The sequence below is a fragment of the Leopardus geoffroyi genome, chromosome A2 (assembly GCF_018350155.1).
Source record: "Leopardus geoffroyi isolate Oge1 chromosome A2, O.geoffroyi_Oge1_pat1.0, whole genome shotgun sequence".
Taxonomy (NCBI): Eukaryota; Metazoa; Chordata; class Mammalia; order Carnivora; family Felidae; genus Leopardus; species Leopardus geoffroyi.
In genome coordinates, this window is record NC_059331.1 from 162,115,385 (window position 1) to 162,259,368 (window position 143,984).

The 143,984-nt window shown below is 45.1% G+C and overlaps 1 protein-coding gene across 8 annotated transcripts; it reads right to left on the reverse strand.

Moving 5' to 3' along the window:
- Nucleotides 1-585: 585 nt before the first annotated feature.
- Nucleotides 586-67,356, reverse strand: EZH2 (enhancer of zeste 2 polycomb repressive complex 2 subunit). 8 transcript variants are annotated; one of them, XM_045496038.1, is made up of 20 exons: nucleotides 67,174-67,356; nucleotides 42,660-42,783; nucleotides 41,973-42,101; nucleotides 27,781-27,897; nucleotides 24,744-24,864; nucleotides 23,782-23,922; nucleotides 22,822-22,924; nucleotides 21,961-22,124; nucleotides 12,971-13,062; nucleotides 11,375-11,612; nucleotides 10,164-10,333; nucleotides 9,689-9,783; nucleotides 8,038-8,078; nucleotides 7,467-7,592; nucleotides 6,331-6,509; nucleotides 5,056-5,151; nucleotides 4,332-4,413; nucleotides 3,622-3,702; nucleotides 3,372-3,456; nucleotides 586-915 (listed from the first exon to the last, which is right to left on the reverse strand). In XM_045496038.1, exons 2-20 carry the CDS (start codon nucleotides 42,774-42,776, stop codon nucleotides 855-857), a joined length of 2,238 nt encoding a protein of 745 aa, XP_045351994.1. In that variant the 5' UTR covers nucleotides 42,777-42,783; nucleotides 67,174-67,356; the 3' UTR covers nucleotides 586-854. The 8 variants fall into 8 exon arrangements, with proteins under 8 accessions (XP_045351994.1, XP_045351999.1, XP_045351995.1 ...); XM_045496043.1 differs by having other exon boundaries at nucleotides 42,000-42,101; nucleotides 67,174-67,298; XM_045496039.1 differs by lacking the exon at nucleotides 67,174-67,356 and adding an exon at nucleotides 67,015-67,127.
- Nucleotides 67,357-143,984: the final 76,628 nt, after the last annotated feature.

Below are 143,984 nucleotides of genomic sequence, written 5' to 3' on the forward strand. Positions count from 1 at the left end.
CAGTTAGCCCTCGAGTGAGGACCGGCGTTTGCCAGGGCGGACACGCCCACGTGCGGCAGAGACCAGTCCTGTCGAGGTTTGCGTGGTTGGAAAGGGAAGATTTGATTAAGCTTCACACGAAATAGCATCACGCTGTGTAAATCCACAAAAATGTCCTCTAATTCCGGAAAAGGCAACTGGACCACGTAGACCGAGCACAGCTGTCATGACGAGTCCAAGGCAAGAGCCCCACTTCCGGGACACTTGGAGGGGTTTACCAGCCTTTCTTTAAGACCTGACAGCGGTCTGGTTGTTACCCATCACCTTTCGTAGGCAGGAAGGCAATCTCCCCCCGCTATGGGATTTCCGAATGGCCACCTCGTCCAGCTCCGTGATGGTCTACACAGAGATCGAGGCTTCAAGGCTCCTGTGCGCCAGGCCCCAGGACGCCAGCTATCTTGTCACGTTGTATGAAATAATAACTGGGCAAGTTAATACAGGTAACAAATAGCCTTTAAATCGGGACCCACAGAAAGACACCCCAGGATTTCAGGGTGAGTGTGCTGTCCCCTCCGCGGACAACTCGGTACAATGACGACACCAGGAGAAGTTCAAGTATTCTTTTATTCAAAGTTGAAAAATGTACCATACTGCATTATTGCAAAAATTCACTGGTACAAAACACTTTGCAGCTGGTGAGAAGGCAATAAAAAGTTGATTTTTAAACTCATTACTATAAATTATTCTTACAGTACTTTGCAAATTCAGAATTTCAAACTGCATTTTATTCTTCTAAATTGCCCACAGTACTCGAGGTTCCTGAAGCTAAGGCAGCTGTTCCAGAAAGGAGGAGGGGGGGGAGGAGGTAGCCGATGTCAAGGGATTTCCATTTCTCTCTCGATGCCCACGTACTTGAGGGCGTCGGCCTGGCTGTATCTGAAAGAGCATGAAAACGCGGTGACCCGCGAGCCAGCACGGGGGAGACCGGCCCCCACCTCGCCCGCCTCCCGCAGCGTGGGCAGAAACTCGCTTCTACTCTGAGAACCGGACCAGCCTGTTGGAACGGCCCCCACCCCCTGCCATCCCCGCGGGCCCGGGAAGGTGGGTCTGCGTCACCACAGCCGGCCCCGCACCAGACCAAACAGGAGCCCCAGCCTCCACGTGAAGGGACGGGACACCCGAAACGGAGCGCCGTGGCTGCCGCAACCTCCCCGGGGCAGGGGTCCACTGGGGACCTGTCGGATGTGGTGCCGCAGGCCACCGTAGTAAGTGGCGACACGCGGCCCGGTTTTGCCGCCGCCGCACCCGAGAGCTGCGCTCCCCCGGGGGGCGCGTATTTGGCCACAGGATGTAGTTTGCTCAACAGGCATCTGCTCGCATCTAAATACGTTCTCGGCAATTTACCCCGCAGAGCCTGACGCCATGTCCCCACCACCGGGGGCTGCGTGTCCTCTGCTCCCTGACGGCCCGCGGGACTTCCCACAGAAAGGACCCGGAGGTGACCAGGTAGGACGCTGGCCACCAGTGCCTTAACCATTAAAATACTAAACACTGATGACGTGGCGGGCGCTTCGGCCGTCGCAGGCAATGACATCGCTCCAACTGCGCTGGAGGGAAACAGAACCTCTGCTAAAAGCGAGTGCATAAGGCTGCACGAATGGCGAGGGTGAAAGTGGGCTTTCTCCACTCTTCATCATACAGGCATACCTCGTTTTATTGCGCTTCGCAAACATTACTTGTTTTTGGCGGGGGCGGGGACTGAAGGTTTGTGGCAGCCTTACGGCGAACAGGGCAGTACCATCTTTCCGTGTCTGGCGCATTTGGCCATTCGTGCATTATTTCAAACCTTCTCATTAACATCAGGCCCGTTCAGGTGACTGGTGACCTGGAAGTGACTGCTGGCACTGTCACGAGGCATCTCGAACTGCACCCATGTGAGAAGGGGGGATCTGACGGCTACGTGTTACAGGTGGTCTGGCCTGGCCGCTCCCCTGCCGGGCCCCCACCCCTCTCCCTCTGCTGGCGGGGGGAGTGGGGAGGGGAGTCCCTGAGATGCACCAATATGGAAATGAGGCCAGTGAGCCATCCACTGGGGGCCCCTCAGTGTGCAAGTGAAAGGAAGGGTCACGCGTCTCTCACTTTGAATAAAACAACTAGACGCGACTGAGCTGGGGGAGGAAGGCATTTTGAAAACCAAGATGGGCCAGAAGCTAGGTCTCGGGCCATCAGTGAGCCACGTTGTGAAGGCGGAAGGAAAAGCTCGGGAAGGAAAAGAAAAGTGCTCCTCCGGGAACACAGGTGCTAAGAAGGCAACGCGGCCTCCTGCTCGTGTGGAGAGGGTTGCAGGGGTCTGGACGGAAGGTCGCGCCAGCCACGCGTCCCCTGAGGCCAGAGCCTAATCCGGAGCCAGGCCCCGACTCTCTCCGACTCCGTGAAGGCGGAGAGAGGTGAGGCAGCTGCAGAGGAGAAGCCTGAAGCTGGCCGAGGTGGGTCAGGAGGTTCCGGGAAAGGCGCCCTCTCCACAGCACACACGTGCAGGGCGAAGCAGCAGGCCGGCCGGAAGGCCCAGCAGCCGGAACGAATGCGGGGGCCGCACGACACCCACCCCTTCGGTGGAGACACAACAGCCTTCTCCCGGAAGACGCCAGCTGGGCCTTCAGAGCCAGAGAGGAGAAGTCCGTGCCCGGGGCTGACTCCCTCGTCGGGGGCTGACGCGGCAGTGACCTGGACCGGGAGCCGGGGCTCGGTGACGGTTCGGAAAACCCGAGGCCCCCGCGAACGGCGGGAGGTCTGCTCCGCCTGCGCTCTGCGAACGCACGACGAAGCCCGTCGGTCTCCAGCACGGTCACTGAGCAGGGGACGCTGGCTGCTGAGTTCTGCTCAGCCAGAGATCCCTTTCAAGAGGGGGCAGCTCCCTGGCGGTGCACCCGGTCACATCCCAGAGCTCTGACGGAGACGGACAGGATGAGGGTCGCGCTCGTGCCTGCCGCCACCCCCGCCATCCTGCAGCCCGTGCCTCAGGCGGCCACCTCGGCCTTCGAGTCTAGTATTTAAGAAACACGGGTCACAAGGCGACTGAAAGCCACAAGGTTGAGCCACTGTTCTAGATGCCGTCACTGTCTGGCAAGCACCCCCCCCCGGCAAGAGGATTAGGATTCGCTTTAGTGCAGGGGCCGGGAACCGAACCCGCGATAACGCCGAGGTATGCCTGTATTTCGAAAGTAAGCCTTACTTCTGTAACTTCCCCCCACACCCCTGACAAATAATGACCAGAAATCAATCCCTCTAAGACCAGAAGATCCAACAAAGAGCTAAAAGCCAGGCTTTCCCCACAGCTTAGAGTCCAGGAAGAAAAAGCCCTCAGGTCACACTAGAAATACGCTGTTACCAACCTGTAGTCAAAAAACAGCTCTTCACCAGTCTGGATGGCTCTCTTAGCAAAAATCCCTATCCTGTGATCGCCGTTAACCATCATAACTGGAAAGAGATACACACACTGGGGTCAGTGAGCTGAATGAGGACAGGCCCCAGGGAGGGTCTGACTTGGGCACATAATCCACCTCTGTCCCAGGGCTGTTCAAGTTCACGGTCACTGGTCTGAAAGGGGGTTCTGTTGGCAATTCTGGTCCCTCTAGCACCTACCTTTTGCATAGCAGTTTGGATTTACTGAATGATTTGCAAAACGAATCTTGTTACCCTTGCGGGTTGCATCCACCACAAAATCTGAAGAGAGAAAGAGAACCTAATGCAGTGAACAATTTCAGTCCGAAATCAGTAAACACGAAGTTACTACGGTTCTGGAGAAGCCACGGGTCAGGGTTGTTCAGGGCTGGCTTTTACAAAAAATGTGCATTCTTGTGCCATTTCACCTTTTACTTTTTTTATTCGACAGCCTGCGGAACACGTTCGCAGAAAGACCTACTTGCTTCAGCGGAAAGTTACTCTGAAGGTATGGGGGGTGAGGGGGCCCCACGGCCTCACGTTCGCTGCCCCAAAACAGCGTCTGGAAAGCAGCTTCCTCATTCTCACAGACCTTCTGAGAACAAGCAGGGAAGTTCTGGGGATGCGTCCACCTTCAGGGCTCCCCACCCTTCCCAGATCAGAAGCCCCATGAGACCCGGCAGCCTCCCCCCCCATCGAGGCCCCAGGGCAAACCCGCAGCACGTCTCCCAGCTGGAGCCGGCGCAGCCCTAGCGGCCAGCGGCTCTGAACCATCCGGTTCAGCCTGGTGGCCTCGCCAACAGCCTGTTTCCGGGCGGTGAGAAACGCCCGACACTTGGAAGTGAGGCCGAGACGCTCCCTGCAGCCCCAAAAGGACCCCTGGCTCGCAGATGCCACCCCCTCAGACCTACCATTGTTCAAGTTGAACAGAAAGCTGCACATGTATTTGTCGTAGACTTTCCCTCTTCTGTCTGCTTCATCTTGAGAAATAATCTGAAAAGCAAGACGGTTGTGGATCAGGTGACCCAAGCTCGAAGGGGACTACAGACATTTTCCCACCTTCCTGACGCAACCCAACAGACGGTCCTACAGCTGGTTCCTCTCCTGCGTTCAGTCTACGTGCTGATGTTTCAGAACAGTGTTGACCCAGAAACACCATTCCCACATCTAAAGGAATCGTGCCTGGAGACAGTGATTGATTGACCAAAAATACAAATGGGGGGCGGGGCGGGTGTTTCCAAAACGATGCCAGCCCAACGGGTCTTCTGTAACTCTGCGGCTACAAAAGTATATAATCAATGACACTGTTGTTTCTAGGTCCTTATCAATCAGCCTCTGGACCGAGTAGGGCGGACTCTCCAGCACGAAACGAAGCTCTGGTTCTCCCCCTTGTCCCCAGATGCTAAATGCGAAATGTGACGAGGACCGAAGCAGCCTATGACCAGGCAGGCCAAGCCCACCGGCAAGAGTTAAGTCCAAGCTGAAAAGGCATTTTTTATGACTTCGTGGCTAACTGAACCCCACAGACCTACCCCGTGAAACCCCATCCCAGGCAAAGGCAAGTTACTACACACGACGCGAGTCCCCGCCGTCTGTACGTGCTGTCCCCCCGAGACCGGGTGAGCCCCGCCTTACCTCTCCACAGTACTCCGAGATGAATTCATTTTTCTGTACGGGATCTTTGATGAAAATCCCCCAGCCCGCCACGTCGGACGGCGCCAGCAGCAGGTGCTAGAGAAGAAAGCGCACAGCACCGACCGGTCAGCAAAGGAGGGCGAAGCCCGAGGGCGAGTTAACGCCCTGAGGACTCAGACCCGTCCTCACACAGCCACTGAGGCAGACGACGTCGGGAGGGCTCCACCGAGGGGCCGGCTCCCCGGTGCTGCCGGCAGCTCTGAGAAGCCACAAAAACAGTGGGCTTTTTTGGGAAATAAAGCCATCTCTGGTAATGCCCTTACGCGAACGAAACCCGGTTGGTAAAAAGTATGTTCTTTTCTGTTTGAGGAGCTAAAAGAAGCCACGTCCACGTGAGCAGGAAGGAGGCTGTCATGCAGTGGGGGCGATGAGATTCTTAGGGCTGAGCAGCGGTGCCGGCGGCCCTGTGACGATGACACGAACTGCCTAGAATACGACGGTCCAACCCCTGAAACCGTCACAGCCAAAAAAATAAAACAGCTGCCACCGCCCCGAACACAGTGTCTGGTGGGAGGGCCCTATGCCCAGCGGTGCGGCCTCAGTTACGGCACACGACCGCTCACGACAGCTCGGTGACCAGAGCTGTGCATGTCCTCCCACCCCGCCCCTCCCCCGCTTGCGCTCGCTCTTTCACAAATAAACATTTCTAAAAGATATCAGCTGTTTGTAACTGAAGAAGCCCTTCATCTACCTACCCTAAAAACAGAAGATACAGAATTTCCCAAATACGCGTTGTCAATTTCTTTTGTTCAGCAATAAACCTCCTGGTTGCTACGGTTAAAAGCACCCGCATGAAATTCCCACTGTGTTGTTTTCAAGATTATTAAAGAAACTGGAACTATTTCCAGTGTGCAAAGTCCTCTTTCCTTTGCACTCCGCACAAAAAAGAACCTCGGATATTATCTGAGAAAAAACAAGTCTCTAGGTTCTGATAGAAAGGAACACCATTTATTTACGTGGAGACCATCCAGTTCTAGAAACAACTAGCAAAATCCCTCTTCTAAATCTGATGCCTTTCACAGCTGCTTGGCAGGATTGACTGGTTCAGGTGACAGCACTGTAAGGCATCCCGGACAGAACGGAGCAGCCTGCCTCCGGGCACATTCCCCAACGAAAACCCAACCCTTCTCGGTCGGCCGAACCATGTGACAGTCGCTTCACCGTCGGCCCTTAAGAGCCGGGCAACCCCCAGCACCGGGAGGAGATGAGCCCTACCTTCTTGGAGCCCCGCTGGATGCTACAGTTCTTGCAGGACACGTTTTTGCTGTCCCAGTGGTCGGCCGCACCACAGGTGAGGCAGAGGTCGGGGTCGCACTCGCGCACGGCCAGGTAGCACGGGCACTGCTTGGTGTTGCACTGGGCTTTGCAGCGGCAGCCGGGAAAGCGGTTCTGACCTTCGAGAGAGACGGTCCTGTCACCACCGCGGGGTCAACGTCGCGTGGAGCCCTACCTAACTCCCGTGACCCGCCCCTCCCGCCCTCCACCCCCTGGACAGAAGAGGAAACACCAGGACACAAGTTACAGCGGTCACTACTGAGAACCACCACCCCGGGCTCCTGCTTTTCCGCTTTCACTCGCCGAACAGCAAGTGTACTTCAAAGCTCTCTGATGCCCTAAGTGTGAAGGGAAAACGTGGGCTAAAGATGAGCCACGGAGGGGTGCCTGAGGGGCTCGGTCGGCTGAGCGTCCGACTTCGGCTCAGGTCACGGTCTCACGGCTCATGAGTTCGAGACCCGCGTCGGGCTCTCCGCTGACGGCGCAGAACCTGCTTTGGATTCTGTCTCCCTCGTCCTCTCTCTGCTCCTCCCCCCGCTTATGCGCACATGCTCTCTCTCAAAAATAAACATTTAAAAACGAAAAAACAACAGTAGCAGCCATGGTTCGTAACCATTTTAAGAGGCCAGATTCTAGGTATTTCCCTGGAATCCGCACTGCCTGTGCAGTTTCACGACACGCGTGCAGTCAGGACGCTTATGCACACGTTCCTTTATGCTGAGTTCTAAATCCCGCGGACGGTTTCTGGTAGCCAGAGTATCTGGGTAGCCAATTCTAGACGCCCTGTAACCTTACTATTCCATGCAGCCTTACTGCGATTTCATGTAAACGATCAAAGAACAGCTCCCGCATCAAACCCACTTTTGCCTAACCTGCCCACAGACACGCACCGGCCAGGAGACCGGCTGGCCACTAGCACGGAGCCCGTTACGGGGGCCCATAAATCCTCGTAGGATAAGCGGAGGCCCTAAAAAGGAAACCCCAAGCAAGAGCTGCCGTGCCCTTGCTTTGATTTGGTCGGCAATTCAACATGACTAAACTCTCATGCAATTCATCAAAGCAAAACAAATACTTACACTCTGAACTACACTGACAAAACTTTTCACAAAAATTTTGTGCTATCACACAAGGGCACGAACTGTCACAAGGCTGACGCGGATGGTCACAGGGCTGGTAGTTGTAAACGTGGTTAGAGGAGCCATCTGCACAGAGAGAACAACGGCACACAGGTCACCCGGAGGTGTGGCGGGATCGATCGCACATAAAGAACGAGAATCTCTTCTGCGTTACACTCAAAGGCGGCAATTTTCCTCCCTGTATTTACAACGTGACACGTTTCTGTTTACAGAGCGATGGCAGATGTCACTTCCCATCCCCCAAGTGCTGGGGAAGTCCAGAGCACTACCCCCCACCCCCCAATCCCAGAGTCCTCCCGTCACTGACTGACTGACTCCCTCCATCCGACCGGCTCTCACTGCACCACGGGACTGGCCGGAACTTCATCAACAGACATCCTCCATTTAAATGGGCTTAACGTACAGAAGTCAATTCTACTAGAATATTCCCCAACACTAATCCAGTTACTGTTCGGAAACAGATGAGTAGACCTTTTTAAGTTAATTGTAAGTTGAACGGAAAGACGCTAACCCTTTTTCAGCTGTATCTTTCTGCAGTGTGCAGCCCACAACCTGTAAAACACAGAAAATCAAGGTCGTCTTTGTGAAGCCAGGGAGTAGCCACCGCACAGATCCAACAGAAGCCGCTTCAGCGGGTCAGGGTGGGCCACGAACGTAGCTGTGCTTTGAATCCCAGTACGGCTGACCCTTGAACAACGCGTGGTGAGGGGTGCGAACCCCCCGCACCATCAAAAATCTGCATCTACCTTTTGACTCCCCCGAAACTTATAAGCCTTACGATACTAATTGGCTAATACGTATTTTGTACAATATATGTGCCATATACTGTGTTCTTACGATAAAGCTGCAGAAGAGTGTGTTGAGAAAATCATAAAATACTATTTCCAGGCCTGTACTTAACCCTACCACCCCCCGCAACACACATGTATATGAACCCAGGCAGTTCGGACTCGTGTTGTTCAAGGGTCAGCTGTAACCACAAAAAAAAGAGACCCGGCCCCCCCACCCGGCCATGGCCCTCCCCACCTCCCCCAGGCAGGACTCGGGGTTGGGCTTATTCGGATGAACCAGAAATAGTACAGTTTCTCTAACTTTAGGCATCTTTAATAATTCCATTGAGCCGTGTGATCGGAATTCAAGCAAGAAACTGACACCCAGCCCAAATTCCTGTGGGAAGAACTGCTAAGTTCTTCAAGTTCTAAATCCAGTGGGCCCTACCTTTCTTAAAGAAAGACAACACGAGCACACACACAACTTTACTTCACACCCAACCATGTTTCTCTCAAGAACACGGGAAAGGGGATGGAAATTAGACCGAGACTTCCACGGTTTCTGGCTCTGCACGAACAAATCGAGTCTGCCTTGGGGCGCCTCGGCAGCTCAGTCAGTTGAGCATCTCACTCTTGGTTTGGGCTCAGGTCATGAGCTCGCTCACAGTTTATGGGTTCAAGCCCCACATCAGGCTCTAGGGATTCTCTCTCTCCCTCTGCCCCTCTCCTGCTTGCTCTCTCTCTGTCAAAATAAATAAACTTCAACAAATAAATCAAGTCTTCCTGAAAACATTCTCTTCCAGGCAAGCCTTTGTGAAAGGTGACCTTCACAGAGGCTTAATGCAAGGTGTCAAGAGTATAAAATGACATGGGACACCTGGGTGGCTCAGATGGTTAAGCGTCCAAGCTCAGGTCATGATCTCACGGTTCGTGGGATGGAGCCCCGCGTCAGGCTCCGTGCTGACAGCTCGGAGCCTGGAGGTGGCTTCGGGTTCTGTGTCTCCCTCTCTCTCTGCCCCTCCCCTGATGTGCACTCTCTCAAAAATTAACATTAAAAAGAATTTTTTAAGAACAGAAAGTGACACCACACACATAGAGAATTCAGGCTCCTAGAATAAGAACCAGGCCAGCGCCCCCCTCAGCTCTCAACACTCACACCCAAGAACACATGTTAGAGTAAATGCTCAAGCGCTGATGGAGCCATTACTACAGAAGCTTCTATTAGGTTCTCCTTAACACACCACATCGATGGCAGGGTACTGTGTTCTTAAGAGAAAAATACCAGCGACTACCTAGGCCGACAAGACTCCACATTCTGTCACCGAGCGAAGGCGGACCGCTGCCCTTGGAAGTGGCTCGGGGACCTGTCGGATCGGCCGCACACTGACTTACCGGTGTTTCCTCTTCTTCTTCCTTGGAGGGGTGTCCACATCCTCGGCCGGCACCGGAGCTATGATGCTGGATTCTTTGACACGGAACTCATACACCTGGCAAGAGGCACAGCCACGGGGCCACGAGGACCGTGTGTTCAGTCAAACCAGTGTTACCCTCCCCCCTTCCCCACCCCCGGCAGCTGCCAGGCGTTGGGACAGAGCAGAAAGTCAAAAAGACACTGACCCAACCCACACTCTGACCGAGAGTCGCAAGGTTCACCACCTAGTCTTCCTGGCCCTTTAGACCAGCCCTGAGAGATCTAAAGTTGGAAGAATCATTTTCCGTCAGTTCCCGCTCAGTGAAAAAAAGGTCAACATGCTTTTTGGGAGACGAACAGGAGCTCAAGAATAACCAAGAACGTTCTTCTGTTTGGACAGGGACTGCCTGTTTTCCCTCTCAAGTTCTTGAACAGTGTTTTACCAGATATACTTACCTGCCTACAAGTTTTGGTCCCGATGAGCCTGGCAATGGCACAGAAATTGTCATAATACGTGCCAATGAGGACCCTGAACATCGAGGCCTCGGCACCACTCCACTCCACGTTTTCGGGAGGCTCGATATTTGGCTTCATCTTTATTGGCGTCTGACATCGAGAATTCGCTTCTAGAAAACCGAAATTACCCACTGGTCACGAAATGACAACCGGGGGCACCTGGGTGGCCCAGTGGGTTCAGCGTCTGACTCCTGATCTGGGCTCAGGTCATGACCTCACAGTTCGTGGGATCGATCCCCACGTCAGGCTTGGCACTGACAGCGTGGAGCCTGCTTGGGATTCTCTCCCTCCCTCTCTGAGCCTCTCTGCATTCTCTCTCTCTCCAAATAATCAAGGAAGGGAAGGAGGGAGGGAGGAAGAGAGAAAGAAAACTCAGGGTTGTGCTTAGGACAAAAGCAGGAAGAGAATCATCTTGAGAAGGCCAGAAACAGTCACTAAGCCTCCCACGGAACACAAGGCTGGGTCCCCTTTAACACAACATTCTAAATGCAAGCTGGGGGGGGGGGGGGGGGGGCGCGCGCCTGGGTGGCGCAGTCAGTTGAGCGTCCGACTTCAGCCAGGTCACGATCTCGCGGTCCGTGAGTTCGAGCCCCGCATCGGGCTCTGGGCTGACGGCTCAGAGCCTGGAGCCTGTTTCGGATTCTGTGTCTCCCTCTCTCTCTGCCCCTCCCCCGTTCATGCTCTGTCTCTCTCTGTCCCAAAAATAAAAATAAACGTAAATGCAAGCTGGGGGGGCGCCTGGCTGGCTCGGCCAATAGAGCAGGAGACTCTTGATCTCGGGGTTACGGGTTCACACACCCCACCCTGGGCATAGAGCTTACTCAAAAAGGTAATAATAAATAAAATGAAACCTGTTGTCACTCGGGTAAGTCACAGGGCCGAAAGCACAGAAACCTCACACGGAACGTCAACACCACTAAACCGAATGAGAAAGGAACGCGACACGGAACGTGACCACACGCCGGACCCTCCACCTCCCCGGCACGCGGGCAGCGGTCTCCGCAGGCCGGGGCCGGGGTGCGGGCAGAGGCGGCAAGAAGCCAGCTCCACACCCTGAACGAGTCCCCCGGTCTGAGAGTTGTCAGTGTGCTGACGACTAGCCCACTAAGAGAAGCACTCGATCCGTCTCCTAGCGGTCACCCGCGTCTCACCCGAGGAACTGGAAGTCTCGTCTTTTTTCTCCTCCTCCTCTTTATCGTTGTTCTCCCCGCCCGTCTCCGTCCCCGCTTCCCGGTCGCTGTCTGTGTCTTTCGATTCCAGCACGTTAATGGTGGGGGTGCTGGGCCTGCTGTTGTTGGGGAGCCGTCCTCTCCTGCGGCCTCCGGGCCGCTTCGGCGGCGTCTTTATCCGCTCGGCGGTGAGGGCAGCGGCAAACTCCTTTGCTCCCTCCTATAAAGTCAAGGACGTAGACATCAAGGTCAAGTTCTCCAACTCGTTTTGTTGCATGAGAGAAAAAGAACTGCACCAAGCAGGTCGTCAGTAAATTCTCACGGTACCCACTTTTACCAACAATCATTTGCACATCCTGGTTTTCTATCTGCTTTTGACAGTTTGAAAATTTCCGAAAGATCGATCTAGGTGCTCTTTGTGCTACAGGGGTACGAAACCAGGCACGACAATTCTGTGTGAACTTGTGAACCATATTAGCTGATTATAACAAAATATAAAAAATAGGTGAGTCTCTTTAAACACGAACATTCGTGAGAAGCATCACACTCCGTGCATGCGGAGCCAGACTTTCCTATTTCAGGGTTTAAGAAGCGTCTCTGGGGATATTTAAAGAATACCAGAAGAACACAAATCACATAAGCATGCTGGGCTTTGTCCCATCCTGCCTTACTATTAAAAAGAACATCCCCTTTTTCCTGGGAGGGATGCCCAGCCCCCCAAAATCGTGAAAGCAGCACATTTCCACATCAACAAGTCCAGTAACCCGGTCTCGGAGAATATGTGCCAACGGTAAGATCACGGATTATACAGACCACAGAAACATCTTAGAGGAGCCCAGTAAAATTCGGCCTGGCACAGAGCATTCTAAAACTGTGCTCAAGAACTCCGTGTTTACAGTGGCGGGAGAAGGGAGAAGTTTGAGAGCAGCCAACAGTTTTACACTTCATTCTACAAAAACCAAAATGCTTAAAAATAGGATACCTTCTGCAGGTGCCATTCAATGAATCTTCTGTCCAAAATCCAACAGGCAATATATACCCATTTAGTTCCTAGGTAGGAGTGGCTTGGTTCAAAGAGGGTAAATGGTAAAAATAAGATAGTGCCCATAAAACACTTTTCTACCTCTTCCTAAACCCTTATCTTTTCTTCATCATTAAAAAAAAAAAAAAAAAATGTGGGCCCAATCACCTCACTCCAACCACCATGGGTCTGGAACTCTGAGGAAGGCTCCGGAACTACCCCGTACAATTACCGAGCTTCTGGGGCTGAAGGGGCTACCTGTGCTTCTCACGCTCACAAACCCTGCGGCGGGCGGAAGAGTCCTGCTCCTAACAACCTCGCAAGGTCGCTGAAGAGATTAACGCAGAGAAACCAATGAAACAAGAGTGATGAGGGACTAGACCGTGCAGTGTGTAACCGCGAGGAAAGCAACTTGGGCAAGGGAGAGAGTCCCTGCTCCCCACACGGCCGAGGTACAGGAGCAAGAGTGTCATGTCGGCGCTGGCTCCACAGACCTCACCACCATTCACCGGGGACACTCCGCAAGTGCCTTCCGAGCGTGCAGCCCTCAGGCTTACCAAGTGCTGGTAACACTGTGGTCCACACGGCTTGTTGTCTAGAGCCGTTTCTGTGTTCTTCCGCTTATAAGTGTTGGGTGTTGCGTGAAAAGCTGCAAAATAAACATAAAATACCCAAATATAACTATATTTACTTGTCGTTTCCAGTTTCAGCGGAAACAATGGGTACATTACAACCTTGCCAACGTATGCTTTACATTACAGAACTTTCCTTCGAGCTCTTCCTAAACTGAATCATCTCATTGTACTCTCTTCAACTCTCCCCTGAAACAACCACCACTCCTCCCCACCAGCCCCTAACCAGGGAGGAAACAGTAAGTTCTGGAATGATTAGGGATTTCCTCCTTTTCTCCTTGCAAGTATAACTGATGCACATAAAACTCTCAACTCAGATCACGAACATTTGAGTCTTTAATTAGAAACAACGGATATATCCCTTCTACGATGAAATCAGGTTTCCTATTTTTACCCAAGATTTCTGGCATCTACAATTTCTTGATTTCTAAATAAAGGTCAGCAACCAGCTTGTCAAATGGGACAAGAATGGGACAGCACTTGTTTAAAACTAGTTTTTAAAAATAAAGAGGATGGCAGCTGGGGGGGGTGGTGGCACGCCTGGGTGGCTCAGTCAGTTAAGCATCTGACTTCATTTCAGGTCATGATCTCATGGTTTGTGGGTTCGAGCCCCACATCAGGCTCTGTACTACAGCTCAGAACGTGGAGCCCGCTTCAGATTCTGGGTCTCCCTCTCTCTCTGCCCTCCTCCCCCCACACGTGCGCGCGCGTGCGCACGCTCTCTCAAAAATAAATGTTAAAAAAAATTTTTTTAGGGGCGCCTGGGTGGCGCAGTTGGTTAAGTGTCCGACTTCAGCCAGGTCACAATCTCGCGGTCCATGAGTTCGAGCCCCGCGTCGGGCTCTGGGCTGATGGCTCAGAGCCTGGAGCCTGTTTCCGATTCTGTGTCTCCCTCTCTCTCTGACCCTCCCCCGTTCATGCTGTATCTCTCTCTGTCCCAAAAATAAATAAACGTTGAAAAAAAAAATTAAAAAAAAAAAATTTTTTTTTACAAAAAAATTTAAAAAATATAAATAAAGAGGACAGGGCACCTGGGTGGCTCAGTCAGTTAAGCAACTCTCGGTTTCGGCTTAGGTCATGATCTCAGTGTGCGGGATGGAGCCCCGCTTCGGACTCTGCACTGACAGCGGGGAGCCTGCTTCAGACTCTCTCTGCCCTTCACCCCTCTCAAAATAAACCAAAAAAAATTTTTTTTAAGTAATAAGAAATAAAGAGGACACCCTCAGCCCACTGAAACTCCATTGCTTTGGATCAGACACAATTCAAGAACCTAGAGACGGCTTGCGGTCAGCGCCCTTCTATAGGAAATACGTGATCACACAAAACAGGTTCTAGAAACAAAAGTGTTTGAAACTTAAAATCCCCAAATAACTTGACAACAAAAAGATTCAAAGTATAGCAGAGTGACAAACCAATGAAGCATGAATGCACAGCAGTGAGAAGTTGGGAGAAACCTTCGAGAAAGCCTGTTCCAGCTACCAAGGCAAATGCTACAAATGCCCTGTTCAGAATTACACAAGACGAAAACTACCTAATTTGGACAAAAACAAGTGACATATTCATGAAACGAACCATTTAAAAAACATCTGTAAAAAGCCATACTTCTATCCATAGAACTTAAATGGGATAGATGAACTGACTGATGAGGAAATCAAGAAAACAAAGACACAAAGTGATGAAATTCAAGGCTCAAATTCTGTTTCAAGTGAGTTTGATTTCCCTGGAATGAAGAGACCAATACCATGACTAATTTAGCACTGGATTACATTTTTGAACAGTTGAGGACCCCTAAAATACAAAGTCGGAGCCTACGGAAGGTCAAGGCCACATCAGCAGCACATACTGAGTGATATATTTTTGGTAAAATTCGTTTTTAATCTGGATGTCTCCTCTGCTTAAAGACCGAAGTTCTCGATTTCACCTGAATCAGTGAGAAACATAAGACACGTGCGCAAGTGAAGACAGTGGCCGCAGAGATGCCGCAGAGGCCCAGAAAAAAGCAACGGACACTCACGAGTCAAGTTTCAGCTCTAAAAGAAAAATTAACACATTGATGATAAAAGGCACTTTAAAAATTGCTTGAAGTACCACTGTTAATTTCACATTGCATTTAGCTCAAAAAAGAGAACTATTCTCATTGTTAGCCTTCCCTCAGCAGAATTTCAAACTTCAATTGTTTAAGAAAACTAAGGATACAAAGAATTCCCTCTTCCAGAAATGTCTGGACTATTTTAGATTTTCAGAGTACTTAATATTTTCACACAGGTGTCTTAAAGTACTAATATTTCAACTAAGTTATTAAAATATATTTCAAGCTAAATATAATCTGAGGGGAATCTTTTCATAACGATTCTGAGGGGAATTTTTACATAAAATAACCTGATCAAGAAAATTGTTAAGAGAAAATTCAAGCAGGGCACTTTTTCTAAAACTTGACAGAAAGGAGAGAGCAAAGAACGTGGAGGGCTTTTTGGTTTTGTTTTTTTCAAAAGCAACCTATAAAATCTTGATGAAAAATCTTACCTTACGGTTTTCGAGCAAAGGTAAGAAGACTGTTACATATCCAGTTCCAACACCTGTATTTGAGTAAACTGGCGATTCTAAAAAACGGCTGCAAATACTAAGTAGCCCCTCAGAAGCTTCTAACGTTTCACCAAATATTGATGCCTCAAATACAGAACTGGGGAGTCCAAGGATTACAGAGCTGGAGCGAACCTTCGCAGTCACCTACTTCCAGTGGTGATTTTACAGATTAGGAAACAGGACTAAAGAGATAATCTGAGTAGCTGGTTAGCTGGCGGCAGGGGTGCTGAGACCCGCACCCAGCATGCTTCCCCACGTGCAGGAAGAGCCACCTCCCCTCCCGGTAACATACAACACTTCTCAAATACTTGAGCTCATTGTCATGTGATAATTATGACAAAATAAATGATCACAGGGAAGTACAAAGTGTCAAGTTTATACATTAACTTCTGCCCAAAGTACTGACCTTGTCTGCTCCGATTCGAACTTGGTATTAAGAATTCTTACTGAACATACATACTTAATAGTTGTAATCCTATAAATTCTCTGTACATCAGAGATCTCAGACTATTAAGTATCTTACAAAATGACTGTGTCAATGCTCAGAGCATAGGACAGTAGTAACAGCAGGCAGTGACGAGAGCCAACAATAAAAGTTTCTGTGTTCAAAGCACACAGGAAGAGGCTCCAGGCATGACCTCACTGAATCCCCCACAAAATCCTGCAAGCGTTAGGATCCTCACCCCCATTTATAGGTGAGGAAAATCAAGACGTAGGGAGGTTAAGTCACTCTGTTAATTACATGGCAAATATGAACTCCATATGTCTCAATTTTAATCATTACACATCTGAAAACTAAAAAAAAAAAAAAAAAAAAAGTCAACCATCAGCTACAAACTTTGGAACACTGTTTCTGAAATTCTAACTATTAAAAATGTTAAAAGCTCTACAATTAGCATTAATACGCATTCCAAAAATAGACTTACATAATATCAAAAATGACAAACGGGTTTTATACTTAAAATGGATTCCTCTGTAGGCCACTCAGATAATAGAAAACCCAACAAAACATTTATTCCGGGGTTCTACTTTCGATCCTATGTAAGCACATAAAATTTCCCAACCTTAATTTCTCAGCCTGCCTTCCTTCCCTCCCTATCAGAAATGTGTTACCTCTTTAGAGCCACCACAATCAATTCAGGAGCTGACCCTGGTTCCTCTAACAAGCGTCAAAGACAGACTAGGCAGCCAATTTTAGGCTGAAACTTTTATAAAGAATTTACATCGGGGCGCCTGGGTGGCTCAGTCAACTCTTGATTTCAGCTCAGGTCACAATCTCATGGTTTGTGGGACTGAGCCTTCTCTCTCTCCCTCCCTCTCTGCCCTTGCCCCACTCGCATGCCCTCTCTCGCAAAAATAAATAAACTTTGAAAAAAAAGCAAGCAAGAAAGGAATTACAGGACTCCCAAGTTTGCAGAACAACCCGTTTCCAATTTACAAAATGGATCATGGTCTAAAAGTTATTTGGAATACAAAGTGGAATTTGTTCCCAAACCAAAACCATTTATCCTTCAAGGTTCCTTTGAACATGTAAGTCTAAGAAAAAAGACCATGGTCAGACAGATACTCAGCTTCTGGCTCGGATGAACTGCAAATCCCCCTAACCATCGAAACTTCTTCCTTACAGACAGCCATGGTAGACACCCCTGACATCTAAGTAACAGGTGAGACCAGGTATCAGGCTACCACACAGAAATAATTAAAACAGAGAACGTTCAAAAAGGCCCTTCTCCCCAGAAGTTTAAAAATTCCCCCTTAGGGGCGCCTGGGTGGCGCAGTCGGTTAAGCGTCCGACTTCAGCCAGGTCACGATCTCGCGGTCCGGGAGTTCGAGCCCCGCGTCGGGCTCTGGGCTGATGGCTCGGAGCCTGGAGCCTGTTTCCGATTCTGTGTCTCCCTCTCTCGCTGCCCCTCCCCCGTTCACGCTCTGTCTCTCTTTGTCCCAAAAATAAATAAACGTTGGAAAAAAAAAAAAAAAATTTAAAAATTCCCCCTTAGACAACGAGTTAAAAAGAAAACCTAAAACGTTCCTTAAAATTCCTGAAGAATAATAATAAACAACAGAACCTAAAAGAGGCTGAAACAGTGCTCTAGAGACGATTCATTGTATGTTAACCACATATATCCAAAAAAGAGGGAAGAATGAAAACAATGCAAAAATCTGACTCATAAAGAGAAACACAGTAAATACTGTAAAACTAATACAGTAGCTGATTCTGAGAGAAAAATATAGGAAACAGATTTTTAAAACAAAATACAGAAACCACTTAAGTTCATCAAGAAAAATGGGAGAACGAAACATTAATAAGCAGGAAAAAAAATCACTGGAGCACTCAGGTTAACTTTATCCAAATAAATTTCAAAACTTGGGTGAAATAGGTAACTTTTCAAAACTGATCCAGAAGTGATAGAAAACGTATCTGCTAGTACCACTGTTATTTAACACCGTACTGAAGATATCAGTCAATGTAATTAGACAAGGAAAGAAATTAAAGTCATAAAGACAGAGAATCTCAGTAATTGCCGATAGTCTACCTACAGAGCTAGAAAACTCAACAAAGAATCCACTGAGAAATTATTATAAACAAGGACAATTCAGAAAGGTATCAAGCATCCGACTTCAGCCAGGTCACGATCTCGCGGTCCGTGAGTTCGAGCCCCGCGTTGGGCTCTGGGCTGATGGCTCGGAACCTGGAGCCTGTTTCCGATTCTGTGTCTCCCTCTCTCTCTGCCCCTCCCCCGTTCATGCTCTGTCTCTCTCTGTCCCAAAAAAAATAAATAAACGTTGAAAAAAAAAATTAAAAAAAAAAGAAAGGTATCAAGGTATTAAACATGTAACATTTAAAGAGAAAAAGCCCAGCAACAATCCATTAATACCTAGAACTCATCTTACAAAAGAATGTACAAGAACCACGTGAAGAAAATTCAAGGTTACTAAAGGACACAAAAGGAAACTTGATCATATGGTTACACTTAATCCTCATTTTAAAATGTCAATTTCCCCGTAAGTAATTTATACATTTAATGGAATTCCAATAAACATACTACCTAGACTTTTTTTTTTTTTTTAATTAAACAAACTGATTCTAAAATTTACATTAAAAAAACAAGAAAGAATAGGCAGGAGATCTCTGAATAAAGCCTCCTGGAAGAGAATACAAAGAAAAAGACCCAAGCACACGTGGTAACAGGCAAGGAGGGCGGCACAGCAGTGAAGAGGGAACTTTCCAGTAAGTGGCATGGAAAACGACTAGGCAGCCTTGGAGGTGGGGAGAAGTGGATCCAAAACTCTATCAGAATCACTCGCTTCCAAAGGATCAAAGAGTTAAATGCAAAAGAGTGAAGTCAATACACGGTGGACCAGCTTAACTTGCACTTATGGCAAATGCTGTGCAGGTACAGCCAAGGTCATTCACCGCAGCGCCGTGGGAACGAAAGGCACAACACGATCCAAATGCAGGATTCCGCTGCCTCCTACGACAGAAGGCTACGCAGCTCTCCAGACAGGAAGAGCGTCTACACCATGAAGTCAAAACAGGGAGAAGCCTCACTAGTATGGCACCTTGTGAGAAGGACAGTCAGGAAAAGAACATCTTTGCATTTTGCCGGAAGATACTACAGAAAGATACAGAAGAACGGATGTTAGTGGTTTAAGGAGTGAGGTACAAACGCTACGCACGGGGGCAGAGGTGGCAGGGAGAATTCACTGGACACCTTTTAATACATTTCTGAAGTGTAGGTCATGTAAATGACGACCTGTTTAAAAAATAACAATAAAGGGGCGCCTGGGTGGCACAGTCGGTTAAGCGTCCGACTTCAGCCAGGTCACGATCTCGCGGTCCGTGAGTTCGAGCCCCGTGTCGGGCTCTGGGCTGATGGCTCAGAGCCTGGAGCCTGTTTCCGATTCTGTGTCTCCCTCTCTCTCTGCCCCTCCCCCGTTCATGCTCTGTCTCTCTCTGTCCCAAAAAGAATAAATAAACGTTGAAAAAAAAAAAAAAATTAAAAAAAAAATTGTTAAAAAAATAATAAAAACAAGCCAAGTACTGTTTTAAGTATTTTACACATAATAATAAAATTAATCTTCACAACAGCTTATGAAGCACTATGTTATTCTATCAGAGAGAAAAAAACTTAAGGCACAAAATGCTATAGCTAACATGCATCTAACAATGGATTTACTGGTTCATTTTGCCTAGGAAACATTTCCAGTCTGTGAGATTCTGCTGAAGTTGATGGAAAGCAGTGAATCCCTACACGATCCGTCGAGGCGGAATCCCAAAGAGACCGGCCCTGGTGAACGAGGAAGCAAGGGGCGCAGCAGCTGTGGACCCCGCCGCTCCACGTGCCACGGGTGGGCAGCCCCGCCTCCCACCGGAGCGAAGCTCACTAGTCAATGTCCCCCGCCTGACGGAGGAGGGACTGATCAGGTTCAAGGTTCATCACTATTACTCAAATCTGAAGATCACAATAAAATAACTCATGTGGATCATGTTCAGAAGCAGCATCCACTTCCTGATTCATCTGCACAAGGAAGGTACGAGAATGCTACGTCTACAAACTGGACGGACCATTTCACTGACTTCCACGCGACCATTCGCTATGGTGACACTTGGATGCAACTCATAATATTCTTAAGAACTGGGCATAACTTGGGGCGCCTGGGTGGCGCAGTCGGTTAGGCGTCCGACTTCAGCCAGGTCACGATCTCGCGGTCCGTGAGTTCGAGCCCCGCATCAGGCTCTGGGCTGATGGCTCAGAGCCTGGAGCCTGTTTCCGATTCTGTGTCTCCCTCTCTCTCTGCCCCTCCCCCGTTCATGCTCTGTCTCTCTCTGTCCCAAAAATGAATAAACGTTGAAAAAAAAAAATTTAAAAAAAATAAAAAAAAAAATAAAAAAAAAAGAACTGGGCATAACTTTATAAACCAACTGGGTGTAGGGATGCCTGGTTCAGTCGGTGGAGCTTGCGACTCTTGATCTCAGGGTCAGGAGTTCAAGCCCCACACAGGGGGTAGAGAGTACTTAAAAAATACAATCTTTGGGGCGTCTAGGTGGCTGAGTCAGCCGAGCATCTGACTCTTGATTTCAGCTTAGATCATGATCCCAGAGTGGTGGGATCGAGCCCCACACTGGGCTCCACTCTGAGCGTGGAGCCTGCTTCAGATTCTCCCTCTCCCCCCAGCTCATATCCTCTCTCTCACTCTAAATAATAATAAAATCTTTAAAAAATAAAAAAATGAGGGGCACCTGGGTAGCTCAGTCGGTTGAGCGACCGACTTCACCTCAGGTCATGATCTCAAGGTTCGTGAGTTCAAGCCCAAATCGGACTTGCTGTTGTCGGCCTGTCAACACAAAGCCTGCTTCAGATCGCTCTCTCTCTCTCTCTCTGCCCCTCCCCCACTTATGCTCACTCTCTCAAAAAATAAAACATTAGGGGCGCCTGGGTGGCGCAGTCGGTTAAGCGTCCGACTTCAGCCAGGTCACGATCTCGCGGTCCGTGAGTTCGAGCCCCGCGTCGGGCTCTGGGCTGATGGCTCAGAGCCTGGAGCCTGTTTCTGATTCTGTGTCTCCCTCTCTCTCTGCCCCTCCCCCGTTCATGCTCTGTCTCTGTCCCAAAAATAAATAAACGTTTAAAAAAAAATAAAATAAAATAAAATAAAACATTAAATAATACATATTTTTTTAATTAAAAAATCATTGTAAAGAGAGAGAGAAAGAGGGAACAAGTGGGTATGGGGCAGAGAGAGAGGGCGACAGAGGATCCAAAGCAGGCTTCGCGCTGACAACAGAAAGCCCGATGCAGGGGCTCAACTTCACGAACCATGGGATCGTGAACTGAGCCCAAGTTGCATGCTTAACCGACTGAGCCACCCAGGCGCCTGTCAACTGCAGATATTTTTAAAAGAAACTTATTCAGAGAACCAAAAAAAAAAAAAACAAAAAAAAAACACTAAACAGACAAAAATACCTACAAACATCTTTTTAGCCCATTTCTTATTCAACAAAATGCGTTCAACCATACGGCAGTGCTGCTCTAGGCTCTGAGATGGTTCACGGTCACAGCTTCGCTACAAACAAGTGCTAGGTGAGCCTTTATGGGAACACCACTGACCCGTATTCCACGTTAGTGGGAGCCGGGTGGCCCAAGTCAAAGACTCCACAGCAACCGTCAAGCAACAAACTGCGAAACAACGGTCCTCTGATCCTAGCATAGTTCCCCATCTTAACCGCCAGGCGAAATGATCAATTCTAGCTGCGATCAAGGACACCGCTTCCCGGCGCTGGACGACAGGACCCACAACAGACCCCAACGAGGGCGCGCGGCGGCCGCACTTACGGTGCAGGAAGCAGTCGTACTTGAAGCACCGCCTGCAGAAGAGCGTGTGGAAAGAGTGCAGGCTCTGCTCCCTCTGCACGGACTTGGCGTTCGGCCCGTCGATGTTCGGGGTGCACTCAGGAGGAAGTGCCCCCGGGAGCTGCTGCTCGGTCAGTTCTTTATACCTGACGGCGACCAGGGAAAAGGGAGGTGAGGGCACGGCAACAACTCCTTCTCTGAAAATAAAGTTTCTGAAAGGTCCCCTATAGCATCTGTGATGTTCATCGTGCCTCGGCCACACACAAGGAAAAGGTCTGACCTAAAACCATCCTTATTTAGATGAAGAGCCAATTAAACATTCTGTCCGGTATATCAAGAATCAAGGCGCAGTCAGTTAAGCGTCCGACTCCTGATCTTGGCTCAGGTCATGATCTCAGTTTGTGGGTTCGAGTGCCTCCATTGAGCTCCATACTTGGGATTCTGTCTCTCCTTCTCTCCCCCCCTCCCCAACTTGTGCTCGCTCGCTCTCTCTCTCTCTCTCAAAATAATAAATAAAAAAGAATCAAGTTCAGGGATGGGATTCAGATCATGAAAAATGTTACCACATTAATTAAAATAAACATCAACTACACTGACATTTCTGTAAGTGTCCAGAGAAGTTCTCCTCTCCAAGCGCTACCGGAAATCACGCGTGTGTTTACTGGCACCACGGTAAGCGCCGTGCAGGGAAGCACCTCACGTACGTGGTGTCGAGAACCCCACAGCACCATGAACACAGGAAGCGCGGGGGGCCGTCGGCTCCGTGAGTTCTACTTCTGACAAACCAAAACGCTGAGCTACGCACCATACAAGGCAAGACTGCCTCAAAAGAGCAAATCTTACTTTTCCTTTAGTTCTTCTGCTGTGCCCTTATCTGGAAACATTGAAGAAATGGCTTCAAAAATTTTATCGGAAGGAAATTTCCGAGGCGGGCGGCTTTCTTTGTCTGTATCAGGAAATAAGAAAGGGAAAAAAGATGAAAGAAAAGCAAGTCTTTCAATCTTGCATTTCCTCCACACAACTACATCTAACAAAGCTAATTTTCTACGAAAATTATCAACTCTGTGTTTCACTTACTTCTGACATATGTCACATGTCTGCATGGAGTGTCGGCAGGCCAGACGAACAAAACACTTAAAATCAAATATGGGAAGTTTCAGGTGCACCAGGAGGGAGAAGCCCCAGGGGCTAATCCCAGCTCGGCTACTGACTGGGTCTGTGACCTTCTTGCCTGGTCACCTACCCACTGGGGTCTGATTCTTCTTTGTAAACTCAAGGAGATGAACTACATGACCGCGGCCCGTCACAAAAACATTTCGCTTCTTTGAAATCGCAGTTTCTCCCCCAAGCTCTTCTGTGCTGTTTACCGAGGAGCTCTGCCAAGTCTCCGCCGACTCTGGACTCTGGATCGGGCCGCTCTGAGAAGCCGTAACTAGCATAGGGCTCAAAAGCAGGGCTCTCGAGCCATTCAGAGGGGTGACCAGCACAGGGTTCTGGGTTGTTTCTTCCTCCAACAGCGTACTAAATAAGCTACTTAAGTGCACTAAGCCCATCTCTTCGACTATAATAGATCTGATGCCAACAGCCACCGCTGGTGCACGTAAAGTGACTGGCACACTACTTGTGTGTAACGATCAATATATCGGAATGACGATTCTGATAACTCCCCTGCAAAACCCCCCCAAACAGTACATTCTTTTGTTAGGCAAAGGAAGTAAAGACACTCAAGTACAGGATGAAACGTTACAAAGGACACTCTAAGATGCTGTCAGGACTGCACACAAACCTAATGAAGAAACTTACCATCTCTGTTCTCCTCCAGATCTTTCTGTTTTTCTTCTCTTTCATCAGGGTCATCGCCATCATCATCATCATCATCATCATTGTACTGACCAAGAGCATTCACCAACTCCACAAAAATTTCATCATTTATAAACCCGCATTCTGAAATTCATCAAGTCAAGTATCAGAAATATACAGAGGAAGGTGGTAATGCCAAGTTGACGCCGTTTCTAACGTGGAAGAAACAGCCAGAGCCTGTTAGCACTGGAACACTGCTGTTCAAATGAGGAGGGAGATCACCTTCAAGGCTGGCCTGAGGCAAAGTCAGGAAGAATTCATCTTCAACACCTGTCATCTTCTCTTTACTCACCCCCCAACTCCCTCCAGAAGTCTCCAGTGCCTGCCACTATAACCTGATGCCCTAGAAACGAACTGTGGCCTCGGCCTCCTCCCAACACCGCAGCTGACAGCCCTCACTTTCCCCAGAAGAGAAGGGACCATGACGACGTTACACATGCTACCCTCCTGCCAGACACTGATAGGATCCCATGGACACCAAACGCAGAAGCCGTGAACACGGGGACAGAAATGCAGGAACTGCGGGAGGTAAGGGGGACATCTTTCTGAGCACAGGGCCTTCTGGAGCCCATGTGTCACGTAAGCAGAGCCCCGGTCTTAATTTTACTGTGAAGGAATCTTAAAATCTACATACACTCAAATCGTCCTATCTAATTTACATGTTACTGACATTATAATTTATGAGACAAGCAACTATGCATCATTTTCAAGTTAGCAAAAAGGATTCTTCAATTTAAAAGTAGGGAAAACATTACAATTTTTAGGCTGGTAAGCCCAGGCCAATCCAGCAATAAACTTACTTTTAATATTAAAAAAAAAACCCATGTTCACACCTATGCTTACAAATTCAGAATCTCTCTCAATGCTTTGGCCCCTTTTTCCCAGAGATTAAACACATGGCTCACCTCTATCCCCGTGTACTTTTCCATCATAGTTTTTTATTAGCTCTTCAATGAAAGTCCCATCCTGGTCTAAAACTTCATCCCCCATATAAGGAATGTTATGTAAAACCGTTTCATCTTCCACCTAAAAATAAAAAATATATTTTAAAAGCAGGCTTATCCTAAGTATCAAAATATTTTTTAAATCAACGTAGGGGCAACTGGGTGGCTCAGTAGGTTAAGTGTCCTACTCTTAATCTCAGCTCCTGATCTCGCGGTTCGCGGGTTCAAGCCCCACATCGGGCTCTGCGCTGATGGCGCGGAGCCTGCTTGGGATTCTCTCTCTCTGCCCCTCCCCAGCTTGTGCTCATGCTCTCTCTCTCCAAATAAATAAACTTTAAAAATAAAATTAAAAATCAATGTAATGTAAAATACAATTTCTAAAGTAGATGTCTTTACTCAGTTCTCCAGATCTAAACTAACAACAAACTCAAAGCTATAAAAAAAAATAAAATAAAAGACCCCTTCCACCAAGAAGCATTATATGAGAAAACAAACTGTTCACAGCGGAAAAATTTTAAGAGAAAATACTCTATTTCCCTAATCTAACAGGTCATCAATCATTAAAACTTACCATTATTTTATGCACCTCAAGAAAGGAAAAAGTATCGCACATTACGCTGTGACCCATCAATTTTAAGGCAAACCCAGAGTCTTAGAATCGATAAAATAAGGCTTATTAAAACCACTTATAAATAGCCATACAAAGTAAAAAAGGTAAGGATTTCCAAACTTCACTTAATGATCTAGTTATTCGGAGACCTTCAATATAATAAAAATCTGGGGATATAAAATAGATTATCATAAAGGTTATGCCAAAAGGATTTACCCTTATATGTAAAATAAGAACATTCTACAATGACATAAAATATTTTGATACAGAGATAAACAATCTCTGTATAATGCTAATCAAGATGACAGAGGAGTTTCTATAAAGGTCTGGAAGACAACAGGGGGGAAAAAGGCACTAACTTAGCAAGGAAGAACCGATCTGAGAAAAAGTTCAAACAGAAGGGAGAACCCAAGGACACCAGGGACTGAAAGCAGACGTGTGGGAGGAAGAGAATTTTCAATAAAGAATAAAAAAGACAGTAATTATAAAGGCCAGAGGGTTCTGAAGTCCATATTTAAACAAAGTAGGACGGAGCTGTCTTAAGAAGCCTTTCAAAGGGCGGCGGGGGGGCGGGTATTGTTTAAAAACAGAATTTTAGAATGATAGCTCCGATCAACAGAATGGACTGGCTGAGGGGCCAGGAAGAGGTGGGAGCCAGGGAGTGGTGCCGCGGGCTGGGACCAAGACGGAGGGGGAAGAACACACCAGGAAAAGGCCACCAGGCACTTGGACTGTCACGTAGCAGCAGGCAGGAAAAACCAGAAGGGGAAAATCTCAGATAATCCCCAGGTAACAAATTTAGGACAACCGCAGACTTCAGAAAGACAACAGGATCTTAGGCAAATAGGGAAAAGGGAAATTGAGAGAGAAAGCACACAGGGGGATAAAAAAAAATTAAGATTTAAATTTTAATGTACTGGTCTATCCAGATCCAAACTTACAGACAACTCAAGAGTCCACTTTTCACTAATCCCATTTGCACTAGGAGTATTAGGGGTTTTTTTGGATAAAAGCCACAATTAAGTGACAAATTGCTATTTTGTCTTCCCAACTGTATTCCACGTAACCTTTGCTCCCTCAAACGTATCCTAACCACAGGGTCTGCCTAATTTGCCTCGGTCAGTAACCAGCAAACCCATGGGTAACCCTAAATAATTCTGACTTTAAATACTATCTGCTTTCAGAACTTCAGTCTATGAATATCTGAAATCTCCCTTCAGCTCTTGCAATAGGATTCTTAGACTAAATGTTTTTGCAGAGGGCCTTAAACACACAAGTTTCAGCAATTATAGAAAAGTATCTGAACTTCGTCTTTAATCTTCCACTATAAAATCTTTAAGTTACTAAAGACGTTAGAAACATCTATTTAAAAAAAAAAAAAAAAAAAATCTAAGGGTGCCTGGCTGGCTCGGTTGGTACAGCATGGGACTCTTGATCTCTGGGTTGTGAGTTCAAGCTCCACCTTGGCTATGGAGCCTACTTTAAAACAAAAAAATTAGGGGCGCCTGGGTGGCTCAGTCGGTTAAGTGTCTGACTTCGGCTCAAGTCGCGATCTCGCGGTCGACGGGTTCAAGCCCCGCATCTGGCTCTGTGCTAACAGCTCAGAGTGTGGAACCTGCTTTGAATTCTGTGTCTCCCTCTCTCTCTACCCCCCTCCCCCGCTCACGCTCTGTCTCTCAAAAATAAATGTTAAAAAAAAGAAAATTTAAAAACAAAAAAATTTAAAAACCTAGTAAGCAATTCCTAAAGTAGGCTCACCAAGGACTTGTATCAGTACTTTTCCTTACTATTTTACATATCAAGTAAATAATGAAACTATTGTTTATTTAACAGTCTAAGTGAAGAATTCATACTCAAATTTCTTTTGTTCCATCCTCTTTCATCCTACGTCTATGAAGAATTAAACACCAGCATTTCTTTACAAAAGCTACTGGGCCAGTGTTATCTGTGGAAATATGCTTAAGTTTGTGTTTTATAAGCCCTGAGAATATTTCATACTGTTCAGTATCATTAAATAACACGCTGCCTAAAACTGTTCTCAATATAAAGTTCTCAATTAACAAAACCTCAAAATCATACTGAAATTACAAAATACTGCCCGACCTTCCCAAGGATAAGAACTATAAGCGTCCATCTTTTAACCGTTTTTAATCCCAGGTAGGATTTCTCCTTAACACTTTTCCTTTGGAGAATATTTTAACTAGAAAAGACTAGAAAAACCACAACACCATGAAGGCTTAAAATGGATCTATCCATTAAAAAACACAAAGTGTTCTCATTTCGATAACTTTTTTTACTTATTATCATTCTTGATTCACCTCGACAAGAAAATTGTTTTATTGAAAATAAATGATTATCAAATAAGCAGATGATACATGATTTACATACCATAAAATTCTGCTGTAGGGGAGACCAAGAATACATTATGGGTACTGAAGCGACTGCATTCAGAGTCTTTAATGGGATGATTTGCGTTGGAAAATCCAAGTCACTGGTCACTGAACACTAGAACAGAGAAAATAAAATTGACTCATAAGAATAAAAGGACAGCCTTAAACTGCAGCCATATTCTAAAGAGACACTGCCCACTTAAATCATTTTGAAAAGGAAATTCCTTTACCTAAGACAACACAGTTCCTAAAACCATGAATGATTCTCTCCTTTTTACTCTTTTACTTAGGGTGACAAAAATGCTTCAGATTTTGCAAATTTCCAAAAGCCTCCAACCCTTCCCATACTTACCAACATCAATCAGAATCAAAAACTGTATTTGTTAGCCTCAGGTCAGCTGCTCCTTGCTTTCACTATAAATTTCCTAGCTTGATGCTTAGTTTCTTTTCCATCTCAACCACATGGAATAATAACATATAACACCAAATATGCCTCTTAAAAATCTCACTTAATAAGAATATGGAAACTGTCAGGTTCACCTTTCTTATTTTTATCTTCCCTTAAAAACGAAAACAAAAACAAAAACAAAAAAAAAAACCCCAAGCATCATTTGCTGATACTACCGGACGGAATACAAATACGAAGGGTAAAAACAGATCTGAATTTCGATCACAACAAAACAGAGTGCTATCAATCCTGCAAAAGTATAATCTCGACATTAATAATAACAGCTAATATTATCAGGCACTTTCTACGTGCGAGGCACTATTTTAAACACATCACATGTCTTATCGTATTCTGTCCTCAATACAACACTGTAAGATGGGGACTAATTCTTAGCCCCCATTTTACAGGTGAGAAAAGTCAGGTAAAAATAAGGTAAGCCATACGTTAACTAGATAGGGCTGGAATTTAAACCCAGAAAGAGAGTCTGACTCTGGAGCCTCTGCTCTCTTCCCCACTACACATACTGCCACGATACCGTATCTCTATAACGTGTAAGTGCATATACTCTCTTGAAATACCGTATTTCATCCAACCTACGATGACATCAATTTCAAGGCATTCCATTACTTTCTGTATCACTAAGAAAATAATGTTGCCAGTTAAACTGTAACATAACACTTTCTTATCACAGCAATTCTAAGATGCATTCCAGTTTCAGATGTTAAAATGTTCAAAATTTTGCATCTTTGATTCTATGAAATACGGTAAAAATCTGTGCCCAACTAACCACAGCACCTTCTATCCTGTCTAGGAATCCACCTTTTCTTAAGGAGCACCATTACCCAATTATCAGGCTTCCAAGAATCTTCTCAAAAATACCCTTGGACATCTATTTGTGATCTACAATCAGTGAAAATCGAGTAAAAAGAAGTAGTAAACAAAGCGGAAAATCCTATGTATACACACGTAATTATTAAATGTTTCATTTCCATTTGAGAGGTGTTAAAAATAGCAGGGCTAGATTTGGTGAAATCACAGTGAAATCTCTGGCGCACAGGCCACACCTGGCCCTCAGCATCTCGTCAGGCCAGGGGGATAATGGTGCAATGGTCGGTCACAGTCACTGCAGCACAATAGTTCCTTCCGGTGGAAGCCGGTTTAGAGATCAGAGTAGTTAGACAGAACTGTGACAGTGATTAATCCATTAATTTGCTTTCCAAACGGCAAAGACAAAGATTGTAACACTAGAAAGCTCACTGCTCAAGTAAATGAGAAGGTAGGGAACAGTTCACTCAAACTCCAGAGCCACAATCTTCCCCTGTTCCGCACTTTGGCCTCTGATACAATTCTTCATCCATCCGTCCAATAATCCAGTAATATTAGCAGTTAACATTTATTGAGCACGTACTATGTTGCAGGCACTGTGCTAAGTGCTTTATATATATCTTAACCACTCCTCGTGTCAGCCTTTAGCATCGCCACCTCACAAACGAGGAGACTGAGGTTCAGAGAAGTTCAGTAACTTGCCTAGTCAGAAAGGTAGTAAGTTACCAAGCCGGGAAGGAAGCCGAGATCTGCCTCCGACACCCAAGAGCTTCCTGGCTGTGCGAGGCTCCCGCCGTGGAGCGGCTCCCGGGGTCAACGAACAAGCACAACTGTGCACTGGGCGCCACACGGGAGGGGCGCCTCTTCCCCCAGGCCCTTCTCTTATTCCTGGTACTACCAAGGCGTCTCTCTTCCTCCTACCTAACTGGGTAAGCTTTGGGGCAAGGAGTGGTTATAATTACTGAATCAAGTACGATACACTGTCCAGTGATCTGAAGTGCACACTAACTGTAATTTCTTACCCAAAAAAATTAGAGTTTTGAGGTTTTGTTTTACACCTGGGGGAAGTACATTAACACTGTGACTTTAACTCTCAAGATTAGCCTCCTTTAAAGCTCAGGGGGTGAGGGAGAGCGTGCTGCCTCTCCAACTCTCATGTATCCACCTGCGTTACTCAGCGTCTGAACCCAAGGTCATGCTTAAGGTCAGACGACTTAATATTCGCTTCCACTACCAGACAGGAGGGACGCTGGCTCTGCCTCATCTGTTTGCTCTAAGAATGCAGAAAATACTCTGAATCTACTGAATGAGGTCCGCTGACGTTTCCCCCTGAACAGAAAGAACTTCGAGAAGCACAAAAGATGGCAAAGGCTGTGGCACTTAGTACCACCTCCAACCCCACGACGCTGTCATACCATGACCCCGTCACCTTAATCCTGCACCCTACAGTCACCAAGGGGCCAGAAATCAGCTCTCTGAGAGCAAAAGCAGCTGAGACAGTGCGGTTTTTACCTCTCTGTCTCGCAATGATACTCAGCACAGTGTCTCAAAAAAGAGTAGGCACTCAAAAAATGTTTCTGAATGAGCAGACTGCATTTGCTAATTTTGCCTAATGGAGATTCGCTCCAATTTCCCTTTAAAGCTAAGGGAGCACCTCCTTAGAAAACTGAAGACCTATACCCACACCTCATGATCTATGTAGTTATGTCTAGAAACCGATCCCATTCCTTAACTATTAACCTTAACTAATAACCATATTCCTTTCATTTATGAAGTAATGCTCAAATGCAAAAGCATTTGTTGGTAAAACAAGTTTGGGAATTCTTATTTATTGACTTAACAGAAAAATTACTCAAAAAATTCCAGTTACTTACCAGTAACTTTTTTTTCTTTGAAAATGTATCGTCCTTGACAGTTTATGTAATTAAGTCTCATATCACTCAGAATACTGAAAAGGGTTTTGACCTCATGGGTCTCCAAAGCATTTTGCCCGATCACAGTCAAGGGTCCTGGACTCAGGAACTCACTAGGAGACCTACACATCAACAAATAAAGTTCTCCAATTCTAGTTCCTACTTGAGGATCACACCAGGAAGTTCCTATAGATGATTCATCATCAACGGTAAGTAAAGAAGGAAAAAAAAAAAAAACTATTGGTTTATCAAGGATGCTACATTTTCAGAGAAACACAGCTCACTGGTAAGTAACTGGGTTCCTCTGAGGACGGATAGACTTACATCAACCAGCTGGTACAATAGGCGACTGTGTGGCTGGACCACTGGGAGCTGGAGAGGGAAGTCAAGCCAAAAATAGTAGTTGTAGGAGGACACAACCAAACTGAGACTCTTGGCAGAAGGCTGGTTCCAAGTAAAAACTGTGTTATGGAAAATCGTAGAGGGAAGAGCAGGTGAATGGCCTGCAGGGAAGGGAAAGAAATTAACACACCCTACTATGTGCCAAGCACTGTGCTAGAGACTTTACCAAAGTTAACTTCTTTAAAATTCACCACTACCCTATGAGGTCGGTATGACTCCCCATTTCACAGTGGGACATCCCAAAGGAAAATTGCCATGGCCATTTGGTCTCTGAACAATCCTTAACATCAGAAGGGTTAAGTCCAACTTCCGGATAGTAGGGGGAAAAAAAATACAGTCAGTTAGCCAAGTTAAAAATATTCTTGGATACTGGTTGGTCCATTTAATTCATGCCAGAGACACAATGAACTGTTGATATCGTCTTTCCAAGTAAAAACAATAAGGAACCATCTCACACCTAAGGCGTAGGAAAGAAAGGGTCAACTGCCACCCAAACTAGAGAAAAGCCGAGGAGGATTTCTGACACTGCCTCTATTATTCTTCAAAATCACAGCAGAGAAAAGATAACACACCCAAATTTTAAATTAGCCAGCCCTTCTGGTGAAAATGATAGCGTACACAATTTAATTTCAGACTGTTTTCATGCAAAGGAAGTCCTGAAGACAAAAACTGGAATGAGACAAATACCATGTTTGGGTCAAGAGAAGTGAGAGAGAAGGGAGTCCCTAACCAGGTCTCGGGAGCGGATCAGGAGAAGGGGGGTCCAAGAGACGAGAGGCTCCAGCAGGACAGGGTCAGAAAGAAAAACCGGGAAGAAAAATTCCTGACCAGAGCCTGACACAGACGTATTTAGTATAAGGAGCAAATCGAGGGTGTTGGAGCTAAGAAATCAAAGAGTGGCTCATCCCAGGTCGTACAGCGCTTCCGCTGTTCAGTATGTGATAGAGCCGGCCGACCCGACTGGGGAAAGGACCTCTCTACCTGCAGCGCAGGGGTCCTGTGGGAGTTCACTCGAGCATCACAGAAAGATCCTTTGAGGGCCAGTTCCTATGCTTCTTAGAAAACACACCACACACACACACACACACACACACACACACAAATGCATTTAACACAGAACACAGAACATTTGGAATGCAACTTCAGGAAATTTCAACTCTTAAAACTCTCCCCTGCATCCTAATTTCAAAAGCCTGATTCTGAATGAAAGCAACCATAAAAATACCACCTCGTTAATCCTATTAAAACCCAATGCACAGGGAAAACCCAATGCAGTCTGGGGCCAGAAGGGGGCTACCGTAAATCATTCCTCATAATCTGCAGTTTTGCTATAAACTCCAGTTTTGCTAATGTAACTGGAAATCAGAAATTGAACAAGTCAATACATAAGTTTTGGTAAAACTACAAAACACACAAAAGGCACAGAAGCAGGTAACTAGAGCCATGCAAACTCAAATACCTAACTCAAGAACAGTCCTATGAGCAAGAAATATCATTTGTCACTGAAAAAATAAAAACAAGCAAAAACTGAGAAATGGAAGACAGAGGTTTATTTAAGTCCCTGGTTTCCATAAGCCGTGGCACCACGATCATTCTGAAGCCTTGCTTCCAGGAGCAGACGTGAGGCTGAACAAGTCAGGGCACCAGAGGCCCGAGTTATGCTGGAGACACCAGATCCGCACTAGGCCGTGGTCTCTGAGGAGAGACACTAAGTCCTGGCTCAGGTGGAGATCTGCTCTGGGGACCACCACTCGGGTAGGCCAATTCGGTTGATCTTTGCAGGAAAGATTTGTGACTGCTCCTTTACTGTCCACTGACTACTCAGTTAAGTAGTGTTGAAACAACTAGAAAAGCTAAAAGAGAAAAATATTAAAAACCAAATGCCCCACTCATTTTTCATACCAAAGGAAATTCCTAACAGGTTAAGTATCAAAATATACAAGTGAGGGGCATGTGGCTGGCTCAGTCGGTGGAGCATGTGACTCTTGATCTTGGGGTTGTGAGTTCTAGCCCCATGGTGGATACAGAGATTGCTTAAAACTAAAATCTTTAGGGGCACCTGGGTGGCTCAGGTGGTTGAGCGTCCAACTCTTGATTTCAGCTCAGGTCGTGATCTCATGCAAGATCAAGCCCAGCGTCAGGCTCTACACTGACATCACATAGCCTGCTTGGGACTCTCTCTCTCCCTCTCTGCCCACCCCCCACCCCCCCGCCGACACACACACATGCACCCACATTCTCTCTCTCTCTCTCTCTCTCGACAATAAATAAATTTTTTAAAATATAAAATAAAATAAAACAAAATCTTTAGGGACACTGGGTGCCTCGGTCAGTTAAGCCTCTGACTTCAGCTCAGGTCATGATCTCACAGTTTGTGAGTTCGAGCCCGGCATCCAGCTCTGTACTGACAGTATAGAGCCCGCCTGCAATGGTCTCTCTCCCTCTCTCTCTCTACCCCTTCCCACTCTCTCTCTCTCTCTCAAAATAAATAAACTTTAAAAAAAAAAATTTTTTTTAAATAAATAAAATATAAACATGAAAACTAAAAGGAAAGATAGAGAGGTAATTTATAATCTTTACTTTCTAAGCCTTTAGAAACACAGAAATCGAAAGAAATTCTAATTTGACTATGTAAACGTTTAAAACTTCTATAAACCGGTATTTGCCTAATAGTATGAATAAAGAATTTCTTCTTCTCTCCCTATAAGGTACATCCTACTATTTTGAAATTCTAAATATGCCCAGTCATCTTTTAAAATGTTGGACAGTCTTGGGGTGCCTGGGTGGCTCAGTTGGTTGAGCATCCGACCCTTGATTTCAGCTCAAGTCGTGATCCCGGGGTGGTGGGACTGAGCCCTGAGTCAGGCTCTGCACTGAGCACGGAGCCTCCTTGGGATTCTCTCTCTCCCTCTGCCCTCTCCCCCTCTCAGGCTTTCCCTGTCTGAAATTTAAAAAGGGAGCGCCTGGGTGGCTCAGTCAGTGAAGCGTACAACTCTTGATTTTGGCTCAGGTCGGGTTCATTGCTGAAGGGTGGAGCCTACTTGGGATTCTCTGGCTCACTGCCCCTCCCCACCTCACGCGCCAAGCTCTCAACACATGTGCGTGTGCGCGCTCTCTCAAAATAAACTTTAAAATTTTTTTAAAAATAAAAATGGAAAGTGACATTTGCCCACATCTGAGAAAAATTAAAAATAACTAAAGCTTTGGGGTGCCTGGGTGGCTCAGTCGTTTAAGCATCCAACTTTGATTTCAGCTCAGGTCATGATCTCATGGTTGAGGAGTTCAAGCCCCACATCAGGCTCTCTGCTGCCAGTGCAGAGCCTGCTTCGGATCCTCTGTCCCCCCCTCTCTCTGCCCCTCCCCTGCTCACATTTTCTCTCTCTCTCTCCCTCTCAAAAATAAACATTTTAAACGTTTTTTAATAAAAAAAAAATAAAATAAACCTTTCATGAACCAAAATACACCAGGAATAACATCAAAATGGGAAGAAGGGAGTGGGAATCTGCAAAACATGATAAATAACTGAATATTTAACAATATACAAAAAGTCCTTAAAAATCCTAAGAAACAGTCCAACCTAATTTTAATAGATCCAACACCCTAGCAGTCACTTCAGAGAAGAAATATAAACAGACAATAGAAACTCAGCCTCACTGAATGAGTAAAGAAAAGCAAGCAAACTGTAATAACGTCTTACCTATCACACTGACAAAGATCCAAAAGACTGGTATTATGTGTTGGGAACAGAGAGGAAGAGACACTACCATAAACAGCTGGTAAGGTGAAGATGGAAAATCTTTTGGGGAAACAATGTGGTAATATCTATAAAAATTTACGGGGCGCCTGGGTGGCGCAGTCGGTTAAGCGTCCGACTTCAGCCAGGTCACGATCTCGCGGTCCGTGAGTTCGAGCCCCGCGTCGGGCTCTGGGCTGATGGCTCAGAGCCTGGAGCCTGTTTCCGATTCTGTGTCTCCCTCTCTCTCTGCCCCTCCCCCGTTCATGCTCTGTCTCTCTCTGTCTCAAAAATAAATAAACGTTAAAAAAAAAAAAAAAAAATTTAAATACGCAGGGTGCCTAGGTGGCTCAGTCGGTTGAGTGTCCCAACTCTTGATACCGGCTCAGGCCATGATCCCAGGGTTGTGGGATTGAGCCTGGCTTTGGGCTCCGCACTGAAAATGGAGCCTGCTTGAGATTCTCTCTCTCCCCCTACCTCTGCCCTTCTCCCCGCCTTGCATTCTAAAATAAAAAAAAATTAACTTAATATGCATATCCTCTTGACTGAGTAATTCTATTTCTAGCAACTTCTACAAAATTACTCAATGATACAAAGATGTACAATGAAGGGTATTCGCTAAAATACTAACTGCAAAAATAAAAACTAAAAAATAAATGTTTATCAATTAAGAATAGGGCAGGGAGCCTGTGTGGTCAGTGAGTTGAGCCTCAAGTCAGGCTCCGTGCCAAACCTGAAGCCTGCTCGGGATCTCTTTCTCTCTCTGCCCCTCCCTGCTCCCACTCTCACTCTCTTTCAAAACTAAATAAACCTTCAAAAAAAAAAAAAAAAAAAGAATAGGGCAATAAATGATGTTATATCCAGTCATCAAACACTGAACACTGCATTCTTAGAGAATGAGGACCTGGACAGAGGATTTAAAGTGACAGCCCAAATGTGGGGGGTGGGAAGATGGGCAAAATGGGTGATGGGGGGAGAGATACAGGCTTCCAGTTATGGAAAAAGTCACAGGAATAGAAGGCACAACATAGGGAATATCGTCAATGATACTGAAAATAGTATATGGTGACAGATGGGGACTACACTTGTAGTGACCACGGCATGAGGTATAGAGAAGATAAATCACTAGGTTATACACCTGAAACTAATGTAACATATGTCAACTATACTTTAAAACATAGTTTTTTTGTTTCAGTGATGGCCCAAATTGGCAGGCACATTTTATCTGGCCAGTAACCTTTTATTTTTTAAGTAAGCTCCACACCCAACATGGAGCTTGAACTCAGGACCCTGATATTAAGAATCCTGGTTCAGACTGACTGGGCCAGCCAGGCATCCCTGGCCAGAAACCTCTTAAAATAAATAGTGTATTATTTATATATGACAATTATTTATACAAAATTTACATAATTATTTGTATAACGATAATAATAAATATTATCATTATTAACATGTTATCACATATAGAGAAAGAGATCAGAAAAAAATCAAAAATCACAGGAGTTGTGCTACAGAAACTTTTGTCGTCTGTTTTATATTATTTCCGTGTTATCTGAATTTTCAAGAGTCATTTTGCAATGGCCTTTTAGTTGAAGAGAACAATAAGAAGTTTCATTAACCCAACAGATATTCATGTGACCTGGTATAAAGCTGCCTCAATCGATATAAGGTAGCTGAGAACTCTGCCCAACCCCCCCAAATGGTACTCAAGTGGTATTCTTTTATAAAATCTATTAAAAGAAGATAAAGCAGAATCCTAAGCAGTAAATTTCAGTCAATCCATGTTATCCCAGAAGTTCAAGGTCTAATAAAATCTTATTTCTTCAGAGCAATAAACAATTTTTAACAATGCAAAAGCTAGACAAGCACTTCTTCTGGCTCAACTGGTTTTTTAAACGGCTGTCAAAATTTGGTCTTGCATTTTGGGAAAAGAACTAGTCTTTGTAGATCAACGATTTTTGGTCTTGATCTTTGTAGTCAACTAAACAGGTGACAATGTATGTAAAATACCAACTATTTACACAATGTTCTAGCTGAAAACCAGCAAACTAAAAGCAACTTCTGGTTTATTCGTTGCACAAAATAAACATTTGACATTTTTGAAAAACTCACTTTTCAAATAAGATAGAGAATCTAAGTTTAAAAAATAAACTCATACATCAAGTGTATGATATATATTTAATTACAGGATATTGATAATATAAACTCCGACATCTCAAGTGACCTTTTTTTTTTAATGTCCTTTTGGAAAAGCATTATAAAACCCATTAGTTTCCTTTCAAAAAAAAATAATAAAAGGAAAGCCTCCTTTACGGTCATTTCAGAAAATGCTCCATCTATTTCAGCCTAAAGAAATCCAGAAAGTATGGAAACCAATTTGACAATAAACTTCATATATTGAAAAACAAAAAAAGAAAAAGAAAAAGAAAACAAATCCAGAAAGGAAGCAAAGGCTGAAATGATGTGAGAAGTTAATGTGGTGGGAAGGACTGGCAGAGTTAAGGAAGACAGGACTGAACTCTCCAAATAAACACCAACCAGCACTCGAGAGGCAAAGAGCAGCAGAAAGCGACCTAGAAACCAGTTCCTTGAGGCAACAAGAAAGGATGGCTATGTTCAGACTGACAGCCATCCATTTATTTCTAAGACATGAGAAAAATGACCCAGCTCGCCACCATATTTGCTCAAATGGTTGAGAACCTAGACCTCCTGGTTCCACGATCTCGACATTTACAAAGGAAAGAAAGCACGTTACTGTATTTAAAGTTGACGGTGTACTGCAGAGGGCTAAATTATGTACTAGGTACACTAGCATATCTTTGTAAATGGTAACTAAATTTCTATTTACAATTAATGGAGGAAAGTGCATTATGAGTCAATAAATAATGCAATCACGTGTTTATGTCTAAAGAGACCACGTTTTTGTCTCCTTCAATAAAAACAGCAAGTCCAAACTGCAAACATATAAAAGAACGTACACTGTTATTTTGATAGAAGCCCCTTCCCCCTCCAAAAAATAATCTGTAAACATTAAATGTTACGTGATGAACTCATAATCATTTCAAATATTACTAGGAAAATCAAAATTGTTAAATTGTTAAAATTGTTTAACTCTTGGGGCACCTGGCACCTGGCTAGCTGGGTTGAGCGGCTGACTTTGGATCAGGTCATGAGCTCGCAGTTTGTGAGTTCAAGCCCCGCCATCTGCTCGCTGCTGTCAGCGCAGAGACAGCTTCAGATCCTCCGTCCCCTTCTGTCCGCCCTGCCCCCGCTGGCGCTCTCAGAAATAAAAAAAATGTTAAAAATTTTTAACTCTTCATAAACGAGGACTATGATGTCTTTCTAATGATACTGCTTGTGTCAGACATCCTGAAGTAGCTCCACACTTAAATTGACATACAAAATTCTCGCCATTTTCATCAGTAAACATGACACAAAATTCTTACAAGAACATTAAATTCTCCTGAGAATCTGGAAATGCATATTGGCGGGCTATTTTTAAATTACTAAACCAATCCTACCACTTGCCCAGAAGACACGTCATTTGCGCAAGCCTCTTTCAGTCAGAATACACACAGATGATAAAAATCTCAACGTGAACAATCAATGAAGTAAAGCGCCTTCCAGTTTTTAGCAAGAAATGGACAAATGTTCAAAAGAAATGCACTAATAAGAACTACAAGAGTAACTCCTAAACCAGTTTCTTCATGAAAACTGGAAAACAGACACGACAAAGATCAGGACTACCGACGCGAAGGCTTATCGGAGATCAAGTTTTTTGACTGAGAAGACAAACCAATGAAAGTCACCTATACAAGCAACTGATTGTATAAACAGCCACATATTACATCAGTAAGGTGCACAACCCTTGGTATTTCTCTTAGTGACATTTTTCAAATGAAAGCTCCTTCAAAAGATTAACTGAAGGGCAAAGGAGATCAATGTCAAACATACAGCCACTGTCTTCAAGAAGTCAGAACTACTTTTAAAAAGAAAACTAGGGGCGCCTCCTGTGCCCACGTTCGACGGGCACTTCCGCACAGGCTCTATAACCTCGACACCGGAAAGTGAGCGGCCGCAAGCGCCGTCGGGACACACGCTAAGAAAACGGCACATGGAAGATGTGGCCTCTAAGTGCAACTGCAGAGCCCCTTGCTCTGAAGTCGGCGTCGAGGGCGGTCACCCCATCAGGTCACAGCAGCCTGTGCCAGACGGTCTCCGCTGAATTAACCCAGACAAAAACCTGTCGTTTTAAAACCGCACACAGCTACTTTACAAACACAGAAGGGACTGAAGTCTAAGACTTGAGTGAAAAACTGAAAATTGTCATCGAATGGTGCTCAGGCCACAAAAGATTTCAACTGAAGACGCAGCACTTGCAAAGGATCAGCTTATAAAAATAAGCAGCTAATTAAAACAATGTTATAACAGCACTTCCCAATGTTGAAGGCCACAGACGTCAGGTGTTTGGAGCAACACTGCAGTCTGAACTTCTGCCAAGCCTACTACTAGGAAAGTCTTTGCAAAACACACTACCTCTTATTTCTCCTCCTGCTTCTGACCTACTTCGGACTCCCAACTTTTAAAGCATATAAAAGAAATTGACGTACAGCTGGGAATGCTCAAACCGAAGAAAGATAAACACGGATATACTCTCATCTAAAAAGTAAGGAGATCAGACAGAGATCATTAACGTCCTTTTCAGTCCTAAAATTTTATTATTTTTGTGAGAACGCCAAAAAGCTTATCACAAACTGTATAATCGTTCAGCTTCCAAATGTCAGCGATGATGGTTTTAAAGGGGGAAGTAAAAGATGAATCATTTGAAGCAGAATCAGCTCTCAAGAGTAGCTCGAAAACTAACAGATTTGACCGGGTCAGAGTTCCAGGCAACAAAAACAGAGCTCCTGAGGCTGGGGGTGATTTTCCTCCTTTCCCATCATCCTATTTTGTGAAGATGGTTTTTCCTCAACCTGCATGGGGCACTAAGTTTAGAAAAGAATTTTGTTCCATTAAAATGCTAACTTCTTCTACAATTTCTCATATAAACTCACATTAAAAAGCTAGATATCTTTACACTCAATAATTTATCTCCATTTGACAAAATTAAAAGCAAAATTCAATCAGTAAGTATTCACTTGAATAATCTGTACTTAAGGTTACATCATGAACAATTCAACTTGGACATAAACAGCGAACTTGACTCCTTTTTTAACGTGTCTGAGCAAAGTGTACTCTTCTAGGCCCACATCAGATCATTAGAGCAAGCAAACTGACTGAAGTCTTCCAAGGCTCAGTGTCCTCATGGGGTGGGGGGGGGGAGAGCATAAGATGACCATCACAAACATTGAATGAGGTTCACGTGTGCAGAGTACCCAGCACTGGGTCAGAAATCATCACTGCCATCAACTTTTACTTATAAACAAAAGCTGGACTTTTGGTTGCATTTTGAGATTTGCAATGGGTGGCAAAAAGCATGTACTCCGTGTGTCTACTTCCTCCTCCAGATTTCTAAGATCTATTCCTCTCGGGAGAAGGAACAAGGTTTCTTTTTCCTTTACCTCAAAATTTCCAAAAGGTCCCCAGACAAAACTTTCACATAATTACTTAGAAGCCCCATCCTTATTCCTTTTGAGAACATTCTGACTAGCATAGAAACGAACTCCTTTCACCCTTAATATATGAAAAGAAGTCATTTACCCCTAACACACGGGCCCTGACCTATCCCAGATGGTGCGGAAGGTGGTAGCAGCATATGATATTTATCTACACAACTGCGAGCCCAGGCTTTAAAGAGGGGTCACCTGGCAAAATGAATAAATGACTAAGAATCATTCCAAGTCATGTGTCACCACCGAGACCACCACACCATGACCCAGTCACTAGGACTGGGCGACTGTGACAGCACCGACAAGTTGCTCTGAAGCCAGCGTGTCCCAATCTCAACAGGTCTCACGCGGTAGCAAATTCTTGATTACAACATTTCATAAATATCATAACCTCACTGAACAGAGCCCACGGTCTAGATGCTTTTTCCATGTCTAGACATTCAGATAAACAATTACCCACTGCACGGTGTAACTTAATAAACTCCAAAGCGCTTTCTTCCTTCTGTTTTGATGCCCTTTCAAATAGCATTCCACCTCCTATGCCATCTTCTCCTATATAAAACAGGTACTTAAACCAAAATGCTTTGCATAAAACCCTACTGACTGGGTTCTATAGTTTTTAAGCTTCTGCCATTTTCTTCTCATTTTGCTGCCACTGTGTCTCATGTGTCATTTAATTATAAAATCTGCCATACGTTTATTACCTTCTTTTGAAAATAGGATTAAGATCTACTTTCTTCATTTAGAAAATGCTACATAAAAGGACTTCTGATCTCTCAACACTGAATTTAAAAATTCTTAGAGAGCCTTAGAATTTGAACAAAATGTTCCAATAACAAATAACTTTCTTAGTGCGTGAATATGCATGAAAAGGAAACATTTCTTGTAGCATGGCTAATTCACACTAAGGGGCAGAAAGAAAGATAACTACGAGTCAGAAAGCCTTGCTCTAAATAGTGATCTGATGAGGACATTAAAGAGTATTTAGCTTAAAAACTTTTTAAAATCAACAATCCTATAAAAATCTACGAATCTACCAGGTAACAGTTAAAATATATTCTAAACGCTACAGCTCTCTTACAGGAGTAGCTCGTAGTGTTACCTAAGGCAGCCACCAACAGTTAGTTGCACATTAAAAAGAAATAGCAGTGAACAGATGGACTTCCAGAAGTGAGTGACTTCCTATCAATAACCAGCCAACATTCCAACAGCAAAAACCAGAATGCACTGATAATCACTCCAGTGCGTGAGTTAACCAACCTCCCTGGTCCCGCGCAATGAGCTCACAGAAGTCAGGATGTGGACAGGCTGTATCCTTCGCTGTTTCCATTCTTGGTTTAAGATTTCCGTTCTTTCCAAAATTTTCTGACGATTGGAACTAAACATACTCTTTAAAAAAACGGAGGAGAGGAGAAGAGAAATTGTTCATTGTTAGAAAATTGGTAGTATCTCCAAAGCAGGTTAAAATCTAGTGATTTCTCAAAAATATCAGGAGCATTCCTGCAAACACATATAGATTTTACACTAAACTGTAGTTTCCCCACATTGGAGTAACACAAACACACCACACCTATTATTTTGTCAACATGATATAAAAACGAAATCACAATGACTTTAGAAACACAAAACCATGAAACACATTCCTTTGTATGGGGGTCCAGAGTCTACACATGCAATACAAAAGATACACTAAAAAGACAGTGATTTCTAAACAGATTGAACAGCCATTAGACTACAATCTTTCCATTATCATTACGGTGCCTGGTACAATCTTTATGCTAATTAAGACAGATCAAGGCCCTTGGCTTCCAAGCCTTCATTTATCTTTACTATAAACATGACCTTGGCTGAAAATGGACCCTTTGCAAATTGAAACTTCTCTTTGGGGGGCGGGGAGGGGGACCGACCCTTAACCGTAGGTGCACTGCACAAAAGATAAAGCTGTACCTTAACTTCGTCAGCCCGCCTGAACCTCTTGAGCTGCCGCAGCCGCATGTACTCTGATTTTACACGCTTGCGCCAACAAACCGGTCCCTTCTCAGATTTCTTCCCAGTCTGGCCCATGATTATTCTAAAAGCAATGGTTTCATATTAAAATCACTAATCTAACCAGCCTGAACACGATCACTTGCGTTTCAATCCCCAGCAAACTAACAAACAAAGTAAATAATAATACATGACACTGTTGATACTTCCAAGAAGGGGGGGGGGTGCTCATTCGTTCTGTAGGGTTAAATGTAAAACATTTCATTCAAAGTTTAAACGTTTACTTAATACAACTTTTAAGAGGCGTTTTGAGTTACAAAGGTTCTCTACTCCCAAAGGACAACCGTCTTACAGAAACGTGATCGACCCCATTACGGAAATAACTCTATTACAGAAATACTCGAACAAGCTGGGTTTTAGTCTATGAGACTTCTGGAGCAAAAAAACAGACACATACTTTAAGTTTTTGATCATTAAATTAGCAGCATAAATGAAGGCATAAATGAAGAATGTAACTGAAAAAGAGAAATCTGAAACAGCAAAATATACACACAGCACTCACAGTAGGAAGTACACAGTACATCGTCTGGTGCAAACTCAAGCATTCTCCCCGCACACTTTTAATTAACCAGGCTTCTCACCTTCAGCACAGGGAGAAAAGTCTGTACTTTTGCCCCCTGTGCCACCTCTACTCACACGAGGGATGTCCCGGCCAGCAAACAAAAAATGCAGCAAATGCCGAGTAAATTCTTCCACCTTATCTGTAGTTGCGGGCTCTAGGAAGCAATTATGTTTGCATGTGGGGACAGCCCATCATTCCCCAGATGCCGAAGTCGTAACACAGAGTCCCCATTTTAAGTCTAAACCAGAACATCTGCTTCTCAAAGTATTAAAATCAAACTTGTGAAAAAATTAAATATAAATAAATAGAAAATCATACTTGTATCTTCAAAAGATTAGGACAGTTCTCTGTCAGATGGTGCAAGGTGCAAAGCCGTCACACGAAGGACGTTTGCTTTAGTTTATCTAAGAGCAAAGGAAAGCCAGAATAAATAAAAGGGGAGAGGGAGACTGACATTTTGCAAAGAGCAGCAGACCAGCAGAGAGGAGGTTGGGGGGCTGCAACGCGGTCTGGGCACCAGAGGTGAGGGCGGCTTCTGAGACCACACTGGTGAGGAGAGAAAAGAAACAAGAACTACTGAAAACTCGGGGAAGACTGAAGTATAGGAGGGGGTGATGCCCCGGATTGAGCAACTGACAACTGAGCAGGGCTTCACTTCCCCGTCGGAGAAAGCCCTTGGGCAAAGAGAAAGCGCCTAAGGAGACAAGATTTGCAGGAAGGCAGGGAGCCCAAAGGTCAGCGGGTAACTTTCTGTCAGAAGAGTCACCCACCGATGACAAAGAAAGCAGATGTGTGGATTTCTCAGGCTGAAAGAGGGGCAAGACAAGCGCGTGATAGACTACGTAGGCCAGACCGAGACTACACAAAGACACAGAACTTGCCCTTAGGGAACTTAGGTCCCACCCAACAAGGCTGAAGAGAAGAAAACACACTGAGACTTACAGGAAAATGCAGGAGGGCGGGGGAGGGGGAGGGGGTAAGGGGCAACAAAGGTGACAACTCAACCTTCAAAGTTGGGCTGGATTTCAAAAGGCCAAGAGAAATCGGAAGGGACCCTAAGGTATGAGCAGAGGACAGCTAGATACGGGACTCTGAAGACGGGAAGGCCAGCGGGCAGGCCCCATGAGCAAAGATGGTCACCAAACTAGCTGAGGACCCCATATTACAGGCACTGAGGGAATGAGGAGAATAAACAGGCTTCAGAACTTGAGAGAAGTCAGCTGGAGGAGGCCACAGAGATAACGTGAAAAGGATAGTGTGACCTCACCTTTGGGCTGCTGACGTAGAGCAAAGATAACAGCCCTAAACCCCGAGAAGACTGAACTCAGGAGGGTGACGCCATCTTTGAGGCAAAGCACACAGTGTGGAAGACAGAAGATGCTGAGGCAGAGCAGAAAGACACCAAAGGCAGGAAGAAACTGGGGCTTTATTTAAGAAATAACTCGGTGGCCATCGTTGGCTTTCCTATCTGCCAGTTAACAGATGAGCTCAGGTAACTCCGTGCAAATCCTTCAGACTTACGGCACTTCAAAGGCCTAGGAACTAGAAGGGAAAGCCATCAGATAAAAAGGGATTATCTTGCTTCATTAGCTCATAAACTCATCACAACTACCCCATCTGCTGCCTTGACAAACTCTTGGTCCTTGGAGGTAGCACCCCTGCACCTGAGGAAAGTTCCAGCAGAACATGGCACTTCTGATGTGAAGACAGGGACGACCACAGTTCATTTTTTTAAGGTACACATTTTATGTGCTGGTGAAGGGGCATCATTCCATCAATCACCATTTCCTGTTTTCAGACGAGAATCCTCCTTGTTGAATAGTCTGGAATCCCTTCCATGGCATTTCTACCATTAGTAACTTTATCTCTGATAAAGTATGTCACAATAAAACAGCCTCTCTGACCAAAGGTATAAATGTACAAGTTGCAAGATCAACAAGAGAACATTTCAAAATTGATTATGGAACCAACCTCTCTGTAAGACAGCATGTATGGACAAATTTCCACGTTTATAAATTTCACACAGCTCCTCCAAATAAAGAAGTACACCAGTGAAGGCTTTAAGCTATAGGATGGTCTGGTACATACGCCCAATAGAGAAGAAATAGGTAAAATTATGGTAATTCACTTACAGGAGATTATCCAAATACAAGGATCACGACCTCTGAATAACAATCTAAGAAATAAATCTAAAAATGTTTGGACTGTTTGAAAGCACAGGGATAAACAGGCTGGTCCACTAAAAAGTAATAAAATTTAAGGCACCATTTATAAGAACGTTTTATATAAAATAAACCCTCTCCCACTATCACAGCATTTACAACATATTAAAATCCTATTTTCATGTTTTTCAATCCAACACATCCCCACTGTAAGTTCTTCAGTAGCAAGAACCATTTTTATTCATTTGTAAAATCACTGAGCCTGGCTGTGTGCCTGGCAAGTACATTTTAAAACAAACGCAAACAACAGGTCTATTAACGCATGCTGACCGTGAACTGCTCAGAGTCCAGCTGTGCCCAGGTAGGAAAAGGGCACGATTTTCCACGCAGGGGCACGGGAACTGTGCCCCACTCCGGAGAAACCCCCAAGGAGATGAGTCTCAGAGACAATTAGGACCCTATGGTCCAGATGTCCCACCCATCAACAGGTCCGGAGCATACGACCCAGAGCTTCTGGAATTCTTTTTACTAAGGAAGTTGACATGGCCTTACAGATCTTTACCAAACTAAGGGTAACATCAGTACCTCACAGCTGGCCGCCAGCACCAAACACACGCAGAAAAACGGAGTAGTGAGCCTCCAGATATCAGGCGGCCCTCACCCTTCCCTGCGAGTGGCAGCCTCGGATCAGGTTTTCCAACTGTTTTCCACCACACCACAGCCCAGCAAATATTAAGCTACAGTTCCAAATATTCATACATCAGCAGAAAGAAACCTATATGAAAATGACACGGCAGGGTGCCTGGGGGGCTAAGACCGTTGAGCGTCCAACTCGGCTTGGGCTCGGGTCACGACCTCTCGGTTCGTGGTTTTGAGCGAGTCAGGCAATGCACTCACAGCACGGAGCCTGCTTGACATTCTCTCTCTCTCTCTCTCTCTCTCTCTCTCTCTCTCTCTCTCTCTCTCCCTCTCTCTGCCCTTCCCCTGCTTGAGGGCCCTCTTTCTCTCTCAAAATAAATAAACTTGAAACTTTAAAAAATAAAATGACATGGCACTAAATGGATGAGGATTTGTGAATACATACAATTTATGAATTTCTCACAGATCTGTTTAGTTCCATAGGTGAAATGGTACTATATGACTTTTATCCAGAATATGAATAGCTTCTCTCATTCAAAACAGAGAGTACAGGGGCGCCTGGGTGGCGCAGTCGGTTAAGCGTCCGACTTCAGCCAGGTCACGATCTCGCGGTCCGGGAGTTCGAGCCCCGCGTCAGGCTCTGGGCTGATGGCTCAGAGCCTGGAGCCTGTTTCCGATTCTGTGTCTCCCTCTCTCTCTGCCCCTCCCCCGTTCATGCTCTGTCTCTCTCTGTCCCAAAAATAAATAAACGTTGAAAAAAAAAAATTTTAAAAAAAAAACAAAAAAAAAAAACAGAGAGTACAGCTGTCGTCACTAAAACAGGATTCTACCTATATGCAGTAAAACCAAAACAACAGGTATTCTTTAATTCAAAAGACAGACCCGATCATGGCAGGAGACCGTTGAAACCATAATACAATGCAGCAAAACCTTACAGAATAGCCTACCTACATATAGGTTAAATAAAATCAAGGAAAATTACATAGTCTCGAGGCTATTGTATGAATCAACCAAACCCCGATATTCGGAACACAAGCCCCGGCATCCAGCTGTCCCCCTAGAGCAGACGTGGTGCTGTTCTGCCACCCGGCATCAGCTCACTTGCTCCAGACCTTCCCAACAGCCCACCGCTCCCGGCACACAGTCCGGACACGTGACCAGACTGATCTGGTCACAGGGAAAATCTCAGGAGGCTCCCTCCCAAGCGGGGACAAGAATGCTCACTCCTCCACTGAGACTCGAACCTGGATGGACACTACCAAACAACCCTGGAAGCAAACCCGCACGCTTGAAAAGAGCCTGCAAAAAATGGAGTCAGTAACGGCAAAGGAAGAGACACGCAAAGCCGCGACCTGGGCTCTCATCACCTCACTGAGCCCTGAACCAGGCGAGCTTTGCCAAACCAACTCCAGAACCTCAGTTACACGAGCCAAGAAATGCCCTCCTTTTTTGGGGGATCATAAACCAGTTCGGCTCGGGTTTTCCTGCCACATGAGACAGAGGGGCCTGAGACACATTCTCGTGTGGAAGGTACGCGCACAACCCTGCCCGAATTAACAGATGTGTTCTGGTGAGCATCTCCTCGCGGTCACGGTGAGGGCATCACCAGAGGGCCCAGTTACAACAGTGGGGCTCTGCTGCCTACCTGGCAAGGAGCCTCCTCCATCCTCGGGTCTGTACAGCCCCTGCGACATGCCAGCACACAGGTCTCCACCTCTCTGGGGACAGGACACACAGCCCAAAGAACCAGCGTTCCTGTCCCCCGGGTCCAACCTGCGAGGGCCCTTTACTGAAGGTGGTATCCCCGCCCCTCCCTCCTTACTCAGTCAAGGACAAGGAATTAAAAAAAAGAAGTTCCCTAGGCATTTTCCGTTCCCCCGATGCCTCTCTTTAAAGGTTCTTCATTCCTAAGTGATTTGCTGAATCAAGGCACTAGCCATGTAGTTAGTCTTGCCCGGTTCTGTTTCTACTTGTCTTAAGAAAACTAAATAATAAACTACATGTACTACTTATCCTCCCTAACTAAATTAATAGCACTAACTCGACTCTTTACGGACTACCAGACTCAATAATGTCAAATCCAAACCTAACAAAATTTAAATATGACGACGACAATATTCTTGATGTCCTTCCCTAACTAGAATGCCTTTTTACTTGAGTAAGAATACCATAAAATTGCCCATTTTGAAAAACTGCCAGTCTTCAATAGTGCTTTTATGTTTAAAATGCTTTGAGGGCGGCTGTCTCATTTAACAATTTCATTTATTTTATTTTTTTCCAAGTTAAACTCTCAGCCAACGTTGAGGCTTGAACTCATGACTCCAAGATCAAGAGCCGGCCAGGTGGCCCAATTTCATTTATTTTTCTAAGTTAAAAATCCACTGTTTTAATAAACTCAAATGTAAGTTAACAGTAATTAAGATTTGCAGGTAAGAAGGAGACAGATACAAAGAGAATTTAGAGCGACATGTCAATGTTACTCTTGGTAAGACAAAAATTAATTGCCCGAGAAGCAGATCTCCTGCCTGAGGGGAAATAAAGACTGTGTGTCCTATGAAAGGAAGGGAAGACGGTGAGCGAGGAACCCGGAGCCAAACCAGTCAAGACTCCGTCTCAGGCCACCCCCCTGCCCCCCGGAGTGTTAGGTCCGCAAGGACTCAGGCTGGGTTACGGTCCTGCTCAGCCAAAGCTGGAACTTGAGTAGCAAACTAAATCACAATGGGGTTAGAGTAACCGAATTAACAAAATAAGTATCCATGAGTCCATGACAGAAATAAGTGGTTAATAAATTAATGGGGGGGGGGGGGAGGGACAAATCTCCCTTACAAGGAATTCCAAATAATAATAATTCTGTAACAGGAGAGGGAGAGCTCAGGTCCCTTCTCCGTGAGCACGGGCTGGACTCAGTAACTGGCTGCCACAGGAGAGTATGGCTCGGGAAACAGTAAGGTCACAGCACAGAAGCCCAGAAGGCACCACCCTCAAGTGATTATGGTTAAAAGATCAGGGATGAGGGGCGCCTGGGTGGCGCAGTCGGTTAAGCGTCCGACTTCAGCCAGGTCACGATCTCGCGGTCTGTGAGTTCGAGCCCCACGTCAGGCTCTGGGCTGATGGCTCAGAGCCTGGAGCCTGTTTCCGATTCTGTGTCTCCCTCTCTCTCTGCCCTTCCCCCGTTCATGCTCTGTCTCTCTCTGTCCCAAAAAAAAAATAAATAAACGTTGAAAAAAATAAATAAATAAAAAAATAAAAGATCAGGGATGAGCCACGCGGTCGTCATGCACAATGTAATGCGATGTGATGAGAAGGGTATGTCACTTCTGTGGTATTCTTCCCCCAAACCTCACAGCCCATAGCCTCAGTCTAGAGCAGGAGAAAAAACAAAAATCAGACAAACCCAAACCAAAGGACATTTCTGCAAAATACTTGACCAATATTCCTCAAAACTATCAAGAGGACTTGAAAGCAAGGAGAGTCTGAGGAACTGTCACAGATGTGCGGGCCTAAGATCATTCAGTGTGGTATGGTCTCTGGCCTGGATCCTGGGACAGAAAAAAAAACAAACATCAGTGGAAAAACTGGTAAAATCCAAATAAAGTCTCTAGTTTAATTAACGGTATCATACTGATGTTGCTTTCTACATCTTGACAAATGTACCAGGGTTACCGAAATCTAGTTATTCCAAAATAAAGTTTTTAAAACACACACACACACACACACACACACACACACACACACAAAGAAAGAATTAAGTTCTACAACAACCAAATATAAAGACATTCACTTTTATTTTATTTTTTTTAATTTTTTTTTTCAATGTTTATTTATTTTTGGGACAGAGAGAGACAGAGCATGAATGGGGGAGGGGCAGAGAGAGAGGGAGACACAGAATCGGAAACAGGCTCCAGGCTCTGAGCCATCAGCCCAGAGCCTGACGCGGGGCTCAAACTCACGGACCGCGAGATCGTGACCTGGCTGAAGTCGGACGCTTAACCGACTGCGCCACCCAGGCGCCCCAAGACATTCACTTTTAAAATGACATCGACTTGGACGCCTGGGTGGCTCAGTCGGTTAAGCATCCGACTTCAGCTCAGGTCATGATCTCACAGTCCATGAGTTCAAGTCCCGCGTCAGGCTCTGTGCTGTGCTGACAGCTCAGAGCCTGGAGCCTGCTTTGGATTCTGTGTCTCCCTCTCTCTCTGCCCCTCCCCTGCTCATGCTCTGTCTCCCTCCGTCTCAAATATAAATAAAAACATTTTTTAAAAAATTTTTTAATGACATCAACTTTTGGGTAGCCTGCAGGCTCAGCTGGTGGAACATGTGACTGTCGATCTCAGAATTATAACTTTGAGCCCCACGTAGGGTGGGGTATAGAGATTACTTAATAACAAAACCTTAAACACACAAACAAAATGACATCCACTTTTTAAAATGCTAAACAGGGACATCAGGGTAGCTCAAGTCATGATTTCACAATCATGAGATTGAGCCCCACGAGGGAGGGGTCTGCACTGGGCATGGTGTGGAGCCTGCTTGGGATTCTCTCTGCCCCTCCCCTGTGCAAGTGCACAGCCTCTCTCAAAAAAAATAAATAAAATGATAAACAGAACAAAAATACATTAAAAAGTATTAAAATCCGATGTAAAATGTTAAATAGGAAAAACAACAAAAAAAATGATTAGAACTAATTTGAAAACAAAGTTAAAAAGAACAGGCAGTAATTAAGGGCAACCGGTACTTTTATGAACCTTAACTTCAAACAAAATTGAGGGGAAGATTCCCACATATAATTGTACTATTTTAAAACTGAGATAACCTTGTATTTGAACAATTTAAAAGGAAGAAAAAAAAAAACTCCATAAAAGCTTTAAGATGATGTCTACTTAAAAAGATAATGCACATTTAGGCTGCACTAACAGAACTACAGAATCTGAACCAAGGAAAGTAATTGTGCTCTGATACACATGCACTGATCAGACGAACCAAAAGGATTCTATACAATTCAAGTCCAGTTTAGGTGTGCTTAAGACAGCCAGAAAAACAGATCTTTGCCCCAGCTGCGAAGACGGCATTAAGCACATTACACAGAAAAGAGCATTTGAGTTTAGAATTTGAACAGAGAGAAGTGTTAATATACATTCACTCATTCAACACACACTTAGTGAACATCTAACACATACCGGGTACTATTACAGAAACTGAAGAATTAGCAGTAAACAAAACAGACAAAAATCTGCAACCCCATGAACTTAAAATCTACTTGGATGGAAATGATCAAAAACAAAGTGAAATGTTTAGTATGTAAGATAGTGTTAAGTGCTATGAAAGCGCCCAAACCAAAGACAGGGGTGGTCAGCTGACAAAAAAAGGAACCTGGGCTAAAACACTTAAGGTAAATTTCCCGGTAGAGATTCCCAAATAATTGGATTAAGTATCTATCCGATGTAGATTTCAGTACTCTACAATTCTCCAGTGATCAACACAGCCTGATAGGCTTTTCCACTGACATTAAAGATGGCATTCAAGGATTGCCAGGTACCACTGTTCAGGTTAACTACTAGGTCTGATTATCCCGAACAAATAAAAAGTTAACACACCATTTTACAAAATATATTTATGCAAATATCCATTATCTGTGTTAGCGTTATATCAAGCCAAATTAAAGAAACAGATTTGTAAAACTGGTCCTGAGGCTACAGCATTCTGTTACAAGCTCTAACGTTGGCTATTCAGTTTTAACCAAACAGTATCATTAAATACGTGCTCATCTGACCGTATTTAATTTCTAACTCTGCTTTGGTTTTACCCTAAGAAGTTTTTATCTGTAACATCTCCAGGGAATATATAAACAAAATTAAAGTCAAGTCAACTCTCAGATTCCATTTAACACTCGAGTTCCAAGAACATATTAGGAAAATCCGGGGCACTGAAGTAATTCAGGAATAGAGCACTATGTGCTCTGACTGGGTTAACGGGAATGTGAATGCAGAAAAAAGATACCAAGAGACATTCTAAAATTAAAAATCAGATGTACTTACAGGAGAAGGAAAAAGGACAGATCAAAAGAGGTTAAGGCCTTAAGTGAGCCATCTAGATGACAAAGAATTTGGCACTTATGATGCAGATTGAGACGTTAATTACTCACGGGGTTGTCCCCAGCAGAGAGAATGATGGACCCTTCACAGGAAGGTTCACAGGAAACATACACCCCTTTCTTCTCAAGCCTCTGGTCTCAGGACCCCTTTAGTTCATTTGGGCTCTCTCTAACTGCAGGTATCCAGCATCTTAGAAATTACAACCTGAGGGGCGCCTGGGCGGCTCACTGGTTAAGCACCTGATTTCAGCTCAGGTGATGATCTCATGGTTTGTGAGTTCGAGCCCCCTGTCAGGCTCTGTGCTGACAGCCCAGAGCCTAGAGCCTGCTTCGGATTCTGCGTCTCCCTCTCTCTCTGTCCCTCCCCTGTTCACACTCTGTCTTGCTCTCTCTCAAAAATAAATAAAAACATTAAAGAAAGAGAGAAAGAAATTACAACCTGAGAAATTTTTAAGCCACCAACTCATTTGGGGCACGTGGGTGGCTCAGCAGGTTGAGCATCTGACTTCAGCTCAGGTCATGATCTCACAGTCGATGGTTTCAAGCCCACGTCGGGCTCCATGCTGACAGTGCAGGGGCTGCTTGGGATTCTTTCTCTCCCCCTCTCTCCACCCCTCCCTCATTCACGCCCTCTCTCAAAATAAATAACTTAAAAAAAAATCAACTCATTTAAAAATAATAGCAAGGTTATTACATGTTAATTGAAATAACACCTTTTAATTAAAAAACTATTTTCTGTTAAAAAAAAGTCAGCAAGTGTATGGTTCTACATTTTTGCCAATTTTTAAAATATCTGTCTTAAAAGGAGACAGCTGGATCTTATCTGCTTCTGCATCCAATCTGTTACAATGCTGTTTTGGTTGAAGAATATGAAGAAAATCCATTTCCAAACAGGTATTTAGCTAGAAAATGGAAGTGTCTGAACAGCCTTGAGGTCATTGTGGATCTCATTACACTTAAATTGTCCTATGAAAAAAGTAGCTAGTTGAGTTTCAACCTCCTAAGTACTTGTCCTCAAGACCACACTATTCTTCCATAAGCAGTGGTAGTTCCTTAACATCAACCCCCATCTGAGAAATATTGGTCCACAGGGTCATGCAGATTTTCCAGGAATTGACCTATTTCCAAAAATCGTATTTGGTAAAGCCACTGAGCTCATCAAAAAAGTCTTTTTATTAAGTATTTACTGGGAAGCTGTCAAGCTCAGTGACAGATACACATTTTCCGAAAATTCTAATTTTTGCTTGAAAGGTCGAACATTATCATCGGCGACAAATACAGCTGTCGTTCTCCTTGAAGGACAGGCTCCCCTCCCTGAAAAATGTTTGCCAAATACCTGTCTGAATAATCTTAGTCTGTCTGTCAACCCCTCTTTCAAGTAAAAATGTTCTCCATGAAAAAAGCGGCCAATGCAGCCTGCAACTCGATCACGTCAGCACCGTCCTCGTCCTGGAGGCCAGACCCGGCATACTTTGGTCCACAGCACTTTACACATTCCCATCCTGTGCAACAGGATATTTAAAACATGCACAGTCAGGATCAGAGTTCATAAAATCAGCGACCTGACATTCTCTATAACTGTTTTTTTGGTGTTTTGTTTTGTTTTGTTTAGCTCTAAGGTGCCCGTGGTTTTTACCCACTATTGCTTCTCCACCACAGGTGCGTATGTCAACACAAGGAAGGAAGGAAGGACGGACGGAAGGAAAAGAAAGAGGCAAATGACATTTTAGTATTTTACAAAGATGACTTCACAGACCCTCTGAGGTCCACAGACCGTGCTTTGAGAACAGCCACCGTAAGTACATCCAGACACCGTATGAATCAGAACCCTAACAATTCCTTCCTTTCCATTTGCCTCGCAAAGCACCTAGAATGGACAATATATTCCAATTACATATTTCTAAAAGACACACTTACAAGAACGAAGGCCTAGAAATCACCATTCTTCCAACTAAAAACAAAAATCCACGTGACGAATATTTAATGAGGGATACTTGGCCCTGCCAAACTATGGAACCTAAACGGTAAGATTTGGCATTCGTCTGTGCCAAATTAAGAGACTAAGGTCTAACAAAATGCATTTTAAAGAAATTGCTTATTTTCAAACTTGAGAGGCCTATGTCTAGCAAGATGCATTATAAAGAAATTGCTTATTTTCACCCATCTGTCCGTCCTACCCTTCACCACTGTAAGAAAGCATCATCAATGGTCACGGTCACTCTTCTGACCCTCCAGCTACCTAAAACCACCTCGTCCTACCAACCAATGCCCCACATACTCACACTTCACCCTGCTCCCATAAAAGAAAGATAAAATAAAAATCTTGTTCCAGGGACCTTTTCAATTCCTAGGATGCCTCTACTTGTATTTAAAAAGGAGAAAAATGACAAAAATATGCAAGCTCACTACTGCTGGACACAAGCATTCCACCCAAACGATACGCAAAACACTAGCAGAAGAAACTTGCACAACTTCTGTTTGAAGGACCTGGGAAAGCCAGAAATGAGAGCTATTATCAACCAGAATTTATGGAGCATTCTGAAAATCTAAACACCGTGTTGCAACAGGCATCTTGGTGCCTAAACTTTAGCAGACCACTCGGACATGCAACTACAGATAAGCAAGTATCATGAACAGCATTTGTGTTCAAGTGTTGAGGAAACAGATGAGCCAGTGGCTACGGAGAGAGAGAAATAAGGGCAAAAACACGTATCTCATTTGTAGCCCTGGTTTAAGTAATACTAAAAACGCACAGTACTGTCAAAAGGCTCAGGAAAATTACGGTAACGTGGCATCTTGGCTGAATAGAAAACACTGACTTGATTGTTACAGCGAATGTGAGCAGACCCTAAACTAATGCATTTTCCACAAAAATAAGATCACTCTCCTCCTCTAGCAGAAGAGTAAACTAAACTCGAAGTTCAACATGGAGGCTTACAGACCAGCATTCCTGTGTTTATCTGAAAAGGCTATCAGTTTACAAAGACAAGTCTTAGAAAAGAAACGGCCATCTAAATTTAAACCAACTGGAGGGGGTGCCTGGCTGGCTCAGTCAGTGGAGCATCCAACCCTTGATCTCTGGGTCATGAGTTCGAGCCCCATGCTGAATGTAGAGATTACTTAAAAAAAAAAAGTTCCATAAATTTAAACCAATTGGAGAACTGAACTATCATAAATATTGTAAAGAAGTTGCTTCAACTTTATAAAACAGATTAAAGTGACACTCAGAAATTAAAGTTTTCTTTGGGGCACCCAGCTGGCTCAGTCGGTGGAGCGTGCAACTCTTTCTTGATCTCGGGGTTGTGAGTTTCAGCCCCATCTTGGGTGTAGAGATTACTTAAAAACATCATCTTAATAATTCTGAATTGAAAAAAAAAAAAAAAAAAAAAAAAGGACTGGGTAGTTCAAACTACTAAGCCCAAACTGTGTGCAGAACCTCTCAGAATTTCCAGGCATCCTGCAAGCCAAGCGACCATTATCTGGCAGTTTCGGCACCTGCACGTACACCACAGGGGGAAAAACGTGTGCGAGTGCCATCGCTTTCACCTATGGACACCCACAGAAGTCTTCACTGAGTGAGACCCTTCAGAAACTCCTCTGGCTCATCTCGGCCCTAAAGTTCATTTTCTTGCTAAGAATGATAGTTTCGGGACAAGATGGAAGTCAAGGAGGTAGGGAGGGGTAGTTAGGAGCTACAAACATTTATTTCCATGGCTTTCCTACACTTAAGCTTTCTCACAAATAGAACTATACTGCTGAGGTTCTTTATTAAGGTACTAGGTAACCTTACAGCATCATTTACAACGAATGATATTTTTCAGTATCTGTTTCACCAAACATATATGTTATCTATCTAATTTATGAGTATAACATCACTTATCACTAATATTTAACGCCCTGGGGAAAAAAAAATCTCTTTTTCAGCCTCCAAATATCTATGGAAATGCTATAAGGAATTCATCAACTGCAGGGAAACCCATCATATAATCCCTGCAGTTACCGCCCTGGAATTTCCACAGTGACACAAAGGTTTTTAAGCAGGAAAAAAGACTTCCATCCCAGCACTTCCATGTGGCAGAGGAGAATGAGAAGGCTAGGACGAGCACCCACCATCTAGGCCTCTGACTCTGGGGCCAGGAAACACAGCACTTTGGGAGTCCAGAGCTAAATACTGGTATTTTCAGTAGCACAGAAGGTCTCTTTACACAGGGTAAGGAGGCGAACATCTCACCCTTTATCTGAATAGTCCTAACGGGTGAAGACTGAGGCAACCAACAGTGGGAAGAAATTTCCTTTCCAGAAAATGTGTATGGTACAGCCAGTATTTGGTTGCATGCTGTTAGCAGCTAACAAATGACACCACACAAATGGTGAAGAAAACTATTTCATTTCTTTAAATACAAGAGTAAATTCTGTAAGAAAAACTGGAAAATAGTAACTTTGAACTTGCCAATGCAGTTCTGTGTGGACAGAAACTATTTTCATTACACACAATACTCTCCGAATGGTACTGCACTTTGGATACTTCTGGTCACCAAATGTGTGGCGACACCAACTGGCCGTCCTACAATTTAACTCAATGCTGCCGCAAGCTACCTGGAGAGATTTGTCCCACCCTACTTCAGATGCCAACCGCAAGTCCAGATTGTCACCTGAGCTCCTACCAACTAGCTACAGACTGTAGGCTCCCATGATCCCCTTCTTGGTTTCAATTCATTTGCTAGGGCAGCTCACCGAACGCAGGCTAACAGTTTCTTTACTAGGTTACCAGTTTGTTATAAAAGGATGTAACTCAGGAAGAGCCAGATAGAAGAGATGCACGGGGTGAGGCACGTGGAAAGGGGGCGGGGCTTCCACTGTGGGGGGTGGGGGGGGGCGGCAGCAATCTCCCAGCAGCTCCTTGTGGGCACCAACCCGGCCCTTCTGGGTTTCTCCAGAGGCTTCCTTAGGTTAGCATGACTGAACTCCGTATCTCCAGCCCCACTCCCTCCCCAGAGGCAGGGGACAGGGAGGGTCTGCAAGTTTCAACCCTTCTAATCCCAATATTAGTTCCCCCAGGAACTGGCCCCATCCATAGGTGCTTTCTCAAGTCACTTCATTTGCACAAACTCAGGTAAGGTTCAAAGGGGTTTGTTGTGAGTATCAAGACACCTTCATCACTTACGAAATTCCAAGGGTTTTAGGTGCTCAGTGCTAGATACAGGATAAACTGATTACAAATCACAATATACCAATCTGATTGTTTACAAAGTTAGTTTAGTCAGATACATAACAGTCCTAAAAAAGCTTTTAGGTGCTCTTATTCCTATAATGCAGAGACAAAAAAGAGGAAAAAATGCGCTTATAATCACCATTAGAGATTTTATGAATGAATTAATAAAAAGAATTTGAGAGAAATGTGTATCATGTAACAACTCAGTTAAATGCCAGCCAAGAGGAAGCACAATCACCTGCGACAGGGATGTGACCTCCGGCCCAATGCTTCTCAAACTCCCCAGAGAAACGGCTCTAAATTGGTAAAAAGAAACCAACCACCTTGAGTCCTACAAAGGACCCAGAGGCAGCAAAAGCTAAGGGACTTTGGTCCTCCTAGCTGCGTGAGCCTCTACAAGTTACTTACTCTCACACCAAGGTCCTACTTCTTTACCTCCGAGACCGACTTCCTCTTTGAAGGCACATGGAAGTCCTCAACAATCACAACTTGTTCAGTTACTTGTCCGTCTCCTTTTTGCAATGAAGATCAAGTCCACAAAAGCTCTTTGCTAAGGAGACACAACTGGTTTAATGGCAGAGCCTAGACTAAAGCCGAAGTTCTCTGCACAAAATCTAGCCGCCAATGGAAGCTGCCCTTTAAAAATACCTTCTTCACAGAACTCGAGCTCTGTGTTACAGGCAGATATTCTCCAAAGGCCAAATTGCTTACAGGCCAAAGCGGGACAGCAACTCCTCATTTCCTTCCCAGCCTGTTCAAGCAACGTTTCTGCCATTTATAAGTTTTCTTGATTTCTCTAGAAGGACATTTCCCAACCTTTTCTGACTCGTCAACATAGTTGCGTACTATGGGATATGGGAGCATATCCCATAGTACCCACTGGGACTGTTTTAAACAGTTTTGCTATTTTTGCTTGTACTATTAAATAATTTGAATATGGAAACAATTTACATCAAAAGTTTATAAATAAGGATACTCATTGCAGCTTCTTTCCACCTAGTAAGATGACAGATCAGTACACTGGTAAAAGAATTCTAAAGTTTATCACACTAAAATCTTTAAAATATTCAAAGGACAGATATTTCATTTAGCAAATATATAGTGCTTATTTTAAAATAATTAAAAATGCATGATTTTCAACAAAATTTAAAAGGAAAATGTTTGGTTTAGAGACCCCATGTTTATGAGGCACAAGGTAGATTCTCACTGAACAGTTGTTAGTTCTATTACTTGTAGGCACATGGCAGGCATTTATGTATCTACAAATAAAATACGGTGGACATTTCACTATTAAGTTATGGCATCAAAAACATACAAAAGCTGCTTTAATGACTGAAACTCTTTAACTGTTTAAAGAAAATCATCTTGGGGTGCCTGGGTGGGTCAGTCGGTTGGACGTCCGACTTCGGCTCAGGTCATGATCTCGCAGTCCGTGAGTTCGAGCCCCGCGTCGGGCTCTGTGCTGACCGCTCAGAGCCTGGAGCCTGCGTCCGATTCTGTGTCTCCCTCTCTCTCTCTGACCCTCCCCCGTTCATGCTCTGTCTCTGTCTGTCTCAAAGATAAATAAACGTTAAAAAAAAAAATTAAAAAATAAATAAATAAATAAATAAACATTAAAGAAAATCATCTTATTTTCTTAAATTTGGGGGTTGACTTACAAAGCACTTCTCAGTCTTTAGTACCAAAAACAAAGGCACTATAGATAAAATAGCCATGATGTTTTGTCTTTTTGACACATTTTTTAAACTCACTAGACATCTTGATGTATGAATTTAGCTCACATGAATGCAACTGAGGGATAAAGATCATCCTGAGATAAATTTGCAGAATTACTATCTGACACTCCTCACTTGCTTCCAGTTTCTCAACCTTTTTGCCCTTAATCAATGGTATATTAAAGATATAAATTAAAATCTTATAATAATACCTGACAATAAGTAACAAAGTTCACTGAGTGATACATAATATAGCCATGTAAAACTCACTTGATAGAATCTAGAAGGCTCTGCTTTAGGGGCAGGGGTGCTATTTAAATTACTTACTGAGTTACTTCTAAAGAAGCGATCTACCAAGTTTTCATGGCTGCGATCGTAAATCCATTTCACAAAAACTTTATTTCTATCCACTATGTACAAAACCCTTTTCTACCTGCACCACGTAGATGAGTAAAATAATGTTTAAAATGAAGGAGAGAGGGAAACACAAGAGATGTTCTGTGGTATTGCTTTCTACGCAGGAGATAAATTATCTGGTTTGGTTGGGAAAGTTTAAGGGTGTTTTGAGCCAAACAAACTAAACAGTATCTTGAGATGCTAAAATGGCAGGGAAGGCATTCCAGAAAGAAGACAGAGCACAGACTTTCCACAGGAAACTTCCTGGAGACTAGTAAAAAGACCAATCGAGTGCAACAGAGGAAGGGGATAAGAAAGCTATCAGAGAGGAGACCAGTTAAGATACAAGAGTTCAGGCTGCTCTGCAGACTGCCTAGCTTCAGGAGTGTCTTACAGGAACTGACACCCAGGGAAAGACTGAGTTGGGCAAGGGCATGGTAACTGGCAGAGGTCTAGGACGCCCGACTGAAGCCCAGAGGCTTGCGTCCCCCACGCCCTTTACTAAATAAGGAGGGGGAGGAGTAATGGATTACTTGTATGATGAAGAAAAACTGAAAATTGTGAGGGTAATCCAGCTGTTGAGCAAAAGAAAGAATGGATACTCTGCAGAGATAAAACAAGCAGACGCAGAAATCAAGTATATATGCTCTTAAAAACCATCTGTGTATATAACAAAAAATTTACTTAACTGTCAAAATAGGTAGACCAAGCTTGCAGTCTTACACTTTTACACACCAGATTCTAAGATGAGGATTACTTTTGATTGACTCTTAATAATATTCTCTTTATCCTTTAATTCTAATAACTGAAAAGGTCTGAATTACCGAAAATTGAAAACTTAAAGAACTACTAAATATTATTACTTTCAAAAACAGCTCAATTTAAAAATTCCCAAAAAACTTAAAATTCCAAATTAAAAAACTAAAAAATTAAAATCCCCCATGCCACACACCTAATATTATTCGCATAAATAATATCCTTTTTATTTTCAGGTCTCTGCAAACACGTAACAGTTACAGTAAGAACTAAATGACTTGTGGAATAAGAATAAATTCATTTTCACATAATTTAACTGAATTTAAACAATTATGCCTCCAGCATTAACAATTCTTAACTTGACCTATACATTGTCAGTAACACACAAAAACCAAAGCAGAAAATTCAGTAAACGTTTGCAATATATACATGACACAGAATGTGTACCAAGAATATACAAAGACCTCTCAACAACTCATTTAGACAAAAAAAAAAACGCAGTTTAAATGGGTAAAAGTCTTGATCAAAAAAACGTACACGAATGGCCAATGAGGCAGATGAAAAGATACTCAACATCACTGATCACCTGGGAAATCTGAATTAAAACCACAATGAGATACTTAACACTTTTTAGGGGCCGACCAAGTGCACTCAGACCCACGGAGCTGGAAATGGAACCAGAACCCTTCGCGTAAAATGGCACAAACACGTGGGAAAAGAGTCTGGCAGTTTCTTCCAAAGTTAAACCAGTATTTACCGTATGACCCAGCAATCCAACTACGAGGTATTTACCCAAGAGAATTTAAAAGACATGTCCGCAAATATGACAAATGGTCATAACAGCTGAATTAATAGCCAAAAAAACTGGAAACAGCCCATGTGTCCACCAACACATAAATGAATTAAAAAAACAGTACAGTCACACAATGGACTACTACTCAAATGAAGACGAAACCGCTGCAACAGGCAACAACATAGATAAATCTGAAAAACATGCAGGATTAAAGAAGCCAGTCACAGAAGAGAATACACTGCGTCACTCCGTTTTTAGGACACTCTTGAACGAGAAAAATGGGATCAGCAGCAAAAGAGGGAAATGACTGTATAAAGACCATAAAAGAACTCTGAAGACACCAGCGTCACCCCTTGACAGAGGTGGTGGTGACACACATGTATACATTTGTCAAAACTCTGCAGCCCGTAGTCTTCAAATGTGTTCATCTTACTGTACGTAAGTTATACTTCAATGAAGCTGGTTTTTCAAACTAAAAAACTGGTACCTTTCTAGAAAGCAACTTGACAAGGTCTACTAAAACTTGAACTGTGCATAATCTTGAAACAGCAATTCTCCTTGTAGCAAGTGGTCTCACAAATGATCAAAGATAGAGAAAGATGTTCTCTTCTTGAGGAGAGAACAGTGTCCATCACAACCGGTTTACCGTGTGAAGACACATTCATAAACTGGAATACGATGTATTCTACTTAACAAAATGGCCTAATAGCTCAGTGTTGGAAACGGCACACTTTTTCTATCAAGGGCCACATCGGAAGTATTTTAGGCTTAGCAGGCTACGTGCAGTCTCCTTGCGAATTCTTTTTTGGGAGTCTTGTTGTTGTCTTACGACTCTAAGAAATACTAAAATCACTGGCAGTTCATTGGCCCTACCAAAAAAATAAATAACAGACAAAACCCAGGCTGGACGCGAGAGATCATAACTCTGAAAAGAAAGTGTGCAAATCCAAACCCTTAGGCTACCGCTACCTAGCTGTCCCCCGCCCTCTGCACTTCTCATTATTGCGGTATCTACATAAAATATATAAAGTAAACAGAAGCACTGAGCACAGTGCCAAGGACACAGTGAGCACTAAAGAAATATTCGTTATTTTTTAATAAGAACAGGTCTCTACTGACCTAAAAAAACTGTTCTCAGACAAAAGAACTTGATCCCATTCTTGTAAAATTTATGTATAAATGCATATTCATATGAATACATTGAAAAGTTGGGGAAACTGTTACGGGTAGGGACTAGAATTGGAAGGATCGAGAAAGCTTTCACTTTGTAGTCTAAATTGTTTCAGTATTTTAAACTGAACACCTATTACTGAATCAATAGACATTTCTAACATAAAGCATATGTAGCACCATATTCTTTACTTATAGGTCCTTAGCACATATTTCAACTTGTTAAGTGTTTAGTTCCATTCATGAGAAAGTATATTAATTCTCAAAATCAATACTGGCACAATAACTAAAAATCAACCATTTAACAACTTGTGCCCAAACAAAGTGACTCCACAGACCACACTTAAAACTCAACTGTACTCCTCCCTAGAGCAAACACCATTAAAAGCTCTGGCTGAGAAAGAAATCTGCAAAGACATCTTTTAGTTTGTCTAGGGCATCAGACTGTACCTCCTAGACAACTACAAATTACCTACTTTTAAATATACCTTTCTGATGGAGTCAAATAAACTCTCGTCTTGGGACCAACAAGTCTTTAATCATCCAGGAGACCAGCAGATAATATGGAGTAGATGATATGGAGTCCAACAATTTAAACTTGGATCCTCACTACAAATCCCTAGCTGGATGATCCTGGACAAATTCTTAAGCCCTTTAGACCAAAGTTTCCTTAACCGGTAAAGGTTTGCAGAGTGCAATGCTATCACCATTGTTTAGTTTTTTCCCATTGTAAAAATACACAAAATTTAACGTTTTAACGATTTTTAAGTGTATAATTCAGCGGCATTAAACACATTCAAAATGCTGCTTAACTATCACCACCATCCACATCCAGAATCTTTGCATCATCCCAAACAGGAACTCTGTGTACCCATTAAACACTAATTCCCCAACTCCCCTCTGCTCTCGGCCCCTGGAAACATCTATTCTCCTTTCTCTCTGTGAGTTTGCCAATTCTCAGTATCTCCCATGGCCGGAATCACACAATTTTTCTCCTTTTGTGTCTGGCTTATTACCCTCATGTTTTCAAGGTTCATCAACGCTGCTGTATCATGTGTCAGGCAGGATGTCACTCTTTTAACGGCTGAGTACTACTCCATTGTATGCGTATACCTCCATTTGTTTATCCATTCAGGTTGATGGATGCAGGGTGGTTTTAACAATAATTAAAAATAAAGCATCTCACGTAAATGTTACCACAATAGGAAACAAAACCAGCCAATGAATAAAGCATCTGGCACACAGCAGGTGTTTTAATGTCTTTTTTCATCTTTGTTTTTGTCATATCTTTGTACTAAGTAGTATAGTGGCAAGACATGGGAGCATCTTAGAAACTTATCAGCTATGCCTTTTGAGAGGTTATTGGATTTGCTAATCTATATTTATCCTATCATTTTAAAAGAATGAAGAGGCTACACCAGTAAATAATCTGTAATTACACTGGCACTACTTCCTTCAGTTTTAGCTCCAAAACCCACCTCGAAGTATTTCAATAAAAAACTCATCAATTTAACTAGACACCTTTCAATTAAAAGATTTACTACTGTCTCCAACACTTTCCCCTCCTTTTATTTCTGTACAAGGACTATCAATACTGACATCAAATCAAATTAAGCAGATAGTATATGCAAGGTACCCAGACATTCATCAAGTTTCTCTCTAGCTGCCTCAAATACCAAATCTGAATACCAATGGAATACCTAAAGGATATACAATTTTCAATGTCTTCGAGTATTATAACTAGGAGAAACCTTGGAACTTACTCACCTTGACAATTATTTTTCTTTATAATCACTGCTTCTCAAAGAGGGACAAAAACACCTCCCAAAGTTCACAACGGAAGGATTAACATACCCTATGTGCTCTGCAAAAAGTTCCTTTGTCAAATTATTTTCATATTTTGAAATGAAAATGATAGTTTGCTATTCTCTAGCAACTACTAGGTATACAAAGAAAAACAAGCCTCTGCCTCAAAGCGCTTAGAGTGCAGTGAGTGCAGTGAGGGAGCCGGATGCATAAACAAGTGATTACAATACAATCTGATCCATGCTTTAATAATAAAGTATGAACAAAGCCCTGTGGAACACAAGGGTGCCTGGGAATTCAGGGAAGGCCTCTAGAAGGTAAAGGTATCCTCTCATTGTGAACCTTTCCCTGAATTTAATAAGCTGTTCCTCTCCACAGAGGCTCTACTAAAGATCTCACCTGTGTCCAGAATCCTTCACAACTCATAGAAAATGTCTTCATCGTTTGTACTGACATAAAGACTTCAAGGCAAATCCATAAATCATTTCTAATTGGCCCCAGAATACATTAAACCACTGGAGAAACTTTTGTCAGTTTTTAAAAAGCAGATCAACTTTCTTAATCACTATTTATTTAGACCAATACGGAAATTAATTCACACTCCTTGAGTATACCAGTTCAAGGGATAGAAGATATCCTAGAAAAATCTGTGACCTGGAGAAATCCGCTTAAAATTTTTAAATGGCTGATACAAAGACAATTACTTATATATACGCATGCAAGGCAAAGCTGGTATGAAAGTATTAGAACTTTTTGGGGGGGACCTAAATCAACAAGTGTTGCTGTTCTTTTAAATCAGTGCTACTTAAAACTGATTTGTATACATTCACAATTCAACCAGAAATAAATTAAAACAAAAATTTTAAGGCAGCTCCCCAAAAAGGCTTTTTAAAAAAATCTTGGGGCAAGTTTGAGGATAATAATTATCAATTACAGAATACACAAGGGAAAAACTAGAATTTATCCCAAAAGATCCAAATTTCTGCCAAAACCTGCCTAACGCATGTAACGACAGACAAAAACTATCAGGATTTTTTAATATACAATTATCAGCAACTAAATGCAAACATCATTTAATAATCTCAACCCTGGAAAGTCTATTCAGTGGTGTCTAACACGGCAAAATACGGATAATAAAGACTTTTACACTGCATTTCTTTGTCTCCCATTTTTATGAAACCATAAAAAAATAGTGGGTGCACATTAGATCTTTCTCAGAACACAAATCAGAAGAGTGCCTATGTGTTTCTGAATTCCTTTTCTTTGAATCTATTCACTTTCCAAAAAATCAGAACCGAAGATGCAATTTTTCTAAGTGTTTCCAAGATTTTAAACATTACATACCCTAATGCACCTCCAAAAAGACAGGATTCCTTATATCCAGGACTAGAATGCTATCATCTATCCCCAACTTAGAGACTATGAAAAGAAAATCAAAATATATCTTAATTTTATTTGCAATTAAATGAAGATGCTTATCAATAAACAAGCCATGTTTGAACACCTGTTCATTTTATTCTTAAATATGATCTAAAATTGCTAATGCTCATAAACGAAGAGTAATGGAAAATAAACTCCAAAACCCATAAAAGCATATCCAACTGTACCAGCATGAGTTTTCCAAAGGTTTTTTTAAATGTTGTTTTATGTAATATTAAAACGCCATAAAATTAAAGCGATCTTTGAAACCAAGAAAAGTAAACCTTGTAGTAAAATATTTTTAAATTCCAAAGACAGATTTTTATTTCCAAATGAATTTAAGTTTCAAAGACCCTGAGTGATAAACAAAGGAAGTTTGGCTTAACTGTGGACAGCACACATCCAATTTCTTAGGCAACAAACATTTCTGCAACCAGTCTTTTCTAACTCGCCAAAGCTATTGTTCACGGAAAATAAAACCAATTAATAAGAAATTGCAAGGCGTATCATCTAAACGCGCATTTGTCATAAGCATTTTATTTTCGTCAACTATTTCTACCTTTCATCCTCATTCAACCCCTAGGGATTTGGGGAGTAATCGCTTCCTAAATGACAGTTGATTTCGTTAGCACCTGTCGCCATTCTCGGACGCATCACACAAGTTGCCCAAAACAGCTTGTAAATTTTTTTTTTTTTTTTAAGATTTTGATTCTTTAGAAAGTGGGAACTCCCTGGGCGGGAGTTCACCAAGTTTTCCAAAATACCGTGCTTCTCAATTTCTCCCGTTTTCAAAAAGTGACCCCGTGGCACGGACTTTCTGGTGGTTGGAAGGGGGTACGCGAGGACGCGGGAACTCGACGGAAAGCCCTCCAAACGAGCCAAACCAAAAAGGAGGCGAACAGCCCGACCCTTCCCGAAAACTTAACCGAAAGCCAGACAAGGCGGCGAAGGCGGCCCGGGACTGCCCGGTCCGGAGAGGTTTCAGGCGGCTCCGGGGGAAACGTCAGATGCGCGGCTCCTCCGAGTCCCGTCTCCGCACGCCGTCCCGGCCGCCGCGGCCCCGCCGAGCCTGCGCGCGCGCGGGGAGGGGGCGTGGGGCCGAGCCCGCCCACCCGCGCCCGCGGCCCGGGCTCCCCACGCCCCTCTCCCGCCTGCTGTCAGGCCCGGTGTCACTGCCCCTTCCTCGCGCCGAGCTCCCCCGAGACACAGTCCGTCCTTTGTCTGAGTGCGCACTCGGCGGCGAGGTCCCACCAACTTGTGTGTGTCCCGTCCCACCCGGGCGCTCCCGCCGCGACGCTCCACACAAAGGAGACTTGGGCTCCGGCGGCCAGCCCGCCCCGGGCACCGGAGCGCCCCCAGCCCAGCCCCGGCGCCTCGGGAGGGGCGGGCACGCGAGTGGACCCCTCCGCACGCCCCCCTCGGGCACCCGCCCCTGCTCCCGCCTCGGGTGTCCGGGGTCCGACGCTGCCCGCTCGCGGGGGCGCGCGGGCCAGCCCCGACCCCCCGCGGCCCCCTGCCGAGGGGTCTCCTCTCACCCCGCCTCCAAAAGCGGCGCCCGGGAGAGCCCGCTCTGGGCGACACCCGGACGGGCAACGCGGCGGCGGGGATGTCCCGGCGCCGCCGCCGCCGCCGCCGCCGCCCCTCGCCGGGCTGCAGCGCCCCGCCGGCCGGCCGGCCCGACAGCGGCGCGTTACCTGCGCCCCGCGCCCCAGCCCGCGCCGCTCCCGCGCGCCGCTCTCGCGCGCCGCCGCCGCCGCCGCCGCCGCCGCCGCCGCCGGGGCCCCACCGCCTTCTGCGTCCCAGTGGGTGTCGGACGCTCCCGGACCGAGCGCCAAACCCGGCAGCCCAATCGCCATCGCTTTTATTTGGCCCCCCCAGTCCAACCAAGCGCCGCCCCGATTGGCGGGACGCGAGGCGGGCTCCCGTCCAATCACAGGGCCCGCCGGGCTCGGAGGCGCCGAGCCAGCCCCACGCAGAGGCGCCCGCGGGACTCGGCCGGGCCGGGCGGGCGGCGCGTGCGCGCGGGCGCGGGCGGGCGCTGAGGGACGCGGCCGCCGAGTGGAAGCGCCGCGCCGTTCCTTTGTTCTTTCGTTGAACGCACCGCGCCTCTCTGCAAGGCGGCGGGCAGGCGGGCAGGGACGGGGGGGGCCTCCGGAGCCTGGAGCTCGGCGCCTGGGCGGGGGTGGGGCGGCGAGGGTGGGGTGGCGGGAACCGGCCGGAGGGCGGGACGGCGCGCTGGCGGCGCTTGGCGGGAACCGCCGCCTCGGAGTTCCCGGGCCGGAGAGGCGGGGCGGGGCCGAAAGCCAAGTTTGAACCAGTTCAAAAACTCGGGGGTGGTAACGGTTTCAACTGCCGCGCTCTTTTCCCCGCGCGCGGAGCGGGGGCCGGCGGGCGGGCGCGCGGCCGGCGAGGAGCCGCGAGCCGCCCGCCCGAGCGACCTGCCCGCTACTTCTGTCCGTTGGGTCCCCCGGCCCGAGGGACTCTGGCTGCTGGAGCCCGCAGTGCCCATCGCCCGAGAGACCGGGGCAAGAGCGACGTTACAGCTACTTCCCATTCCGCATTCAAGACGCCTGGTTCGGAGCCTTCCAGTGCACGTGTCAACGTGAAGAATCATTTATCAAGGATGAGTGTGTTTCACTTGCCTCCTGCTAATGCCCCTGGAAAACGTTAGGATAATTGCAATACTTTTCAATTATTACAAGATGGTCTGGGACTAAATCCGCCTCGACCCAGAGGAATTAGGAGGATTCGGTTGAGGACACAAGCTCCCCTTTGGTTTTATCTGTCAGTGAAGTTAAGATCAGTCCGAATTTATTTTTAGTTACACGGGAAAATAATCACCCATGTAAACTGAGATCCCATATTGTGCGTTCAGACGGGGTCCACTATGAACTGCTGAGTTAAAAGCCTAAAGAAATCGTGTTTGTTGTATTTTTAATTGACTAAGGGTTTTCAGTGGCCATAATTCTTCGTTTGATGATTTAACCCGTAATTTTCCCCTTTTCCTAAATCACCATCCCATTCCTCACATGTATTCCGAACCAATTCAGTGTTGGAATTACATGTGCAGGGGAGCCACAGAGAAAACAATCGTGTGCCCAAATAAAAGCAAAATTATGAACACATTACAAGAAGAGTGCAAGAGTTAATGCACCTGAGATGTAACCATAAAATAATGTAAAAATCCCATCTATCATACCCAACAGTCACCAACACATTCATATTCCAAGGCAAAAAGCTTCATCTAGACCAGCAATTTACAATTGCTTCATTAAACAGCAATTCAAACCTCAAAAGTTAACTACTCATCCCTAAGTTGCTTATCACATTAGTTTTACCTGTACTTTATATATTAAATATTAAAACAATCTGGACATTATTGAAAGAAAAAATCAAAATTACATTAACAGATTATCAGAATGCAAATCAAAGCCATATCTAAATACATCCAGCATGGTGTGAAACGGCTTATGAATTGCTAAGGCATTTAAAATCAAGGAATGATGTTAGATCAAAACGCTCCCACCCCTCCCCCACCAAAACTCAGAAAAGGAAATTTTAGTTCGACTGAAGAAAGCATACTATCTAGATTGAGGCAGGGAGGGCACTGGAAATGGGAATGAACATCCACTCGCAGAATATAACAAAGGGGAGGGCCCCAACTGGGAGAATAAGAGAGTAGCTTAGAGAATAAGTGGGGCTGTATTATAATATTTATAATATGGTACATATTTAAGTTCAATACAATATGCAGGCTAACTTGGACCAGGAAGTAGGGATGCCAATGGGTGACAATATTGTCTTCGTTCAGTGCTGACATTCGGGTAAGCGAGACATTTTAGGTCACGGTGGTGGCAGGAGAAAGGGATAATTTTAAAACATTGCAAGAGAATTTCATTATATATGGAGGGCATACAGTATGCTGCAATTCTATTTTGTATATGGACATATACAGGAAAGTTGGGAGGGGGAGGTATTTTGTGGTCAATACTAAGAATTTTCTGAAGATTTCCAAGCAGGGAGAGCAAGAAAATGTGTGTGTGCATGTGTGGGGGGGTGAATGGTAGCTACTGTGGGGGCTTAAAGAAACAGAAAGCCAGGCTGAACACGAGGTGAATGTGAAGGGTGAGAGTCCCGAAGCTTTTTCGTTTCTGTAAAGACGTTCAGATAACAGCTGTACTACCCCTGGCAGGTGATTCTGTCCTCTGTTGAAGACAGAGATGCACTATTTCAGTTATGGGAGCAAACCAAAACTGGGCAGTTCAGCTCCGAAGTCGGGTTCTTACCTCTGCATTATACTCCCAAGGGCCTATCACTGCAGGCGCACAATTTATCCCCAGGGTTTTCCTGGGGGAACAGGAGAAGGTCAAGTGCAAAGTTAAGGCTATTAGCATCACAGAGCATTCCTTTCTACCCCATGAATGGGATTTACTTCCTACACATTTCATTTATTCACTCTGCATTCAACAAGTGTTTATGGAGGAGCTTACTAGTTGAAAGACACTGTCCTGGGTGCTAGGAATTCAACGTGAGCAAGGCAAAAATCCCTGCCAAGGTGAAGCTGACATTTTGGCGAAGAGAAACAAAAAACAAACGATGTGGCATGTGAGGTAATGGCAATGATATGGCAAAAAACCTGGCACGAAAGGAGTAAATGGAGTGCAAATGCAGTAATTTTAAAATAGCTTGGTAGGGAAGACCTCTCCCAGAAAAGGACATTGGAAGAAATACTTGACAGAGAGGGAAGGGTGAGTGCCTGGCCCCAAGGGGGACCCTTGTTTTGGGAACTGGAAGGGAGAGGGGACCGGAGACCGAGGCAGAAGAGGTGAGGGGGCACGGGCAGACCTTTTAGGACCTCTGAGGACCTTAGTTAGGACTTGACTTTCTTTTTTTTTTTTTTTTTTTAATTTTTTTACCATGTATTTATTTTTGAGAGAGAGAGAGTGGGAGCAGGGAGAAGAGCAGAGAGACAGAATCCGAAGCAGGCTCCAGGCTCCGAGCTGTCAGCACAGAGCCCGACAAGGGGCTGGAACCCACGGACTGCGAGATGGTGACCTGAGCTGAAGTCGGACGCTCAACCGACTGAGCCACCCAGGCGCCCCAGGACTTGACTTTATACTTAAGGGAGAGGATTTTGAGCAGACAGGTGATGGCCGCACTTGAAACAAGAGCATTCCAGTTGCTGTGTTGAGAGTAGCCAGACGTGGGGCAGGGACCAGACCAGAGGAGCAGCTCTGAGCCTCTCCTACCAATCCAGGCAAGAAGTGACCGTGGCCGGGAGCCCGAGTGGTAACAGCGGAACTGGCAGGAAAACATCAGATTCTGGATGTATTTTGAAGGAATAGGCAATAGGACTTGCTGACAGATTGGATATAGGATGCAAAAAAAGAGGTTGAAAGCAAGCCTGTGGATGAGCAAGTGAGTCATAACTGAGTTGGACGCTTCAGGGGCTGTAGGACCAGGAGGGGTTGATGGGGATGGAGGTTTGGAGATCAGAGTTTGGCCTGGGACACAGTGAGTTGGAGAGGCCTATTTTAAAACCAAGTAGCGATGTCACGTGGTAGCCGGGTGCAGGGGTGCACAAGCACCTGGCCCCAGGGGTCCCAAACCGACTGGGTTTGGCTGCTCGCTGCTGACAAAATCCAAAGACAGACGAGCAGTGGTGAAACAAGACAGGAGTGTATTTCAGTGAAGCCAACGCAGGGAAGACTGGTGTCCCAAAGACTGGCTCCAAAGTGCTGAAACTGCTTCTGGGTTTATATAAGGAAAAGGTGCAGCAAAGGTCAAGTCGGATCATTGTCCTGGGGTCAATCACAGGCGGGGTCTTGCTGGCCCAGGGGCTACAAAGGAGAGTTTGGTTCCCCTCAGGGGATGCTTCGCCCTCAGGGTCTTGCCTGAGTTGAGATAAACTCGCAGGGCGCCTGGGTGGCTCAGTTGGTTAAGCTTCCGACTTCAGCTCTCGGATCCTACCTCTGTCTCACAGCCCCTCCCCTGCTCATTCTCTCTCTCTCTCTCTCTCACTCTCAAAAATAAACTTTTTTTTTTTTTACATTTATTTATTTTTGAGACAGAGAGACAGAGCATGAACGGGGGAGGGTCAGAGAGAGAGGGAGACACAGAATCCAAAACAGGCTCCAGGCTCTGAGCGGTCAGCACAGAGCCCAACGCGGAGCTCAAACTCACGGACTGCGACATCATGACCTGAGCCGAAGTCAGACGCCCAACCGACTGAGCCACCCAGGTGCCCCTCAAAAATAAACATTTTAAAAGAGAGAGAAACTGGAAAGAAGAACTGAATTAGAAAGTCTGAGATCAAACGGAAGTATGAAGTCCTCTTTCGAAGTAGGTGGTAAGTTTTTGTGAGGAGGAAAACTTTTCCAGCAACAATTTAGGCCCTAGTTATCGGGGCCTGCAGATTAATTGACAACAGATTAACGAGACTGTTTTGGAAGGGGGTGGGCTCCAGACCTTGAACAGGTGATAAGGGGTGGGTCCTGGAGTTTGGAAAACTTGGCCTTTGCCAAGAGCATGAACGGGAGAGTCTGTGGACACAAGGCAGGTACGTGGGGAGATTAGGTAGAAGTTTACGTGTGATTACAACAGACACCCACTCGTGATTGAGAATCGGTCATCGAGAATGGGCTTACAGCTTGTTAGGGTGAAAAAGTTATGTTGTGACCTTGCATTTATATCAACTCATTCTGCTTGGTGTTAAAACAATGTACGAGTCCTCGCAGAGATTTTGAAAACTGATGGCTTTGGGGTGCCTGGGTGGCTCAGTCGGTTAAGCATCCAACTTCAGCTCAAGTCATGATCTCGAGGTTCATGAGTTTGAACCCCACATTGGGCTCTGCACTGTCAGGGCAAAGTCTGCTTTGGATCTTTCTCTCTCTCTCTCTCTCTGCCCCTCCCCTGCTCGTTCTCTCTCAAAAATAAACATTTTTATAAAAATAAAATAAATTAAAAATTTTTTTGGTTTTAGGCATACAGAGCAAAAGTAAAAACTGTAAAAGTTCTGGGGCGCCTGGGTGGCGCAGTCGGTTAAGCGTCCGACTTCAGCCAGGTCACGATCTCGCGGTCCGTGAGTTCGAGCCCCGCGTCGGGCTCTGGGCTGATGGCTCAGAGCCTGGAGCCTGTTTCCGATTCTGTGTCTCCCTCTCTCTCTGCCCCTCCCCCATTCATGCTGTGTCTCTCTCTGTCCCAAAAATAAATAAACGTTGAAAAAAAAAAAAAAATTAAAAAAAAAAAAAAAAAAAACTGTAAAAGTTCTGAGAACAGAGAGCCATGGGATATAAATTTGGGTAAGAGACGTGAGCTCGCCAACTAGGAGTGTCTGTTTAAGGTCTGAGGAGAGATGCCTCTCCTGAGACACAAGGGTGGCCTTACCCTGCAGGCTGGAAGGCAGCCCTGGTTGGGCCAAGGAAGATGCGGCGTAAAGAGAAAAAAAAATGTACTGCAACTACGTGGATGGAACCAGAGGGTATTATGCTAAGCAAAATTAGTCAGAGAAAGACAAATGTCATATGACTTCACTCATATGTGGAATTTAAGATACAAAACAGATGAACATAAGGGAAGGGAAGCAAACCTAATAGAAAAACAAGGAGGGGGACAAACCACAAGAGACTCTTCAATGCAGAGAACAAACTGAGGGTTGCCGGAGGGGTTGGGGGAGGGGGGATGGGCTAAAGGGGTCAGGGGCGTTAAGGAAGACACTTGTGGGGATGGGCACTGGGGGTTATACAGAGGGGGTGCATCCCAGGATTCCACTCCTGAAATCATCAGTGCGCTACAATGCTACCTAACTTGGATGAAAAAAAAAATGAAATAAATAGATGGATAGATACCTAGATGAAGAAAATTTATACAAACATTAAAAAACATTTTTTTTTTAACAAAAAAGGGTATACCTAATTTGGTCATCATGTATTTTTTAAAGTATATTTTGAGAGACAGCCCGTGCCCATGTGTGCGCGTTGGGAAGGGGCAAGGAGAGGGGGAGAGTGAGAGCGTCCCAAGCAGACTCCTCACCATCAGCACAGAGCTCTACCCGGGGCTCAAGCTCACAACCCCTGGGACCAGGACCTGAGCTGAAATCCAGAGTGGGTCCCTCAACCAGCTGAGCCATGCAGGCGCCCCAGTCATCACCACCTCTGCTACTCACGCCCTGGGCCATCCATTCCCCTTGAGTGCAGGTGGGACCCACCTCTAACCGAGAAAATACAGCCACGCGAGCGATAGAACGTCACGTCTGAAATTAGGACCTACCCCCACCTCTTTTTTCTCTCTCCATCTCTCTCTCTCTCTCTCTCTCTCTCTCTCTCTCTCTCTCTCTCCACGGCTCTCTCATTTCTTCTTTGGATGAAACAAGCTGTCATATCGGTTTCGTCTCATATTTCCACTACGCTAAATTCTAGCCATATTGTACTATTCGCTTTCCTGAACACAAACTCAGCTGAATTGATCAAGATGTTACCATTTCATTTTTAAGACTTTTAAAAGAGAAATTTGATCAAGTTCAATGAATGGATTATAACCGATTTCATGATTACAACAGGGTTAATGAGTACATTTAGCAAGGTCACTGGATTTAAGGCTAGTTTACAAAAATCAATTTCTATATGCCAGCAATAGAGAAAATTAATTTTTTTATTTTTTATTTTTTGTTTTTATGTTTTATTTTTTAAATTTAAGAGACAGAGAGACAGAGACAGAGTCTGAAGCAGGCTCTAGGCTCCAAGCTGTCAGCACAGAGCCCAACACGGGACTCGAACTCACGAACCGTGAGATCATGACCTGAGCTGAAGTCGGACACTTAACCGACTGAGCCACCCAGGCACTCCTTTATTTATTTATTTTTTTTAAAGTTTATTTATTTTTGAGAGAGAGACACAGAGCATGAGCAGGGAAAGGGCAGAGAGAGGAAGACAGAGGATCCGAAGCAGGCTCTGTGCTGACAGCAGAGAGCCTGATGTGGGGCTCAAACTCACAAATCATGACCTGAGCCGAAATCAAGAGTCGGACACTCAACAGACTGAGCCACCCAGGTGCCCCGGAAATAAACTTTTAAAGTGAAATCACTTCCCTTTGGAAAACCATCAAATACCTCGTAATAAACCTGATGAGAAATGAATATACAAGACCTATATGCTGAATATTATAAACCAATATTGAGGAAAACTAAAAAAAGACTTAAGTAGAGACAATGTCATTTTCATGATCTAGAAGAGGCATGCATTCAACACAACGCCCATCAAAATCCCTGCAGTGTTTATGGGTGCATATGTGCACGTGTACATTGACAAGTTGAGGGGCGCCCGGGTGGCTCAGTCGGTTGGGCGTCCGACTTTGGCCCAGGTCATGATCTCACAGTTTGTGAGTTTGAGCCCTGCATCGGGCTCTGTGCTGACAGCTCGGAGCCTGGAGCCTGCTTCAGATTCTGTGTCTCCCTCTCTCTCTGCCCCATCCCCACTCATGCTCTGTCTCTCTCTGTCTTAAAAATAAATAAAACATTAAAAATTCTTTTTTAAAAATTGACAAGTTGATTCCAAAATATATGTGAAATACAAAAGGCCAAGAGGAGCCGAGATAATCTTAAAGACGAACATGGGAGTCAGCATAACCGGATATCAAACCAAGCTTTTTAAAGTTATAATAATTAGGGGCGCCTGGGTGGCACAGTCGGTTAAGCGTCTGACTTCAGCCAGGTCACGATCTCGCGGTCCATGAGTTCGAGCCCCGCGTCGGGCTCTGGGCTGATGGCTCAGAGCCTGGAGCCTGTTTCCGATTCTGTGTCTCCCTCTCTCTCTGCCCCTCCCCCGTTCATGCTCTGTCTCTCTCTGTCCCAAAAATAAAATAAACGTTAAAAAAAAAAATTAAAAAAAAAATAAATAAAGTTATAATAATTAAAACAGTGAGAGTGGCACAAAAACGGACGAATAGTGGCGCTAATGGGAGACAAAACAGAGCCTGGCAGCGGGCTCATACCTTTTTGGCTCCTTGATTTATAGCAGGGGTGAGCCAGCAGTGTGTTGGGAAAGGACAGTCTTCGTGATAATCGGTGCTAGATATCCTCATGGGGAAAAATCTTGGCCTTCTACCTCACACCAGATGGGTTACGGATCTAAATGTGTAAGAAAACATAGAGAAACATCTTTATGATCTTGGAGGAGGCAAAAAGTGCTTAAACAAGACACAAAAAGTATTCACCATAAGGGGGGCAATGATCAATTGAGCGAAATTAAAATGAGGAACTTCTGGGGCGCCCGGCTCAGTTGGTTAAGCATCTGACTTTCTTTTTTTTTTTTTTTTTTTTTTTTTCAATGTTTATTTATTTTTGGGACAGAGAGAGACAGAGCATGAACGGGGGAGGGGCAGAGAGAGAGGGAGACACAGAATGGGAAACAGGCTCCAGGCTCTGAGCCATCAGCCCAGAGCCTGACGCGGGGCTCGAACTCGCGGACCGCGAGATCGTGACCTGGCTGAAGCCGGACGCTTAACCGACTGCGCCACCCAGGCGTCCCTAAGCATCTGACTTTCTATCAGGTCATGACCTCACGGCGCATAGGTCCGAGCCCTGCGTCCAACTCTGTGCTAACAGCTCAGGGCCTGGGGCCTGCTTCAGATTTTATGTCTTCCTCTCTCTCTGTTCCTCCCCTACTCATTCTCTCTCTCTCTCTCTCTCTCTCTCTCTCTCAAGTGTACATTAAAAAAAAAATTTTTTTTAATTAGGAACTTCTGTTATTTAAAAGACACCATTAAACGCCGAAAAAGCAGGCCAAAGATGAGAAGAAATCCACTATACTCCTATCTGACAACAGATTTGTCATCGTATTATATGAAGAGCTCCCACAGAACCTAAACTTTTTAAAAAGCCAAAGTATTAGGAAATGGTCAGGAAAGAAACAACACCACCCCTGGAATGGGCACCCCAAAAGAGTAGATACACAAATGTCCCATACACGTATAAAAAGGTGGGAAATATCACCAGTTATCAGAGAAATGCAAATAAAACCATAAAATAATACACAGCCCTATGTACCTACTGGAATGGCTAAAGCAAACAAACAAACAAAATACAGAAGATGTCAAGCATTGGCAAAGATGTGGGGCACCCAAAATGCTTAATAGACTGCCGATAGGAGAGCTGGTTTGCAAACTGGCCTCTGTACTCAGAGGGAAGAGAGAGACCAAAGAAAGAGGCAGACCAGTCCAGATGGGTGACTGGAGGTTTTAATAAGCAAGGGAACTTACATACGAGGCTTGTCTTGAGCTGCCTTAGGTCTCCACATCCACTTGCCAGAATCTTAAAAGTTTATAGGGGCGCCTGGGGGGCTCAGTTGGTTAAGCGTCCGACTCTTGGCTTCAGCTCAGGTCACGATTTCATGGTTTCCTGAGTTCAAGCCCCACGTCCAACTCTGCGCGGACAGCATGGAGCCTGCTTGCGATTCTCTCTCTGCCCCTCCCCTGCTCGTGCTGTCTCTGTCTCTTTCAAAATAAAACTCAAAAAATTAGGGCCACCTGGATGGCTTAGTTGGTTAAGCATCCGACTTCGGCTCAGGTCATGATCTCTCGGTCTGTGAGTTTGAGCCCCACGTCGGCTCTGTGCTGACAGCTCGGAGCCTGGAGCCTGCTTCGGATTCTGTGTCTCCCTCTCTCTCTCTGCCCCTCCCCTGCTTGTGCTCTCTCTCTCTCTCTCTCAAAAATAAATAAACATTAAAAAGTTTATATAGAGGCCTTACTGGGGTTCAGCACCTGTGCTGTCACAACACCCTACTCTCTCAAGGGGGTGTCCTCAGAATAGCTTCCGCTGTGGGAACAATGGGTGGGGCATGAATTCAAGTGCAGGGGAGGGGTTGAGGAGCCTCCAGCTGCCCAGGTCCAGCTCTCAAGTCAACCACAGCCTCGACCTCTTAATTACCTCCTCCAACAAGGGGCGTAAGTTGATACAACCATTGTGGAAGGTTGAGAAGAAATGAACTTGAACAGATATTGAATACTCTATAGGCTAGTCATTCTGCTCAGTATAGATCTAACAGGTATGTACATGTGGACATAAGTAGGTATGTGTACATATTTACCAGAAGACATGTACCCAAATATTCCTAAGAGCACTATTCCTAAAAGCCACAAACTGGAAACCATCCAAATGCCCATCAACAGTAGAACAAATAAATTGTGGTAAATTTACATAATGGGATGTCCTAAAACATTGCGAATGAACAGTCTACAGCTACATGCAACAGTATGAATAAATCTGATCAACAGAACATTGAGTGAAAGAAATCAGTCAAGAGGGGCGCCCAGATGGCTCAGTCGGTTAAGCGGCTGACTCTTGACTTGAGCACAGGTCATGATCTCACGGTTCATGAGGTTGAGCCCAAGTCAAGCTCTTTGCTGACAGCGTGGATCCTGCTTGGGACTCTTTCTCTCCCTCTCTCTCTCTGCCCCTCACTCCCTCTCTCTCTCTCTATCTCTCTCTCTCAAAATAAACAAAACTTTAAAAGAAAAGAAAACAGAATTGAGACAAGAAAAGAAGACCTCTCGGCCATCAGCTGAAGCCTCAGAAAAGGCACTTGGAAAGACAGTTGTTTATAAACGAAGTCCTACGGCCTAAAAGGCAACAACCACTGCTTGTCTTTTACCATCAAACTGAAAAAGCAAAACCAAACACAATTTCTGAGACAAGAATCTGTTCAGAGACACCTTTGCATAATTCAAGAACATAAGCTTTTGCCACCAAAACGCTTTATCCTCGTTTCAGGTGGTTCAAATATTTCCCTACGAGTTACATACTAGTTCAAGTTCAATTCCAGATAATGTTATACTTATTAATGGCAGAGGGCCTGTTACATTCATCTCTGTATACTTCGCTGTACTTAATGTGTCTTGTGTATGGGTTGTGCTTGATAAAAATCAAATAAAGGACTTCATGAATTAGTCGGTGAATAAAAGAATGAGTGAATGAGCTATATGAATACTTGTTTTTCCAAAATCCCCTGTATATATGCCTCCTTTTCACAAGTCTGACCCCGGTAGCTAAAGAAATAGAGAATGTCTTCTATATGGTTTCTTCTAATTTGGCGGCATATTTTATTATAACTTGGCTACCTGAAATACTCAGGCAGTATCGCTATGGAATTTTGTTTAGGGCTGTTCATAACAAAAACAAACTCTAAAAAAAAAAAAAGCCCCTAAAAGCAAAACCAAAACACTCCGAGGTGTCCACAAAAGGAAACAAAACAAGCATTTTCGATCACTGTACCTGGAAGGATTGAGAGAGGGAGAGAGGGAGGTGGAGGCCAGGGAGGAAAAGAAAAGCAATTCTGCCCAATAAAGACAGGCAATGGTCTTCTGAAGACACAAAGGAGGAGAAACGAATCAAGAGTTCAAGTTCTCTGAAAACACATGCCATCTGGATAAAGGGAACCTAGGTTTCTCCAATGACTCCCAAGATGTTTCAATTAAAAAGCACGGCTTTCGTTCTCTACAATGTATATTGAACACAACTGAGAATGACTTCATTCGGTAAGTAGCAAGCTTAAGGAACTCATTACCCTAAAATACAGTATAATTAGACACACATAAAAGTTTCTTTACAATGTTTGCATAAATGTTTAAAAGTCTGAGCCATACATGATCATTCATGTATGTATTCAAAGGGCATTTACTTAACGCTTGCTTTGGTCCACACCCTGCTTGTACCAGATCAGAAATACAGATGGGGGAAGAGAGAGGGAGACGACACAGAGAAGGATTCCTCAAGAAAGCAAGAAGAGGGGTGCCTGGGTGGCTCAGCCGGTTAAGTGTCCGACTTGGGTTCAGGTCATGATCTCACCGTTCGTGGGTTCGAGCCCCGTGTCGGGCTCTGTGCTGACGGCTCGGAGCCTGGAGCCTGCTTCGGATTCTGGGTCTCCCTCTCTCTCTCTGCTCCTCCCCCTCTCGCTCTCTCTCTCTCTCTCAAAAATAAATAAACATTTAAAACAAAACATCAAAGAAGAAAGGAAAGATGGGATGGGAGGAAAGGAAGAATGAAAGAGATGTGGGGTTTGCAGCAGATGAGTGGGGTTAGCGATGCCAAGGTTCGAAGTTGGCCAGGTCAGCAATGAGGTGAGGTAGACACCCCCAAGAGCAGAGTGAACTGGACCCATTCAGCAGCCCCTTCCTATGACCAGTGGGAATGGTGGGGGTGGAGGGGCGAGCAGGGGCGGCTAGAAGATTAATTCTCTGTCCTCTAGAGTCCTCGTTGCCTACGATCTCAGAAGCAGCAATGTGTGTGCCCAGGACCCTGAACTCAGGACCAGGCTCTATGAGGTTTCTGACGGGAATTTCTAAGTCTGGGGTGAGCTCTCTCTCTCTCTCTCTCTCTCTCTCTCTGGCTAATAAATCTTTCCGGAAACAAGATCCTCAACCTGATTTCTTGCTTTTCCTACTCCAGAGTGGTGCCCTCCTCGAACTCCTGTATGTCATAGTGAGTCCCAGCCGAAGATTTCTCTGGATCACCCAGTGTCCTCCTGCACCTGCGGACCCGTGGGCAGAGGGCTACTGGACACACTCAGGGCTGGCGTCCTGCCCCTTCTGTGGCACAGGACACCAGCCTGGATGGACAAGTAAGGCAATTCCTTTTGCAACTCTGGCTTCGTACAAGTTCCACGACACTCTATTGACATGTCACTTTGCAACCGCAAACAATTGCCATGTTCTGACTGTTGACTGAAGACGTTCCTACCATTACAAGAAGAGTATGTTCCAATTCAACACTTTTAATATAAGGAGCGTTTCCAACTGCAGAAATTCATTCCTCACTTGAGGAGAAAATATTTTCCCGCTGATGAAATTTATCAATGTGGTGTATAATCTTTTGGGAGGAAAACCCGTAGCAGCGATAAAACGTCAGCCGGGAACCATATGTTTAAAAAAAAGCAGCCATTTTAAACTAAGGACAATATATCAGTGATAGAGCTGATTCACTTCATCGTGTGCTGCTGTCACACCCATGTCACCTGTGAAATGTTTGCAAAAAAATCCCTAAGCTTAGAACATTACTGGAAATGGACCTCATAAGTCACTTTTGGAATACTTTCATACCAAGATCATCCTAGGATAATCGTAAGAGAATGATCAATTGCTCCATACTTTTTAGGTTATAAATGCAAAAGAAAATAGTATCTAACAGTCAGTGCACACTGGCAGAAACTTCTCAGTAAAAAGACACTCATTCCGCCCATAATTTTATTATTTCTCAGACCTCATATTATTTTGTAAGCCAAGGATCTTTTAAAGCAGGCTGGATTCTGGCACAAAATGAGATTACTAAATTTTTCGCTAGGTTGTTAAGTCATCACTACTTTCAGAGCATAATAATCGTATGCCTTTTAATAACAACATCTTAAAGAACCAATGTCTATTCCAGGTCACTGTTTTTGTGTACCAAGTGTCCCAATACTGCTTCACAGTATAAACAAACCAATTCTATTCTATCCCATGGCTAACCAGACAGGACCTATGACGTCTCTCTCTCTCTCTCTCTCTCTCTCTCTCTCTCTGTCTTGTTTTCTGTAACATTTATGTTTGAACGTTAACGTTCTTGTTTTAATTATAACTTTTTTTTCCCCTTCAGATTATAAGGAAATGAAACTTGCCCATAGCCTGTCTTCCAAAGAGAACCACTTTCACCATTTTGGTGCATTTGCTTTCGGTCTTGAAAAGCAACTTTTTGGTTTGATTTTTTTAAGATTTTTAATTTTTTTTTAATTTATTTTTATTTGAGAGAGAGAGAGAGAGAGCACATGCGAACAAAGGGGAGAGAGACAGAGAATCCCAAGCAAAGTCCATCCTCCGCATAGAGCCAGACATGGGGTTCGATCCCACGAACCTGAGATCATGAACTGACCTGAAATCAAGAGTCAGAAGCTCAACTGAGCCACCCAGGTGCCCCTATTTTTTTTAAAGTAGTCCCTACGCCCAACGTGAAGCTTGAACTTACAAACCCAAGATCAAGAGTCACCTGCTCTACAGACTAAGCCAACCACGTGCTGCAATTTAATTTTAAAACTTTTTTTCTTTTTTTTTAATTTTTTTTAAATGTTTTTAATTTTTGAGAGAGACAGAGCATGAGCAGGGGAGGGGCAGAGAGAGAGGGAGACATAGAATCTGAAGCAGCTCTAGGCTCTGAGCCGTCAGCACAGAGCCCGACGCAAAGCTCGGTCAAACGTTCTTGATAAACTTGTGTTTTTCAAAATATGATGTTAGTGAAACGTGAGGACCGAGGACACAGGGCTCATACCTGTCAGGAGTGCTAAGTGACAAATCTCTCAGGAAGGCAGTGTGGGAATATTTATCATTATTGCATAATGGGCCCCCAGAGGGCCCATTCCTCCATTTAGGAATCTTTCCTACAAAAATTCTTGTTCATGCACCTAAAGATAAGGATAGTCACCAAAACACTGTGTATAATAGAAAAAATTAGCAAACAGCTTAATATCCATCATTAAGCGTAGAGTTAAATGAAGGGTAATATAACTTTTATGTATATATATTTATATATGTTACAAATACTATGTTGCTATTAAAATGAATGAGATTAAGTGAATTTAGATCAAATTTATTTCTTAAAGTTTTGAATTAAAAATAGGAAGTAAACCTACATACACTGATATTTACAAATCTCCCAGGACGCAGTATAAAATGAAAAAAGGTAAATTCTAGAACAGTGTGTATGGTACGACCACATCTATGCACATACACACATAGATGCAAAGAAAAATGCACAGAAAGGGGCTGGAAGGATGTGCACAAAACTGTCACCCCCTGGGACAGGAGCACAGAGGGGGACGGAGGGGTGGGAGCCTCACACTCAGCTCAGGGTCACCGTGGCTGACCTGACTCTTTATAGTAAGAACGAATTCATGTATGACTTACACAATTTTAAAAGGTGAAACTGGGGCGCCTGGGTGGCGCAGTCGGTTAAGCGTCCGACTTCAGCCAGGTCACGATCTCGCGGTCCATGGGTTCGAGCCCCGCGTCGGGCTCTGGGCTGATGGCTCAGAGCCTGGATCCTGTTTCCGATTCTGTGTCTCCCTCTCTCTCTGCCCCTCCCCCGTTCATGCTCTGTCTCTCTCTGTCCCAAAAATAAATAAACGTTGAAAAAAAATAAAAAATAAAAGGCGAAACTGTCCAACACGCTTCATCACCGTCAGAGAACATATTCGTTTAGTCTTTAAAAATACCACCTCTTAGATGATGAAAGACATGTGATCATAAAACATTCAGATAACGTAAACATGGGATCAAGAAGGTAAAAAATCACCAGAGATAGCCTCTCGTACTTTCTTCTATTCATGTATGTGTATATGTATACAGATAAACATGTATATGTATATATATTTTTAAGACAAAATTGAGATCATATTGCGTATATATTTTATACCCTGATTGATTTTTCATTTCATATTTATCATGACAGTAGCATGTGATCAGAGTTTGGAAACATGGTTTTCTAAAAATGTTTTGTTAATTTTGAAAGAGAGAGAGAGAGAACAACTGCATGAGTGTGGAAGTGGCAAAGAGCGAGGAAGAGAGAATCCTCAGCAGGCTGTGTGCTGTCAGCTCACACAGAGCCCAACGCGGGGCTCGATCTCACAAACCTCGAGATCACGATCGGAGCCGAAGTCAAGAGCCCCACGCCCAAACAACTGAGCCATCCAGGAGCCCCGAAAACATGACTTTTTAAATAATTCGAACATACAAAAACATGGAAACTCATAGGGTGAACACCCATGGACCCACCATCCAGCTGAAGAAATGCCTGAGCTGTCCCAGTTGTAAATTACGGATTAATAAACTCCGGTTGCACACTCTTCAACCCCATTGTCCCTTCTCTCTCCCCAACAGTAACACATTGATTTGAATTCGGTGTTTGTCATTTCCGTGCAGGTTTTAGGCATTTTACATAACATAGGTGTGTGCAGAACAATATGTAGCATTGCTTTGCTGAAAACATGGCTTTTGTTTGTTTGTTTGTTTGATAGGGGTGCGGGGGAGAGGGGCAGAGGGAGAGAGAGAAAGAATTCCAAGCAGATTGCAAGCTCAGCATGGAGACCAACGCGGGCTCAGTCCTACCATCCTTGGATCATGACCTCAGCCTAAATCGAGAGTCGGACGCTCAACCCACTGAGCCATTCAGGCACCTCTGAAAACATAGTTTTTAACGCCTGATTAATATTCTTTTTTTAAGTTTATTTTTTATTTGTTTTTTTAACATTTATTCATTTTTGAGAGACAGAGTGTGAGTGGGAGAGGGGCAGAGAGAGAGGGAGACCCAGAATCCAAAGTAGGCTCCAGGCTCTGAGCTGTCAGCACAGAGCCCGACGCGGGGCTTGAACTCCCAAGCTGTGAGATCATGACCTGAGCCGAAGTCAGATGCTTAACTGACTGAGCCACCCAGGTGCCCCTATTTATTTTGAGAGAGAGAGAGAGAGAGAGAGCACAAGTGGGAAGGGGCAGAGAGAGAGGGAGCAAGAGAACCCCAAGCAGGCTCTGCTCCACCAGCACAGAGCCCGAGGCGGGGCTTGAACCCACTAACTGTGAGATCATGACCTGAGCCGAAGTCAGATGTTTAACAGACTGAGGCACCCAGGCTTCCCTTGATTAATAGTCTATATTGCAGACATGCTGTAATTATTCAGCTTGTCCCCGGTGAGTGGGCATTTTAGAACAAATAGCATTTTTACGTTTCCTTTTTAGGTAAAGTTAAAATAAGTTGATACGAAAAAGGTGCAGTCACCTTGGTGGAATACTCTAGCATAGTCACAAACTCCAGAGCCAACCCCACATTTCCCATGTCTTCACTTGGCTCTGTTTTCAGAGAACTTATTTGCAAATCCACTGTGAAAATGTCTTCTGGAGGCCAAAGAAGCCTTGAGCCAGGGCTGGGCTCTTCACAATCCTGCTCCGGGGCTCTAGCTTCGCCCCAGACACCATCGATCTTTCAGGCCACATGCTGGACGCAGACAGCACGGGTTGTCCCATTACCCCTGCTTGCCAGACTGGGATAGCTGGTTTCTCTTTCCAAGCTTGACCCTTTCTTCTTTGTAACGTGATCATTGTACACATCCCGTTCTAATCTGACCATAATCTCCTTTCCTCTCTGGGCTTAGGTTTCTCCAAATAAGTCAGATATCTTGTCACCTGACCTGACATTTCATCAAAATGATAGTCACGTCTAGGAAGCCGCTACAAAGTAGATCAGTCACCAGGAAGTATGACAAATTAACAATACTGGTCCCCGAATAAACATGGCAGAATTTCTACTCTTGCAACCAGCAGTCGGCTTCAAGAAGGAATAAGTTCTTTCAGTCATTGCTCATACTCTCTTTGAAAACCTTCTTTTGAAATTGCCTTCAGAAACAGAATCTCCCTGGGGCGCCTGGGTGGCTCAGTCGGTTGAGCGGCCGACTTCGGCTCAGGTCACGATCTTGCGGTTTGTGAGTTCAAGCCCTGCATCAGGCTCTGTGCTGATGGCTCAGAGCCTGGAGCCTGTTTCACATTCTGTGTCTCCCTCTCTCTGGCCCTCCCCCGTTCATGCTCTGTCTCTCTCTGTCTCAAAAATAAACGTTAAAAAAAAAAAAATTAAAAAAAAAAAAAAGAAACGGAATCTCCTAAATGGTGACCAATCTTTTCCTCCTGACAGTCGGTTCCATTTACAAAAGCGCCTGAGGGGAATTTGGAACCAGCTGGGGGGGGGGGTGTGGAGCTCTTGGCAGAACTGCTCTGTCTGCTAGTGAGGTGACATCGGTACAGCCACATGGGCTGTTGGTGACCAGTATCTATTCTGATGGGTCAGCACTTGTGCTGTCCCAGTTATGAAAATAATTTGAATCTCACCCCCCTAGAGGACTTGATCGCCCTCCCATTTCCATTAGCCATCCCCCTAAAGGACCCCCCCCCCCAAATTATGCCATTCTCGTTACACGAAAATTCACAGTTGAAGGAATAACTGTTGACTTGTGGGTCATGTGAAAACATTCTTGGGTTTAAGAGATGTGCTTTACTCTTTCCAGTTCATAGCAGAAGTATTTTTTTTAAGTTTATTTTATTTATTTTGAGAGAGACAGAGAGAGAGAAAGCGTGAACAGGGGGAGGGCAGAGAGAGGGAGGGAGAGAATCCCAAGCAGGCTCCACACTGTCAGCGCAGAGCCCGGATGCAGTGCTTGATCTCACGAACCATGAGAGCATGACCTGAGCTGAAATCAAGAGTCAGACACTTGGCCTAGTGAGCCCCCCAGGCACCCCTGAGAATATCCCTTTTTTTTTTTTTTTTAACGTTTATTCATTTTTGAGACAGAGAGAGACAGAGCATGAATGGGGGAAGTTCAGAGAGAGAGGGAGACACAGAATCCGAAACAGGATCCAGGCTCTGAGCTGTCAGCACAGAGCCCGACGCGGGCCTTGAACTCACGGACCGCGAGATCATGACCTGAGCTGAAGTCAGATGCCCAACTGACTGAGCCACCCAGGCGCCCCAAGAATGCCCTTTTTAAAGCAATTAATTTGTATAGTTTAAAAGAAATGAAAAGGACAATCACTCAAGTGACTGCTGAAAATGTTTAAGGGACACCTGGGTGGCTCAGTCAGTTAAGTGTTGGACTCTTGTTTTCAGCTCAGGTCATGATCCCAGGGTCATGGGATTGAGCCCCCCATCAGGCTCTACACGCAGTATGAAGCCTGCTTAAGATTCTGCCCCTGCCCCTCTCCACCACCCCTCTAAAATGAAATGAGAATGAATGAATGAATGAATGAATGAATTTTTTAAAGAAAACATTTGAAAGTCCAGACATTCACTTTTTTCGGACCGATGACCAAAGGATGAGTTTGAAAATGGAAGAGCGAAATTCAGATCCAGAAGGAGCCTCCTTGAGGATGTGAATTTGCTCCACATGCGGAGCTAACACCAGGCTTCAGAAAAGTACACGGAACATGATGGAGAACCAAGGAGAACAAAGATGAAAAGCTTTTAAGCACCAACGACACATGAAGAGTCACCCGGACGCCCCTCAGTGGTCCACAGGGGAGCAAGGGACCCTGCGACTGGGCCCTGCCACGCAGGAATGGCAGAAAGTGACAGGGATCAAGGCTTCAGGCTGCTTGTCCACCGTGAGCATGGCTGGCCCAGGCCACGTTGGATTGAGAAGCCAATGAGGCCAGTGAAAACCACGGCCCCGGTCAATGAGAAGGCTCTGAGTGTTCAAAACTTCACACTTGTTTTGTAAAATGCATTCTTTTGCTAGCAATCAACCCACCTCCTCGGGATCCAGTGCTCAGAAGCAATTCAGGTGGGCGATTTTCTGTATTACGACACACAAAAATGCAAGGCAGGTGCATGATTTATTTTATTTCACAGCATTGTATTTCATGATCTCAACGTGGCTGCAGCGGCCTCACGTGCCGGACGGGGCTAGAACAGCACCGGCATGAGAACAAGAAGGAACAGCATGTCTTGTTAAGCACGTAAGCGCTCACTGAGCCTAACCGGGTTCATGTTCTGGCTCTGTGACCTGGGACCTTTGGCGGGTTATTTACCACCCCGGGGCTCAATGTCCTTATCTGTGAAATGGAAATAATAAATAATTACCACTTCATAGGGTTACGGTGAAGATTTGAACAAAAGAATGCATGGGAAGAATATGGCTATTGTTTTAGCCATTATTGTTAGAAATACTGGTCATGGGGCGCCTGGGTGGCTCAGTTGGTCGAGCATCCGACTTCAGCTCAGGTCATGCTCTCACTGTTTGTGGGTTTGAGCCCTGCATCGGGCTCTGTGCTGACAGCGCAGAGCCTGGAGCCTGCTTCAGATTCTGTGTCTCCTGTTCTCTCTCTCTGTCTCTCTGTCTCTCTCTGCCCCTCCCTGCTCGTGCTCTATCTCTGTCTCTCAAAAATAAATAAACGTTAAAAAAAAATTTTTTTTAATGCTTATTTTTGAGACAGAGAGAGACAGAGCATGAACAGGGGAGGGGCAGAGAGAGAGACACAGAATCTGAAGCAGGCTCCAGGCTCTGAGCTGTCAGCACAGAGCCTGACGCGGGACTCGAACTCACAGACCGTGAGATCATGACCTGAGCCGAAGTCGGACGTCCAACCGACTGAGCCACCCAGGCGCCCCCCCAAAAAAAATTTTTTTAAAGAAATACTGGTCATTAACATGGATGGATCTTGTGAATACAATCTCTATATCACCCCAGAGTACAGACAAACCATGACAATAATAATGATAAAATAACTGATCTCCTTTCACAGAAACACGGCTAGTTCTAGAGAATACCAATGGTAGATGATCTTTTGGAAAAGCATTATTGAGATCGTTCCTGTAAGCATAGCCTAATTGTGTTCAGGAGGAGGAATTGTATCTCCCACACTAGAAGTGCTGGGCATCTCTCTCCCCGAAGAAAGTTCCTTTAATTCTTAGTCCTGTCGGGTTCTAAGAATTGTGTCAGAACAACGTCAGAGGCTGTTCCTTTGTTACCAACTCCTTCCCTTACAGGGCGGCGTTGTCTTCCCGTTCTTCTCTGCCCCCTCCTCCTGTGAGCTCTGCCCCGGACTGCATAGTCCCTCCTACGAGCACTCAGGTCCCTTTCCTACACCCTGGAGGCCCTATGACTCAGTTTGGCCAATGGCATGTTTGTGGATGTGATACAAGCAAAGGCTTGAAGTGTATATTTGGGCTCGCCCTCTAGCAGCTGGCACTTCTGTCCCTGCCATGGGAAAAACGTGTCCCAGCCAGCCTGCTGGTCCAGGAAATGTGAAGCAGACCTGGATCCAGCCTGTAACTCAGAGCCAAATCCAGTCAAGCACAGGCTGGACCGACCAACCTGCAGACACAGCAGTGGTCACACCACTGCTGTTAAAACCACTGAGCTTTGGGAGGCGTTTGTTACACAGCCAAAGCTAACTGAGAAATTCCAGTCCGTTCGCTTTTGGTGTACCGTAAGGAAAGCTTTTTTAAAAAATCCACAAATAGGGACGCCTGGGTGGCTCAGTCGGTTAAGCATCTGACTTTGGCTCGGGTCATGATCTTACAGTCCGTGAGTTCAAGCCCCACGGTGGGCTCTCTGCTGTCAGCACAGAGCCCGCTTCAGATCCTCTGGTCCCCCCGCCCCCCTCCCCCCCCCCCCCGCCTCTCTCTCTGGCCCCGCTTGTGTGTGCTCTTTCTCAAAATAAACAATAACAAAATCTTTAGGGCCGCCTGGGCGGCTCAGTCAGTTAAGCGTCCAACTTCAGCTCAGGTCGTGATCTCACTGCTCGTGAGTTCGAGCCCCGCGTCAGGCTCTGTGCTGACAGCTCGGAGCCTGGAGCCCGCTTCGGATTCTGTGTCTCCCTCTCTCTCTGCCCCTCCCCCACTCACACTCTGTCTCTCTCTCTCTCTCTCTCTCCCTCAAGAATAAATCAACATTTAAAAAAATTGTTTTTAATTTCAAAAAAAAATAAAAATTCAAAATTAGAATCCGTAAATAAAAACAGATACAGATACATATGACGTAATACATAAGTTTACATAAATATCCTAGAAAAAAATGTGACCAAATTTACTAGAGGAGAATACGCTTTCTCCTTCCTCCAATTTTCCAAGTGAGTTACTAGAGTATAAATAAAACATGAAACGAAAATCTAATCTTTAATTAGCAGATTAGTTTTTTATTTCAGTATGTAGGCAATGGGATAGGATAGCACGGGTTTATAAAAATAGTAATGTTTGGAACAGAAAAGCATGTAAACTTAAAATTAATTATGTCTCTTTTCCTATAATTACTTGTTTATTGATTTAAGTATTGTTAACCAAAAATAAGGTAAAATCCACTATCCTTTATATCAGAAAGAACACTATTTGGTCCAGAGGATTCATGCTTTCCACTCCGGATTCTTCCCAAACATTTCCTACATGTATGTTTTTAGCATAATCCTAGGGTAGTGTTATCCAATGAAAACATCATCTAGATACTGCTGGTACATTTTGAAAAGACAGAATTAGGGGTGCCTGGGTGGCTCCGTCAGTTAAGCATCCAGCTTCAGCTCAGGTCATGATCTCACAAAGTTCATGGGTTTAAGCCCCACTTTGGGCTCTGTGCTGACAGCTCAGAGCCTGCAGGCTGCTTCAGATTCTGCGTCTCCCTCTCTCTGTTTCTCCCCTGCTCGCACTCTGTCTTGCTCTCTCTGAAAAATAAATAGAAACATTAAAAAAAAAAAAACCAACAACTTCAGTCTTTCTGTCTTTCCACTTTGCACATTGGCCATCATCCCCAGGCATGTCACCTCATGGTTGCAAAATGGCTGCTGTGGTTCCAAGTATCACATGCAATTTCAAGGCAGAAAGAAGGGGGAAGCTACTACTGAGTCAGCCACTGCTTTCTCATGTAGCAAAAAAGCAAAAACGCTCAAGAAGCTTCCCTGAAGATTCCCTCTTGCATTTCATTGGCAAGGAAGGGAACACATGCCCACAACACGACTCGATGAAAGGGAGACCAGGAAATTGATTCTGAACCTAGTTAAGTATCTCTGCATAACTGAGCTCGCCATCGAGGAAACTGAACATCTAAAATGGCAGAGCAAGAAAAATCAGATTTTCATGGTTCGTTATGTTGAAAATACAGAGACCAAAAGTTAAAAACTGAGTTCCTTCTTCAAAGCAAAGTCATTATCAAGCATCTGATGACAGAGCATTTTACACGGCAACTGCATGAACCTGGCTCCCGAGGCTGAGAATCTGTAATCTGAGACAATCTGGTAATAATCTCATTTGGGCCATCAAAGGGGAGGGCGTAATGTTAAGTTATTAAATAATACGTGATGACTTTTAGAAGTGGAACCTCTTTTGAAAATGCAAAGCGCGGGAATTGGTAGTTAAGTCTTCACTCCATGTTCCAACAAGTAAAATCAGAGATTGCCAGTGATGTGTGTCCTAAATCACATCTGCTACTCCACAGAAACAGATGACTGCGTATGCTTTGATTATAAAATAAGAACGGTGATTTGTATTCATGGCTGGGAGAATTAGTATCCTTACTCTGCAGTCACACCTCGAAATAACGTGAGACAGAATGATGATTCAAAGTTTATTCTTAGGCAGAGAAAAACAAGTATATAAAAGAAATAGAACAGAAAATGGGGGGGGGGGGACGTAAAGGAAATTCTTTTCTCTGCCTAGATTAAGAGAATTTGCTTTTCGATCTTCTTGCCTTCTTTGTCGGTCCAGTAAAGCAACATCATGGGCAACTTCAGGCTTTTTTTAAAAAACAAAAAAATCCTAAGCTTCTGGTTCAACTTACCACATTTCCTCTCTACCAACGGACGTTCTCCGTGACTCCTTCTCTTGGTCTCCGTGGGATCCTGTACTTTGCACTAGTTTTGATCTTGTAAGAACCTGGATCGTTCTGTGCGCCATCTTGAAATATCTCCCGGAAAGCTGTGGCCCGGGGCGGACGGAGGAATGAACTCAAAGGAGGAAAGAGCAGTCTGAGCAACCCTATTCTCAGGCGGAGCCGTCGATGTGATCTCAGCGAGAACCGTGGAAGGGACACATCCACCCCTCCCCCTGGGCCACAGCTCAGCCAGCAGGGCCTTGGTTCCATCCAGGGAGGCTCTGGGCTCTGGTTCCAGCCCGGTGACTGTGAGATCCTGTTTACTCCCAGTCTGAGCCCATTTATCTGAAGCAGATGCTTGTTGGAGGCCGCCTACAATCGCAAACTTACTTCGGCCCCTTATGGTTTCCTTCTAGCTCAGCGTCAGCCCCCGTGGCTTATTTATGTTCAGGAACGACTTGGTTTGCCGTCCCAACTTTTCTCCCAAGCATAAATAACCGCAGCCTTTACGGGGCTTCATAGGGTGGGGACAGGTCTGGGTTCCAGGGGGAAATTTCTCCCTTAACCTGACCAGAAGTACAGCCATTTCACATCTACTTTCTTTTCTTCTTCTTTTCCTTTCTCTCCCCTTTCTCTCTACAAATTTATCGCAGAAACCTGCCATTCCAGTAATGCAAAAGCTATTTTACTCCAGTATTAAAGTTGTCCTAGATAACAGGGCTGGTGGTCCATTTCATGAAAATTTATTTCCATACATATGAACCAACAATTTCAAAGACTCCAATGCATATAAAATTAATAAACCTGAACACTGCCTGATAGCACAGCCGTGGTGAAATCTACAAATTGAAATCACTGTTGCAGCCCGAATATATTCACATTTGAAAACTACTTGACTTTCTTCACCACATACATGTTTGCTCTGTAGTGAGCAGTCTTGGTGTGGGGCCGGGGCGGGGGGGGGGGGGGGGCACCGTTAGGGCAAGTTCAGCATTTGGGTTAAGACAAGAGTAGAAGGTCTAGCGCGGGGGCCATGGAACTGTCCCGGTGAAAGACCAGAGCGGACAAGATTTGGAGCAACCCAGGGCAGCTCAGGCTCTTGCATCAAAGAAAAGAGAGAGGGGGAACCAGCGAGTAGAGCGAGCCCGAAACCTGCCACGAGTTTACTGCTCACTTTGCATACATCAGTTCACTTAATTATTGTGTTTCATATATGAGGGAGAGAGGTTTCCCCCTTTCAGATGGGGTAAGTTCTTTGAAAACGCCTTGGTTAACTGGCCAGTTCCTAAGCCACCAGATGGGGTAGATGCTATTCATCCTATTGTGCATTCATTATTCTATTGTTCTGCATTGTGCCAAATATATAGAAGGCACTCATTTAATACTGAATAAACAGCCCTCCCTTGACTCTCTTCCTGATGAGCCTTGCCCCTTGGGAGCAGATCTTGCTAGACTTTATTAAGACCTTAACCAGCAAGACTATCATTCAGAATAGAAGGTGGGGGGTAAGACCTTAACTCATTTAGGGGTGTTCTCTGTTTCCTTTGAGGCAGGGGATCATCCATAAGCCTCCAGTTCCCTGATACAAATCAGGACCAGATGCTCTGGCCACATCTGTGTTCCAGTCCGGGTAAACATATCTGTAAGAGGCTCCTGGGGTCAGGTTCCCGGTTCCACAGTCCAAGCTCTATCGTTGGTATCTCAACCTTTCATCGGGTTTCTCCAAGCCAGGCGAGCACATGACCACCAGTATCTTTCTTCCATCCGACTCACAGCCGAGCCCACCGCGTAGCTTAACAATAATATCGTGTCCTGTGTCCGCAAAACATTTGATAAGATCGTTCAGAACAAATACAGATCCCCCAAGGGATTATGGTCCTATTAATTTTGATTTTACATCTACGTTAGTCCCATTAATTCCTCCTGGGCTGAGATTTATACCTATTTCACAATCACTATAGCAGCAACTAGAGAATCTTTTCACTTTCTGTTCTGATTTATTCAACTACATCTCTTTGCATCTAGAAAAAACCAAAAAGACTGTTTCTCAAAACATTTGAGAAGCTGAGGTGATTACGTAGAAACTGGCTGTGCGATCACCAGTTTCTTGGAAACCCTGTTGAGGTTTTTTGCTTCCTACCCACCACTGGCACAGCTCGTAACCACACCCCTTCTCAGTCCTTAAGGTGTAAGGTAGCATGTATTAAACTTCTTTTTATTTTTAATTTGAAAAAAAAATTTAGACAGAAAGAAATTGAAAAAATAGCGCAAATAATTTTTTTTTTAAGTTTATTTTGAGAGAGACAGAGACAGCGCGCGTAGGGGAGGAGCAGAGACAGGAGGGAGACGGAGAATCCCAAGCAGGCTCCTCACCACCAGCATGGAGCCCAATGTGGGGCTCGAACCTATGAAACTACGAGATCATGACCTGAGCCGAAACCCAAGAGTCAGTCGGTCGCTCAACCTACTGAGCCACCCAGGTGTCCTGCAAAGAATTTTTATACATCCTTCACTGAGATTCCCTGAATGTTAACATTTCACATTCATTCTCTATGTGTTCATATACACACAGAGGGTGCTCAATTAATGCATGTTGAGTTACTTGATAGCTTGAGGGCATCGGATTATACAACATCGAATTCTCCTTTCCAAGGAATCTATGATCTTATCGCTTGTACATAAGGTAAATCTTTCACAATGTTTGTAATATGTCTTCACACATCAAAACGCTAGTAACCAGTCAATTCAGCCACATGATAAGCTAATAGTTCAGAGGCAAATACTTGGCATTTCCCCCAACATCACATTAGATGCCAAGTCATACAAGAATTGTCTTATAAATAGGACATGAGTGAGAGTGAATTATCCCTGCCCAAGAAATAAAAAATTAGAGGAAGCTGAGACCCTTAAAATACAGAAAAAATCAGCTGGCGTAGATCAAAGCCACCTTCCCCCGTGGGACTCCCTGAAGCTTAGAGGCAACATTGATACCCGTACTCGTGGGTCCCACAAGTGCCACGCGCTAAGCAGAAGTCCCCAAGTCTGCGTGTTTGTTTCCCTGTGATCTCTGTTCTACTTGGTGACATTGTAACCAATTGTAGGAGTTGAGATTTCTCCTCAAAAATTTATTTCATTCCCAGTTTCTTTTTTTTTTTAATGTTTTATTTTATATTTGAGAGAGAGAGAGAGAGAGAGTATGTAAACAGGGGAGGGGCAGGGAGATGGAGACAGAACTTGTCAGCACAGAGCCCAACACGGGGCTCGAACTCATGAGCAGTGAGATCATGACCTGAGCCGAAGTCGGACACTTGACCGACTGAGCCCCCCAGGCGCCCCAAGACTGTGGATGTGGTTGTTTCTGTCCCATTGCCTCTTGTGAGGTTAGCGCTAGCAAGGGTAGAGATAAGCTGGCATGAAAGGAGCTTGGAGATGGGGCTCTAAATGCCACCACCAGGATAACTCCTCAGACTCGGAGGGACCATCAGGTGTCCTGGTGGTTTGTCAAGGGACCGTGGGGGGCGAGGGGGAAGGACCCCAGAGAACTGCCTGCCTACTCCTGCCTACACTCTGCCCGTGTTCATCTCCGGATCGCTAAATAATGTCTCCCTGTTTCTTTGAGTTAAAGGTGAGCATTCAGCAGCGGTGTGTGGCCTGTTTTCAAACACGCTGCATCAGGTCAAGGCTAGACGAGAAAGGAGCTGTAATATAGATGAGAGAAGGGAGAAATTCTAGAATTCTAGAGACGAAATAGGCAGACCTTGGGCACTAAATGTGGGAAGTGAGCACGAGCGGCAGAAAGAGGCAAATTCACCCTGGTTGAGGCCCTACTGTGTGCCAGGCACTGCACGTACATTGTAGGATTTATGTGAGGCAGCCTTCGTTAGCCCCACCTCATGAAAAATCAAGTCTCAGAGAGGTGAAGTGACTTGTCGAGGTCACACAGCTAATAAGGAGGAGGTCACGACACTGCCCATTAACACAAACCGGTTTTTTTCCCCCCTGGTTTAAGCAGCATAACCTAGTCTTGAAATGAAATCTGAAACAAAAGCCCAGCATATAAAACAGATCGGCTCTCACGGGGTGCCTGGTTGGTTCAGCCGGAAGAGCGTGTGACCCTTGATCTCGGGGTCATGAGTTTGAGCGTCACGATGGATGTAGAGATTACTTAAAAAAATAAATACACTTTTTTTTTTAAGTTTATTTATTTTATTTTGAGAGAGGCAGAGACAGCACAAGTTGGGGAGGGGCAGAGAGAGAGAGAATCCCAAGCAGGCTCAGCACCATCAGCACAGAACCTGATGAGGGGCTTGAACCCATGAACTGTGAGATCATGACCTGAGCTGGAACCAAGAGTCCGACACTTGACCGACTAAGCCACCCAGTGCCCCTAAATACACTTAAAAAAAAAACAACAACAACAGATCTGTTCTGGTTAGAAAAGGATAAAGGGAAAGGCAAAACTATGGAGACCGTAAGAAAATCAGTGGCTGCAGGGGGTTAGAGGGAGGGATGAACAGGTGAAGCACAGAGAATTTTTAGGGTATAGAAATGGCTCTGTACGATACTATAATGGCAGATATGTGTCATTGGACATTTGTCCAAACCCATAGGATGCACGACACCAAGAGCGAACCCTAAAGTCCGCTATGGACTCTGAGTGGTGATGATGCATCAGTGTGGGTTCATCACTTGTAAGAAACGTCCCACTCTGGAGGAGGTGTTGACCATGGGGAGGTTACGCGTGTGTGGGGGGCAGAGGGATGTGGGGCGTCTCTGTGCCTTCCTCTCAATTTTCCTATGACCCTAAAAGTGCTCTACAAATAAAGTCCATGGAAATTTTCTTTTATTATTTTCTAAAAAAGTTTTAATGTTTATTTAGAGAGACAGAGACAGAGCATGAGCAGCGAAGGGGCAGAGAGAGAGGGAGACACAGAATCTGAAGCAGGCTCCAGGCAGTGAACTGTCAGCACAGAGGCCAACGTGGGGTTCGAACTCATGGTCCGTGAGATCATGATCTGAGCCAAAGTCAGATGCTTCACCGACTGAGCCACCCAGACACCAGAAATTTTCTTTTAGAAAGGATGAGGGGTCTCTGGTCCCCCCCAACCCCCACCTCACTCTTCCCTTTGGAGGTCCCTGATGCCACCAAGGGTCTTTCAAAGCACAGGCAGTATGAAAGCCACCATCCCCACCACGAGAGGACAACCCCTTCTGTGAAGAACCCAGAGCAGCCTTCCGCAGGGTATGTTACATACGGGGTGCGGCCCTTTCTTCCACCCACTCTGATTTCCGTTCCTGGGACTCCTCCCCCAAATGGATAGCAGGGATCTACCACCCAGAGGACGATCCTTCCAGGCGTTAGCCCCACCTGACACCTCTCAGGTCATAAGGAGCTCACATAACTAGAACGTGTTTGCCCCAGACCTCCGGGGGATCCCCTCCGGCCCAGACAGCATCTCAGGCCAGCTACCCTGCGGGAAGAGAAAGAGTGTTTAGAGACAGACGTGGCCAGGACAGCTCTGGGGCCCGGAGCTCCTACACCTTCCATTGCTCAGAAAAGAGAACGAAAGTTCCGTCTCCCTAGATGGCAGGCATTTTTTTTTTTTTTAACTACTAAAATTCCTATTTATTTCCTTGTCTCAGAGGCCAACACAGTGCAGAACCCCCGGAGGTATTTAACAAAGGCACACTGAATAAAGAATTGTGAGGTCTGCAGGGGGATTCTCTCCTCATCAGCTAGGGACTCGCTGAACATGGTATAACAGTTGCAATAAGTGATTCAAAAGCAAGGAGGGGCACCTGGGTTAAGCATCGGATGCTTGACTTCAGCTCAGGTCATGATGTCATGGTTCATGAGTTCGAGCCCCAAGTCGGGCTCCGTGCGGACAGCTCGGAGACAGTGGCTCAGACCATCTCAAAGAACTGTCTTTCGGTCCGTAAAGTTTGGCTTTGAGTCGAGTTCCATCCCCTTGATGTGTGTGACTAATAGGACGCAGCAAAAGAGATGTCATTGCAGTTTCTGACCAAAGCCTCACTGGCCCTCAAGTTTTCACATCCCGCCTCTTGGGAATGGAAGAGAATTTTCTGCCCTGCTGCGAGAAATCCGCGCTGCATGGAGAGGCCACACGCAGGGGCTCCGGCCCACAGCCCCGCCTAAGCCCCCAGCCAAACACGGCATCAACTGTGGCCATGGGAGACATACCATCTTGGACATCCAACCCCGTTGGGTCTGCAGATGACTCCAGTCCCAGCCACCGTCTGAGATTCCTGAGAGAGAAGGACCCAACTGAGCCCAGGAAGCCTACAGAACTTTGAGAGGTACGTTCATTTCCTAGGGCTGCCCTCCCACAGTACTGTATACTGCGTGGCTAAAAACAATAGAAATTCATTCTCTCACAGTTCTCGATGCTAGAAGTCTGAAATCAAGGTGTAAGCAGGGCCGTGCTCCCCCTGAGACCTCTAGGGGAGGGTCCTTCCTTGTCTCTTCCAGCTTCTGGTAGTTCCAGGTATTCCTTGGCTTAATGGCAACAAGATTCCGATCTCTGCCTCCAATGTCACATGGCCTTCTTCGCTGTTGTCTCTGTCCAATTTCCCTCCTCTGCTGAGGACACCGGTTAGACTGGATTTGGACCCACCTTAATAACCTCATCTTAACTTGATGACAAAGATCTTATTTTCAGATAAGGTCAAATGAGGGTTAGAACCGCAACATATTGAGGCACCTGGGTGGCTCAGGCGGTTAAGTATCCGACTTCGGCTCAGGTCACGATCTCCCGGTCTGTGAGTTCGAGCCCCGAGTCGGGCTCTGTGCTGACAGCTCGGAGCCTGGAGCCTGCTTCGGATTCTCTCCCTCTCTCTCTCTGCCCCTCCCCCACTCCTGCTCTGTCTCTGTCTCTCAAAAATAAATAAACATTAAAAATTAAAAAAAAAAAAAAAAAGAACTACAACATGTTTTTGTTTTTTTTTTGGGGGGGGACACAATTTAACCCACAACCCTTGTACACAAGGGACATAAGCTGACTATCTAAAGGAAGTCAGCCTGTGATTAAAAAGTGGATATGCAGATAATTGAAATGTGAGTGGAAGATTGTTTGACTTGCTTTTAGTATAGATTTAAATTGGGTTTTGCTCTTTCTTATGATGTATTCCCCATTAATGTCTACTTTTACAAGAGTCAAGGTCTTTATTCTAAGCTTGTGCTATATAAATAACCAAAGGCTAAGAGTCAGAAGAGTTGTATCTGTCCCTGACGAGCTGTGTGATCTCAGGCAAATCAACCAGCCTCTCTGGGCATTAACTGCATTATTCAACAACCATACATTAGAATCCTACAATATCGTGGCAGCAGTAGGGGATCAAGTGTTCACACAGCCCAATGTCTCATTTCACAGCCCAGGAAGTCAAGCCGTGTGAGGTGAAAGGAACTTCCAGTCATAAACCAGCTGTATTCTCATAGTATTCATCTGTTACATGAGGGGCTTGGGACAAATTTTCTCAAAGGCTTTTTCCAGTCATTAAGTGGATTCTGATTCTAAAACCATGAATCTATATTTTACCCATTTTCAATGAAAAAGAAATATTACATTCGACTCAGCTGACGCATTTCTCAGACTCAGAAGTTGTAACTGCCAAATTATGTCACCACAATTTCCTTGACTTTGATGCTTATGAATTATGAAGCCAGTGAATAGAAAGTTTCATCAAACCATCAAAAGCTAAAAATGATTTTTTTTTGTACTTTCAGTTTGCATGACTTTGAGGTTGCTGTTTTTGCTAGTCCTAATAATGTCTCCATATTTTTAAAAGCCCCTAGAAGATCTCATCGTGGCATAGATAAAGCACAGGTCTCACCTACCAAGAACTCACTCAGGCTTGGAAAGGCACTCATTGCCTGATTTAATAGAAAAAAAAAATAATTATTTGAGACTAACATGCAAAATAAAAGTATACATCACATATAAGTGATATATATACACATACACATATATAATATATACATATGTGTATATAGCATATACTCATACATCACTTTCTTTGCAAATAGGAAGAGATCTCAAATGTTGTATGGGTATGTGTTGGAATTGTGGGTTTCAGATGTGTATTAGATCCAGCCTCCAGTTATGCCCGGTACCAGGGTACAACACTTGATAACCTGCAGGAACATTTGTATGAACGAATTGCTTTTGGAAACGACAGGCGCGTGATACAGCATGTAAGTTAATAGCGACACCAAGCATGTGCTGGGTAAAAAGATGCTTCAATAATGTACCAGGAGAAAATCTGGGTAAGTGGGCTTAAGATACAGTTTCAGACCGTATGATTTGCCCCCGTAGCAAAATCCGAGAATATGAATCAGAATTAAAGAGTCATAAAATGGGAAAGTGTTTGCTACCTCGTCAGAGCACAATATCAATCGTGGGCTCCAAACGTGTCAGGAGCACGCAGGGACCATTTCTTTGTTCCTGGACGCTCACGGGCTCCTTCCCCTCTGTTCCCAAATCCTTGTGAAATGCACTTTTATAGCACTTGACCCATGCATAGTCATTATTAGTTTATAGTTCATGTCCCTGTCTAGGCTGTGAGCATCTGTGGGGCGATCAATTATGTCTTACCTGTCTTCGTGTACCCAGGGTCTGCCCACGCCTCGGGTACAGAAGGTGATCAATGAGCCCTGTTTCTCCAGGGCTCCACCGACAGCACCTGTTTCTCCACCCTCCACCGACAGCAACAAAGATGCTGTGGGTGATGCAGACGTGAAGAGGGAGCCAAAATAATGGGGATTTGAAACAGAACAGATTTTTCCTCCCAGGCAGCTATGGGTAACTGTGAACAAATTTGTCGTTCATTCATACCTTCCCCATCCATCCCTGTCTCGGCCGGCGGGGGTAACTTCTAGCCTCCGGACTGCTGGGTGAGGCCCTCCTTACCCGCTGCCCGACGATGGCAGCCTCCGGGGCAGCCGTCTCTCCAAAGCACCTGCCACAGACTCAGACGGGAGCAGAGAACCGCCTTCCGACCACAGGTCCTCCTTCCCACCAGCTTCCGCGGAGTCCGGAGCCTGACTCGGACGTGGCAGTGATGAAGGAGAGGGACGTTTTCTCCGGAAAAAGAGTTTTGGAAGCAGCGATCTTAGTGCACCTCCGTTGGGCCGTACCCTTGCCAGGGGTCCTTCTGCGCAGAAGGGAGAGGTCCCCCCGCCCCCAGACAGGATCTCCTATCCCAGCTGCAGTCCCCCGTCCACCCACGGGAGATGGCAGTTCAGCTGTTACAGCCCCGCGTCGTCCCCTCCCCGTTCCCAGATCAGGGACAGTGAGGGTCCGTGTCTTGGTTCCCTGCAGCACGGTCAGCGGTGCCAGGTCCCAGGCACTGGGCCTGCTGCTCCCTTCCCACAGGAGGACGAGAGCCAGCTGGACGTCACTCGTGAAGGTGGAGCTGGAATCTGCTGGGTGACACCTCGCCAGCAGGTCCTGCCAAAGCCTGAGCTGGTTGCCCCGCGGCTGCCTCACGAGTTGTACGAGAAGCTTCTCTCCCCTAATTGTCTTTTCCTCCCCGGTCCTTTTTGCCAGTGAGCCAACGGAAGCCTGGCTCTGCTCTTCACACAGCTCTGGGTCGGACAAAAGGCACAGCTGGTGACCAGGCAGCAGGCTTCGTAGAGACTTTTCTCTTTCCCTCGAGTTTCCTTTCCCACTGCTTTCTTTCAAAGGCATCTCGTAAATATCCGCCGAACCAAGGGGGGGCTCCTCCCATCTGCCTGGTACTTTCTGCATCACTAGTCCCTTCCGTCTTCCAGGGAAAGGTAGGCTTTGCTCCCGCCCTTCTCTCCTTCTCTGGTTTGGAGGCCGAAAGCTTCTGGTGAGCCCCGGTCTTGTCTAAAGAGGTGTCAGCAATGTTGCGCGCCGCCCCACCACAAAAAAGGGAAAGATTAAGAACGGACAATGCTCTGAGGTTGGCGATGGCCTGGGTCAGGTGGAGTCCTTCGACAGAGGAGTCGCGGAGAGAAGTAACCTAAGGCTGTGTGTAGGGTGCCCCTGTGGATCGGGCGTTTTCAGGTCCTCTGATTCACACCTCTTCCTCGCAGTCGCCTCAAGAAGAGGGCAGGGTTCCCATTTCACAGATGCGAAAATGGTGGCCCAGAGATAGTAACTAGCCTTCCCAGGCTCCTTCAGCTAGCCCCTCCTGGCTGTCTACGAGAATAATTTGTTCTTGTTTCATTTGATCACATGGCTACACTTCATGTTCCTGTGCTCATTCTAGTCTCCTGTTTACGCAGAAGTCTCACAAATTTCAAGGATTAGAGAATTTCTGGCTGGGAAGTGTCCAGCAACCTTCCTGGGTCAGCGTTCAAAGCAAGTACATCAGGGAGGGCAGACTTCCCAAAGCATAGTCTGCGGAGCTGGGTCCAAACTGTTACCAAGCTGCCCCGAGAAAAATACAAAAACTAACCACCTCAAAACTTCTAGCGCCAGGCTTTTCAACCTTGACACTGCTGATATTTTGAGGCGGATTATTCCTTCGTGGGGTGGGGGGGCGGGGCCCGTGCTGTGCATTGTGGGACATTTAGCAGTATCTCTGGCCTCAGCCCACCAGACACCAGTAACACCCCCTCCCCAGCTGCAACAGCCAAGAAATGTCTCCAGACATTGCCCCCTGTCCCCTGGGCGCAGAATCATGCCCACCCCCCTGCCAGTTGAGAGCCCCTTTTTAAAAGCAATTTGCCCAAGGGATTTTCTATCTTTTCAATCCGATACTAAAAACATTGGACCTTGAATTTTGTATGTCTTCCTTGTTTTTTTAATTTCATCTCTCCAGCAATTCATTTTTAATGATTTTATTCAAGTATCAGCTTACAAAGGCATGGGGGAAACAAAAAAAAGCAAAACAAAACCGCTGTTTCCCCCTCAATGGTTGGAGAAGCCCTGTTTGGGGGAAGAATATAACAGACACCCTTGGGAGAAGGCCACCGGGGGGAGACAAGAACTATCCCACCAGAATCCTGTCCTATCCTGACCGATAACTGGGGGGGAGGGGGTGGCCCTAAACAGAGCCTTTTAATATTTACATTTTTGAAAACCATGTGGCAAAGACACAAACCCTCCTCGCCACCCCCCCACCATGTGACACAGCTCCCCTTAAGGTTTACCAGCTTCTCATCTCGTGCCCCCCCTTTCCTAGTCTGGCCAGACAGACAGACATCCAAATGTCCTCCTTCTCTCCCTCTGACAATGGGTTTTCAAATGGTGGCAAACCTTCTGCCCTTTCAGACAGCGCACGCAGGAAGGAAGCAATCTTGATGGATTATAGCAAGTAGATTACTTTCAAGCTCTTGGCAAAACTGTTTTTATTGTCGATGTCACCCACTTCAGCTCTGTATATTAATATGTCTTTTTCTGATTACAAAAGAAATACACGCTTGTTGTAAAATTTGAGTATCATCGAAATCTGTAACTCGAAAGGTAAAAAGAAGGCTCATCTCACTCTGCCCGGCTCCTCATCGTGAGCACCAAGGTTAGATCATCTCCCAGAGCTGTGTGTACCTATAGATGTGTGTATGTGTGTATGTATATTTATATACATATTAAATATATGTATTTAAACAAATGGAATCATACTATGTATTCCAGTCTGTAACAATTGCCCTTAGATATTAAAGGTTGCATAAAAAAGAAATGCCAGGCAAAGTTTCTGATGCTAAAACGAGAACAATTGAAAAAAATCATATATTTGTAAAGCAAAGAATTACTGAGAATATACCTCTCCAGATTTCAGAAATGTGAAAATTTGCCGACGTGTAGCCATATGGTAAGTATGTTTATTTCCTTAAAGTTCACCCAAAAGGATTGTTCTCATGCAGTATTTATTAAAATGTATGTTTTCTGTCTAATGTTATTGAACAAAACAAATATTTCCCTGGACCAGCCTAACCATCTTATTAACTGTAAATTGCATTATCTGAAATACAATCAATATTCTTCTGGTATACAATGCTCCTAACATATAATTCTAAACCACATTAGTACAGGGAGAAGCCTGCAGAAGATTTAACAGGCTTTGTCTTGCCTAGCTATTGTTCAGATTTCTTCATCCAGACCCTGCAGTCTGAACTGAGCATTAATTATCACCGAGAGCAGGGACAATGTCATTAAAAAAAAAAAAAAAAAAAAAAAACAACTGACAGTTGTAGGTCAAGAAATGGCACTTTCAGGTTTGGATACCCAAATCAAACATTCCTTCCAAGAACATGCTTTGAGCGTATTTTATATATTCCAAGTTCTGAGCTGGGGGCTGTGGGTAAGCCGAAGGTCGTAAGGGTGTGGTCTCTGCCTTTGCAGAGGTCTCTTAGGACACGGTTTCTCCCTTTAAGAAAGAATATACTGGGGGCACCTGAGGCATCCAACTCTTGATTTCAGCTCAGATCATGATCTCACGGTTTGGGGGATTAGGGCCCCACGTTGGGCTCTTTGCTGATGGCACAGAGCCTGCTTGAGATTCTCTCTCTCTCTCTCTCTCTCTCTCTCTCTTTCTCTCTCTCAAAATAAATAAATAAACTTTAAAAAGAAAAAGAGCATACTGTGAAACATTTTATTCTTTGGTGATTTAAGCTCACATACTGGATATCAAGTAAGCATTTTTGCTGATTAAGCGCCTATTAATATCACTTTCTCAGTGGATGCAGACATCTCTTACCTCACACTGACTATAATTTTTTAAAGTTTTCTTACATTGAATTCCTGCTAAATGAATCCTACCCTTATAAAATCAGACAGGCTTTCCCGAAACAAAACAAAACAAAACAAAGAGAGCACTGTCTTGGAATGCAAGAGAAGTATAATTTAAAAAGCAGGCGTCTTAAAAAATCGCACGTACTGAAAATGCATGCATTGAGCAAACACTCAATAAATTTTCATTGTTGAAGTAACATATGAATAATATTAATATTGGCCATATTTTTCAAATTCCTCTTTGTCCATAAAGGGCTTACCCACTTCCTAAGTCTGACTTGGAAAATGCCAACACAACCATCCCTGTGAGAGGAAATCTATCCAGAAACCCTGCCAGGAATTGGGTGTCTGTTTCACATCCAGTCTCACTGTAGTTCCTGGGGCTTTAGGATTTGGTGAAGTTCTACCTCACACGCAAACCTCCCTACTTATGTGGCTGTGCCTCCAAAGGAATTTTTTTATAGACCTTGCTTTAATTTACTTCCACAGTTTACTTTGGTCTTACCAATGTGTTCGGTAAAGAGGTTAAGTGGATAGTTGATTCCTTTCCTAAGACGACGGACTCTAATATCCAAGCCTCGGGGTGAATGGTCTGATCTCTAAAAACACCGCTCTCTCCTTTCTGACCTGGTGAATCTGACCCAACGAACACCTCCACCGTTCTCACCGGAGAGGCAGCTCCAAGGCGACCCAAGTTTTCACGGAGGGTGGTCACTATCCGGTGATCGGAGATGCCTTCAACGCACAGTCTAATAGTAAATACACCCTTACGTGTACAGACATGTTTACAACTACCACAAGTGCTGGATTTAAGATGATACACCTTTTGGGGCGCCTGGGTGGCTCAGTTGGTTAAGCTACTGATTTTGGCTCAGGTCACGATCTCATAGTTCATGAGTTCGAGCCCCACGTCGGGCTCTGTGCTGCCAGCTCAGAACCTGAAGCCTGCTTTGGATTCTGTGTCTCCTTCTCCTCTGCCCCTTCCCCTGCTTGCACTCTCTCTCTGTCTCTTTTTAAATTTTTTAAATGTTTTATTTATTTGAGAGAGAGAGAGAGAGAATGGGGGAAGGGCAGAGAGAAAGGGAGACACAGAATCCGAAGCAGGCTCCAGCCTCCGAGCTGTCAGCACAGAGCCCGATGCAGGGCTTGAACTCACAGACTGTGAGATCATGACCTGAGCCTAAGTCAGATGCTGAACCGACTGAGCCCCCCAGGAGCCCCTCTCTCTCTCTTTCAAAAATAAATAAACATTAAAATATAACAATAAATTTAAAAATAAAATAAAATTTTAAAAAGGATGACACATCTTTTACACAAATTTTGAAATTAATTACTAACTCTGTAACATATAAACGAATCTTTCTACTAGTTCTTAATTTTTCCCATGGTAGCTTTTATGCTCTCTCCACTCTTATCCCAAAGCTTTATTTAAAAGGTCACCTGGGGGTGCCTGGGTGGCTCAGTCCATTAAGCGCCCGACTTCAGCTCAAGTCATGATCTCACAGAGTTTGTGGGTTCAAGCCCCATGTCGGGCTCTGTGCTGACAGCTCGGAGCCTGGAGCCCGCTTCGGATTCTGTGTCTCCCTCCCTCTCTGCCCCTCCCCCACTCACACTCTATCTCTCTCTTTCTCTTAAAAATAAACATTAAAAAAATAATAATAATCCTGACTTCCACTAGTCGCTAAAAGAAGAAAATCACTTAAACTCCTCCGTATAATTTGCCATAATATTCAAATCTACAGGCTTTAGATCAGGCTTCCCTTAGCAGGAGATGTTCTGTAGAAATCCTGAGACTGTCTACCGACATCATCGTCACATCAAAACCCCGACCTCACATACACACACACACACACACACACACACACACATACGCCCACACCCACACACACATACACACACACACACTCGCTCAGCTGATGAGATGTTAAGCCTACAGAATTTCAAATGACGTCAGCCACAGCTACTACAACGTTCTTGGCTGGCGAAATCCCACGATGAAGAGTCGGAAGTGTTTTAACAGTAGCCAGGAGTTCGTACCACAATTTCCTGCCAGGATGTCACCCCCCGGTTAATTCTCCTCTGCCCAGGACTAGTTCCCCCAGCAGGTGCTACATCCTCCCTCCAGAACTTTCCTGGTGCACCCGATACTGTCAGTTACCCAGGTCTACAGGTAATGATTTTTTAAAGGGAGGAGCGATGGGAAGTGAGTCATTATAAGGTTGGTTTGGTGGGAAGGAGAGAACGGAGCCCTAGTTCTAGCTTTGTTATGTTATTATGGGGTGGAAAAAGATATACTGAAGTCCTAGCCCCCAGCACCCCAGAATGGGAACTTATTTGGAAATAGGATTTTTGCAGATGTAATTAGTGATGATGGGGTCATACTGGAGTAGAGTGGGCCCTTAATCCAACATGGCTGCTGTCCTTACAAGAAGCAGGAAGACCACCATGGGACACACAAGGGAATGTCACGTGACTGCAGACGCAGAGACTGGAGGAGGCAGGGGTTGGAGAGATGTATCTACAAGCCGAGGACACCAAGGGTTTCCAGCCACACCAGAAGCGGGAAGAGGCAAGGAAGGATTCTACCCAGAGTCTCAAAGAGAGGTTGACCCCGGTGACACCTTGATTTTGGACTTCCAGCCTCCAGAACTGTCTGACAATGTAGTTCTGTTGTTCTCAGCGCCCCAACTGGTGGCACTTTGTTAAAACAGCCATAGGAGACTGACCCAGGCACGTGTAGACATTGGACGAGACCCCTCATCTTCCCGAGAGTTTTCGCCACTGTATAAAACAGGCTGGGGGGCGCCTCGGTGGCTCAGTCAGTTAAGCTCCAACTTCGGCTCAGGTCACGATCTCATGGTTCCTGAGTTCGAGCCCCACATCAAGCTCTGTGCTGACAGCTCAGAGCCTGGAGCCTGCTTCGGATTCTGTCTTCCTCTCTCTCTGCCCCTCCCCGCTCACACACTCTCTCTCTCAAAAATAAATAACGATTAAAGCAATTTTTAAATAATAAAAAAATAAAACAGGCTGTGAGGCAGGTGCCACAGGACTGTGGGGAGCCTTTTGTGTAAAATAACTAGAAAACTCTGGTTATAATTTGTTTCCGTTCAATTCTTTTCTAAAACTAGCTCAGAAAGGGTGGGGCAATGATTAACCGTCATTTGGTGGTTCACACCCGGGACAAGTTCGGTCACATTCTGAGAGGAGAACGCATCGAGAGTGCCAATTCCTTGCGTGGATGTGGAACAGATCCCGGCCCATGAGGGGGTCCAGCCACCTGGCACAGCGTGTCCTGGGCACTGCCGAAGGGCAGGTTACGTCTTCAGGAAGAAATTCTGAAAGCAGCACTGATTTTACTCCTCACACCGGCAAACCAAATGAGCACAAGTTTTACTGAAGACCACAGAAAAGTCTATCTACAGTGTTCTGAGGATGAGTTGATCTTTACCGCTTTCGAGAAGGTCTAGGTGTCGATTTGCACCAGCTTGAGGTTTTTGCCTCCATTTTTCTTTGATTGTTTTAGATTTCACAAGTAATTTGTAAATTACACTCTCCATTTAAAAGATTCAAATGAGGGGCGCCCGGGTGGCTCGGTCGGTTGAGCATCTGACTTCGGCTCAGGTCATGATCTCTCGGTTCGTGAGTTTGAGCCCTGCACATATATCAGCACGGAGCTCGCTTTGGATCGTCTGTCTCCCTCTCTCTCAAAAATAAATAAGCACTTAGGGGCGCCTGGGTGGCTCAGTCGGTTAAGCGTCCGACTTCGGCTCAGGTCATGATCTCACGGTCTGTGAGTTCGAGCCCCGCGTCGGGCTCTGTGCTGACAGCTCGGAGCCTGGAGCCTGCTTCAGATTCTGTGTCTCCCTCTCTCTGACCCTCCCCCATTCATGCTCTGTCTCTGTCTCAAAAATAAACAAACATTAAAAATAAATAAATAAATAAGCACTTAAAAAATGAAATAAAAAAGTAAAGGACTTAAATGAGGCGCGCCTGGCTGGCTCAGTCAGTGGAGCACGTGACTCTCGGTCTCAGGGTCAACGGGTCAAGAGTTCGAGCCCGCCCATTGGGGGCAGAGCCTAATTAAAAAAAATTAAAACCGAAAGATCCAAAAGATCCCTTCAACTCACCCCATTCTAAACGTCACTCTCTTTCTAAACCTAAGCCTCCATAAGCCTGTAGAGTTGTCCTTTCCCCCTTAGACACGGCCTGTATATTCAATCTGAATTTCGTCACAGTATAAGCTCTTCAAGTTGTGCTCTGAGAATTTTGAGCTTTTATGATTTAGGTTGGGTATTCGATAGAAACCGTAAGTACCCTTGAAACTTTTTTTTCATGTTTATTTATTTTTGAGAGAGAGAGGGAGCACAGGGAGGGGAGGGGCAGAGAGAGGGGGACACAGAATCACAAGCAGGCTCCAGGCTCCCAGCTGTCAACACAGAGCCCCATGCAGGGCTCGAACTCACAAACCACGAGATCATGACCTGAGCTGAAGTGGGACGACTGAGCCACCCAGATGCCCTATAAGTACCTTTTTAAAGCAATTTGCATTTAACATTAGGGCCCTGTTGTTACAGAACTATGTACAATATAATCATACAGGTCTTACGACAAATGAAGACCGATGTCGTACAGAAAAAGACTAGCTACACCTCGGAAACTAACAGCAGTTAAAGTCCATGTTGGCCATGAAAGGAAAGTTCAGAATGCCCGTGAATGCGGTTTATCATTTCTGTCATGTCTACGAGTTCGGTGATTAGGGTTAGAAGGTTCCAAACTGAGTATGGGCTTGACAAAGATTCTATAAGCAACAAATGGAACCTGCCATCAAAATTGTTCCCTTGTTTGCCTTAGGTCACGGGGCCTCTCTTGCAAGCCCAGAGTCCTTTTCCTTTTTTAAGTAGGCTCCATGCCCAACGTGGGGCTTGAACTCACAACCCTGAGATTGAGAGGTGGCTGTGCTCAGCTGAGCCAGCCAGGCACCCCTTACTCAAGTCTTGTTTGTATCCTTTTTCCTTCACTCTCTGTGCAGCAGATCCACCCACGCCCTTCCTGAATGTATGTTGGCTTTGACCTTCCCAGAGCCACAGTAGGGCCTTCATGGCCTCTCCCCTAAATGGTGCCTGCCATCTCCTGACCAGACACCCTGGCCCCCTGGTGCCCTTGAAAACTTCCAGGCCCAAAGCTTCTTTGTCCTGCTATAGGAGATGAAGTGGGCCCAGTATTTTCTGGGGTAAAGATTTGAAGTTCTAATTAGTTCTCATAGGAAAAATGTGGCCACACCTTCAGGTTCTCGGTTGGCCACCTCCTCACGGGCTGGCTGACTCCCCACGTGTGAATTCTTGGGTACCGCACGTAATGAGAATAAGTCCAGTTTTATGGGAAACGAGATCCATAATTTCCACTGTATTCTCAAGGACTTTCTTGACGCCACAAAAAAAGGCATAAGAACCTTTAAATATTAGAATCTCTTCTGAATTTCAACATTGGCCGGAGAGGAGATTTAAATTGGCTACTCATTCATTCACCCTTTAAAATAAAGGTAGGGATGGGGTGCCTGGGTGGCTCAGTCGGTTGAGCATCCGACTTTGGCTCAGGTCATGATCTCATAGTTCGTGGGTTCGAGCCAAACGTCAGGCTCTGTACTGATGGCTCAGAGCTTGGAGACTGCTTCGGATTCTGTGTCTCCCTCTCTCTCTGCCCCTCCCCTGCTTGTGCTCTGTCTCTCTCTCTCTCTCAAAAATAAATAAACATTAAAAAAAATTTTTAAATAAAGGTGGTGGGGGGGTTGCCTGGCTGGCTCAGTCGGTAGAGCATGCAACTCTTGACCTCAGGGTTCTAAGTTTGAGCCCCATGCTGGATATACAGATTACTTAAAAATTAAATCTTTTTTAAAAAAAATTTTAAATAAAGGTGACAGGGCCATATATTGCCCTACAGCAGGATCAATCCTTCATCGAGGTAAGTCACAAAATGAGAATACAACGGTACAGCCATGGCTTCTTGGGAAATGCTGAGCTTGACCTATGGTTCCTAGCTCTGACCTTGACTTTGTATTATCAGGTTGTTTTCAATTTGCTTAATTTTCCCCACAACACTCACTACCATCTAACACTCTATGTCTTCTAGTTATTTATTTTTCTTTTTTGTCTGTCCCCCTCCATTAGGCTGTAAGTTTCATGAAGGTGGTAGGAACTCAATCCATTTCAGTTGAATGAATGAATGAACGAATGTCGTATTCTCCCACCATCCAGTGGAACTCTCCACATTACCTTTACTCCATCTCAGTCTCTCTGTCCACATCTAAATTCATCCAGACTCCGATCTCCCATTTCCAATTGCCTCAAATCTTCTCCTCCTCCTTTTAGTCACCGCTGCCACCACCATTTTGCCCAGTGACCCATGAATTAGCTTCCTAAATAGTCTCCCTGGCTTAGCTCTTCCCTTGGTACACCCTAAACTGCCATGTCATATTCGTTCCTAAAAATATCACTTGGATAATGTCCCTCCCCCCTTCCACTAGCACCCCCCCACAAAAAAGGGAAGCAATCACAATGGCTCTAAAAAACAAGATTATAACTTCCTCTTTATACTTCTCTGTTTTTTCTAATTTTTCCACATTAAAGGTATCCTCCTTTTACTATAAAAGGTTATGGAAGAGAAGACCCCAAAAGGCTCCCTCGTGCTTCCACAAAGACTCTCCACCATGTGGCCACCACTGTTCCCATGCCCTCAATTGCCCTGCCTGCCTCCTCCGAACGGCCTCCACCCTTCTACACACAGAGGAAGCTGAACTCTGCCCTGAACTTCAGTGACAGAGTCTCCCTCAGATCTCATGAGAGGAAACCAGATGGGTCGGGGCGATTCCAAGGCACGAGGGGCTACAGACGTCATCAGACGGAAGCCATAGGTAGAAGTCGCACATCTGACCAAAGAAGAAGCCCCAAAAGCAAACATTGGAGGCCTTGGTTACACTGCTCGCTCCAGCACTCTGAAATTCCTTCTTCTCGCTCCATTGTGCTTCATTTGAACTTGCAGCGTTGCACTGATTTCTCTCCCCGCTTACTTTTTTCATGTGAGCGTGGTCACTGTGCTTTACCACTCAACAAACCGTAAGAAATCTACAATGCAAGCCCTCCTCTGCGGATAAAGGAAATTGATTTTTTAAATCCATTTGGATTCACCAGAAACAACTGCCTTTTAACACCCATCTGAACTCCTACCTAATTATTTTTAGGGCTCTGGGCTAGAAAGCAAATTGCATTATGTTCTTCTAAAAGTATATACTTACAGAACCATTTGCAGCCCCTTCAAAGTAAGTCACTTCTGGAATACATATTGTTATAAACTCTATTAGATCAGAGAATTACGGGGCTGGAAGTGATCTAGAGAACTGACAAATCCCCACAGTCTTCAAAACCACATATTAACTAGGCCAGAAACTAAAAGGCTTGTTCGGAAATTTCCTGCTGCTTCCACAGCCCCAAACCATAAAAATATTTTTTGTGTAGAATGAGACCAAATCCATAAGCATTTTATTTTATTTTTTCATGTTTTTTTAAATTTATATTTGAGAGAGAGACAGAGAGAGAGAGAGCGAGCGAGTGAGGGACGGGCAGAGAGAGACAGAGACACAGAATCCGAAGCAGGCTCCAGGCTCTGAACTGTCAGCACAGAGCCCCACATGGGGCTCGAACTCACGAACCGTGATATCGTGACGTGAGCCGAAGTTGGAGGCTCAACCGACTGAGCCACCCAGGCGCCCCCATAAACATTTAAAATTAAAAAAAAAAAAAAAAAGGAATTCAAGAAGGCTTTTCCAGTGCTAGGACCCATGATTGCTCCCCTTGGGAAGGACGAACGTCCACAGGAATCACGTGCACGTCGGAGGCCAGCTCCACCCTTTCCAGTCCTACACTGTCACTAGGTTATCAGACTCAGTAGCCACCAGGAGCCAAATGTCACCAACAGAGTTGATGCCCACCCACGTTCCCATGACAGAAGCCGGCTGAAAGGACAGGCTCTGCGACATTTATATCCAAACACTGGCCGGACTCATTCTAACCTGGACAAGTGCTCAGAAGCATGTTTTTATACAGTAAAAGCAAGTCAGGCCCTACCCTGAAATGAAACGTGTAGTAGAAGTCCCAGTCTCCCTCCTGGTGCCCTCCCCCACCCCATGCTGGCTTTTCCACCTCTCTCCTCGGACGTTCAGACCTCCCAGAACCTCCACCTTCAGCGGGAACAGCCAGACGCACTCAGCGTTCATTCGTCCAGCGCGGGTTCTTGGAGCAGCGCGCCCTGTACTCTACATGGATATTCTCCTCTGTTCTTCACAGCAGGACTCTGATGAGCATCCTCTGATCCTCGTTCAGCGGGTAAAGGATCTGAGGCACAGAGAAGCTTGGTAACTTGCCCAAGGTCACACAGCTAGTAAGCAGTAGACGGAGCAAGAGACTTGGACCCAGAGGTCCAACGTCAGCGGCCACGCTCTTAGGCTACCTTGTTCAACCTCCTCACGGGCCTGGGGCCTCCCAGCGCTGATGGGAACGGTGCTCAGTGTTAGGAGGGGGTAGAAGGTGGTGCGATGTATATAAGGAGAGAGCCTGACCCTCTCCGGGGACAGGAATAGCTTCTCTGAGAGACGTTGCAACTGGGGCCAGCAGATTGGAGAGTCAACCATGCAAAGAGGTAGGGAGGCATGCTTCAGTCCAGGAAGTCAATCATTCATTCATTCATTCATTCAGACACTGAACTGCCACCAGCTGCCTCTCTCAGAGGCATCGGCATCTACAGTCCGTTCCGAGGCAGGAAGCAGAGGCTGATGTTCAAGCACTTGTTAACCCTAGAAATACTGACCCCGTGTGGTTCCATCGTTAACCCAGGGAATCAAGAGCCGCTGGAGGCTGTTGGGCAGGTGGATGAGGACACTTCCCTCTCTTCCTGAGATTGTACGGCGGCCGCCTGGCAGGCAAGGCCATCCCTAGATGAAGGCCCTCCTCCGGTTCGTGTGCTGGTTACTAAGCCTCTCTTCAAGGAAAGAAGCCAAGTGCCCCAGACTCTTGCTGCACTCTGTGTACAGGGATGGCCGAGGTGACATCTAAGCCACTCTCTACCACTGAGTTTGGGGGAGGGATCTACTGAACCCCTCCAGCCTCCCTGGGGCCACCCGCTGTTTGATTTATAGACCTGATGATCAGACAGTGACACAGGCCTGCTCCCTATAAGAATTCAGTTGTGCACCTTGTAAGTCCCTTACACTTGAATTTCAAAGTGTAACACATCAGGCGGTGCGGTTTGCTTTCTGGTTATCATTAGCATCGTGGGAAAAGATACTATCTGAGCTGGAACAGACCTCTGAAAGCAACTCGTACAGCGTTGACCAAAGCGTGTTCCGTGGAACCCTGGCTCAGAGGGCTGCTCTACCAAGAAGAAATGGGCTCGCGATATCGGCTCCCAAACCAAGTGCATCGGCCTCCACACACCTCAGAAACCGTCTCCGTATCAGTATCACTTGCGGCGCCCTCCTGGAACAGGTGCCCGGATCCCCCCCAATCCCACCAGAAACCGGGGCGCTGTTTCTAACTACGCTCTTTCCCTCACTTCTTGCAATTCCTCCCCAGAGCTGTTCTCAGAGCTGGCCGCTTTTGCCCCATTTTCACACCCATCGCCCAGCGTCACCGGCACCCCTCCTGTAAAATATTACAGGCCTCCCATCGGTTCTGTCTATTCCCCACAAAGCAGCCGGAAGGGTCTCTGCAATGCACACAAATGTCACTCCCCCAGTTAAAATTTTCGATAGCTTTTTGTCTCTGCCCTAGGACACAGCCCCAAATCCCCCCAAAGGCTTTTAAAGTTCCATAATCATCTGGAGTCAGGCCTTTCTCCGATTTCTCCAGCAGTCCGTCCCCTCTCCGCCAATAAAATGTTATTTGCGTTTTTCTCTGACACTTTTTCCCCTAACCTACCACTGTCAGGGCTCCAAGCTCCTGACGGCTGCCCCTCCGCTGCCCCCTGACTCCCCCTCATAGCTCCCTTGGAATCCACCATGGCGTGTTTTTGTGACACCCATGAACTTCACTGGGCGGGGTCTCCTGGCGGGGGGGGGGGGGGGGGGGGGGGGGGGGGGAGAGGGGGCTCCGCCTCGCATGATGCCTGGCTTAGGAGGCGTTCACTAAATGCTACCGAATAACCGATAACATTAGAGGGAAAATAAAATGTAAAAATTACACCTGATGTAGCTCAGAATTGCCTAAACACATGTGCCCATGGGATTCCTGTCTCATTTAGCCTTGCCAAACTTGCGCTTCTCAGAATGTTCGGGGGGCAAGCAGGTCCAGCGCACGTCTCTCATTTTATGGATTTCTGGGGCCCAGGCTGGTGGAAAGAGCTACCCAGGGTCACTTAGCACGTTAGTTCTTGAAAGAGCACAGGCTGTTCTCAGAAAATAACCTACAGCCTAGAATTTAACTATTTTAACGCTACCTGGAGATGTGTTAAAGCTAAGAAAACCCACAGAAATTAGAAATCTTAATTAAGAGGGAACAGCCAGGCAAGGGAGGTGAGAGACTGGTTTTTCATCACTCACACTGAAATAAAATTGATTAAACAGTTAAATGAGGGGCGCCTGGGTGGCTCAGTCGGTTGAGCGTCCAACTTCAGCTCAGATCACGATCTCAGGGTTCATGGGTTCAAGCCCTGTGTCAGGCTCTGTGTTGACTGTGCAGACCTTGTTTAGGACTCTATCCCTCTCTCTCTGCCCCTCCCTTGCTCATGCTCTCTCTTATTTAAAAAAATAATAATAATAGGGGCGCCTGGGGGGCGCAGTCGGTTAAGCGTCCGACTTCAGCCAGGTCACGATCTCGCGGTCCATGAGTTCGAGCCCCACGTCGGGCTCTGGGCTGATGGCTCAGAGCCTGGAGCCTGTTTCCGATTCTGTGTCTCCCTCTCTCTCTGCCCCTCCCCCCGTTCATGCTCTGTCTCTCTCTGTCCCCCCAAAAAATAAATAAACGTTGAAAAAAAATTTTTTTCAAAAAAAAAAAAATAACAATAAAAAATAAAAAACCTGAGTTGTCTCATTCCTATGTGTGGCCCACCTGGCAGATACTTCTTTTTCTAGCTGTATGAATACGGCTGGCTATACAGTTGACCCTTGAACAACTCAGGAGTTAGGGGCATCGATCTCCCCCACCTGCCACAGTCCAAAATACGCACAGTACTTCTGATTCCCCCAAAACCTAACTACCAATAGCCTACTGGTGACCAGAAGCCTGACCAATAATAGTTGATTTACACTTATTTTGTATGTTATATATATTGTAGGTTGTACTCTTACCATAATATAAGCTGCAGGGAGAAAAGGTCATTAACCAAAACATCAGGAAAAGAAAATACATTTACAGTACTGTATGATAAAAAAAATACATACCTATAAGTGGACCCGCAAAGTTCAACCCTGCGTTGTTCAAGAGTCAATTGTATTTGACTAGATAGCTTTAAGGACAAAAGGAGGGGTGCCTGGGTGGCTCGGTCAGTTGAGCATCTGACTTTGGCTCAGGTCATGATCTCATGGTTTGTGGGTTCTAGCCCCTCGTCAGGCTCTGTGCTGACCGCTCAGTGCCTGGCGCCTGCTTCGGATTCTGTGTCTCCCTCTCTCTCTGCCCCTCCCCTGCTCACACTCTGCCTCTCTCTCTCCAAAATAAACATTGAAAAAATTTTTTAAAGAGAAAAGGAGGTATCATTAGCATAAATCCAGGAAAATAGAAACGCATAAACGGAAAGGAGAAGAGGACACTGATGCAATGTTGGCCAGTTATTAAAATTAAAACTCTGGAGAATCAGACTCAGTAGTCACTAATGAACGAATTCAAACAAATCTTTATTGAGGCATTAGATTAAGCGCCCTGTAGCTCAGAGAAGGTAACTACTCCGTTTTTTTTTTTTTTAATGTTAACTTATTTATTTTGAGAGAGAGAGAGAGAGAGAGAAAGACCATGAGACGCAGAGAGAGAGGAGAGAAAGAATCCCAAGCAGGCTCTGAGCCACCAGCACAGAGCCCCACTCGGGGCTCAATCCCATGAACCCCGTGAGATCATGACCTGAGCACAAATCAAGAGTCAGATGCTCAACCAAATGAGCCACCCAGGTGCCCGCTCTGCTCCGTTTTTTACAGTATGTGGCCCCAGGAGATGTTTTGTTTTGTTTTGTTTTGTTTTCAAATAAGTTTCCATTTTAATAAGACCCTCTACATACACATTTGCTACTGAAAATTAAACTAGCACATCAAAAAAAAAAATGCATTAGGATTCCAATTTTTGAAAACCAGAAAATCTAGTCTTTGCACCCTGCCCTAGTTATAATTATGGTCTAGCCAAATCACCCAGTATTTTCTCTATGTGCCTCCTGCACAAATTACTTGGCTTCCAATTTGATGTTAGGTTTGATCCTTCTTTTTTTTTTTAACATCTTTTAAAAAATGTTTTTATTTATTTTTGAGAGCAAGAGAGCCTGAGCGGGAAAAGGGCAGAGAAAGAGAAAGACACACACACACACAGAGAATCCGAAGCAGGCTCCTGGCTCCAAGCTGCCGGCACAGAGCCCTACTCTACAAAGCGCTAGTCGGACACACCCAACTGAGCCACGCAGGCGCCCCCTGTTAGGTTTTATCTTAATGACTTCAGGCTTCTCAAACACACAGGCAACACTCAAAACCTACTAGTGCGTCCTTGGCTCAAAACAAAAAGGGGAACTAAAGCATCCTGAAGTCATTCGAATGCAAACTACAGGATTCCTCACAAATCACTGATATCAAGGTAGAAAAGCCAAGACAGAGCCAATATCCTAGACTATCAAAATATTATACCATTGAGGGGCGCCTGGGTGGCGCAGTCGGTTGAGCGTCCGACTTCAGCCAGGTCGCGATCTCGCGGTCCGGGGGTTCGGGCCCCGCGTCAGGCTCTGGGCTGATGGCTCGGAGCCTGGGGCCTGTTTCCGATTCTGTGTCTCCCTCTCTCTGCCCCTCCCCCGTTCATGCTCTGTCTCTCTCTGTCCCAAGGATGAATAAACGTTGAAAAAAATTAAAAAAAAAAAAAATATTATACCATTGAAAGCCTATTGACAGACCGAAGCTCCTTCTAGATCTTTGGATTCCAGTAGAAGTTGATGCTCAGGACTCAACTTGCTACAAAGTAGCCTGGAAAGAACGATATAGCCCAGAAAGAGTGAGAAAACCTGAAACTCCAACAAACCACGGCAAGAGAAAGAACAGGAAACGTTATGTACTTTCTCTGATTTACTGACCTGATGGAGTTGTTTTGAGGGTGAAATGAGCTAATACTAGTAAAGCTCTCAGTACAGTGCTCGGCAGGGGAGTAAATCTCAAAAAACAAAACAAAACCAAAAAAACATTAAAAGAGAGCTGACTTACCTTGGACATTGCAGATGTAGGACTGAGACCATTTCTATAAAGATCAAGGGCTAAACTCCTCTCCCCCACTCCCACACCCCATCAACCTCTTTGATCAGTACTTGCCCCGAGATTTCCTGTTAATTCCTTCAGGTCAGTAGAGGAGGAAAAAACTTTTCCTGGACCCTCTCACTTGCAGTGTCCCGCTGCATGAATTGCACTGACTAAAGACAGTAGTAAGAGAAGAAAACAGAGTAGATTTGCGCGTGTAGCACTCAGAGCCGAGGGAACACTCCGTGATGAGTAACTCCAAGGTGGGGGTTAGAATTTGGAATTTATATACTTAGTAGGGGAGAGGAAGTGGGAGGGGAAGGCTCTGTGGGAAGAACACCCAGGATTCTTCCCGAAAGACAGATAGGTCTTCAGGAGAACAAATGCAGAGATGAGGAAGTTTGAGATAATGTTTGTCTGTACAAGTTTGGGGGGCGGGGTCTTTCTGTCTTCTGGAGAGCCATAAAACTCTCCCAGGGAGGGCATTTATGAGTAGACTTTCCCCAAAGAGGAAATTTATGGCAACCCTATTTCCCGGAAGTTGCTGCTTCTGGTCAGATAAGGGAAACTCCAGAAAGTCGATACTCATCTGTGGATTCTCAATTGCCCTCAACTCAAAATAATTTCGGGTCCAAGTGGCATATTTTAGGGTGACATATCCAGATTCCCTTCAAGTACTGTAAGCATTACAAAGGGGAGAAAAAGCTGATGTGCTTCACCAACTTCTAAAGAGAAAGATACCAGAGATATAGAAAGAAAAGTGGAGTTGTTGTACAAGCTAAAGATTACTACTACAGAAATTCCTACCTTTGTCAAAACAAAGAATCTTAAAATTTGTAAGAATGCCACTAGAGTAATTATCCGCCTTTAAAATACAGCATTTGACAACCTAATACCTTTCTTAATCTACTGCCTTTCTTAAATTGTATACATTTTTAATCACCGAGACAGCTACTTCAGACTTCAGAATCTAAGTTTTTTGTATGAACATTTTTAGCAGTACAATTTTCAAATCTTACTACCTTAAATTGGAGGTTTTCTCCATTTTTCCAAAATTCTCAACCCAGCCCCAAAATTCCCAATTTCCAAAGTTTTTCTCACTAATCACAATAGGGAATTAGGAAGTCAGCTCAGCCTTTTTCTGAATAATTTCCTGGTTTTGTCCTTACAGGAAGAAAGAACAGTAAGTTAGTAGGAAAACCCTAAGAAATATGTTGATTAAGAGCTTTAGTTTGACGAAGTGCAGGAAATCTGTCAGTTTCCCCAACAGGAATTTTTTTTTTTTAATTAAAAAAAAAAAATCAAAACTATCCTTACCAAAAAATTCAGATGCTGCCGATATCCGAAGGGCTCATTTATTAAATCTATTTCACATTTTGGTTTCCAGGGCGTGATTCATATCTGACGTATAAAGCCAAGGTTCAACCCTACATCCTCCCTCGAAGCCCTCTCCGTAAAGAAAAAGAACTTCAAGTGTTCGTTGGCAATGTTTTTTAAGTGCAAAATACTTCGCGGGCAATCTCCTCTCAGTTTGTTAACTTTCACCACGAATATTTAAAGCTTTGAAAGGTCACCAATGGTTTTGCATTTGCCTAATCAGTGCTTTTAAAGGAATACCCCGGGCCTCTGGTGGGGGAGGGGGGGTCTAGAAAAAGTAATTTATGGGTGATTCAAGCTGCTGAAGAACTCCCAGGATAGGGCTTTTAGTGCACACGAGGTTTGGGGCGGGGGAGAAGGGAGTCTTGCTGGAGCCACCTGTTTCACTCCCTAACTCACCTTTAATCCCTAACCACTAGAGACGTGGGTGTAGACGTCCAGGATCTGGGGGGAAGGGGCTCCTAATGATAAAACGAAGCTGAAAGGTGGCACCTGCCAGGCCCGGGAGAGCGACCAGCAGGCAGGCGCCGGCGCCCCCTCCCTCCCCTGGCTGGCCACAAGCTCGCGACACTGACACGAAACCCACCAGGACAGCGGGACAGCTCCGGGCGCCCCGCCTGCAGGCGCAAGGCGAGCGCGTGGCTCGGTTTCCTCTGCAGCTTAGCGCGCGACCCCTCCCAGCCCCGGGCCAGCTGTCCTCGCCCAGACCCAGGCGCCACCCTCACCCTCGTGGCTGCCAGCCACCCTCCCGGTTTACTTTCATATTCAGCTAGGCACTACCCACAATGCATTTGTAAATATGAAATGCAAAAAAGGTTAGTAGGTAACGTAATTCTTACAGATACGACTTTAAAAATAGCGATTTTGTTTGGTTTACCTTCTGTTCAAATAGGGAAGTTGTACACGCCTTATTTTTCATGCTTATGGCCTAGGCCATGAAAAGTCTCCTTACTTAGAAAATAGTCTGGATAGGAACTATAAATAATCGGAGATGCAGCTTATTTCATAGTTGGTCCGAGGGTTGTGGGTTATTGTTAAGTTGTTTAACAGTGTCTCCCCCCGACAACCATACTTGACTGGCTTTGCCTTTTGCCCCATCATCTAGAATGGTCACCATAGGCAATGTTTACATAAATTAACCAAAGTGCATACGAAAGTAACCTTAGTTTATGATGTGAAAAAGAAAAGACTTTCAAAATCATCTAGTTGTCTGTAATTTTTTTAGTAAAAATAGCTTGCCAGCAGCATTTATGCATTAACCGTCAAAGTGCCTGCAAAAAAACAAAAACAAAAACAACCTACAAGAATGACATAGTTTTAATTAGCTTTAAACCTATTCAAGAGCATATTTGGATTTTAGAAATCCTGTAAGGAAGATTGTTAACTTGTGGCTAAACAGCAATGTATCTCTCATTATAAATCAGGAGGGAAGATGGAAAAAAATCAGTAGAAGAACCTTCCTTTCAAGAATATATGTATAGTATCATCTCATGTATCTGTGTATATAAATACAGGCATGTTTGTAGATGGATAGAAAAAATCTGGAAGATATACATCGAATTGTTAACACTGTTTACATAACTCAAGGAGGGCATTTAAAGAACCTTTCAGAATTAAAAATATGTATAGAAAGTTTGTTGCCATAAATTTAATTATTTTGAGGGTATTTGGGAGTAAGCTCAGAATGTACACTTTTAGCGAAGGCTTGCTTATTTCACATACAAAGTGTGTAGGTTTCGCAGTCGGGGATCAATACCCAGTTTAAAACCAGGTTGGAGAGGAGGTGTCCGTATCCACTCCGAATCAAGGCTTCCTGCTCAACACTCATCCATCCTTTCAGCTGTGAGCCAGCAGCTGTCATTTTGTTGGTTCTTTGCTGTGATCTGTTAAGAGTTGACACTAAGATTTAAGCAACAGGTTGCAACACATTGGATGACTTCATTAGGAAATAAACTTGACAGCTTTGCTGAGAATCTGCACCCTCTACTGTGAACGTGCTTTAAGAAAAAAAAAAAAAAAAACCCCACTTGAAAAATCCGAAGGAAAGGTTCTAGGTCCACTAAATCTTGACAGACAAAAAGGGGCATCATTTGTTAATGAGGACCATACTTATCTGGGAAGCACCTGCAGGTTGCATTCACAGGCTGATGGAGGCTTGTCGAAAATGGGTGCTTCCTGCCAGTCAGGCTTGTTAAACTTAATATTTAAGTTAAATCCTGAATCAAAAAGGATTAAGATACAAAGTCTCCAAATTCGAGGAGTCTGGTTGTCTAGAAATGTTAGAATACCAGAAGCTTGGTCAATGTTGTAAACATGACGGGCATTTCATTCTCTGCTGCAGATGACTCAAAACCTGTCGGGTGAGGTCTGTAGTGTGGGAGATGGCTAGAAGTAAGCTTTTGCTTATATAATTCCAACCCATGACTCAGGCCTATGATGCCAATGCCTCAGATCATGTTGTTAGTGTCAGGTAATCTTCCCACAAAGATATCTATATCATAGGGGAAAAATGTAGCATCCTTATAAAATAATAAAATTAAAAAAAAATCAATTAGAGGGAGATCTTGTGGAAATGAGGGTTTCATCCAACCTTGTCACTTCTGGAATTATTCAATGATCCTGCCTTTTAGTCTGCATCCCCGTGTGTACTTCCAGCTCCTTGAGGGAGGCCTGAATGCATTGACACGTTTCCAAGAAAAAGAATAAGGCAAAAATAATGGGTGTCACCTCCAAGATTAGACTGGGAAAAGTCTGTAGATTTTATGAGGCCGCTGGAACTCTCTTGCTTGCTCTTGTGCTCTCTCTCTCTCTTTCCTGCTCGTTCTCCTCTTTCCTTGGAGGAGGCCAGAAGGTAGAGAACAGCAGTCAACAGCAGTCAGGCTTGAGGCCCCATGAGCTTGAAAGCAGCTCTCTCCAGTGGAGCCTAGAGATGACCACAGTCCCAGCTAATGTCTGCATTTCAGCCCATTTCAGAGTGACAGACCCCGAGCCTGGCCAGATTCCTGACCCAGAGATGGTGAGAAGACCAATGCTTGCCTTACGTTGTTAAATTTGGGCTTAATCCTGGGCAGCAACAGATAACTGATACATACATGCCCTTTACCAAAAAGCGCAGCTATTGCTTAAGCAGATCTCGAAGGCTTCTGTTTCCAAAGTCTCAAAGGCTGATCCACACGAGAAAGTGAATTGCTTAATCAATCCTCATTTTTGCCAATCCCAGCGTCTTCTCATTGTATTCACCCTTCTTGACTTTGTTTGACTGTTCTAAAAAAAAAAACAAAACAAAAACAAAAACAAACAAAAAAAAACCCCTACCTTCCAAAGAGGAAGATTCGCCACCACAAGGAATACTAAAAAAGACTATGGCACAGCTTCGAAAGACAATTTCGCTTGGTTTCCGATCTCTTTTCGCCAATGACTACATCCCTGGAATGATTCTTCCAAGGTGATTATTGTGAATGGGATAATGCTTGCTTTAGATTTAATACACAGATGATTCAATGAATGAATTGTGCCGAGTTTATTTTGTATCAGGCAAATGTATGACATGTCCACTGATGATTACTCTCTGAATTAGGTGCTCACGTCTCTGATTTATGGACAGAAAAGTGAGGCAGAGAGGGTTTGCTGGAGGGCGGGGCGCACAAAAAGCCAACGCCAGGGCAGGAATCTAAGCCAGGCAGTCGGATTTCGGTCTTTGCTCTTCATTACAAAGCTATCTGGCTTGTTTGCTCTGATTTCTAGTTGTGTCTCATACACTAATATCAACACAATAACAAAGTATAGTTTCTTATTCGTTGTGGTTAAACTTCACCTCTACTCAGATAATATTTCAATTTGATGGGTTTAGAAAATATACAAAATATCAAATTACTGTCCTTTCACACATTCTCCTGAAGGGAAGGGAAAAGAGGGGTGCCTGGGTGGCTCAGTTGGTCGAGCATCCGACTTCGACTCAGGTCACGATCTCGCAGTTTTTGAGTTTGAGCCCCGCGTGGGGCTCTGTGCTGATGGCTCAGAGCCTGGAGCCTGCTTCAGATTCTGTGTCTCCCTTTCTCCCTGCCCCTCCCCTACTCACACCCTGTCTCTCTCTGTCTCAAAGATAAATAAACATTAAAACAAAATAAAAATAAAAAAAGAGAAGGGAAGGGAAAAGAAATCAAAGCATCTGTGTTTGGGCAAATTTAGGAAGGAACAAGCTCACAAAAGCAAATTCAGATTTGGGTCTTTATGTAAAACCTGACAATTTTTTTTTTTTAAAGTAACCTATCAGACTTTGAGTAAAACTTTCTGCTCATTGGGCTAACCCACGTCTTATGTGTCCAACTGGAATGCTAGCCAAACTCACGCCAGATTTGCAGTCTGGCTTTTGGGAGACGGCTTTACAGCAGCTATCCTGTTAGAAACCTCAGAGGACTAGTTACTTCAGAGCATTCCTTTAGTGAGAAGCCTACTTTTTCTTTTTCCTTTTTTGTCTGTGAGGGTACCTGGCTGGGTGTGTTCCCTCTGGTTATCACCAAGGGCAAGGTCCTTGCTGATTCCATTTCCTGGGACAATTCTCTCCCTTAAGTCTGTTCCTTCCTCTTGGGAACCACAAAAGACCCTTTTTATACCTTTATTGTATGTTACTACTTGACACATCCTTTGTTGTTCTATAATAATTTATAAATGTGTCTTATGTCCCCAGGCAAATTAGAACCTCTTTAGTGCTGGGAATGCAATTGTATCCATTTCATTAGCCCGGCAACGCTCTGTACACAAGCGTTGCTTATTCTAAAGAATGAGAGAGAGAGAGTGCGAAAGCGAGAGAGAATATGAATCTTAAGCACGCTCCACACCCAGCCCAGCACAGACACAGGGCTCGATCTCACAATCCTGTGATCACAATCTGAGCCGAAACCAAGAGTTGGGCGCTTAACCGACTGAGCCACCCAGGCGCCCCAAGAATACTCCCAAGTGCATGAACAGTTTTCATCTCCAAGGACCCACGTTCTCAACTGTAGACGGGATCTAGGTGGCTTCAGAAGTCATGCAAGCACCAAAAGGTGCTCAGTTTCTAATCTTTACTCTGCTGCAGCCAACCTTGTGCGATTCCAAACTGCTAAGAATATTGATGAAACTCAGCAGGACAGAGGATTCACTCCGAACTTGACCATTTTGATTAGTTCCCAGACTACTCTTGTTGGACAGTGCTATTTTCAAATGGTTCCTTGATTTGTATTCATCTGGGCATTAGTCAGCAATTTAAATAATTGCCCTCAGGGACTTCCTTTAATCCCTAATAACCCTTGAGTTTTCCTCTCTTTTCCATCCTTTACATGAAGTCATGAACACCATCATCTTAATAAGGAGATTGTCAATAGTTACTGGCACCCGCTTTTAGCAAGCACTGTGGCAAGGAACGCATAAGAGAAAAACCCTCGGTCCTCAAGTAGCCAAATAAATGATTTACCTGCCACTATGTTTCTGTCCAAAGTCTATGAGAACACTAAAGTATGATGTAAAGTCCCCGTAGCACAGTTGACGGATCAGGGACTTCAAACCGGAGAGGTTGGACGGTTCGCCCAAAGATGCACAGCTGGGAAGTGACCCAACCAGAACCCAACTCCACTTTTCTGATGCGAAGCATGATGCCCCGTCCCAAAATCCTGACGGATGTGTTGAAATATACATCCCGCCTGAGGAATTTCCAAGGAGAGAGAGAGACTATTTATGACTTGAAGAGCTTTTACTGAATTTTCGGGGCACCTGGCTGGCTCCGTCTGAGGAGCACGTGACTCTTGGTCTTGGGGTTATGAGTTCGAGCCCCATGTTGGGTGTGCAAATTACTTAAAAATAAAATAAAAATAAAAGACAGAGACTTCAATGCATTTTAAAGAAAATTATAAACACAATGCAATGTATAGGGTAGGCTATTCAGTTTGTGAAAATTGCTAAAGAAAATAGGTGCGCTAAAAGTGTAACAGTACATGTAGTAAGGAATGTTAATAGCAAAAGAATATATTTCCAAGAGAAGAACACATGTAATATTTTTTTTAATTTTTTTTTTAACGTTTATTTATTTTTGAGACAGAGAGAGACAGAGCTTGAACGGGGGAGGGGCAGAGAGAGAGGGAGACACAGAATCGGAAGCAGGCTCCAGGCTCTGAGCCATCAGCCCAGAGCCCGACGGGGGGCTCGAACTCACGGACCGTGAGATCGTGACCTGAGCTGAAGTCGGACGCTTAACCGACTGAGCCACCCAGGCGCCCCGAACACATGTAATTTTTGACTGACAATTACTGACGGGAATTGATGGTCATGCGATGCCATCAGGCACGGAGGGATGTGCTCGTGGCTAAGAGTTTGGTTAGGAGTAAACTGCTAGGGGGCGCCCGGGGGGCCTCCGTCGGTCAAGCATCTGACTCTTGGTTTCAGCTCAGGTCATGATCTCACGGTTTGTGGATTCGAGGCCCACATCGGGCTCTTCACTGGCAGCACAGAGCCTGCTGAGGATTCCTTTTCCCTCTCTCTCTGCCTCCTCCCCCCTCCCACTCAAAATAAATAAATTACCTTAAAAAAAAAAAAAAAAAAAAGGGAGGAGGAAACCGCCAGGCATGCGGAGGGTAAAGGGCCGCCTACAACAGGGGACAGTGAGCTCTCTGAGGCCACACAAGGTCACTTCGTGGGAAGGAAATAGCCAGAGCAAGCGGCAACAGTCTCTTGGCTTTCCTTGAAATAGCTTGTCATTTTCACTTGCCTCCTCCAGGAGGAAATAAGCAAGACCACTCAGCAGAAGTGAGGTTGCATGCCTATAGCTTCCTGTGCACACCTGGTGGATATTCATGACAAACGAATGCCACTTTCTATAGCATAGGTGCTGTCAGGATCCAACGACTTAATTGCAGGTGTCTTGCTCTCAATGTCACATACAGAGAAAGGTCCCGAGTGCCTAGAGAAGGTTGCTAGGATAAAACCAAAAGGCTGCTGTCACCTTGCTAGGGACGGAACGTTTATGTCCCCCTCAATCCGTATTTTGAATCCATAATCCCCAATACAATGTTATTTGGTGGTGGTGTCTTTGGGTGGAGCCCCCATGAATGGGACAAGTGCCTTTCTAAAAAGAGACAGGAGAGATGATCTCTGTCTCTCCACCCTGCGAGGCCACGGTGAGAAGACAGACTTCTGCAAACCAAGAGAAGAGCCCTGACCAGAAATCAAATGTGCTGGCGCCCTGCTCTTAGACTTGCAGCCTTCAGAACTCTGAGAAACAAAAGCTTGCTGTCCAAGCCCCCCAGTCTATGGTCATTTGTTTTTGTAGCCTGAGCTGACTGAGACACAACTCATCAGGTTCCATTTCTACTACTAGCAGCTACGTGTGCTCACGCACAAGTTAGGCTCAGTTTTCTCAGTATTAAAATGGGTATAAGAATCGGGGCGCCTGGCCGGCTCAGTCAGATGCATGATTTTGGCTCAGATCGTGATCCCAGGGTGGCGGCATTGAGCCCCGCATCAGGCCCCACGCTGAGCATGCAGTCTGCTTGGGATTCTCCATCTCCCTCTCCCTCTGTCCCTCCCTTGCTTGTGCTCTCTCTCTCTGCCTCTCAAATAAACTTTTTTTTAAATTTTTTTTTTCAACGTTTTTATTTATTTTTGGGACAGAGAGAGACAGAGCATGAACGGGGGAGGGGCAGAGAGAGAGGGAGACACAGAATCGGAAACAGGCTCCAGGCTCTGAGCCATCAGCCCAGAGCCCGACGCGGGGCTCGAACTCACGGACCGCGAGATCGTGACCTGGCTGAAGTCGGACGCTTAACCGACTGCGCCACCCAGGCGTCCCTCAAATAAACTTTTTAAAAATGAAACATAAAATGAGTGTAACAAAACAGGTGTAAGCTCCTCACCATCAGCCTTGGTGATGATTTTTTTTTTTTAATTTGACACTAATCAATCAATCAATCAATAAAGGCAACAAAAGCAAAAATATGGGTACCTGGGTGGCTCAGTCGGTTAAGCGTCCAACTTCAGCTCAGGTCATGATCTCACAGTCCGTGAGTTCAAGCCCCATGTCGGGCTCTGTGCTGACAGCTCAGAGCCTGGAACCTGCTTTGGATTCTGTGTCTCCCTCTCTCTCTGCCCCTCCCCTCCTCACACTCTCTCTCTCTCAAAAATAAATAAACATTAAAAAAAGAAAAAGAAAAAGCAAAAATAAACAGTGGGGGGTACCTGGATGTCTCAGTCTGTAGAGCATGCGACTCTTGATCTCGGGGTTGTAAGTTCAAGCCCCATATTGGGTGTAGAGATTACTTTTAAAAAATTAAGATCGTTAAGTTAATTAATTAAATTAAAAATAAACAGTGGGCCTACATCAAACTAAAAAGCTTCTGAACAGCAAAAGAAACTTTCAATAGAATGAAAAGGCAACTTGTGGGATAGGAGAAAATACTTGCAAGTTATCTACCTGATAGGGATTAAAATGCAAAATACATAAGGAACCCAAACAATAGCAAACCAACAAACAATCCAATTAAAAATGGGCAGAAGATCTGAATAGACATTTCTCCAAAGAAGACACAAAGATGGCCACCAGGTCCATGAAGAGGTGCTCAGCATCACTCTTCATCAGGAAAATGTAAATCGAAATCACAGTGAGGCATCACCTCACAACTGCTACAGTGGTTATCATATTTGTTTTTTTATTTTTAATTTTTTTATGTGTATTTCGTTTTGAGAGAAAGGCAGAGAGAGACAGAGTGTGAGCAGGGGAGGGGCAGAGAGAGAGGGAGACACAGAATCCAAAGCAGGCTCCTGGCTCTGAGCTGTCGGCACAGAGCCCGACGTGAGGCTCGAACTCACAAACTGCGAGATCATGACCTGAGCCGAAGTCAGACGACTGAGCCACCCAGGCACCCCTACAATGGTTATTATAAAAAAGACAAGAAACAACATGTGTTGGTGAGGCTGTGGAGAAAGGGAGCCCTCGTACACTGCGTGTGGGAATGCAAACTGGTACAACCACTGTGGAAAACAGTGTGGACATTCCTCAAGATTTAAAAAACGGAACTACCCTACGATCCAATAATTGCGTTACTTGGTATTTACCAGAAGGAAATGAAAACACTAACTTGAAAAGATATTCGCACCCCCATGTTCACTGCAGCGTTATTGACAATAGTCAAGACATGGAAACAAACTCAGTGTCCATTTGATGGCGAACGGACAAAGAAATTGTGGTATATATGATGGGGTGTTATTCAGCCATAAAAAAGAAGGAAAAGCTTGCCATTGGCAGCAACATGGAAGGACCTTAGCATTATGCTAAATGAAATATACAGAGAAAGACAAATCCCTATATGATCTCACTTATATGTGGAATCTAAACCAAAAGACAAAAAACAAAAACCGAAATCACAGATACAGAAAACAGATCGGTGGTTGCCGGAGGTGGGGGTAGGGGGATGGAGAGGGTTGGGAGGGGTAGGGGTTAGGCAAACGAGTAAAAGTGGTCAAAAGTACAAACCTCCAGGGACACGTGGGTGGCTCAGTTGGTTAAGCGACCTATTTCTGCGGGGCTGGACCTCATGGACTTTGAAATCACGACCTGAGCCGAAGTCAAGAGTCAGCTAGCTGCTTAACCTACTGAACCGCCCAGAGGCACCTGAGAGTAAATCTTAAACGTTCTCATGAGAAAAAAAAAATTGTGACTATGTAACTGTGTGTGTTGACAGATATTAACCAGACGTATTGTGGTCATTTCACAATGTGTGGAAATATCGAATTTGCATTAGGCATATACCTGATGCTAACATAAGGTTACGGGTCAGTTGCATCTGAGTGTTTTAAACACAGGCCTAACAATAGTCCTATCTCACAGAACGGTCTGGAGGGTAAAGGACTGCTCTTAGCACAGTCCCAAGCAGCCAGTGCTTAATTAATGCTGACTACTGTAATAATTATTATTACCTGCTCTCTGTTTCATAGGCGTGATATTTTCTATATTGCAGAGCTGAACGCTATTTTTCTGTAAACTATATGCTTTTCGACAACATTGACTCCAACTATAAAGGATTGTCTTTGAACACAATTCAACATAGATGCAAAAAAAAAAAAAAGGCAATATAACTTCCCAGAAGTGCCCCTTAATAATGCAGCACTCACCGACAGGCAGACTTTGAACAAGGCAGTTTTTGAACTGGTTTTGAGTCACAAAGGAGAAAGATGAGCGTCCTGGCCACGGCGAGTCTAGACTGGGAACTTAGCAAACGGTGGCACCGAGGTCCCCTCAGGGCCCCTACACGTTCACACTTCTGCCCATTCGGGCTCATAAGATATTCTCGTTCCCGTTTTACAAAGGAGGGAAGAGAGCCGCAGAGAGACAAAATGGCTTGCACAGGGCAAGGGGTGGCAGAGTGGGGAAAAACACCAGATCCCCAAGCACCCCCCCCCCCCCCCGCGTCCTTCCCACCCCAGCACGGCCTGCTGGAGGTAGAGATCTGCCAGAAGCGCTGGTCCTGGGAATGGGGCAAGAGGGGTAGGCAGAAAGAAAGAGGTAAGTACAGAGCGGAAAGAAGTAAGATTTTCAAACGGAAAAAAGCTCCCGAGGGGTCAGCCTGTCCAAACCGGAACGCCCAGAGCGTTCCTGTTTTTAGTCTGCGGGGGCCTTGCTGCCTCACCTGACACCAAAGGATGCCGCGGGATCGATCCTCTCCCCTGGACAAGGATGCGCTGAGAGTCGTTATGAAGGCCGGCTGTTCCCTGTGGTTGGTGGCTCCGCGCTCCCCACGCCCCGGCCCTGTCTCAGCCCGGGGCCTGCTCGACAACGGCTGCAAGTTCCAGGTGGAGCCTGTTGAAGGAGAACCCTGGAAACACCGAGAACCGCTGCTCTGCCCCCGGAAGGGGGCTTTCAGCACCGCAGACCCTCGCTCCAAGTCCTGCCCCGGAGGCGCAGACCCTGACACCGCCTGTCCCACAGCGCACGAGCCCAGGCAGGTGTCAGGAGTACCCCGCCCCCGCCCCCTGCCCCTCCCCGGCTGCTGTCCTGGGGCCCACATCCTTCAGGATCCCAGCCTGTGAATACCAAGTGCCACCTTCAAAACCCAAGCCTCCCCAAGAGGAGGGCTGATTGGCTTGGAAGAGACACCTGAAAATGTTTCATCCTGCTTGTTTCCTTGTTCAAGTGGGGAAACCGTGGGAAGAAGCCACAGCTCAGCTTTTCAGAGGGTTCGTGACGTTCTGGTTGCTTAACGTCCCTTTACAGGTTCATTTTGGGTCTGGAGAACTCCATTTACATCAGATACAGACGTTTATGTGGGGTTGTTTACACCACACGGGGATTTGTTTACTCTGCTTTTACTCCGACTAGCCCAGCTGGAAGCAACGAAGGGATGAGATTTCTGATGATCACCCAAACAATACTACAACACGAGTATTGGAGGTTATATATACGCGATGCAAAGGAAACAGACACTGTCCCGATATATCAAACTTCGGATTTTCAGTTTTCTTGGCTTATTCTCTATACTCTTATTTGCTGCTAGTCTGTCTTGTAAGTGCAGTCTTTGTTTTGCTTTCTGTTTTCCCCCTGAACTTTATGTGGGAGACTTTCTTTGTACCACCCAGCTTAACAATTTTCAATTTAATTAATTAACTAATTTGAGAGAGAGAGAGAGAGCACGAGCTGGGGAGAGAGGCAGAGGGACACTCTTACACAAGCTCCATGCTCAATGCAGAGCCCGACACGGGGCTCGATCCCACAACCCTGGGAACAGAACCTGAGTGGAAATCAAGACTCAGATGCTCAACCGACTGAGCCACCCACGTGCCTATACAATTCTCAGTTTTAAAGCTGAGTAACTTTCCATCTCACAACTAGATGTATAAAATATATTAATGCGTTTCTTATTGTTGGATGTGATCTAGGGAAATAAGGGTTTTTATGACTGGGGGGGTGGGGATGTGGTAATTTTGAAGGCTGGGCAGGCACTGCTGCCCCAGGGCAGCTCTGGATGGGACAGAGGGACAGAGAAGCAGGTGGAGAAAAGGAGGGAAGATGTGACACACCTGAATGACTTTTGCAGCTGGCCATCTGTATTCCTCGGATTCAGAGCTTTACTTAAGCTGAGTTCGTGGTCAGGCTAGGGAGTCGGTGAACACTCTGACATTGCATATTGAATGTGTGCACTTTTGTGAGTGTAGATGTATAACTTTCACCAGAGACCCAAAGAGTGTAATAATTTGTAAAAGGTTTTGGGGTGTCTGGGGGGTTCAGTCAGCTAAGCATCTGACTCTTGATCTCCGCTCAGGTCACAATCTCACGGTTTGTGAGATCAAGCCCCGAGTTGGGCTTCTTACTGACAGTGCAGAACCTGCTTGGGATTCTCTCTGTCCCTCCCCTGCTGGTGCATGCTGTCTCTCTCTCTCTCTCTCAAAATAAATATTTTTAAAAATGTTTTCACAGTTTTTTTTATTTTTTTAAATTTACATCCAAGTTAGTTAGCATACGGTGCAACAATGATTTTAGGAGTAGATTCCTTAATGCCCCCTACCCATTTAGCCCATGTCCCCCTCCCACAACCCCTCCAGCAACCCTCTGTTTGTTGTCTACTGGGACAGATGAACCCCAAAGATGCCTTTAGAGGAGCCTCTGGGGTGTGGTTTGATGCACCGAGGCTGGAGGGTAGGCCCAACAATAATAGAGTGTGGAATACAGAGGGATAGGTTGGTCAGGGCCAGGAGGTTGTAAGATGCATCCCTTAATTGGGACGCCTGGGTGACTCAGTTGGCTGAGCGCCAGATTTTTGGTTTCTGCTCAGGTCATGATCTCACGGTTCATGGGTTTGAACCCCAAGTTGGGCTTTTAGCTGAAAGCATGAGCCTGCTTGGGATTTTCTTCTCTCTCCCTCTCTCTCTGCTCCTCCCCTGCTCCCCTGCATGCCCTCTCTCTCTCTCAAAAATAAATAACCATTTAAAAAATAATAAAAGTAAATAAATAGAAAACCCAGTGAACACGGGCTGTCTCCACGGGTTGACCTGTAGCTCCGTCACCTGAGTGACTCAAGCTCCTGTTTCCCTGGTTCAGTCAATGCTGTGAGGGCCCCAGATGGCCTGCCCACGTTCCCCAACCCCAATGCCGCTTCCTTTCCAGCAGCCGGACGTGTGGCACCCCCTCCATGGACCCCCAGGTCTGGCCTCGCACGTTCGGAGCAGGGGGGGGGGGGTCCTCCTTTCTGACGGACACGGCTCTCAGGGATTAAGTGATTATTCACCTGCCAGTAAGCAAAAAGAAGTTTCATCACTTGGATCCAGTCTGGCCCTGGAGAGTCGCACACACCACAGTCCACGGGTGAGGCGTTCAGTTGAGCTCCTAGAAGATAAGCTTTCTTGATCATCCCACCATCTTCCACGCACACACCACACAGGGCCCCACACCCAGCACGACCTCCCCAGACGTTTGTACGACCACTGAAATGATAAAGCACCTGATTCCCATTCAGATTTTTTGGATTTTGTTTGTTTTTTACTTTCTAATGTTTCACTCGTTGCTAAAATCGTATCAGAGCACAAGTAAAAGCTTATAACCAGCTTACAGAGTATTGAGGCACAATTTACGTGCCATACAATTCAGTGATTCTTAGTAAACTTACAGAACTGCCCAACCATTGCCATAATCCGGTTCTAGGACGTTTTTATCGCCCTCCCAAAAATGTGTCCTACAAGTCACTTTTTGCAAGGAAGGGAACGTCCTGGCCTTCTATCACTGTAACATCACCCTTGCCTTTTTCCCCCCACATTCCTTGGTGATCTCTGCCCAAAGGCGACATTTTGTTATTGTTGTTTCCACAGTTATATTCTCCTCCAGCATTTCAGAAGGGTGGCTGTTTACATCCCAGCACAGAGATTTTTTAACTTCTTTTTTTTTTTTTTTTTTTTTTTAAGTAAACTCTGGGGCGCCTGGGTGACTCAGTCGGTTGAATGTGTGACTTTGGCTGAGGTCATAATCTCACCGTTCGAGAGTTGGAGCCCCGAGTCGGGCTCTGTGCTGACAGTTCAGAGCCTGGAGCCTGCTTCAGGTTCTGTGTCTCCCTCTCTCTCTGCCCCTTTCCTACTCTCTCTCTCTCTCTCTCTCTCTCTCTTTCTCTCTCTCTCAAAAATAAATAAACATTAAGAAAACCCTATGCCCCAAGTGGGGCTTGAACTCAGGACCTGGAGATCAAGAGCACAGAGATTTTTTTGTTTTTTTCAGATTTTATTTTTAAGTAATCTCTACATTCAACATGGGGCTCGAACTCACAACCCCAAGATCAAGAGTCACATGATCCAGTGCCAGAGCCAGCCAGGCAGTCCTAGCACAGAGATTTTTACAGGGAGAATGCATATGGGAGACCGGCTTAGACAGAGCTGGCTGCAGATATTTTTGTCCACAGAAAGATTCCCCCTAAATAGCTATTTGCTTTCCTTCCAGGCCAATAGGGAGCTCGTGACCGTGACCCGCAGGATGGATGGGAACTGGACAGCGGGGGGCTAATGGCAGGCGGTTCTCGGGTGTGGCGGGAGAGCAGGGGTCATGGGCAGGGCTTCGGACAGCCTACAGAGATGGGCCTGTGGAAGACAGGACCCAGAGGTCCGTTTAAAAGGGCATTTAAATGTCATCTGAAAAATAATAAATAAATAAATAAATAAATAAATAAATAAATAAACAAACAAATGTCATCTGAAGACAGCAAGGGCCATGGAAGGGGTTCCAGTATATTCCAAAGAAAAGCACAGGTTAGCGCTTGAAAAGTATTCACCCCTATGACCAAATGGCCCATTTTCCTAAAGAATTGCCATGTTTCCAGGTCGGCCAAAGCCCAGCCTTCAGGTAGGCTAATGATATCATCTACCTTTCCACTTGTTTTGGGACCCCCTTCCCCAGTCTGCCCCCTAGCTCCCACCCCACCCCCACCCCCTCCAGCCCAGGGAACGTGCACTCCTGCTGTATTTGTAGGACCCTGAGCTCAGCACCGGTTAAACTCCCACTGAAGTTAGAGACATTCGAGTCACAGCCACGTGAAACCCACCCTGTGGGTTTCGTGAAATCCAAGCACCGCTTTAATGGCTACTTACACAATATTTTCTTTAAATAAATTGATTTGTTTTACTTAGATGCTTCTTTTTAATTTTTTATCCTTAGGGAGGAATAATCTGTATACAGTAAGATGCACCCATTTTAATCGTACAGGTCAATGAGTTTTGACAAATGTGTACATACACAAAATCACGATCAAGGTGTAGAATATTTTCATCAGCTCAAAACAGTTCCTTTAGGGCCCTTTCCTGTCCTCACCCCATCCCAGACAACCACAGATCTACTTCTCTTACCATAGATCAGTTTTCCCCTTTCTAGAATTTCATAGAAATGTTGTCATTAGGGGCACCTGGGTTAAGCATCCAACTTCGGCTCAGGTCATGATCTTGGGGTTTGTGAGCTCAAGCACCGAATCAGGTGAGCTCAAGCCCTGCGTTGGGCTCCACACTCCCTCTCTCTCACTCTCTCTCTCTGCCCCTCACTCACTCACACTCTCTCTCTCTCAAAAATAAATACATACATACATACTGTCATTAGGGGCACCTGGATGGGTCAGTCAGTTAAATGTCCGGCTCTTGACTTTGGCTCAGGTCATGATCTCATGGTCATAAGATCGAACCCCCAGTCAGGCTCTGAGCTGAGCTTGGAGTCTGCTTAAGATTCTCTCTCTCTCTCCCTCTGCCCCTCCCCAACTCTAGTGCTCACTCGTTCTCCCTCTCTCTCTCTCTCAAAAACAAATAAACTTAAAAAAATGTTGTCATTGGATCTGGCTTCTTTTGTTCACACTATTGTTCTTGACATTATTCATGGTGTTGCATCTATTGCTAATTTGTTCCTTGTCTTCCCAAATAATTTTTAGAAAATATACGTATTTTTTCTTTAATTAATTAATTAATTATTTATTTATTTATTTTAATTTAATTTATTTATTTTGAGAGAGAAGAGAGAGAGAGTGCGTGTGTGAGTGTGAGAGGGAGGGAGGGGCAGAGAGAGAGAAACCCAAATGACAGTGGCTTGAGCCCATGCACGCTTACTGTCCTCATGTCCTCGTGTCACAGGAAGCACGTTGCTGAGCAGTGTCCAGGGCTGGAGCAAGGCCCCAGGTGTCGTCAATGTGCCAGGATTTCTTTCTCCTTGTCTTAGGCCATCTTTAGTGAGGGCCTTTGTCCTCATGCTTTCAGGATGGTTTTTCCAACTCTAGGCAACGAACCCCATTCCGGGCAGTGGGGTTTCTTTCTCTTCTCTTTGTCCTGTTTCTATTATTTCACTCAGCGACAGGGGGATTCGAGAAGGAATTCAGAAAAACTGCGTGTGTTCAGGCTACCATGTTAAACAGAGGTTGATTACCTACATTTCGATAAGAGATGTCGGAGACCAGAGTGGCCTTCCATCCAAATGAATGAAAAAAACCTCTCAAGTGTGGGGAAAGGGAGAATAATTTTGGACTGCTCAGGCTTCCAGGAAACCCCAGCTAACCTATTTTGGCAATCAGTTATCATCACTGCATGAGAGATGATAAGGATGATGACGAGAGACAGTATCTTCTGTCTACACTCTCCCAAAGTCTCAGCCCTTTCCTTCTCTGAGCCTCAGTTCCCAGGGAACTATATTAATTCTCATTCTGGTTACTTAAAAAACTTCCAGTTACTGGCCAAGCTCAATGTGTATGAAATTGGCAAACATTATTCCTTACAAAGTGACATCTCTTAAGCATTCAAGTTAATTACACTCTTTTTTTTTTTTTTAATGTTCATTTATTCTTGAGACAGAGCGTGAACAGGGGAGGGGCAGAGAGAGAGGGAGACACAGAATCGGAAACAGGCTCCAGGCTCTGAGCTGTCAGTACAGAGCCCGACGCGGGGCTCGAACCCACGAACCGTGGGATCTTGAACCGTGAGATCATGACCTGAGCCGAAGTGGGACACTTAACCCACTGAGCCACCCAAGCACCTCAAGTTAATTACATTCTTGAACACACAGTTTCTTCTGTCCCTGAAACCTTCAATTCACTTTAACATTTAGCATTCTAAAATATTTAAAACAGGAAAATTAAGCTTTGGCAGGCTTGGGATGAGCACTGGGTGTTGTATGGAAACCAATTTGACCGTAAATTTCAGATCAACAACAACAACAACAAAAGCTTTGGCAGGCAAAGACAAAAATTACTAAGATTTCTTGATCCCTTTTTCCTGGTTAATGTGCCATTTCTTGCCAGGGGGGGTCGGGGTCATAGCTAATCCGTGAGTAAGACTCCACTAACAAAACCATTGGTAAAAGTCTATTTTTGGCACTTTATGGCAACTTCTAAATAGTAACAGCAGTCTTAAAGCTGAAAGATACGGTCATATTAAACGTGGCATAAGTATTTGACCTACTGTAGCTATTAGGGATCATTAGGAAGGGAAGAAAAATTCGGGGAAATACCGAGTGTGAACAATAACTTGTTCTTGGCTACGAAGTTCTCTAGCCAAAGTTCTAGCACGGAGTGGACAGAAAGTGAATCTTCTGTGTGTTTACTGCCATCTGCTGCTGCCTTGAATCAGAAAGGCATTTTGCAGATTATAGACAGGAGGACGATTTAAAAAAAAAAAAAAAAAAATCAAAGCTCATTTTGCGGACGTTACACGTCTTTTTTTTTCTTTATTGCTAAATACGTGGCACAAGTATGTTCATTTTTTTCTGTGAGCCCTGAATGTCCTAAGATATTTGTGAAGGGCAAGAAGCTTCTACCTGGTCATTTGTGTCTATTTCCCATCATGCAACTGCATTCATTTTGAATATCAGTTTGTGTCAAACTGTCTAAAATTCAAGGGCGATAATCGGGAAACATATACATTTTTGTACCAACAAACTGTATGGTTCTTGTGACATTAAACCTTGTTAAAACCTATTGAAACATGTCGTCCTAAGTTATTTGGAGTAGCTACTTAAGAGATTTATATAACGAAAGTGAAAGTGCTGCTCTCGGCTGGTCCGATGGCAGTGGGGTATCAGAACTTATTAACATTAGTGTCACTAAAGTTGGTATACACCCCCCCACTGCTAAATTTGACTGGCTTTTTAGGTTTGATTTTGTGTCCAATTACAAAGATAGCCTTGCATTCTAACCAATTACAAAGATAACTTTTCAAACTTTTCACTTTGGGGGAAAACATTCTTAAAATGAGTGTACGTATAACAACCAGGAACAACACTATTCTTTTGTCTAAGTTTGTTCTTTTTTGTGTAATTTTTAAAAATATTTATTTTATTTTTCAGAGAGAGGGAGGCAGAGCGTGAGCAGGGGAGAGGCAGAGAGAGAGGGAGACACAGAATCCTGGACTCGGGCTCCAGGCTCTGAGCTGTCGGCACAGAGCCCGACGTGGGGCTCGAACCCACGAAGGTTAGATCATGACCTAAGCTGAACCGACTAAGCCACCCAGGCGCCTCTCTAAGTTTAATTATGATGGTATGTAATCTCTCTCTCTCTCCCTTTTATTTTCCTGTTTTTTTGTTTTTTGTTTTTTTTTTAACCCGACATGGTCTTTTGCAGGTTTGATTCTTTTGTTTGTACTTAGCCTAAATGCCAGACAATTTCCTATGGCTCCGGCTCCAGGGATTGAAGCCCATCTCCTCCGTAGAAGCCCTCCGGGATAAAGGTGAGGGTTGAGCCTCAGATGGCAGCTGAGGAAAAAGGAGGGCTCTACAGGGCGCCTGTTTGCTGGGGAGGGAGGAGCGGTTTCAGGGGACTACGGACAATCTCCCCTGCTTGTCCCCTTTTGAGGATCGAGGCTCCCCTGGCCGTCCTGGTCCCCTATTGTTTGAGCTGCAAATGCTTGTCAATATCTGTCTCTGGGAGCATCTCTCGGCAGCTCAGCCCTCCCCACTCTGTTCAGAGGAGTTTGTGGATGAGAACCAAGGTGCGGGGCAACCCTGTTCTACTATATTTGCTTTAGTTTAAAATAATAATGATGATTAAAAACAATAATAAAACCAGCATAATCTTTCCTTCCTAGAAAATAAGACTGGCCACTGGAGCAAGGCAGAGAAAATAACAAGGGTAATGTTTATTCCCCAAAGCTCCTGATTGTGGACAAAAAGAATACATATTTCTTTTTCTGTTTCTTTTTTCTGCAGTGGGAAAGAGGGGCGAGGGCTGGTGGCTGAGTGACAGAAATACAAATAGGCTGCATCCCCAGAAATACCACTTTAGATGATGTCTAGTCCAAACCTCATCGTGATTTCAACTGGTTACAGGAAATGACGAATCAGAGCAAACAAACATCTGGGTAATTGAAGCAACTTTCCCATTGCTCCCCAAACCACTTTGCCTTTTGTATCTGAATAGTGTTTCCTCAGTTGCTTGAATTATGGCCTCTGCTCTTGTGTGTGTGTGTGTGTGTGTGTGTGTGTGTGTTGGGATCAGAGTTCCAGAGACGAGCACAGCAAGAACTGTGTACAGACTCACACTGTGTGGCAAAGTGGGCTTGTAGCAGCAGCCCCACGACGTCTCCTCTGCGTGGTCCCTTAAGGACTGATCATTGTTTTGATCCAGATATCAAATGTCTTGCTTTCCAGGGGCCAGCTCTCTGATCACCACCCCCCACCCCATCTCTGAACCCCCGGCCACTGCCTTTGGCGAAAAACACCCTCCATCACCTCCAGGCAGAGTCCCCTGTGTGGCCCTTACCCTGCTCCCCAGGGTCTCATTTTCTCATTCTCCACCCACTTTTCTGGCTGGAGAGTTAGTGTTTCTCAAGCTCTTTCCCCCAAGCATTCCTCGTGCCCGACACCCAAACTCCCACTTCCCAGGTGCTCGGTAAGGGTTTCGGGGGCCTCTGGGTGGCTCAGTCAGTTACGCATCCAATTCTTGATTGCGGCTCAGGTCATGATCTCATGGTTCGTGAGTTTCAGCCCCGTGTCGGGCTCTGTGCTGACAGCTCAGAGCCTGGAGCCTGCTTCGGATTCCGTGTCTCCCTCTCTCTCTGCCCTTCCCCCACTCACACTCTGTCTCTCTCAAAAATAATAAACATTAAACAAAATAAAATTAAAAAAAGAAAGAAAGAAAATGAAATTCTCATTAAATTAAAAAAGATGTGCCTCTGGAATGGATGAACAATTGAGTGAATAAATATTTCATAAAATTCACTGAGCAAATATGCAAAATTTTCAAAGCCTTGGTTTAATACCTTATTCCTTTTTAAAAAAATGTTTATTATTTATTCTTGAGAGAGCGTAAGCAGGGGAGGAGCAGAGAGAGAGGGAGGCAGAGAATCCAAAGCAGGCTCCAGGCTCTGAGCTGTCAGCACAGAGCCCTACGCGGGGCTCAAACCCACAGACCGTGAGATCCCGACCTGAGCCAAAGTTGGACACCTAACCGACTGCGCCACCCAGGCGTCCCCAGAAATAATTCTTTTTCCTTCCTTGCTTCCATCTGTGCAGAACAGAAGTGTGAGCTTCCTACTGCAGCAAGGAGTTAACCAACAACAGAGGTTGTACTGGGAAAGAGACAAAATCGACCACAGGAAGCTGGATTCTTTGGTGACAACCTACCTCCTCGGTGGCATGATCTCCTTGCTGTCGGTGACGGACGCTTCTGAAGAACCTCCGGGTGGGTTTCTGAGCACCACCGCCTCATGTGGCACACTGATCAGCCCCGGGGGCCAGAGGACACCCCCAGCTGCTTAGTCACTGTTGTCACTACTGTTGTAAAATAGATCCCGAAGAACATTTGATTTTTGTTTGTGGAACAGCTGCTAGTCCCTGACCCCAGCCCCACAGCCGGGAGCCTCAGAGAAGGTGGCCCACATTCCTGGCATGGTGTGATGGTGCTGGGGTGGGCAAGAAAAACTTTGTCCTCCAAAAATCAGGGTTGTGTGTTTCGATGTGCCTGGTGAATCATTGAGAGACCTACACAGATCTGGCCGTGTTTCAACGCCCGGGGCCGAAGCAGCTTCTGTAGAAAGAGTTTAAAGAGATAGAAAGACACAGAACACCTTTTGTTCCTTTCTTTTCTTATTGGATTCAGGCATTCAGATCACAGGCTGACTATGGAGATGATGGAAAAGAGACTTCGGTGACCACACATAACAAAGAATAGAGTCTTAGCAAAAGCAGTTCGGAAAAGTCACTAAACAGATGACTATCGGCCTTTCCAAGCACCAACATCAATTCCCACAGAGGGAGAAAAATCTGATTTCCAGAGTTACCACATTCCAATATTCAAACTGTCCAGTTTTCCACCAAACATTATGAAGCATACAAAGAAACAGGATGGCTGAGCCACAGGAAAGACAGAAATTGTCAGAAACCATCCCTGCGGAAGCCCAGACGTTAGACTTATGAGACAGTCTTCAACTGAACTGTGTTAAATATGCCCCAAGAACCAAAGGAGCCATGGACAAAGATCTAAAGGAGATCTCGAGTCTGAAGTGTGAAAAAGTAGGGAATCTTAACAGAGAGATAGGAATTATTTTTATAAAGAACCAGAGAGAAAGTCCGCAGCTGGAAAGTACAATACCTGAAATGAAAAGTTCAGTCGACAGGGTTAACACCCCAGAAGAATACCCTGGGGCCCGTAAGTCATTGCTTCCCGTTCCAACCATATGCTGCTTATAAGACACTCACCGTAGATCTAGAGACGCAGGGGTGCCATAGGACTCAGCAATTCCACTTCTGGGTATTTATCTGAAGAAAATGAAATCATTATCTTCCAAAAAAAATATCTGTCCCCCCATGGTCCTTGCGGCATGATTTACAACAGCTAAGATACGAAAGCAACGTCAGTGCCCATCGATGGATGAATGTTTTTAAGTTTTTCTAAGTTTCTTTACTTATTTTGAGAGAGAGAGAGAGACACAGTGTGAGTGGGGGAGGGGTAGAGAGAGAGGGAGAGAGAGAGAGGATCCCAAGCAGGTGCCAAGCTGCCAGAGCAGAGCCCAACACGGGGCTCCAACACAGGAAACCGCAAGATCATGATCTGAGCTGAAACCAAGAGTCGGACGCTTACCCAGCAGGGAGCCACCTGAGCACCGCACGCGACATGTTCCTTATGTATATAGTATATATACTGTGTATTTACAATGGAATATTATGCAACCCTTACGAATGAAACCTTGCCATTTGCAACAACATGAATGAAGCCTGAGGGCATTATACTAAGTGAAATAAGTCAGACAGAAAAAGATAAATATTGTGTGATCTCACTTACATGAGGAGTCTAAAAAACAACGACAAAACAAAACAAAACAACAGAAAGCCGCGAGCACACGGATAGAGAGTTGCTTGGAGCAGGGGTTTGGGGGAGGGGGCGGAAAATGTGTGAAGATGGTCAAAAGGTACACATTTTCGGTTATAAAATGAGTAAGTCAAGAGGATGTAATGTAGAGCATGGTGACTATTGTTAATAATACTGTACTGCAGATTGGAAACCAGCGAGAAAACTGGATCTTGAAAGTTCTCATCACAAGAAACAAATTTTCTTTTTTCTCTTTTTTTGTCTTAATGTTTATTTATTTTTGAGAGAGAGAGAGAGAGAGAGAGAGAGCACAAGCAGGGGAGGAGCAGAGAGAGAGGGAGACACAGAATCCGTTACAGGCTCCAGGCTCCTGAGCTGTCAGCACAGAGCCCGACACGGGGCTCGAACTCACAAACCGTGAGATCGTGACCTGAGCCAAAGCCGGACGCTCAACCGACTGAGCCACCCAGGCACCCCACAAATTTTCTATAACTACATACAGTGACATGTTTCCTGGACTTACTGTGGTGACCATTTTGAAATACATACAAATATTGAATAATTATGTTGTACACCTGAGACTAATATAATGTTATCTCAATTATACCTAATAATAAATAAATAAATTGCAGCATACCTATAGCAAGTAAAGAAATTGAATTAGTACTTTTTTAATGTTTTTTCTTTATTCTGAAAGGGAGAGTGGGGGAGGGGCAGAGAGAGGGGGAGACAGAGAATCGCAAGCGGGCTCTGCGTTATCAGCACAGGGCTCGATCTCATGAACTGTGGGATTATGACCTGAGTCGAAACCGAGAGTCGGACCCTTAACCCACTGAGCCACCCAGGCGCTCCTGAATTAGTAATTTGAAAGATTCCTGACAAAGAAAATCCAGGATCAGATGACTTTATTGGTGAATTTTACCAGACATTTAAAGAAGAGTTAATATCAATCCTACGCAAACTCTTCCAAAAAACAGAGTAAGAGGGGACACTATCTAAGTCATCCACTGAGGCCAGCATTACCCTGGTACCACGACCACGAGGAAATAAAACTGCTAACATCAATTATGAATATAGACCCCCAAATCCTCAACAAAATAATGGCTAACTAAATCCAACAGCGCATCAAAAGGATTACATCCATGGCCAAGAGGCATTTGTCTTAGGAATGCAAGGCGGTTCAACCCAAGAAAATGAGTCAATGCAATAAACCACGTTCATAGAACAAAGAGGAAAAATCCACAATGATCATCTCAAGATGCAAAAAAGGAAACCATGGGACAAAACGCAAGACACCCTTTCATGATAAAAACACTCAGCAAGGGACGCCTGGGTGGCGCAGTCGGTGAAGCGTCCGACTTCAGCCAGGTCACGATCTTGCGGTCCGGGAATTCGAGCCCCGCGTCAGGCTCTAGGCTGATGGCTCAGAGCCTGGAGCCTGTTTCCGATTCTGTGTCTCCCTCTCTCTCTGCCCCTCCCCCGTTCATGCTCTGTCTCTCTCTGTCCCAAAAATAAATAAACGTTGAAAAAAAAAAAAAAACACTCCGCAAACTAGGACTGAAGAGGAACTTCTTTAACCTGATTAAAGGACATTTATGGGGTGCCTGGGTGGCTCAGTTGGTTAAGCATCTGGCTTCGGCTCAGGTCATGATCTCGAGGTTCCCGAGATGGAGCCCCGCATCAGGCTCTGTGCTGACAGCTCAAGAGCCTGGAGCCTGCTTCAGATTCTGTGTCTCCCTCTCTCTCCACCCCTCCCCTGCTCATGCTCTGTCTCTCTCTCTCCATCAAAAATAAATAAACATTAAAAAATTGTTTTAAAGACATTTATGAAAAATCCACAACTAACATCGTGATCATTGGTGAAAAACCGAAAGCTTTTCTCTCAAGATCAGGAACAAGACAAGGCTATCTATATTCACTACAGCTATTTAACACTGTACTAGAAGTCCTAGTTAGAGCAATGAGTCAAGAAAATTTCCCTGTCTTGGCTACTGTGAATAGAAGCATATGTTTTCCCCAAACAAGGCAGAAGGCAGAGGCCTAGGATTCCACTCGGTTCATTACCAACCACAGCCTAGTTCAGTGGCCCTAAGTTGTCCCTCTGATTTTTCCATCAAATTATAAGACAGTTCCATAGTTTATGCTAATTGAGGGGTTAGTTCCAAAGTGGAGAACTTTCTTCTTACTGCCCTCCTTCCAAGAGTTTAGAAGATACCTCACTGTTACCCTTCTGTACCTCTGACGTCCTTAACTCAAGAACTCAAGGTGAAAGTTGGAAGATATTAGCGTCGATGTCCCCGGCACGGTGAATTTCTGGCTTGATGAGGATACCTGTTCCCAGCCAGGACCCCACAGTGTGCGTTACGCTCTGTGCCTCTGGTTGAAACGCTGACTCAATCCCTTCCTTGAGGTATCTTGGTCTCTCAATCGCAAGGGATAAATCGCTTTACAAGGAAGTAGCTGAATGTTGGTCAACTTTGAGTGGACCTGTTTGTTTGGTTTTTTTAACTAAAAAATTTTTTTTAATGTTTATGCATTTCTGAGAGAGAGAGAGAAAGCAGGGGGAGGGGCCGAGAGAGGGAGACAGAGACTCTGAAGTGAGCTTCCTACTGACAGCAGAGCCCGACGCGGGGCTCGAACTCACGAACCGTGAGATCATGACCTGAGCCAAGGTCAGGTGGTTAAGGGACTGAGCCACCCAGGTGCCCCTGTTTGTGTTTAATAAAAAGATGAGCTTTTTACTTTAGACTTACAGAATTATTGAGAAGATAATACAGAGAGTTTCCAGATACCCTGCGCCCAGGTTTCTCTTATCATTAGCAGCTTGCAGTAGTAAGATACCTTGATCACAATTAGTAAGCCAATGTTGGTACTTTATTTTCGGGGGGCACTTTATTATTAAGTAGGGCGATGCTGGATTCACATTTCCTGCTTTCCCCTAACGTCCATTTGCTGTCCCGGGATCTCCCCCAGGATACCACATTACGTTTAGTAGTCAGGTCTAGACTTCTCTTGGCCGTAACAGTTTCTCCAGGTTTTCATGTTTTTGATGACTTTGACACTTGTGAGGATTGCTGTTCAGGTAGTTCGTAGAATGTCCCTTCGTTGGGATTCCTCTGATGTTTTCCCTCATGATTAGATCTGGGTTATGGGTTTTAGGGAGGAAGACCTCAGACATGAAGTACCATTGTCATCACTTTGTATCAAGGTTACCTACTATCACTATGACTTATCACTGCTGATACAACCTTGATCACTTGGTTGAGGGTTTGCAAGGTTTCTCCACTGGAAAATTTCTCTTTTTTTCTCTCCCTTGCCATACTATCCTCCGTGGTGGAAAGTTGA

What these genes read in the sequence shown, in the direction of transcription:
- EZH2 (XM_045496037.1), bottom strand. Translation starts at nt 42,042, where the DNA reads ATGGAAACAGCGAAGGATACAGCCTGTCCACATCCTGACTTCTGTGAG. An exon ending in AAGAAGAAGAGGAAACACCG is followed by an intron (nt 8,079 to 9,688) that starts GTAAGTCAGTGT and finishes TGTGTTTTACAG; the next exon opens with GTTGTGGGCTGCACACTGCA. An exon ending in AAAGATACAGCTGAAAAAGG is followed by an intron (nt 7,593 to 8,037) that starts GTTAGCGTCTTT and finishes CTCTCTGTGCAG; the next exon opens with ATGGCTCCTCTAACCACGTT.